The sequence below is a fragment of the Somniosus microcephalus genome, chromosome 10, assembly GCF_052327205.1.
Source record: "Somniosus microcephalus isolate GS21.2 chromosome 10, FLI_Smic_1.0, whole genome shotgun sequence".
NCBI lineage: Eukaryota > Metazoa > Chordata > Chondrichthyes > Squaliformes > Somniosidae > Somniosus > Somniosus microcephalus.
The window spans coordinates 76,503,618-76,647,796 of record NC_140996.1 but is presented as its reverse complement, the minus strand read 5'-3'; the positions used below and the strand labels follow the sequence as shown (position 1 = coordinate 76,647,796).

At 47.4% G+C, this 144,179-nt stretch overlaps 1 protein-coding gene across 1 annotated transcript; it reads left to right on the top strand.

Moving 5' to 3' along the window:
• The first annotated feature begins 46,225 nt into the window (after nt 1–46,225).
• Nucleotides 46,226–137,834, top strand: LOC147111552 (uncharacterized protein C3orf85-like). The gene is made up of 5 exons (XM_085999913.1): nt 46,226–46,573; nt 46,732–46,781; nt 91,878–92,014; nt 135,818–135,909; nt 137,507–137,834. Exons 2-5 carry the CDS (start codon nt 46,733–46,735, stop codon nt 137,580–137,582), a joined length of 354 nt encoding a protein of 117 aa, XP_085856039.1. The 5' UTR covers nt 46,226–46,573; nt 46,732; the 3' UTR covers nt 137,583–137,834.
• Nucleotides 137,835–144,179: the final 6,345 nt, after the last annotated feature.

The window sequence follows — 144,179 nt, the reverse complement described above, 5'->3', positions numbered from 1 at the left end:
AGAGATTGACAGCATTGAGGTGCTGCAAACACTGACAATCACTGTACAAAGGTGAGCCCTCGCACTCAGGCTCTCCAGTGACTCCCTCCTTAGGCAAGAACAGATGGCAGCTGCAGATGAGGTTACAGAAGCGATCTGTCACTGGTGAGAGAGGTTCTCCCAATGAGTTGGGACTACACACACAATCCAAAACTTGTCACCTACAGAAAAGTGCAAATGCATTAAAAATGACTTTCCCAACATTTTCTTACCTCTGAAACTCACCAGTGTACCATTGGCTCCTTCACACCACTTCTGCAGCTGTCATCAATGCAGAAACATTACAGTAGACCCACAGCACGCCACACTTACCTGGCGTGGTGTCCGGATGTCAGGAAGCCCGCAGTAGACCTGTCAAAATTGCAAAAAGCCTCTTAACTGCCTGTTAACAACCTGTTAACAAGCAGTTAAGTGCCTATAATCCTCTTCCCACCGCTAGGTATCGGGTCCATGCACAAATCGGGGACCCGACACCTGGGAAGATTGTTTGGATGCAGGTTGATAGTGGGTTTCTGACCCACTGTCAATCGTTGCAATTTTGCCAGATGTCCCACCTCCAAACCTGCCCCCTGAGTGCCAGCAAAATTCTGGCCAATGTTTCAGGTCGATGGCCTTTCATCGGAAGTACGAAAACATGTTCACCGACAGTTATGACGGCATCACTGAGTATGATGCGCATATCCGCATCAAGTCCAATGCGAAGCCTGTCTATTTTAAAGCAAGGTCAGTCCCCTATGCATTTAAAAGGTCAGGTGGAGGAAGAGCTAGCGAAGCTCAGAGAACGGAGTGCTAATAAAAACTGACAAAAGTGAATGGACTACCCTGATTGTGGTGGTGCCCAAAGCAGACAAAACTGTACGCTTGTGCGGTGACTACAAAGTTACTATAAGCCAAGCAGTTGATGATGAGCAGTACCCGTTACCTACATCACAAGATTTGTATGCAGCGCTCTCTGGGTCAAAGTTTTTCTCCAAGCTTGACTAGTCACATGCTTATGCTCAGCTGAATGTTGACAAGGAGAATCAACTGTATGTCACCATTAACACGCACAAGGGACTGTACTCATTCACCAAGCTGTGAAAGAAACTACGCGCAAATTGAAAAGGACGCACTCGCCATAGTATTTGGAATCAAGAAATTCCAACAGTTCCAGATCAGCAGAAAGTTTACCCTGATAACCAATCACAAACTGCCCCTAGCAATATTGCAGCCCAAATCTGCCATCCCTGTAATGGCCGCATCAAGAATGCAACGTTGGGCAGTGTTGTTGTCACAATATAACTACACGATTAAATATTGCACTTCAAAGCAAAACACAATCACAGATGCCTTGTCCAAGTTGCCACATGAGGACTCGTGTGTTTGGAGTGAAGGTGTGATTTTCACGCTAGGTGCAGTTGACAAAGACTTTCCCGTGAATACAACTGAGATTGCAGATGAGACTCAAAAGGACTCAATACTGAAAAGAGTGTATGAAAACACATTGAATGGATGGACTGATCAGTCTATGGACACAGAATTGAAACCATTCCATAACCATCATACTGAATTGTCTCGTGAGCAAGGTTGTATCAGGTGGGGAAACAGAGTGGCGGTACCCACTTCTTTGAGAGATCGAATTCTGTCCGAACTTCATACTGAACTTCCAGGGATCGTCAGTTTGAAATCAATTGCAAGAAGCTTTATTTACTGGCCTGGATTGGACAGTGATTTTGAATCACTTGTCAGCAAATGCAGCGTTTGCCAAAATTGCAAAATCAAACTGCCCAAAACTCCACTATAACCCTGGTCATGGCCAAGTAGACCTGTTCAGAGAGTACATGTAGACTTCTGTGAGAAAGCAAATGATTATTTCCTGGTACTTGTAGATAGTCACTCAAAGTGGATTGAAGTGAAACACATGGGACTGGATTTTCTGAATGGAAAGCTTTTGGAGGCAGGACTGCTGCTTGCTGGGTTTCAGTCCCGCCTCCATCAGCATCTGGCCAACCAGCAGGAATTTCCCCTGATTGACCTTGTTAAGCCCGCCCGGCGGGCTCAGCAAGCCAATTAAGTGGAAGTCAGTGACAGAGCATGTCAACGTATGATGTGTCATCTGTCAAGAACTTTTGAAAGAAGAAATGTCATCGTTTGACAGCTCTGTGAAGCTGTCAAACACTGACATTCTGTGTAGTTTGATGAGTCCTTGAGTTCAGGACTCATCAAACCTTTCTACTTTGCAGAAATCAGCTGGCTGTTGTATTGGAGGATGCAACAGCCAGTCTGTGATCTCTACAATGGAGATGTCGGGAACTCCGGCTCCACAGCGGCTGAAGGCTGTAGGTAGAAACAAAGGTAAGTTAACATTTTCTAACACTTAACACTCACCTCACATACTTACCACTCCACACTTGCACCCATCACTCACCTCTACATCACACTTTCAGACCCCTCCAACCCCCGCAGACCCCCTATTCACCTCTTACACCCCGGCGGGGTTCCCCCAGGTCGGGAAGCCCGCACTTCAGCACGAAAAATGGGGAATAATCCTATTTCTGCCTGTTAACTACCTGTTAACAGCAGTTAATAGGCTTTAATCCCTTCCTGTCTCCAAGGAGACGGGTCCCAGGGCTGGATGGCTTCCCGCCTCCTGGCAAGAGGACACGGAGGCGGGTTGGGGCCGGGTTTGCCACCCACCCCCAAATTCTGCAACTTTCGCGGCAGTCCCGCCTCCATACCCGCCTCCTCGGAGCTGAGAAAATCCAGCCCATGGGTTAAAATACTAGAAGCTTCCATTCCCTCCTCTCCACCCCGCCCCAGGACTGGGATTCCCTGGAGATTTTAAATGGAGCAGAAGCCCGGTGTACCTGAGTTCTGACCAAAATTGCAATCCCCCTGTGACAATTCCAGAGGAACCTGCTCTACTGGCAGTGTATTTTGGGAAATCATGGGTGCACTGTTCACTATTGCCCAATATGGGTGGTCATTGGACGAGATTCCCTTCCAGCTACAAATACCCAGAAAATCGGCCCTATATATATGTGGAACCTCATTACATTTTTCAGACACAAAAACAGCATTTATTCCAAGCCATTTCTCACCTTCTCACACTTGGCTCCCTTTCCTTTTTAGAATAAATTGCTGCCAGAGATCAATAATCATACATAACCTTAACTTCTTTTTGTGAATACAGAGTAGGACAAAACTCTGTATTGGTTCACAGTGTTGCTGCTAAATAACTTCTAAAGATGTCTACATGAACTGCAGCAGTCCCATTCAATATTTTTAGAATCCCCTTACCGTTTATGAAAGAAACTTCAGAAGAGTTGGAAACAGCTTAAGAACCCAATGTGCATATTTTGAAGATCCTGACCATTTACTTAAGCACTTACTTTCAGAAATATTGTTTCGTTTTTTTTTAACTCAATCTTTTCATATTTTAGAAAGTTTTCAGATGGGAGAGGAAACGTAAAGTAGTGGATCAGATTCTGTGTTGCTACTTGGTCACTCCATCTTACAGAGTCTGTTTCACATCACGAGAGCCATGCAATAGCATCGATCACAAGACCTGGGCGTGTGATGCTCTGTTCTTCATTCAGTTTCATGGGGAGGGGAGGACAGAGGGCCTTGTTCTTTCTTATTAGCTCTCCTTCAGGTTTTCTCTGGGGTACTAGTTGATGAAAGGATTTTTATTGCAAAGAGAAAACAGGATAGGCAATGAAAAGACCTTGGCAGAGCACAATGGCTTTTAATTGTATATACAGCTGGGAATGTTGATCAGGTTTATGGTTTTACATGGCTCAGTCGGGATAGCTGAATTAAAATGAGAAAGGATTACCTTCCTCTCCTCCTGCTGAGACTGTTCATATGCAAACGGTTGTAAGATTTGTCATTATGTTGCTACAAGTTCGTTACAGTATATGCTAACTATTAGATTGTGCTGTCCAAACCTGTTGATCTGGGCCATATTTATCCAGTAATTGGAGGGTGTTGAATAGAAGTGTTTCTTTTACACCCTCTTGAAAGTCTGGCCTAGCAAGAAAGGACATTTCTTTATGTTAAAGACACTATATAATAATAGAAGTTGTAGTTGTAGCTGATAGGGAGAGTTCTGTCACCAAAATCACAGTGACCTATCTTTGATGTGTCAAAAGCAGGTTTATCTGAGCTTTTTTCTCTATGTGTACCAATAATCAGCAGTGTCCTTTCAGTGGAGGTGAAGGTCAACGCCACATCAAATGTTGATGTGCCTGATATCTTCTGGGCACAGGGCAAATCGTGAATAAGTCCTTATGTGGTTAGTTGCTGCATTGAAGATGTGACTGATGCCCTGCTTTGCCATGCAGCAAAGTACATCTGCTTCAGCAGTCAACCATCAGCATCAGTAACATAGACTGTGCAGTTTTATCAGTTTGCTAAGTTCCCTAAGGTGCAGGGCATCACTAACTGTGCACATATAGCCATTCAGGCACCATGTAACAATCATTTGAATGTACAAATGGTTGTGAGGCTAATGTGAAAATAGTGCATGTGAATGCAAGGTTCCCTGGCTGTGTACCAATGTTTTACTAATTCCCATGATCATCCTCACTCTTCATTAACATGATTTTAGTCATGATTTCAGCGTTAAAACTGCTGCTCATTGGCATTATGCTGAACAGGTGGACCAATATCGGGGATGGTCTAATTCACAGTCATGATAGCCACAGGTATTTTCCACGAGGGAAGGCACATTCATGCTGCAGCACCTCATTGTCAGGCTGCTAGGCTGTTCAGCTGCCCCAACAGCACAGCGAAGAGGCGGATGGTGAACCAACACTTACAAGTAATGTTGGCAGAACATAGATGGAGGGAGAGAGCCCATAGGTTCTCCGACGAAGCTCTCTAGGCATTGGTCTCCACGGTGGAGAGGAGGCGGGCAGTACTATACTCGAAAACTGGCAGGAGGCCCTCATCACACACATCCAGGACCATGTGGCATGAGATCGCAGAGCCACCAAAGCTCTGACTGCTGCCATTGTGCCTGGGTTGCCCACCGTCGACCAGGGCTTGCAGGGTGTCACAGCAGGTCAGCAATCTGTGCTGAGTCTCCACCCCGGGTCAGTGGAGCAGGACCATGCTGTCCTCTCTCAGGATGACAGCATTCCTCTTGCCACCACTGCCACTCTGCCATTGCCCTTGCCTCTGCCTGTTAGACAGCCAGTCCAGACTGCTGCCGCCCATGCTGAGCTGGTGCAGTCTACAGCCGGGCCTTCTAGGTCCGGAGCTGCTCGAGGTCATCCTGCAAGGATATCTGCAGTCTCCCCCACTGATAGTCAGCAGCCTTCCACCAGCCATGCTGCAGCCAATGGGGGAGCATGTCGTAGGAGCACTAGAATAGGAAAAGCCACATGAAAGATAGACACCAAGGGATTGCACCAGGATGATTAGTTAATAGTATAATTGTAAATATATGTTTTGTGATTATTGATAAATTGATTAATTTTGACGGGTGTCTCATTTCAGCTTTGTGCCCAGGAGAGCGATTTAATATTCTGTGACACAGGAATGGTATGATGGGGATTTGGTGTGCAACGGGGATCTGGGGTTTCATTCATTCAAATCTGAGTCTGATGAGCTGCTCACAGACAGCCCGTCCGGATGGATGAATGGGTGCCTCCCTCCCTCCTCATCCTCTTCCTCCTCATTCTCCTCTCCCTTGTCCTCCTTGTGAAGTGGTGGCTTCCCTGCTGGCAAGGGCTGCGCCCTCATCATGGCCAAGTTGTGAAGTATGCAGCAGACCACCATGAAATGGCACACCCGCTCCGGCGTGTACTGAAGTGCTCCTCCCAAAAGGTCAAGGCAATGGAACTGTTGCTTCAATAGCTCCCTGTTACCAAAAAACCATGAAATAACTAAAGAAAGGTGTTTCAGTTGCAGGATGTAGCAGACAGCCACTGAAACTGCTGAACTGATTGGGGATGGTGCCTTTAAATATCACTGCTGCAGCCTGCTTCCTGCTGCTAGATGACAGTTTTCCCTGTGGTTGTTCTATGCTGATGGTAAGGTAAGTGGCTAAATCCAATGTTGGAGCTCAAGTGAGCGTTACACAATCACCGACGTCATGACCGCTGTCATTTAAATGTCCCTGGCTCTAGGGTTTACCGACAGCTCGAAAATGGCCCGTGCCAATGGATCCACCACCAGCTGGATGCAGAAGAGCGCCAGCTGCCATCTTTTTGCCATTTCATGGCAGTAGCGGTCGGCGCTAAAGCTTCCAATTTCTCTCCCAGTCTGCTCGAAGTTACATAGTAGAAGCCTCACAATGGATTCAATGGTAAGCAGCAGCTGCAATACATTGATGAGCAAGGTTATGAGGGGCCAAAGCAGGCACTACAGACAGGCAGAGAATTGTAGGAGGTTGTCCTTGCTATCTACTTTTACTTTTAGAACAGATAAGACATGTAACAGCACCATTTTTTGATTTACCTTTACTTTTGTGCAAGTAGTTTGTATGAGATTTGAGAAATATGAGACTCCCTTTTCTGTTGACTTGACTATGTTCTCTCCAACATTCAAGAGAACAGAGAATATTGTGCAAATTTATTTTAATTTCTTGTCTTTGGTGATGATGTCAAAAGCAGGGTTATCTGAGCTTTTTTCTCTGTGGGCCAGATAGATGCATACCACAGAGTGTGAAAGAAAACACAGGTAGTTTAAACCCCCGTTCCTATTCATTCTCATATATCTTGGCACTGATACTAACAGATCATGGTGTTCTGATTTAGGATTTATCTGCCAATGAAGAAAATGCATCGAAAATGCCCATTTCCTAACCTCCATGCCCACCAAATTCAATCAGGAGAAACCAGTAAGTCCCCGCCACAAACTCCATTCCTTTGCCCGCCCCCCGCCCCCACCACCGGCAGCTGTCTGAGGCTGAACCATTCTGTTCACAACCTTGGTGTTGTATTTGACTGAGACGAGCTTCCGACCACATATCTGCTCTATCACCAAGACCGCCTACTTCCACCTCTGTAACATCGCCCGCCTCAGCTCATTGGCTGCTTAAACCCTCATCCATGCCTTTGTTACCTCTAGACTTGACTATTCCAATGCACTCCTGCTTGGACTTCCACCCTCCATAAACTTAAGCTCATCCAAAACTCGGCTGCCCGTGTCCTAACTCGCACTAAGTTCCATTCACCCATCACCCCTCTGCTCGCTGACCTACATTGGCTCCTGGTTGAGCAATGCCTCAATTTTAAAATTCTCATCCTTGTTTTCAAATCCCTCCATGGCCTTGCCCCTCCTTATCTCTGTAACCTCCTACAACCCTACAACCCTCAGAGATATCTGCACTTCTCCAATTCTGGCCTCTTGCGCATCCCCAATTTTAATCGCTCCACCATTGGTGGCCGTGCCTTCTGCCGCCGAGGACCTAAGCTCCGGGATTCCCTCCTTAAATCTCTCCGCCTCTCCACCCCTTTTTCCTCCTTTAAGATGCTCCCTTAAACCTACCTAGAGTCATAGAATAGTACAGCACAGAAGGAGGCTATTCGGCCCATCGAGTCTGCACCAGCTCTTTTGAAAAGCAATGCAGTTAGTCTTGCTCCCCCATTCATTCCCCACACCTCTAAAATGCTTTCTCCTTCAAATATTTATCCAATTGCCTTTTGAAGGCTAGTATTGAATCTGTATCCACCACCCTCAGGCAGGGCATTCCAAATCCTAACCACTTATTGCATAAAAAAGCTTTTCCTCATGTTGCTCTGGTTCCTTTGTCAATCATCTTAAATCTGTGCTCTCTCGTTATCGATCCTTCAGCCATTGGAAACGGTCTCTTTATTTACTCTATCTAAACCTTTCATGATTTTAAACACCTCTATCAAATCTCCTCTTAGCCTTTTCTGCTCCAAGGAGAACAACCCCAGCTTCTCCAGTCTATCCATGTCACTGTAATCCCTCATCCCTGGAATCATTCTAGTAAATCTCTTCTGTACCCTCTTCAAAACCTTCACATTCTTCCTAAAGTGTGGTGCCTGGAATTGGACACAATGCTTAAGCTGGGGACGAACTATTGTTTTATATAGGTTTAGCATAGCTTCCTGGCATTTGTACTCTATGGGGTCAATTTTAACTCAGGTGTGGGGAATTGGCGGTTTCCCCGAATTTAGTGATTCCCACATGATTCTAAATGGGTCTGTGAGATTGATGCAATTTTAACTCAATTGGCCAATTGATTTCCAGCGTGTGGGAAGCCTTGGCAATTGAATATTTCAAGTCAGAAAGTCGCAGAATATGACGTCATCATTGCTGCTGCTTTTAAGGTCCACAGCAAGCCTTGCTTCCTCTGCAGGCTCCCAAACTTCACCATTAAGATGGCACAGGAGCCTGCAGGAGCAACGGCCAGCGGGAGGGCCAGACCTGCCCCCAAATTTGATGAGGCTTCACTCCAGGCATTACTGGATGGTGCTAGGGCACACAGGGAGGTCCTGTTCCCTTCTTCAGGGAGGAAGAGGCCTCCCAGTCAGACCAAGGCTGTGTGGCTACAGGTGGCAGGTCAAGTCAACTCCTTGGGGCTCACACGAAGAACGTGGTTGCAGTGCAGGAAAAGATTCCATGACCTTCTTCGCACTGGAAAAGTAAGTACTGTATGCAGTTTCCATCACCCTCAATCTGATCCCCATTGCCTTTCCTCACCAGCACTCAGCTTTAGCAATCTCTTCCTGCACATCCCACTAGACACTCACATCCATGCACCCTTACCCATTCCCTCTCTCTCTATGCTTACATTCACAGAACTATTCCACCATACAGCCCTCACACTCCCTCTCACTCTGATGCTTTGAACACAACTGACTACACACAGGGAAGGCCCTTGGTCTTGCAACCTCACTCCATCTTTGTCTCCTTCTAAGTAGCTATGCTATGCAATCTCTGCACTCACTCCTTCATTCTCACTCAACCTCCACTTGTCTCCCTCATTGCAAGAAAAGAGAGCTCACAACAGGAGAGAGCGAGGCAGGACAGGAGGAGGGCTGCCCTCAGTAGCCCAGCTCACCCCCTGGGAGGAAGGCGTCCTGGAGATTGCCGGGGCTGACCGAGATGTGGAAGTTGGGGAAGGACAGACAGGAGCGTCCCCGCAAGCTGGTGACAGAACAGTTTTCCCTCTCTCTCATTGGCATTGCATGAGTCGCTGATAATGATTCTGAAGCTACATCATATGGACTTATGATCATCTGCAAAATGCAATGTGCATGTAACCTTGGCATCACATCTCTAACTTTTTCCTTGACTCCCCCACAGGACCATCGAGAGCCCCCGTCCCCAGTGTGCAGGAGGAAGAGCCTGAGCAGCCAGACTCCTCAAAGGAATCTGCAACCTCTGAGGGCGCAGCGTCAGCAGAAATAAGCGCACCCAGCACCAGCGCAGACACTCACACCTCGGTGGGACCTTCAGGACATAGAGTAGAGTTGGTACCTGGTGTATCACAGCTCACAAGTGAGCATCAGCAGATTGTGGAGACAGGGACAGCAGTGGAGAGTCCTCGTCGGAGGGCGCAGGACTCTGCCAGCTCGGCTCAGCTGCATGACGACCCTCTGCCTCTGGGTCCATCCGTAAGATCAGAGGTGATGGAACTCCATGTACAGGTGCAGGAGTCTCTGGCAGGTTTTGGCTCCAGGGTCGCTGCAAGTGTGTGGAGCAAATGGAGGAGTCCATAGCGAACATGAGCAGAGCATTTGTGGAGTCATTGGCGCATGAACGCATCAACACGGAAAGGATGGCTATCCAAAGATGTGCGGGTTAGGTTGATTGGCTATGATAAAATGTGACCCTTAGTGTTAGGGGGATTAAATACGTGGGGTTACGGGGATAGGGTGGGATATGTGTTGGTGTAGGGGTTACGGGGATCGGGTGGGATATGTGTCGGTGCAGGCTCGATGGGCCGAAATGGCCTCTATCTGCACTGTGGGGTTTCTGTGATTTCTGTGATATGTGCAAATGATTGCTGCCTCCATGGTAAGGCTGGCTACCGTAGAGGAGAGAATGGCTACGGTAGAGGAGAGAGGAGAGGAGGGATACGGCCATGCAGGAGGTTAGTCGCCAGGGTATGGAAAACATGGTGAGTGTTCAGAATAGAATGACATCTCTTCAGGAGTGATGGGCATCTATTGAACAGAGAAACCAGACCTTCATGGAAGTTCTTCTGAGTAGGACTGCCATAGCAGATACGGGTCCCCATGGCCCCCCTGATGTGCAGCAAACTGCTCTCAAGCCACTTGCAGGCACTGAGGGGGAGCTGACCCATGAGAGGGAGGTTGGTGGCAGACCTCAAGGAAGTGGGGGCTCCTCTCCAAGCGCTCACACTTCCATGCCACTGCAGAGCCCTCGGTCAGAGCCCCGCCAGAGTCCACACCCAACGGAGATAGAGGTCTCAACCCCTGCACAGCCGCAGGAGCAGCAGGAGGACGCCCGCCAAAGGTGTTGTGACAGGAGCAGCAGGAAAGTGAGCAAGGGGCCTCCACATCTGCTGAAGCCACAGGGGAACCACTACGTAGGAGCACGCGTAAGAGGAAAATAAAGCACAAATAGTCACAAGGGTAGTCACTTGGGCGAAATGCTGTGTATTTTGTAAAAATGCCATCAGTTGTTTGTTTTTCATAAAAATTCTGATGGCAACTTCTGCAGTTGTGGCGTGTGTCATTTCGCAAATGGGGCTGGAGGTCCTCTAATGCTAAGAGGGGAAGGAAAAAAAGGCCTCCCATGCTTCTGGTAGATGCCTCAGTTGAGGAAGCGCTGAGTGAGGGTGGCGAGAGGGGTCTCGCAGGAGTTCACACTGGAGAAGTGTGTGAGGCTCCAACCTTCCACAGGTGTCGTTAGGCCTGGTAAAATTTGCCCCAGACCTGAGACAACAAAGTCCTGCCACCTGCAAATGATGACTGATCAAATATCCTCTTTAATGTTGGACCTGCAGCTGATAGTCAGAAAGCCAATAGTGTCCACGCCAGGTTTCACAGGTGTGATCCCCACCAGGCGCGTTTTACATGGGAAAAGGGTTAAACAGGCAAACGCCTGTTAAAATGGGGTTATAAAGGCCAGTCAGTGCTGTTTAAGGGCCCTAAAGACCAGGCCCGCCTGCAACTGATTTGGGTCCATCAGACACACCTAGGTTTAAATGGTGTGGAGGCGGGAACCAGGCGGGGGGGGTCCCGACCCCCAGGTTTTGCGATTTCAACCCGCCACACGCCTAAAAGCCCGCCTGTCGGCTGCGTTAAAATCAAGCCCTATGCCTCTATTTATAAAGCCCTATTTATAAAATGTTGTTTGATAACACTCCTGTGAAGCACCTTGGGACATTTTACTACGCTAAAGGCGCTATATAAATGCAAGTTGTTTATTTTTTGTCTTTGGTGGTGTGTCAAAAGCAGGCGTTTCTGAGCTTTTTTCTCCACAGGCCATATAGTGTGGAAGATAACATATGAAGGGTCATCGACCTGAAATGTTAACGTTGTTTCTCTCTCCACAGATGCTGCCTGACCTGCTGAGTATTTCCAGTATTTTCTGTTTTTATTTATGTCGTTTAAACCCCTGTTCCCATCAATTCTCATACATCTTGTCACGGATATTAACAGATCGTAGCATTCTGATTAGTACATCCTGAGCCAAATCGGTAGGTGCTTTTGATACTTGCTTGTGGATGCATGAATGTCTAATCATGATGTGCTTGCTTGGTTCACAGGTGCTTCTGCTTTTGGAGGTGAAATGGAAAGCCACTGTTGCAGTTCTTTGTACTGGCACAAAGCTGCCTTGACTGAAGATTCACTTGGCTGTGGTTGCACATCATTTCCCCTGTGAGCTTTTGGAATCCTTTTCAATGGCTATCTCCAATCACTCCTCAATGGACTCTATTTCACATGCTACAGCATCCACCACTGCAATAGCCAGGTAATCTGTTTGCTCATGTGTAGCAGCATAAAGACAACCTATTATCCACAGTGGCGATGACATTATGACACTTGTGCTCTTCAGAGCCTTACTACACATAAGTGCACACTCCTGAAAAATGGAGATATCTATGAGTCCTTACATATCCTGATTGTACACAGGAAGGCAGCTTCACCCTGTTAACTTATTTATAACGTCCACTGACTTTTGCGACCTCAAGTCATAGAACCTCTTCCTTATTTTTTCCATGTTTTTGTACCTTGATATTTTCTAAGATTACTTTCTATGCAACAATCTTATCATCTTTGCTTGGTCTCCTTTCCCTTTGTAGGAACAGCCGCCCTTGTTTTGAAAATCCATTGTCCAGCAACATTTGACGATGGACTGGCTGGGCCGAATGGCCTGTTTCTGTGCCGTATATCCTATGTCACTTCAGCGAAGCGTGCTAACTATCCGTAATACAGTCCATAGCTATTGCTTTCCTGAGGCCACAGTTGTATTAAAGATTGCCATAATATTGCCATAAAATTAGTCAAGCAGCTCACTAGCTGCTTCCAATGTGTGAAAAGTCTTGTCTTTGTAGGTGTGTCCCAATTGGATGCTTAATGCCCTGTGGATTCGTTGTGTTTACAACTCGTATCAGGAAACCTGTGCAGGCAACGTGCACTCATAAATATGCATGAAAAACACCTGAAAATGTACTTCAGTAAAGAAAAGTAGCTGAAAGAGGAAAATATGCCTATTTTTCAGGACTCAGGAGGTCAAGGTTTTTTCCCCCTGTTCTTTTCTTGTTCAACGCCAGCTGGTGAACTCCAATGGTTGATTTACATGGGTGACTGACAACTTGGCAAAAGACACGATTCTTTTTCTGAGCAAGTTTACTTCCAACGAAGACATGTTGTGATTTCATGCAGAAATCCTCCTGCTGCTAAGCTGTTACTGATGTTGATCGCTATTTTCTATTGAACTCTGGATCCCCAGGCAGGCTTGCTTGCCATCAATCACATCGTTAGTTGTCTGAAATGCTCGTGATGACTAATAACTCAAAAAGTCACGATGTAATGACTGTGTCATTTGAGAGGGTCCATTCTTGCCTAGTGAAGTCACCTGAGATTAAAATATCCTGACAAAAGGGCATTGACCTGAAATATTAACTCTTTCTCCACAGGTGCTGCATGACTTGCTGAGTATTTCCAATGTTTTCTCTTTTTATGGCATGCACTGCTGGGTGCTGGAGATAAGGCAAACGAATGAGATCCATTTATGCATTTATATATCAAATAATAACACTTTTTCAATCAAAATCAAGTAAGCAGTTAAGGAAAAAGTAACGTAATTACTAATCATCCCATTGACAGCATATTGGCCCCTGTGTTTCATTAGCCAGGTAGCATAGACCATGTTAACCAAAATCATACACAGAGAAGCTGTGAGAGTATAGTCCAACATCCCAGTTGGCCATCAAGCCACCATCTGTTATAGATTACATAAATAAAGATATCTGTGTGTAACAAGGCAAGGGTGGGGATGTGGAACAATTTACAATCTCCCAGAAAAGTCCAGTGTGTTCCCATTGTCTGGTTTAAAAAAACAACTGAAGAAGGTATTTTCCCTGTGTAATGAAATCTGTTTGTCTTGATCCTGTATTCGTTTTGCACTCATGTATATTACCCTCCCCCACTGTGTATAGTTTCACTTCCTCTTTCCCGACTAACCTGGGAGGTTCCAGGTCTTGGCTCTTGGCTCCGCCCCTGACTTCTCTTACATAAAGATCCCAGGATCTGTATGACTCATTCCTATGAACCAGTCGGCGTGTTGAGATGTTAGCTCTGATCTTAGTGATTAAAAGCCAACTTGTTTAAGTCTATAACTTCTAGTTTTGTGGTTATTGAAGGCCCATCAATTTTAATCACTAAAGAATACTAGGATGGATCGACTCCTAAAACCAGAGCGTCTGGACTTGGATCCACTTTCTGCTGAAGCATCAAATCAATTTGGACACTGGCTCAAATGCTTCGAACTCTTCGCGGGGGCCTCATCCACTAGTGAGGTAGATAAACTGAGTCTACTGACTACTCGCGTAAGTCATCGGATTTATTCATTCATCCAGGATGCCACCTCTTACACGGAGGCCATCACTATCCTGAAGGCCCAATACCAGAGGCCGGTAAACAAAGTGTACGCCAAACATCTGCTGGCTACATGCAGGCAGCGACCAGAGGAATCAATGGACAATTTCTTACAGGGCCTAGAGGACCTGGTCCGGGACTGTAACTGCAAGGCCATGACGACCAACACGTACTCTGACGAATTGGTCCGCGATTCCTTCATCACGGGCCTCAAATCGAATTATATCCGGCAGAGACTGCTGGAGAAGGAGGTCCTGGACTTAAAAAAGGCAGTGGCCACTGCGCGATCGCTGGACGTGGCCCAGAGAAACTCTGACTCTTATTCTTCCGGCCATGCGGCCCTCACCGCCTCGTGCGCACCGAGGGGGCCGCCATCTTGGAATCAGCCATCTTCCCCATCCAGGTCTCAGACCAGCTCTACGCCACCGGAGACCCCACACAGAAGTTCACCCAGGAGTCCTACTACAGCGGCAATGTCTCGAGGCCCGAAATGCTACTTCTGCGGCCAGGCAAAGCACCCCAGACAACGATGCCCAGCGAAGGACGCTACATTCTTCAAATGTAAGAAAAGGGGCATTTTAGCAAAGTCTGCAGGGGGAATCCGATTTCCAACTCCGTCACCACCTCGTGCGTGCTGTGCGGGCCGCCATCTTGGGATCCGCCATCTTTTCCCGACTCAACGGCCGCCCAGGGCCCAACAGTGGCTTCGATCACGGTGGATCAATCCAGGCCACACCCGTTGACAAAATCCATGATGGACATACAGGTAAACGGGAATTTAACGAAATGTTTAATTGACTGTGGGAGTACCGAGAGTTTTATCCACCCTAGCCTGGTATGGCGGCACTCATTAACGGTAACCCCTACATGGAGCAGAATTGCTATGGCTGCTAAGCCCCACACTTCGGACATTTTGGGCTACTGTGTGGTAACACTGACTGCAAAAGGCACGGACTACAAGGATATTAAACTCCTCGTGATGCCAGAACTCTGTGTAATCTTGGGCCTGGACTTCCAGTGCCACCACGAAAGTGTCACGCTAGCATATGGCGGGTCCCAGCCGCCACTCACAGTCTGTGGCCTATCAACCTTAAAAATCAGCCCGCCCTCTTTATTTGCTAATCTCGCTCCGAACTGTAGGCCTATAGCGACCAAAAGTAGACGGTACAGCCTGGAAGACAGACACTTTATCAAGGCGGAAGTGGACAGACTCCTGCGGGAAGGCATTATTGAATGCAGTACCAGCCCGTGGCGTGCCCAAGTAGTCATAGTTAAAAATAGCGAAAAGAAACGGATGGTAACTGACTACAGCCAGACTGTTAATATTTATACCCAGCTGGACGCCTACCCTTTACCCCGCATATCAGAAATGGTCAACCAGATTGCGCAATACCGAGTCTTCTCAACTATCGACCTCAAATCCGCGTATCACCAGCTCCCCATTAGAACGGAGGACCGCCCATACACCGCCTTCGAGGCGAACGGGCGCCTCTACCATTTTCTCAGAGTGCCCTTCGGGGTAACAAATGGGGTGTCGGTCTTCCAACGTGAGATGGACCGCATGGTTGACGAGAATAAACTACAAGCTACCTACCCCTATCTGGACAATGTCACTATCTGCGGGCACAACCAGCAAGACCACGATCTAAATCTTGCCAGATTTTTAAAAACTGCCCTAAAGCTGAATCTAACCTACAACGAAGACAAATGTGTCTTCAACACAACCCGTCTCTGTATCCTCGGCTGTGTGGTGGAAGATGGGGTAATTGGACCGGACCCTGACCGATTACGCCCCCTAAAGGAACTGCCCCTGCCACACAATCCCAAAGCTTTAAAAAGGTGCCTGGGATTTTTTTCGTATTATGCCCAATTACTCTGATAAGGCCCGACCCCTCATTAAATCGACGTCCTTCCCACTATCAGCTGAAGCTCGGGAGGCTTTCACCAGTATTAAACAGGGCATTGAAAGGGCTGCAGTGTGTACAGTGGACGAATGCATTCCCTTTCAAGTCGAAAGCGATGCGTCAGACTTTGCCTTAGCTGCGACCCTCAATCAGGCTGGGAGACCTGTGGCCTTCTTCTCCCGAACCCTTCAGGGACATGAAATCAGGCACTGTTCTGTCGAGAAGGAGTCACAGGCTATAGTGGAGGCAGTGCGGCACTGGAGACACTGCCTAGCCGGCAAACATTTCACCCTGCTCACCGACCAGCGGTCAGTGGCTTTCATGTTTAATAACAAACAAAGGGGGAAAATCAAGAATGACAAAATACTCAGGTGGAGGATCGAACTATCCATGTTTGACTATGATATTATGTACAGGCCGGGAGCCCTTAATGAACCCCCACACGCCCTATCGCGGGGAATGTGTGCCAGAATTCATACGGACAAATTACAGGGTCTCCACAACGACCTCTGTCACCCAGGGGTCACCCGACTATACCATTTTATAAAGTCCCGCAATCTGCCCCACTCCATCGAGGAGGTCAGGGCAATGACCAGAGCCTACCGCATCTGTGCGGAATGCAAGCCTCGTTTCTACAGGCCTGACCGTGCACACCTTATCAAAGCCACACGGCCATTCGAGCGCCTAAGTCTGGACTTCAAGGGACCCCTTCCCTCTGCCGACTGTAACGTATACTTCCTCAATATCATTGATGAATATTCCCGCTTCCCCTTCGCCATTCCCTGCCCAGACATGACCAGTGCCACGGTCATCAAGTGTCTCTGTAATCTATTCTGCATGTTTGGCATGCCGAACTACATACACAGCGATAGGGGGACGTCATTCATGAGTGACGAGCTGCGCCAGTTCTTGCTCTCGAAGGGGATAGCCACTAGCAGAACCACTAGCTACAACTCCCGGGGTAATGGGCAAGTGGAAAGGGAGAATGCTACTGTTTGGAAGGCTGTCACGTTAGCCTTAAAGTCAAAAGGCCTTCTGACCTCCCGCTGGCAGGAAGTCCTCCCAGACGTGCTCCACTCCATAAGGTCTCTGTTATGTACTGCCACTAACGCTACCCGTCATGAAAAGATGTTCGTTTTCCCCCGGAAATCCACCTCGGGCATATCTCTACCCGCGTGGCTGACGTCTCCGGGGACAGTACTATTGCGGAAGCACGTGAGAGGCCATAAAACGGACCCCCTTGTGGAAAAGGTACAGCTCCTCCATGCAAACCCTCAGTACGCCTATGTCGAATACTCTGACGGGCGAGAGGACACTGTTTCCATAAAAGACCTCGCTCCCTCGGGGAGCGGAGAGAACGATGGGAGACTACCCGATGAAGACCTACACTACAAAGAGACAGGGCGCCCAGAGGTATCAATACCCAACTTTAACCTGGAGGACACTGCAGATAACCTGGAAGACACTGCGGAGGCCTGGACAGTGGAGGAACCAGAATCCACTCCCCTAGAGGCACCCCAACCGGCTTTGTGCCGATCACTGAGAACTGCAAAACCTCCTGACAGACTCACTTATACCAACTTTTAAGAAACATCACCCCGATGGACTAAATCTATAGAAGGGGTGAATGTAATGAAATCTGTTTGTCTTGATCCTGTATTCGTTTTGCACTCATGTATATCACCCTCCCCCACTGTGTATAGTTTCACTTCCTCTTTGCCGACAAACCTGGGAGGTTCCAGGTCTTGGCTCTTGACTCCGCCCCTGACTTCTCTTACATAAAGATCCCAGGATCTGTATGACTCATTCCTGTGAACCAGTCGGCGTGTTGAGATGTTAGCTCTGATCTTAGTGATTAAAAGCCAACTTGTTTAAGTCTATAACTTCTAGTTTTGTGGTTATTGAAGGCCCATCACCCTGCCTGACTGGCTCTTGTGCACTGCTTTTCAAATCCTCGTATACTTTCACTGCTCCTGGGATGAATTGGGTCTGACTGGACATGAGGGGAGTATGAACTCAGGCCTAGTACTGTACCCACTCCTGCACTCCTGTCTCTGTGGGGAGGTGAGGATGCCACAAATAAGGTGTCTGCTGCTTGAACTCAGGCTGAACAAGTTGGAGTTTTGTATGGGGTGTTCGACTGGAAGGCCTGTATCAGGCCAACCAGAAGTCAGAGATATCTGGGGAAGGCTCGAAGGGCATCTCCTTGACTTCCTGAAGAAACATCTGTAACAAGGCTCCTCTGCATTAAAAGAGCAGGGAGCATATTCATTTTGTCTTCTGTCAACCTTTTGGACTTGCGAAACTCCAATGAATAAGTTGTCTCCAGCAATCCAGAGTATCAGGGTGGAAGCTGAAATAGCTAACCCCATAGAAAGAAAGAACAGATGAGGAAAGAACACTGTTTGAAACAGATAGAGAAAACCCCAGGACCAAATGATTCTCAATAAAAAGAGCAAAAACACTGCTTTATGTTTTGTAATTTATTCCTCAGTTAGCTAAAATGGTGGGTCACTAGCTGCAAGGACATAACATAGGAACATAGGCAGAACATAGGAACAGGAGCAGACCATTGAGCCCCTTGAGCCTGTTCCACCATTCAATTAGATCATGCTTGTTCTGTATATTAACTCCATTTACCCATCTTTGGTCCATACCCCTTAATACCCTTACCTAACAAAAATCTATCAATCTCATTTTTGAAATTTTCAATTGATTTAGCCTCAACACCTTTCTGGAAGAGAGAGTTCCATATTTCCTTTACCCTTTATGGGAAGAAGTGCTTCCTGACAGCATCCCTGAATGGACTGGCTCTAATTCTGGACTCCCCCACCAGAAGAAATAGTTTCTCCCTATCTAACCTATCATATTCTTTAAACATCTTAAACACCTCAATTAGATCACCTCTTAATCTTCTATACTCCAGGGAATATAAGCCTAGTCTATGCACCCTGCCCTCATAATTTAACCCTCAAAGTCCCGGTATCATTCTGGTGAATCTGCGCTGCACCTCCTCCAAGGCCAAATTTTCCTTCCTGAGGGGCGGTGCCCAGAACTGAACACAGTGCTCCAGATTGGGTCTAACCAGAGCTTTATACAACTGTAGCACAACTTCCAGCTCTTTGTATTCCAGCCCCCTTGAAATGAAGGCTAACATTCCATTAGCCTTTTTAATTATTTTGTGTACGTGTCCACTAGTTTTTAGTGATTTCTGTACATGAACCCCTAAATCTCTCTGCTCCTCCATGGTTCTTAACTTTTCACCATTTAGAAAATACTCTGATCTGTCTAAAGTGCTTCCCCACATTGAACTCCATCTGCCACAGTTTTGCCCACTCACTTAATCTATCAATGCCCATCTACACTACTTATTATGCCAACTAACTTAGTGTCATCCACAAACTTGGATGTACAGCTCTCTATTCCTTCATCTAAGTCATTGATAAATATAGTGAAAAGCTGAGGCCCAGTACAGATTCCTGGGGAACACCACTAGTCACATCCTGCCAATTGGAGTACATGCCCATTATCCCTACTCGCTGGGTGCAAAATTCAGATCGGTAGCACCCATTTTTTGGGCGCTATGGGTGCTGTTTGGGTGCCAAAAAGCTGTCCGATGCACACGTGCACACTTTTGAGGCGTATCATGCTGGACGCCATATTGGTGAGGGCGTTAGCGCGCCCGCAGCGAATGTCCGTCGGATGTATGCAGAGTAGGCAGATCATGATATCAATCAGCGTGCAGTGCTGATTTGATGCCAGCGCTGCCATTTTGGAGCTGAACACTCCAGCTGATGCCTTCTCTTAAGCTTGCACGGCTGAACACGCATTCAGCAGCAGGAAGGACCCCCCCACTAACGATATTTAAAGGGATAATCAAGTACTTATAGGCTATTTGCTGGTTGATTTCTTCTGGCTGTTGGTATGATTGTACAAGTGTTTGGTGCTTTCTATAGTTGTTTCAAGTTGCAAAAGTCTGCAGGGAGTGGTGTGGCAGGTGCTGAAGAACTTTTTCCTGACTTAAAGGCTTCTGCACAAACCACTTGCTAACAGACATGAGTGCACTAGTAGGAATACCATTTGGAATTCAGCATGACTTGGAGAATGAACAGAGGCTATACAGAGCAGGACAAGCTGCTGGAAGAGGGAGGAAAGAAAAACTTGCATTTATATAGCGCCTTTCACGACCCACCGGATATCCCAAAGCACTTTACAGCCAACAAAGTACTTTTTGAAGTGGAGTCACTGTTGTAATGTGGGAAATGTGGCAGACAATTTGCACACAGCAAGCTCCCACAAACAGCAATGTGATAATGGCCAGATAATCTGTTTTAGTGATGTTGATTGAGAGATAAATATTGGCCAGGACACCGGGGATAACGACTTCCAGCACTTGCTCCCGCAACAATGCACCTCCCCTTTAAGAAGTGCAGGCTAGCTTTAACTGGTGCTAGCCTCTCATGATTTTGGGCCCGCTGCTGATGCGTGCAGCCAATCATGTTAGCGCTAGCTGCATGCTGCAATCATGTTAATCTGCTGGTAGCACAAAGTTGGCGTGCTGCCTGCTTCACATTGAATGGGTGCAGATTAATCAGCATCACGATCCCTACACCCGTTTTCAGGAGCTATCGAATTTAGCCCCCTCTGTCTCCTACACTCTAATGAATTCCTTACTCATATCAAAAGGTCGCCTCCAATTTCATGCGCTTTCATTTTTGCTCACAATCTCTTGTGTGGAACCTTATCAAATGTGTTCTGGAAGTCCATATAAATAACATCCCCTTATCTACCATATTAATGACTTCCTCAAAAAATTCAACTAGGTTACAAATCTCTCTCTGATCAGTTCATGTTTGTCCAAGTGCTCAGTCACTCTCCTTAATGATAAATTCTAATAACTTCCCCACAACAGATTTTAGACTAATAGGCCTCTAATTTCCTTCTACCCTTTTTAAAAGGGTGAAATGGATATTTCAAAATAGATATTTCAAAACCATCAGCATATGGCAGAAGTTTTTCTGTGTTCGTACAAGCCGTCCATGGTTGAATTCACTTATACTGAGACGTTGCCTGTCAGCTCAAATACCCAGGGCTGTCTAAGCTGCCATGTGCGTGGGCCATATAGTCGCACATCATGAAATTTTGGAGAGTGGTGGGAGAGTGGAGGGTGCACCTATACAGCTTAAATCCATGCGCTCATTAATTTGCATATATTTCAAGTTTCTGATACTAACTTGGCATTCTGATTTAGGGTTTATCAGCAATGAGGCAACAGTGCTAAAAACTCCCCTTTCCAAATTTCCAGCATGTCAACCAGATAATAAGAAATATAATCACTAATAGGATTGAGTTGTTTGCGCTTCGAGGGCTGGACTTCCATGGCTTGGGATCTGCAAGTGGAGTCTTAGATTGGACACCCTTGCAAATGAGAAATGATTATGGAATAAGACAAAAGTGCTACTTCTGACTATTATTTGAACTTCTGCCTACCCCAACCTACGCTACACAAACAGGACATGCTTCATTCTGAAGTCAGTTCTGTTGCTGAAGCCAAAAGCTGGAGCTGGGCAACAGGAATTCCCAATTGTTCTCACTCTGGATATCTAACTCAACAATAGCAAATGAACTTGCTTTTTAATCTGTTTCATTTCTTGCCTTTTTCTCAGTTCTGACGAAGGGCCTTCGACCTGAAACACTGGGCTGGATTTTGATACTGGAGGTGTGTAGGAGGTGGGACTACAACTTTCGGGGTTGTAGTCCCGCCTCCATCAAGTTGTGGCCAACCTACGCGATTTTCACTTGATTGACCTTGTTGAGCCCGCCCAGCGGGCTCAGCAGGCCAATTAAGGGCCACCCGGCAACAGCTGACGTCACAGATTGACATTTCATCTGTCAAGAGCTTTAGACAGATGAAATATCAGCATTTGACAGCTCTTTGAAGCTGTCAAGCACTGACAATCTGTACTCCAAGTTAATTCCTTCCTCTCAGGCTGATTTAGAGATCGCTCCAAAACAGAAAGCTGAATGCTGCAGATTTTGACAGCTTGCGGCCATTCTGCTTTCTGTGCCGGTGAGATGAGGGACTCCCGAGACCTGAAGGAAGGAAGGCTGTAAAGGTAAGTAAAGGTATGTAAAACTTCTTTAAACACTTTACACACACCAAACACACGTACCTCTGCACTCATGCACTCATCACTCACCTGAAAACCAGACATCTCGAAAGCTCCAAGCCCTTAAGCCCTTTAGCCCGACGGCCCGCCTTGCTAACTTGGCGTGGTTTGGAGCCATCGGGAATCCCACACTTCAGGAATAAAAATAGAGATTAGGCTAAAAACTGCCTGTTAACTACCTGTTAACAGGCAGTTAATTGGCACTAATCCCCTTCCCACCTCGGGGAGGCGGCTCCCAGCACAGGTCGGGTATCCGCCTCCTTTGAAACAGGCATGGAGGCGGGTTGGGGGCGGGATGCGTTCGTGCCCTCCGATTTCGGGATTTTAACCCCTCACATGCCTCCAATCCCGCCTCCACGGCCCAATGAAAATCCTGCCCATTGACTCTGTTTCTCTCCACGGATGTTTCCTGGCCTGCTGAGTTTTTCCAGCATTTTCTGTTGTTATTTCGGATTTCCAGCATCCACAGTATTTTGCTATCGTAATAGCAAATGAAAAACTGGTTTTGGAAAACCTGTGCTACTATCGGTGAAAACGAACTGAGAGGAGAAAAGAACCTTTCCTGTTATCTATTAATTTTGTCAATGCAAGTACATCAGGAATAAGACTCACTAAAGTGAAGACTACTTAAGTGCAGTAGCTCTTAACAAAACAGAACAAGAATAATAAATATTGTCTGAAATGGATATTTCAAAGCCATCGGCATGGAGAGTAGCAACAATGGCAAGACTGTTACTCCAGCTGTAGCAGAAAATCACAGGTTGTAACACTCACTTATACAATACTTTCAACTGACAGCCATGAAATTGGTCAATTGATCCAAGACTTTTGTGATGATTTCTCTGAAATTGTGTCTTAGGAGCTACCAGTGTTCAAGTTCAGGTTGTAAGGTTCTTTGCCGGGTGCCTCACTGACTTTTATAAATCAGCAGCTCACTTCCGAAAGATCAGGAGTAACATCCACCTCCAAGAGCCATCCTGTAAAATTATTGATAGGTGCCATGGTTAAGGATACTCCTTGCAGCTGGAAAAGAACTTGGAGTGGGAGGGGGAGGATCCAGTTGTCGTGGTCCACGTAGGAATCAATGACATAGGTAGAACTAGGAATGAGGTTCTGCTGAGAGAGTTTGAGGAGCTAGGGTCAAAATATAATAATCAGGTAATAATCACTGGATTGTTACATGAGCCACATGCAAATTGGCTTAGGGATAAGCAGATTAGAAGGTTCAATGCATGGCTCAAAGAATGGTGTGGGAGGCAGGGGTTTTGCTTCATGGGCACTAGCACCAGTACTGGGAAAAGAGAGAGCTGTTCCGTTGGGATGGGCTCCACTTAAACCGGGCTTAGGTCAGTGTCCTGGCGAATCGAACAGCTAGGGTTTTAAACTAAAGAACGGTGGGAGGATTCAAGAACGGGTGAATTCAAAAACAATAAAAGAAATATCAAGGCTGTAGAGCAGAGTAGCGATTTGGGTAAAAATAAGTAGAGTGGTCAGAAAGGGACAGAGAGCTGAAGGTAATAGGGCATTAGTGATTAAAGTGACATCAGGGAAAACGGAAAATAGTTAAAGCTAAAAGCAATATATTGGAATGCACGAAGCTTCAGTGAAAAAATTGATGAATTAAAAGCACAGATAGAAATGAAAGGGTTTGATCTAATAGCCATTATGGAGACATGGTTGCAGAGTGACCAAGGTTGGGAACTTAATATTCCAGAATACTTGACTTTTAGGATAGCTTTGGGTGGAGCTAAGAAACAACATGGGGCAGAAAACACTGGTGGGAGTAGTTTATAGGCCTCCTAAAAGTAGTTGTAATGTTGGGCACAGTATAAATCAGGAAATTAGAGGTGCATGTAACAAGAGTAATAAAGTAATCATGGGGGACTTTAATTTTCATAGAGACTGGGCAAACCAAATTTGCGGAGGAGGAGTTCATGGAATGCATTCAAGATAGTTTTCTAGATCAGTATGTTGAACCAACTAGGGAAAGGGCTATTTTAGATTTGGTATTGTGCAATGAGACAGGGTAATTCATAACCTTGTAGTAAAGGACCCTCTGGGGAAGAGTGACCATAAGATGATAGAATTTTATATTGAGTTTGAGAGTGATTTAGTTAAGGACGAAACTAGGGTCTTAAATCTGAACAAAGCAAACTATGTAGGTATGAGGGGCATGTTGGCTAAGGTAGACTGGGAAACTATGATGGTACATAAGCAATGGCAAACATTTAATGAAAGAATTCATAATTCACAACAAATATACATTCCCTGAAGGACTAAAAACCCCATAGGAAAATTGGTCCAACTATGGCTAACAAGAGAAGTTAAAGATAGTATTAGATTAAAGGAATATATTTATAATGTTGCAAGAAAGAGTTGTAACCCTGAGGATTGGGAGGATTTTAGAATTCAGCAAAGGATGACCAAGAAATGAATAAAGAGAGAGAAAAGAGAATATGAGAGTAAACTAGCAAGAGACATAAAAACAGAATGGCCCAGAAATTCGGGTCGGGGGCTTCCCGTGGGTGCAAGCCCCCGACCTGCACTTACCTTGCACGCCGGCCGTTGAGCTGTAGGGCCCTGTGGAATTCCGATCCGGGGCCTGGCCCAGCTGCCGGCGTGCAGTGCTTGCGTGCCCCAGGGGCGCAGTTAGTTCGATGCGTCCCCTGGGATCACGTGGGCCATGGGCAGCCAATCGGAGGAGGGAAAAGCCCATTCATAAGTCAGACAGGAAGACCTGTCAAGACTTATAAATACTACGGCCCCAAAATAACAGTAAACCTTCAAATAATTTTTTTTAAATCACACTTTTTAAATAAACTATAAATTACATTAAATAACTATTTTAAACAATAATTTAAATTTTTGAAAAAAAATAATTTTATATTCTAACGGGGCTAAAAATAAACTTACCTTGCTTTAAAGTATTTAAAAAAATAAACCTGTGGAAAAAATGTTTTAATTTTAATTAATTGACCACTTACCTTGTAAAAAGCAAGCCTTATGCCTGCTTTTTACATTTTTAAATTCTAAAGACTTACCCTCCCGGAGAAATCTATAAAAAAAACGTAAGTTCAAAGCGCACGCGCAGACTCCCCCGCGCACGCGTTCGACCTCTGAACCTCTTCATTCAGAGGAATGGAAGTGCCGGTTTCCCGCGCATGCGCAGTGCATGCAGGAAACCAATACTTCCATTGGGCCCACGCGTGAGTACCCCATGCATACTCACCCGTGGAGACCCGAATTTCTGGGCCATTGTAAAAGCTTAGATAGGTATCTAAAAAGGAAGAGATTAGTGAAAGTAAATGTGGGTCCCTTACAGGCAGAGATAGGAAAAATTATAATGGGGAATAAGGAAATGGCAGAGACATTAAACAAATACTTTGTACCTGCCTGTGGAAGAAGACACAAAAAACATTCCGGAAATAGTGTGGAACCAAGGGTCTAGTGAAAATGAGGAACTTAAAGAAATTAGTATTAGTAAAGAAATAGTACTGGAGAAATTAATGGGACTAAAAGCTGACAAACCCCCTTGACCTGATGGCCTACATCCTAGCATTTTAAAATAGGTGGCTGCAGAGATAGTGGAAGCATTGGTTTTGATCTTCCAGAATTCCCTAGATTCTAAAATGATCCCTGCGGTTTGGAAGATAGCAAATGTAACCCTGCTATTCAAGAAAGGAGGGAGAGAGAAAACAGGGAACTATAAGCCAGTTAGCCTGACATCAGTAGTAGGGAACATGCTAGAATCTATTATTAGGGATCATAATATGATTGGGCAGAGTCAACATGGATTTATGAAAGGGAATTCATGTTTGACAAATCTGTTACAGCTTTTTGAGGTTGTAACTCCTAGGATAGATAAGGGGGAACCAGTGGATGTAGTGTATTTGGATTTTCAGAAAGCATTCGATAAGGTGCCACATAAGAGGTTATTACACAAAATTAGGGCTCATGGGATTGGGTAATATATTAGCATGGATTCAAGATTGGCTAACGGACAGAAAAGAGAGAGTAGGAATAAATGGGTCATTGTTCGGTTGGCAGGCTGCAAGGATCAGTGCTTGGGCCACAGCTATTTACAATCTATATTAATGACTTAGATGAGGGGACTGAGTGTAATGTATCCAAGTTTGTTGATGGTAAAAAGCAAGATGGGAAACTAAGTTGAGAGGAGGATGCAAAGAGGCTGCAAAGGGATGTAGACATGTTAAGTGAGTGGGCAAGAACAAGGCAGACGAAATATAATGTGGACAAATGTGAATTTATCAACTTTGGTAGAAAAAATAAAAAAGCAGAATTTTTTTTAATAGTGAGAGATTGGGAAATGTTGGTATTCAGAGGGATGTGAGTGTCCTTGTACACAAATCACAGAAAGTTAACGTGCAGGTACAGCAAGCAGTTAGGGAAGCAAATGGTATGTTGGCTTTTATTACAAAAGGATTGGAGTATAAGAGTAAAGAGGGGCCTCAGTCTACAGGACGATATAGATGGGTTGGTCAGATGGGCGGAACAGTGGCAAATGGAATTTAACCCGGAAAAGTGCGAGGTGATGCACTTTGGGGGGACTAACAAGGCAAAGGAATACACAATGAATGGAAAGACCCTAGGCAAGACGGAGGGTCAGAGGGATCTGGGTGTGCAAGTACACAGATCCCTGAAGGCGGCGGAACAGGTGGATAAGGTGGTAAAAAAGGCATATGGGATACTTGCCTTCATTAGCCGAGGCATTGAATATAAGAGCAAGGAGGTTATGATGGAGCTGTATAAAACACTGGTTAGGCCACAGCTGGAATACTGTGTGCAGTTCTGGTCGCCACACTACAGGAAGGATGTGATCGCGTTAGAGAGGGTGCAGAGGAGGTTCACCAGGATGTTACCAGGGCTGGAGCGCTTCAGCTATGAAGAGAGACTGGGCAGATTGGGTTTGTTTTCCTTGGAGCAGAGGAGGCTGAGGGGGGACATGATTGAGGTGTACAAAATTATGAGAGGCATAGATAGGATGGATGCTGAGGAGCTTTTTCCCTTAGTAGAGGGGTCAATAACTAGGGGGCATAGATTCAAGGTAAAGGGCGGGAGGTTTAGAGGGGATTTGAGAAAGAACTTTTTCACCCAGAGGGTGGTTGGCGTCTGGAACTCACTGCCTGAAAGGGTTGTGGAGGCAGAAACCCTCACAACATTTAAGAAGCATTTGGATGTGCACTTGAAATGCCATAGCATACAAGGCTACGGGCCAAATGCTGGAATATGGGATTAGATTAGACAGGGCTTGATGGCCAGCGCGGACATGATGGGCCGAAGGGCCTCTATCCGTGCTGTATTACTCTATGACTCTAAAAATTCAGTATCGCCCTGTTTGGGGCGCCGTTATCGGCCGTGCGCAAAATTTAGCGCCTGGCGCTAATTATCACCTCCGGCAGCAAACTTGGCTTTTATCGCCCCTGGAGGTGATTGGAGCGCTAAATCAGGTGCTACACACCTCTGTTAAGGCGCTAAGGCTGAGGAGCGAGGCGCTACCTCAGAGCGTGGGCGCAGCGCAGGTGCTGTCAGATACCGATTGAACACAGACACACTGGCGCCGGTCAGTTCTTAAAGGGGAGGGTCAATCTTGCTCTCCAGCCACACCCTGCTCATTGGAGCCTTGAAGCTCGGCCTGGACAGACCTGTGCCTAAATCTTCCAGCCAAGGACTATGGAGAGGGCCAGGCAACGAGCACAGCGCTTCAGCGAGCGGGCCTTGGAGGCTCTGGTTGGCACGCAGAAGATCTATACTGTACCCAGAGAGTGGCAGGAGGCCTTTGCCACGTGAGTACAGAAGAGTGTGGAGGGAAGGTGGCTCAGAGGGTCTCCTCAAGCAGCATGGTGCCCAGGACCCATATCCAATGTAGAAAAAAGTTCAACGACCTCACTCGGGTCATCAGGGTGAGTGGCTTTTTTTCAAAACCTCTCTATCTCTCCATCTCAACCTCACTCTATGGCCAGAGGGTCTTAAAAGCCCCAATGCCCAATACTCATCCAACACCAATGGCCCTTTCATCAAACACACACGTCCATTCCACACTTTGCATACAGTAAGGGCTATTCAACTATGGGAGGCACATTAGGCAAAACCATGGCTGCATAGAGTAAGGGTTATTCAACTATGAAAGGCACATCAGGCAAGACCATGGCTGCATACAGTAAGGGCTATTCAGCTATGGGAGGCACATCAGGCAAGACCATAGCTGCATATTTACTCAGACGCCATCCTTTTTCTTGCAGGCCAAGCTATCTCATAATAGGAGACAGCAGCAATGGACAGGTGGAGGGCGGCCTCAGCTGCAACCCCTCAGTGATCTTGAGGTGCGCGTCCAGAGGATTGTGGCAAGCCGGGTGATTGGTCCCGTCACCACTGGAGATGCCGATCCCGTTTTGGACAGTAATGGTAAGGACATCACATTCTTGTCCTCTCTCCTTCCACTTGTTCCTCACAACACCAGCCTTTGACACTGTAATGAAATCTGTTTGTCTTGGTCCTGTATTCGTTTTGCACTCATGTATATTACCCTCCCCCACTGTGTATAGTTTCACTTCCTCTTTCCCGACTAACCTGGGAGGTTCCAGGTCTTGGCTCTTGGCTCCGCCCCTGACTTCTCTTACATAAAGATCCCAGGATCTGTATGACTCATTCCTGTGAACCAGTCAGCGTGTTGAGATGTTAGCTCTGATCTTAGTGATTAAAAGCCAACTTGTTTAAGTCTATAACTTCTAGTTTTGTGGTTATTGAAGGCCCATCAATTTTAACCACTAAAGAATACTAGGATGGATCGACTCCTAAAACCAGAGCGTCTGGACTTGGATCCACATTCTGCTGAAGCATCAAATCAATTTGGACACTGGCTCAAATGCTTCGAACTCTTCGCGGGGGCCTCATCCGCTAGTGAGGTAGATAAACTGAGTCTACTGACTACTCGCGTAAGTCATCAGATTTATTCGTTCATCTGGGATGCCACCTCTTACACGGAGGCCATCACTATCCTGAAGGCCCAATACCAGAGGCCGGTAAACGAAGTGTACGCCAGACATCTGCTGGCTACACGCAGGCAGCGACCAGAGGAATCAATGGACAATTTCTTACAGGGCCTAAAGGACCTGGTCCGGGACTGTAACTGCAAGGCCGTGACGGCCAACGCTTCCTCTGACTAATTGGTCCGCGATTCCTTCATCACGGGCCTCAAATCGATTTATATCCGGCAGAGGCTGCTGGAGAAGGAGGTCCTGGACTTAAAAAAAGCAGTGGCCATTGCGCGATCGCTGGACGTGGCCCAGAAAAACTCTGACTCTTATTCTTCCGGCCATGCGGCCCTCACCGCCTCGTGCGCGCCGAGGGGGCCGCCATCTTGGAATCAGCCATCTTCCCCATCCAGGTCTCAGACCAGCTCTACGCCGCCGGAGTCCCCACACAGAAGTTCACCCAGGAGTCCTACTACAGCGGCAATGTCTCGAGGCCCGAAATGCTACTTCTGCGGCCAGACCAAGCACCCCAGACAACGATGCCCAGCGAAGGACGCTACATGCTTCAAATGTAAGAAAAAGGGGCATTTTAGCAAAGTCTGCAGGGGGAATCCGATTTCCAACTCCGTCACCGCCTCGTGCGTGCCGTGCAGGCCGCCATCTTGGGATCCGCCATCTTTTCCTGACTCAACGGCTGCCCAGGGCCCAACAGTGGCTTCGATCATGGTGGATCAATCCAGGCCACAACCGTTGACAAAATCCATGATGGACATACAGGTAAACAGGAATTTAACGAAATGTTTAATTGACTGTGGGAGTACCGAGAGTTTTATCCACCCTAGCCTGGTGTGGCGGCACTCATTAACGGTAACCCCTACACGGAGCAGAATTGCTATGGCTGCTAAGCCCCACACTTCAGACATTTTGGGCTACTGTGTGGTAACACTGACTGCAAAAGGCACGGACTACAAGGATTTTAAACTCCTCGTGATGCCAGAACTCTGTGTTAATGTAATCTTGGGCCTGGACTTCCAGTGCCACCACGAAAGTGTCACGCTAGCATATGGCGGGTCCCAGCTGCCACTCACAGTCTGTGGCCTATCAACCTTAAAAATCAGCCCGCCCTCTTTATTCGCTAATCTCGCTCCGAACTGTAGACCCATAGCGACCAAAAGTAGACGGTACAGTCTGGAAGACAGACACTTTATCAAGGCGGAAGTGGACAGACTCCTGCGGGAAGGCATTATTGAATGCAGTACCAGCCCGTGGCGTGCCCAAGTAGTCATAGTTAAAAATAGCGAAAAGAAACGGATGGTAATTGACTACAGCCAGACTGTTAATATTAATACCCAGCTGGACGCCTACCCTTTACCCCGCATATCAGAAATGGTCAACCAGATTGCGCAATACCGAGTCTTCTCGACTATCGACCTCAAATCCGCGTATCACCAGCTCCCCATTAGAACGGAGGACCGCCCATACACCGCCTTCGAGGCGAACGGGCGCCTCTACCATTTTCTCAGAGTGCCCTTCGGGGTAACAAATGGGGTGTCGGTCTTCCAACGTGAGATGGACCGCATGGTTGACGAGAATAAACTACAAGCTACCTAACCCTATCTGGACAATGTCACTATCTGCGGACACAACCAGCAAGACCACGATCTAAATCTTGCGAGATTTTTAAAAACTGCCCTAAAGCTGAATCTAACCTACAACGAAGGCAAATGTGTCTTCAACACAACCCGTCTCTCTATCCTCGGCTATGTGGTGGAAGATGGGGTAATTGGACCGGACCCTGACCGATTACGCCCCCTAAAGGAACTGCCCCTGCCACACAATCCCAAAGCTTTAAAAAGGTGCCTGGGATTTTTTTCGTATTATGCCCAATGGGTGCCCAATTACTCTGATAATGCCCGACCCCTCATTAAATCGACGTCCTTCCCACTATCAGCTGAAGCTCGGGAGGCTTTCACCAGTATTAAACAGGACATTGAAAGGGCTATAGTGTGTGCAGTGGACGAATGCATTCCCTTTCAAGTCGAAAGCGATGCGTCAGACTTTGTCTTAGCTGCGACCCTCAATCAGGCTGGGAGACCTGTGGCCTTCTTCTCCCGAACCCTTCAGGGACCTGAAATCAGGCACTCTTCTGTCGAGAAGGAGGCACAGGCTATATTGGAGGCAGTGCGGCACTGGAGACACTACCTAGCCGGCAAACATTTCACCCTGCTCACCGACCAGCGGTTGGTGGCTTTCATGTTTAATAACAAACAAAGGGGGAAAATCAAGAATGACAAAATACTCAGGTGGAGGATTGAACTATCCACGTTCGACTATGATATTATGTACAGGCCGAGAGCCCTGAATGAACCCCCAGACGCCCTATCGCGGGGAATGTGTGCCAGCATTCATACGGACAAATTACAGGGTCTCCACAACGACCTCTGTCACCCAGGGGTCACCCAACTATACCATTTTATAAAGTCCCGCAATCTGCCCCACTCCATCGAGGAGATCAGGGCAATGACCAGAGCCTGCCGCATCTGTGCGGAATGCAAGCCTCGTTTCTACAGGCCTGACCATGCACACCTTATCAAAGCCACATGGCCATTCGAGCGCCTAAGTCTGGACTTCAAGGGACCCCTTCCCTCTGCCGACCATAACGTATACTTCCTCAATATCATTGATGAATATTCCCGCTTCCCCTTCGCCATTCCCTGCCCAGACATGACCAGTGCCACGGTCATCAAGTGTCTCTGTAATCTATTCTGCATGTTTGGCATGCCGAACTACATACACAGCGATAGGGGGACGTCATTCATGAGTGACGAGCTGTGCCAGTTCTTGCTCTCGAAGGGGATAGCCACTAGCAGAACCACTAGCTCCAACCCCCGGGGTAATGGGCAATTGGAAAGGGAGAATGCTACTGTTTGGAAGGCTGTCACGTTAGCCTTAAAGTCAAAAGGCCTTCCGACCTCCCGCTGGCATGACGTCCTCCCAGACGTGCTCCACTCCATAAGGTCTCTGTTATGTACTGCCACTAATGCTACCCGTCACGAAAAGATGTTCGTTTTCCCCCGGAAATCCACCTCGGGAATATCTCTACCCGCGTGGCTGACGTCTCCGGGGACCGTACTATTGCGGAAGCACGTGAGAGGCCATAAAACGGACCCCCTTGTGGAAAAGGTACAGCTCCTCCATGCAAACCCTCAGTACGCCTATATCGAATACTCTGACGGGCGAGAGGACACTGTTTCCATAAAAGACCTCGCTCCCTCGGGGAGCGGAGAGAACGATGGGGGACTACCCGATGAAGACCTACACTACAAAGGGACAGGACGCCCAGAGGTATCAATACCCAACTTTAACCTGGAGGACACTGCAGATAACCTGGAAGACACTGCGGAGGCCCGGACAGCGGAGGAACCAGAATCCACTCCCCTAGAGGCACCCCAACCGGCTTTGTGCCGATCACTGAGAACTGCAAAACCTCCTGACAGACTCACTTATACCAACTTTTAAGAGCCATGGTGTGGAGATGCCGGAGTTGGACTGGGGTGGACAAATGTAAGAAGTCACACAACACCAGGTTATAGTCCAACAGCTTTATTTGAAATCACAAGCTTTCGGAGCGCTGCTCCTTCTTCAGGTGAAGAAGGAGCAGCGCTCCGAAAGCTTGTGATTTCAAATAAAGCTGTTGGACTATAACCTGGTGTTGTGTGACTTCTTACAACTTTTAAGAAACATCACCCCGATGGACTAAATCTATAGAAGGGGTGAATGTAATGAAATCTGTTTGTCTTGGTCCTATATTCGTTTTGCACTCATGTATATTACCCTCCCCCACTGTGTATAGTTTCACTTCCTCTTTCCCGACTAACCTGGGAGGTTCCAGGTCTTGGCTCTTGACTCCGCCCCTGACTTCTCTTACATAAAGATCCCAGGATCTGTATGACTCATTCCTGTGAACCAGTCGGCGTGTTGAGATGTTAGCTCTGATCTTAGTGATTAAAAGCCAACTTGTTTAAGTCTATAACTTCTAGTTTTGTGGTTATTGAAGGCCCATCAGGCACTTTCAATCCAACTTACTAAATCGCTGCACTCATTCCTCCCTTGCTGCCACCCTGTCCCCACGCTAAAGCCACTCTTATACCTCCCTGCTTTCAGATGGTGATTCACCAGTTGAGGAGATGGGCCCTCAAGCTGCCAGTGGGAGTGAAGCTGAAGGCGAGGAGGAAGAGGGAGCCAGAGCATCAGCGCCACCCTTTCCCGAGGAAGCCGATGCCCACACTGGGAACATGCCTTCCCTGGAGGGGAGCAGGGGGGAATGGTCTGATGAGGGTGAAGTTCCAGGACCCAGCGGGCTGCAGCAACGCAATGGGGGTAGTGAAGCTCGGGGGTCTTCTCCCCGGAGGGAGAGTCTGCCATCGAGTCCTAAGGCACTGTACGCAGAGGAGGAGCGGGTCCTCGCTGAAAGGAGCGCCCAGGCGGAGCACAGGCACACTGAGCTCATGGGTGCAGTGGGAAGGGTGCCCGAATGCATTGAATCACTGGCAAGGAGTGTGGAGTACTTTGCTGTAGCACAGGTGGATGCCATGCAAATGCTTAGTGCTGCAATGCAGTCACTGGCTGCTATGAGCCCATCTCAGACTGCTCTCATGCAGACTCAGATCGAGGCCACGCGAGCACTGACTGCTGCCATCCTCGCTGGTTCGGACACATTTCCCCGGGGCTCTCACTGTGCCGCAGCATTCCAGCAATCTGTGTTCCAGCAGATTGCTCCGGATGCTGAAGTGCTGCCCCATGGGAGTGCCAGTGTATCGGTCGAGCAGGGAGTTGCTGTCCTCTCTCAAGATGACAGCATTCCTGCTGCCACCACTGTCACTTCTCCACTGCACTTGCCACTGTTTGTAGGACAGACTGCTGCCGCCCATGCAGAGTTGGTGCAGTCAGCAGCCGGGCCTTCCAGGCCCAGAGCTGGTCGAGGCTGTCCTTCAAGGGCATCTGCAGTCTCAGGTTGTGACAATCAGCAGCCTTCCACCAGCCTTGCTGCAGCCACTGGGGTCCCTTTACGGAGGAGCTGCAGGGAGGGAAGAGGGGAAGTGCGCAAGGGAAGGAGATTACCCTCGAAGGGCAAAAAGTAAGAGGTGTGACAAAATGTTGTTCATTGTTTTATTAAAGGCCAAGTTTCGTGGTCAAATTATTTTTACTGTTTTGGACATTGTCTCCAGGTTGTGAGAGCCAGTTATGTTAATGACTTTTTTTTTGTGTTTCTTTCTATTAGTTTGTCATGCGGAAATGAGACACAGAGATTGTAAAATAAATACATTTTTGTATTCAAAATGTACATGTTTGGTCTTTGCAATCATTGTTGCCTTGACTGGCATAGGGGTTGCGGGTTGGTTTCATTCAGGTTGTTCTCAATGGCAGAAGCCATTTCCTCAGAAGGGGCCTAGAAGCGACTTGCTAGGAGCCTTTGACGGATGGCCCTTCCACGTTGTACATTGTGTGCCTCCCTCCCCCCTTGGTGTTGCTGATGATCATCCTCCTCATGTTCCTCCTCCTCTTCCTCTGGTGGTGCTCCAATGCCTGCTGGCATTGGCTGGGTCCTGAGGATTGCAAGGTTATGCAGCATGCAGCACACAACAACGAAGTAGGAGACTCGCTCAGGCGAGTACTGAAGGGCTCCTCCAGAATGGTCCAGACAGCGGAACCGTTGCTTGAGCACGCCAATTGTGTGCTCAACGATGTTCCTGGTAGCTTGATGGCTCTCGTTGTATTGCAGCTCAGCAGGGGTGTTGAGCATACGGAGCGGTGTCATCAGCCAGGTGCACAGAGGATATCCCTTGTACCTGAGAAGCCAACTACCTGGGTGATGCGGTGCCTGGAAAAGGTCTGCTACAGAAGTCTGGCGCAGGATGAAGGCATCGTGGCTGCTGCCTGGAAAGTGGGCATTGACAGCGAGTATCAGCTGTCTGTGGTCACAGCCCAACTGAACGTTTAAGGAATGGAAGCCCTTTCGGTTGTGGAAATCCTCGGCATTCTCATGCGGTGCACGCAAAGCCACATGCGTGCAGTCAATGCCGCCCTGCACCATGGGGAAGCCCGCTATCCTAGCAAAGCCCATTGCGCATTCTTGCTGCTTGTCCAGGGTCATGGGGAAAGAGATGTACTCTCGTCTCCTTTTGAAGAGAGCATTTGTGACCTGACGGATGCAGCAATGCATCACAAACTGGGAGATATTGGCGGTGTCCCCAGTAGCTGATTGAATTGAGCCGGTGGCATAAAAGTTGAGAGCCACTGTTATCTTCACTGCCACCGACAGAGACGTCCTGCTCCTCAGTTGAGGCTGCAGATCTAGCTGAAGCAGGTGGCAGAGCTCAGTGACCACCTCCTTGCTGAAGCGCAGCCTTCACAATCACTGCTCCTCAGACATATTAATGTATGGGAATTATTGGCGAAATACCCTGGGAGGGTAAGGTCTCCTGTACAGAGGCTGGCCATGATTGCCACTCTCTCTCTGCGTCTCTGTGCCCTCCGAATGTGATGGAGCAGGACGATGCCCCCATCCATTGCAGCCCCCATAGTATCTAGGCAATCAAAGTTATGAAGGTCTAAAACAAGTACCTGCAAAGTTATGGTCAGAAGCCAAAACTACCTCAGACAGCGTTGACTTAATGCAGAAGTCTCTCTTTCTCTCTTTGGCCTAGAAATTCACTATGGCCCCGCCAGCTGGCTAGCGCCCAAAAGTTAGCGCTGGGCGGGAAGCCTATAGCGATCGTCAGATATTCATTGTTAGCGCCCCAATTCGGAGCCGGGCGCTATACCAGGGAGAGCCTGCCTCCGCTTGGGGCGCTGACACTGAATATCAGCGCTCTTGGCGCCGCTGCGCCAGCCGCTGCGGAGTGGCAGGCTGCGGTACTGCAGGCCTCCTCCTTCTCCTAAGGGGGAGGTGCCTGCAACAGCCGGAGCCCCGATCGCGAGTGCCGGCAAAAGAGCCCAGCACAACGGAGAAGTGCCGGGCTCCCGCAAACCAGCCGGCAATGCCGCGGGGGGGGGGCGGTGGAGGAGGCCGGGGAAGGAGGTGCGGGCAGGCGGCCGCACCTTCCCCTTTAAAGCGCCCCACTAAGGATTCAGTACGGCCCCGTTCTCTGGTCGCTGTTTGCGGCCGCTTCGGAGGAGGCGGCCGCAACTAAATATGGGGATTGGGCCGGTTTCGGGGCGGTACCGGGGCACTGCGCACACCGATGACGTCATCGGTGCCGGCGCAGCGCTAACGGCTACCGCCGCCAATACCGCTGCGCTGAATATCTGCGCAAACTCATTTTTGGCGCAAAATCACTCTTTAGGCGTTAACTGGGCGCAAAGCTGGCAGCGCCCTAATGAATTTCTAGGCCTTGTCTCTCTCAAAATCTCTCTCTCTCTCTCAGAACGAGTGGTGCAAAAATGGCTACCACATAAAAACCTGGAAGAGGCCCCTTTTAAATAGCACCCCCCCAGCTCCACAGCGACTGGGAAGCATTCCAGACTACCTGTCCTTGGTTGTGCCAGGTGGAAAGGAGGGGGGGGCGCCACTCAATTTCCGTTCCGGGGCTTCACAAGGGCGTTGCACTCTCGAATGACGTCAAGATCTGCGTGCGCAGGAGATCGGGCGGTATTGTTTAGCGCCGCCGCAAAATGTCTAGTTAATTTCGCAAGCGGCGCAAAAATTGCCGCGCCCGGGCGCTAGTTGCTTTGCAATCCATTAGCGCCCTCTTAAGGTGCTAATGGGAGGTGCAAACAACTGAATTTTTCCCCCAAGAAGTCTTACTGCAATTACAGGAAACTTTCTGATATCCGGCACTGACGGGACCGAGCTGGTGCCATACCATCAAAACTGCCGTACAAACCAGCGCTAATGTTAAAACATACGGAGCTTTTGAGCTCCGTATGAATCAACAAACCCTGTTGCTTAGAAACAGCTTCAAAACAGTCGGCCGCAGCTTTAAAGCGTCTCTGTAGCTAAGCAACAGCTTCAGCTAGACCTTGCAGAGCCTGACTGGAAAATAAAGCAACGAGAAGTAAAAAAACTTATAGGAAACGGCTCCTGAATTTTGCCGGTAGATAGAGCTTTCCGGACATTTAACCTCCAGTTAAACGAAAGTTTCCTGTATATAGGGCCTTGGTGAGACCACACCTGGAGTACTGTGTGCAGTTTTGGTCTCTTTACCTAAAGAAGGATATACTTGCCTTAGAGGGAGTGCAACAAAGGTTCACCAGACTGATTCCAGGGATGAGGGGATTGTCCTATGAGGAGAGATTGAGCAGACTTGGCCTATATTTCCTAGGGGGAAAAATTCAGTATCGCCCTGTTTGGGGCGCCATTATCGGTCGTGCGCAAAGTTTAGCGCCTGGCACTAAATATCGCCCCCGACAGCAAACTTGGCTTTTATCGCCCCTGGAGGTGATTGGAGCACTAAATCAGGTGCTTCACACCTGTCTTAAGGCACAAAGGCCGAGGAGCGAGGCGCTACCTCAGAGCACTGGTGACGCAAGGAACAGCAAATCAAAATGAACCTGCAAAATGCTGCTCTGTACTCTAAACTCCTTCACACAGCATTGAATCTCTCCAGAAGTCTCTCTCTCTCTCTCTCTCTCTCTCAGAATGCGTGGTGCAAAAATGTCACCGACCAAAAAAGGCAGGAAGCAGTCGCCTTTAAATAGCGCTCCCCTAGTCCCTTTCTGACAGCAAAACGCTCCCCTCAATCTGTCGTTGCTAACGGCAGGCGGTAAGGCAGGGGGCGCCACTCAATATCTGGTCCGGGGCGCTGTGCACTCGACTGATGTCACGATCTGCCGGCGCAGGAGATCGTGGTGGTAGTGTTTAGCGCTGCCGCAAAATGTCTAGTTAATTTCGCGAGCGGCGCAAACATCGCCGTGCCTGGGCGCTAGTTGCTTCGCGCCCCAATTGGCGCCCTCTTAAGGCACTAACGGGAGGCGCAAACAACTGAATTTTCCCCCCTAGAGTTTAGAAGAATTAGATGTTATCTCATTGAAACATATAAAATTCTTAAGGGGCTTGACAGGGTAAATGCTGGGAGGATGTTTTCCCCAGCTGGGGAGTCTAGAACACGGGGTCACAGTCTCAGAATAAGGGGTCAGCCATTTAGGACTGAGATGAGGAGAAATTTCTTCACTCAAATGGTTGTGAATCTTTGGAATTGTCTACCCCAGAAGGTTGTGGATGCTTAGTCATTGATTATATTCAAGACAGAGATCGATAGATTTTTGGATACTAAGGGAACCATGGGATATGGGGATAGTGCGGGAAGGTGGAATTGAGATAGAAGATCTGCCATGATCTTATTGAATGATGGAGCAGGCTCGAGGGGCCGAATGGCCTACTCCTGCTCCTATTTCTCATGTTCTTATGGAGAGCTGCACTCTCGCAGTCATAGGGCGATTGACCCCTGCTCGCCTTTTATCAGATCACAAATTTCAAATTTATTTCATGGCGATTAATCCTGGCAAGTAATTGCAAGGCAACAATCTCCATCCAACTATTCAAATGTAATTTGATCTCCTTAATGAGATTACACACTGTTCAGATAGCTCTTATTTTTGGTAGCATATGCTGTGGAGTTCATGGATAGTAGTTTGGGTTATCAATGCATGCTGACAGTACACGCCATGTGGCTGGTGTGCAATGAATGAAATCTGCACTGAAGGATTCGTAACTGTGACATTATGACTAGAAAAAAATATTTGCATTTATATAGCGCCTTTCACAACCTCAGGACACCCTAAAGCATTTTACATCCAATGAAGTACTTTTGAAGTGTAGTCACTGTTGTACTGTAGGGAAACATGCCAGCCCATCTGTGCACAGTAAGGTCCCACTAATAACAATGAAATAGTGACCATAGCTGATATCTGTTTTAATGATGTTGGTTGAGGGATAAATATTGGCCAGCACACTGGGTGAACTCTACTGCTCTTCTTTAAATAGTGCCATGGGATCATTTATGTACACCTAAAAGGATAGACAGGGCCCTCGGTTTAATGTTGCATCCAACAGTGCAGCACCCCCTCAGTACTGCATTGAAGTATCAGCCTAGGTTATGTGCTTAAGTTTCTGGAGTAGGGCTTGAACACACTACACATTTGTCGCGTGATTATGTATGGTTAATTACCAGGAAATAATAATAGTATATAAATTTAACATATTGATTCTTGAGAAAACTTTCCCATTATGACTGAATTAATGATTATGCAAAACTTGATAACACAGTTAGAAGTACTTTATTTATCTCTTTCGATAACAGGGAATTTAAGCTATCCAAAATTTTTTGGATTTACTTGAAAGTGTTCTCAGTCTAGACATAATAATAATAATAATAATTCAACTTTATTGTCATTGTACAATGCACAAGTACATGAACAACGAAATGTGATCGTGCAAGCTCCCATGAGTCCAGTACAAATAACATTAACATTAAACGTAAATAGCACCGTCCTGGGAGAAGCAAAGCCGCTGCGTCTGTGCGCGCCGCCATTCCATTTCCACCATTCCTCCTGTCCGACAATCTTCAGCCCAACGCCCGGGCCTGCTCACCAGCTGCCCCTCCCAGGGCTCCTTCCGTGACCTTCTGCACCTGGTCTTCCCTGATGGAGAGAGTTAGGGTAAGTGGGGTGTTAGGTGCTGTTTCTGTCTTGTTTCTGGCCTTGTTTTTCCTGCCAGTCTCAGGATTAGCAGACAGCGCGGAGGCGGAGCAGTGAGGTGAGGCCCAGTCGAGGCAGCCAGGAGCAGCAGCGGGTGTTGAGTCGAGTCGGAGCAGCGAGGCGAGGCAGCCTAAACAGGCTCCACAGGCAACATTCCAAGGGGAGGTCAGAATTCAAAAGTGACATCACAGCCAAGCTGGTAGGTGATTGGCTGATTGGTGAGTACTTTTCCTTCCCTTTTAAACCTTTATAAGTTGGTAAGTTCAATTAAATAGAGGTGTGATATTCATCATCTAGAATCGGGGCAGTGGGTATTTAAAAATAATATTAATAAATTTAATTAATTACATAGATGGGAGAGCAGGTGATGTGTTACTGCTGCAATATGTGGGAGCTGGTGGACACCATTGATGTTCACAGTGATCACATTTGCAGTAAGTGCTGGCTGCTCGAGGAACTCCGGCTCCGTGTTGATGAGCTGGAGTCCGAGCTTCAAACACTGCGACACATCAGGGAGGGGGAAGAGTTACCTGGACTCTGTGTTCCAGGAAGTAGTCACACCAATTAGATTAACTAATTCAGATGTAGTCCGTGGTCAGGGACAGGAGGGTGTGACTATGAGTGAGGCAGGTACGGGGATCCAGGAGGTAGTGTTGGAGGAGCCGCAGCCCTTGCTCTTGTCCAACAGGTTCGAGGCTCTTACTCCCTGTGAGGACGGGAACGGGGACTGCAGGGAGGATGAGCAACTTGGCCACAGCACCGTGGAATGAGGGGCCATTCAAGTGGGGGGAGTAAAAAGAAATGTTGTAGTGGTAGGGGATAGTATCATTAGGGGGATAGATAGGGTTCTTTGCTGCTGAGAGTGAGAGTCCCGAAGGTTGTGTTGCCTGCCCGGTGCCAGATTTAAGGACATCCCCCCATGGGCTGGAGAGAAACTTGGAGTGGGAGGGGGAGGATCAAGTTGTCGTGGTCCATGTTGGTACCAACGACATAGATAGGACAAGGAAAGAGGTTCTGCTGAGGGAGTATGAGCAGCTAGGGGCCAAATTAAAAAGCAGAACCACAAGGGTAATAATCTCTGGATTACTACCTGAGCCATGAGCAAATTTGGCTAGGGTAAATAAAATCAGAGAGTTAAATGCATGGCTCAAAGACTGGTGTGGGAGAAATGGGTTTTGCTTCTTGGGACACTGGCACCAGTACTGGGACAGGAGAGAGCTGTTCCGTTGTGACGGACTTCACTTGGCCAGTGCTGGGACTAGAATCCTGGCGAATCGAATAACTAGGGCTGTAGAGAGGGCTTTAAACTAATTAGTGGGGGGGAGGTTTCAAGAGAGCGAAAAATAAAAATGTCAGCGGAGAAGGCAATAGAGCAAGGTAGCAGTGGGGGAATTAAAAACTAGAGTGTGTCAGGGACAGAATATATAAAGGTAAAGGTAAAGTAGTAAAGGGGGTAAAAGCAGGAATAAATTGTCACAAAACATATTTAAAATTTCTTTATCTGAATGCACGCAGCATTCGTAACAAAATAGAGGAGTTGACGGTACAAATAACTACACATGGGTATGATCTGGTGGCCATTACGGAGACATGGCTGCAGGGTGACCATGACTGGGAACTAAACATCCAGGGGTATTTGACTATTAGGAAGGACAGACAGGAAGGAAAGGGAGGTGGGGTGTCTGTGTTAATAAAGGATGGAATCACTGCAATAGTGAGAAATGATATTGGGTCAAAGGATCAGGATATTGAAACAGTTTGGGTGGAGATAAGGAATAATAAGGGGAAAAAGTCACGAGTGGGCGTAGTCTATAGGCCTCCTAACAGTTGCAACTCTATTGGTCGGAGTATCAATCAGGAAATAGTTGGGGCTTGTAATAAGGGAACAGCTATAATCATGGGAGATTTTAACTTTCATATTGACTGGACAAATCAAATTGGGCAGGGCAGCCTTGAGGAAGAGTTCATAGAGTTAATTAGGGATGGGTTCCTTGAGCAGTATGTTACTGAACCAACCAGGGGGCAGGCAATCTTAGATCTGGTCCTGTGTAATGAGACAGGATTAATAAAAAATGTCCTAGTAAAGGATTCCCTTGGAATGAGTGACCATAACATGGTTGAATTCCAAATTCAGTTGGAGGGTGAGAGAGTTGGATCTCAAACCAGCATACTAAGCTTAAATAAAGGAGACTATGAAGGTATGAGAGCAGAGTTGACTAAAGTGGACTGGGAAAATAGATTAAGGTGTAAGACGGTACATGAGCAGTGGTGTACATTCAAGGAGATATTTCACAACTTTCAAGAAAAATATATTCCACTGAGGAAAAAGGGGCATAAAAGAAAAGACAGCCATCCGTGGCTAAGTAAAGTAATAAAGGATAGTATCTGACTGAAAACAAGGGCATATAAAGTAGCCAAATCTAGTGGGAGGATAGAAGATTGGGAAGCATTTAAAAGCCAGCAAAGAATAACTAAAAGATTAATTAAGAAAGGGAAGATAGATTATGAAAGTAAACTAGCAAAAAATATAAAAACAGATAGCAAGAGTTTCTACAGTTATATAAAAAGAAAAAGGGTGGCTAAAGTGAATGTTGGTCCCTTAGAGGACGAGACCGGGAAATTAGTAGTGGGGAACATGGAGATGGCAAAAATGCTGAACAAATATTTTGTATCAGTCTTTACAGTAGAGGACACTAAAAATATCCCAACACTGGACAAACAGAGGGCTATGGGGGGGAGGAGCTAAACACAATTAAAATCACCAAGGAGACGGTACTCAGTAAGATAATGAGACTTAAGGCGGATAAATCCCCTGGACCCGATGGCTTACATCCTAAGGTCTTGAGAGAAGTAGCGGTAGGGATTGCGGATGCATTGGTGGTAATTTTCCAAAACTCCCTGGATTCAGGAAAGGTCCCAGCAGATTGGAAAACTGCTAATGTAACGCCCTTATTTAAAAAGGGAGGTAGACAAAAGGCTGGAAACTATAGACCAGTTAGCCTAACATCTGTGGTTGGTAAAATGTTGGAGTCCATTATTAAGGAAGCAGTAACAGGACATTTGGATAAGCATAATTTAATCGGACAAAGTCAGCATGGTTTGATGAAGGGGAAGTCATGTTTGACAAATTTGCTCGAATTCTTTGAGGATGTAACAAACAGGGTGGATAAGGGGGAACCAGTGGATGTGGTGTATTTGGACTTCCAAAAGGTGTTTGACAAGGTGCCACACAAAAGATTACTGCACAAGATAAAATATCACGGGATTGGGGGTAATATACTGGCATGGGTGGAAGATTGACTATCTAACAGAAAACAGAGAGTTGGGATAAATGGTTCATTCTCGGGTTGGCAATCAGTAACTAGTGGTGTTCCACAGGGGTCAGTGCTGGGACCCCAACTCTTTACAATCTATATTAACGATTTGGAGGAGGGGACCAAGTGCAACATATCCAAGTTTGCCGACGATACAAAGATGGGAGGGAAAGCAATGAGTGAGGAGGACATAAAAACCTGCAAAAGGACATAGACAGGCCAAGTGAGTGGGCAGAAATTTGGCAGATGGAATATAATGTTGGAAAGTGTGAGTTTATGCACTTTGGCAGAAAAAAATCAAAGAGCAAGTTATTATCTAAATGGAGAGAAACTGCAAAGTGCTACAGTACAAAGGGATCTGGGGGTCCTGGTGCATGAAACACAGAAGGTTAGTATGCAGGTACAGCAGGTGATCAGGAAGGCCAATGGAATCTTGGCTTTTATTGCAAGGGGGATGGAGTATAAAAGCAGGGAAGTCTTGCTTCAGTTATACAGGGTACTGGTGAGGCCACACCTGGAATATTGCACGCAGTTTTGGTTTCCATATTTAAGAAAAGATATACTTGCTCTCGAGGCAGTTCAGAGAAGGTTCACTCGGTTGATTCCGGAGATGAGGGGGTTGAATTATGAGGAAAGGTTGAGTAGGTTGGGCCTCTACTCATTGGAATTCAGAAGAATGAGAGGCGATCTTATCGAAACATAGAAGATTGTGAGGGGGCTTGATCGGGTGGATGCGGGGAGGATGTTTCCACTGATGGGTGAGACTAGAACTAGGGGGCATAATCTTAGAATAAGGGGCGGCCGTTTCAAAACTGAGATGAGGAGAAACTTCTTCACTCAGAGGGTAGTAAATCTATGGAATTTGCAGAGAGCTGTGGAAGCTGCGACATTAAATAAATTTAAAACAGAGATAGACAGTTTCCTAGCTGATAAGGGAATTAGGGGTTACGGGGAGCGGGCAGGGAAGTGGACGTGAGTCTAGGTTCGGATCAGCCATGTTCCTATTGAATGGCGGAGCAGGCCCGAGGGGCCGTATGGCCTACTCCTGCTCCTGCTTCTTATGTTCTTATGTTCTTATGCACAGAGTTCGCCCCTGGGCAGAGAATTTGAATCAGGGTGCCAGACAGTATAAACATGGTACTATCTGGCGAGCATTAAGATAAGTATTCACAATATGAAGGCATCATTGGCCCTGAAAAATTGTTTGATAAGATATTCGCTAAAATTTGTAATCAGGTGACAGTATACCTCTGGAACTGGGTACTGATCTGATTCAACAACAGAAAATGCAGGAAAAACTCAGCAGGCCAGGCAACATCCGTGGAGAGAAAATAGAGTCGACGTTTCGGGTCTAACCCTTTTTCAAAACTGGAAAGGAAATGAAATCGATTGAAAGGCAGGGCTGGGAGAGAACAAAAGAAGTGAAGAGACATTAAGAGGTATTCAAAACGAGACGAGATGGTGATGGGACTAGTGGAGACAAAAGACCAAATGCAGATTGGGTGACCGCTTTGCGGAACACCTCCGTTCAGTCCGTAAGGGGGACTCCGAGCTTCCGGTCGCCTGTCACTTTAATTCACCACCCCATTCCCACTCAGCCCTCACTGTACTCGGGCTCTTGCATTGTTCCACGAAAGCTCAATGTAAACTCGAGGAACAGCGTGTCATATTCCGATTAGGCACTTCACAGACTTCTGGACTCAACACAGAGTTCAACAATTTCAGATCATAACCTCGGCCCCCATTACACTTTTGCTTATATTTTATCCACATCTTTGTTTTGGCCTTTCCCCCCCCCCTTTTTTTTCTCTCCCACATGGCAGCTGTCTCCCATTTTGCCAGAACATTTCACACCTAATCTAGAGCCATCTTTTGTCTCCACTAGTCCCATCACCATCTCATCTCGTTTTGAATACCTCTTAATGTCTCTTCACTTCTCTTTTGTTCTCTCCCAGCCCTGCCTTTTAATCTATTTCATTTCCTTTCCAGTTTTGAAAAAGGGTTAGACCCGAAACGTCGACTCTATTTTCTCTCCACGGATGTTGCCTGGCCTGCTGAGTTTTTCCAGCATTTTCTGTTGTTATTTCGGATTTCCAGCATCTGCAGTATTTTGCTATCGTACTGATCTGATTCTGTGGGAGAGATATGAGATCCCTGGGAAATGTCACTTTGCTGCAAAGGTACCTTGCTTGCATGCAACATCAAGCACAATTAACACAATACACAGCTTTCCTGGGTTCTTTGCCTCCCTAAAAGTGTCAGACTTAGTTAACTCTGTTTCTCTCTCCATGGATGCTGCCCTGGCCTGCTGAGTTTTTGCAGCAGCGTTTTCTGTTGTTATTTCAGATTTCCAGCATCCGCAGTATTTTGCTATCGTATTAGTGGTAGCAAACTTGCATCTCAGTTAGAAGGTTGTGGGTTCAAGTCCCACTTCAGGCACTTGAGCACATAATCTAGGCTGACACAGCAGTGTCCTACTGAGGGAGTGATGCATTGTCGGAGGCGTCATCTTTTGAATGATATGTTAAACTGAGTCTGCTATCTTAGGTGGACGTAAATAATCCCATGGCACTATTTGAAGAAGAGCAGTGGACCTCTCCCCTGTGTCCTGGCCAATATTTAACCCTCAAGCAACATCACTAATAAACAGATTATCTGGTCATTTATCTCATTGCTGTTTGTGGGACCATGCTGTGTGCAAATTGGTTGCCACGTTTCCTTACATTATGTCAGCAACTACAGGTAAGTACTTCATTTTGACTGTGAAGCACTTTGGGACATTCTGAGGTCGCAACAGGTGTTCACAGAAATCACAGAAACCCCACAGTGCAGATAGAGGCCATTTCGGCCCATCAAGCCTGCACCGACACATATCCCACCCGATCCCCGTAACCCCTATACCAACACATAGCCCACCCTATCCCCGTAACCCCACGTATTTAATCCCCCTAACACTAAGGGTCAATTTATCACAGCCAATCAACCTAACCCGCAGATCTTTGGACTTATATAAATACAAGTTCTTTCTTTCTAAAACACCCAAGGTCCCTCTCTTTAAACTCCTTCGGATCTGAACTACTCACCTGCTATTCCATAAAGTCATTTAATGGCAGGAAAGGAACAGTTTTTTTTAAAGTTTGACTTTTTTTCTCAGTTGAAAACCAAGAAGAATTTCCAAAGGGGCATGTGCCAGAGATGCCTTGGACTCCTGGAGAACCTTAGAGCTACAGTCAGGAGGAAGGAGCAGCATCAATGCTGGTTCTTTATGAATGGGCGGAGGCGGGGTCACCGCCAAGGCCGCGCCCACCATTCGCAGTAGAACCTGCAGCGGGCTGGAGTCTCCGGGTTGCGAGTCGGTTGACCTTCGAAGAAATCAGACAGACGCTTAGGTCTGTGTTCAACCACAGACAGACAGGGCACGTGAGTACCTCTGTACCGCACCTTAATATATGAGATGAAGCAGCTCTCGCTTCTTGTGATAACGAAACTGAACACTATTATATTTGTTCAGTTCAGCCTTCCTCTGGCAGCAGGTAGAAAACTTAACCTGATGAAATGTGTGTTGTGTTTTCTCACAGAATGTCGTTTGTGACCATCCAACTGACTCTCAGCGCTCTGCTCATTTATGGTAAGATTTAAACATTATTGGACCTTCTTACTGTCGTGCTTGCTGGTCCCAACTAACTTACATTAAACCACACTCGAGCCACCAACGAGTTGAAATGTTAACTATGAGTGCGCAGGAAACTAATTCAAAGTACCAGGGCCGGCGTATTTCTCTATTCCAGGACATGTTAAAATCACCAAGGGTTAACATTTTAGGCACCGAGCAAATGCATTTTTCATGTAAATGCTACGTGAAAGTCACATTCCACACTGTAAGAAAAGTTTCATCCCAAGTTTCTTCAGGTTGTTTAATATTGTCAGCCAACTGGCGTGTTTTTCTGTACATTATTTTATTAACTGTTCTGTCAGTGTGATGTGGAAAACACACTACGTTACATCAGTCGATATTGAACAGATTTATATGTATTTGTATGGATAGTTATGAAATGCTTTATGAGCAGCTTTAACTACAGTTAAAATTTAATATCTGATTTTTGAATGGCGATTACCTCATAAGAGTCTGACATGTTGAATTTATGAATAGCTGAAAACCAAAAGTTTGATCAAATTCTGACCAGGTTAGCACAGAATTATCTGATTTGGAATCTAGTTATACTGAACAATAGGACTGATAATTTGGGCAATATCTGGTCTCCAGATCTTGGACTAGCTAGCAGCAATACAAACAGTATGCAATTTGTACCTGTTTAATGCCTTATCATATCCAGCAGATGTCCCAAAAGCACTTTACAACCAATGAATTACTTGTTTTTGAATATGCTGTTGTGTAGGCATATGCAACAACCTATTTGCACACAGTAAGGCCCTGCAAAGAGCAAATTAATAAATGATCAGATGGTTACATAGAAACATAGAAGATAGGAGCAGGAGTAGGCCATTCAGCCCCTCGAGCCTGCTCTGCCATTTAATGCGATCATGGCTGATCATCAAAATTCAGTACCCTGTCCCTGCTTTCTCCCCATATCCCTTGATCCCCTTCGCCTTAAGAAATATATCTAACTCCTTCTTGAATATATTTAATGAATTGGCCTCAACTGTCTTCTGTGGTAGAGAATTCCACAGGTTCACCACTCTCTGGGTGAAGAAATTCCTCCTCATCTCTGTCCTAAATGGCTTACCCCTTATCCTTAAGACTGTGACCCCGGTTCTGAACTCCCCTGCCTTCGGGAACAGCCTTCCTGCATCTAGCCTGTCTAGTCCTGTTAGAATTTTATAAGTTTCAATGAGATCCCCTCTCATTCTTCTAAACTCTAGTGAATATAAGCCTAATCGACCCAATCTCTCTTCATACATCATTCCTGCCATCCCAGGTATCAGTCTGGTGAATCTTCGCTGCACTCTCTCCATGGCAAGAACATCCTTCCTCAGATAAGGCGACCAAAACTGCACACAATATTCAAGGTGTGGTCTCACCAAGACCCTGTACAACTGCAGCAAGACATCCTTGCTCCTGTACTCTAATCCTCTCGCTATGAAGGCCAGCATACCATTTGCCTTCTTAACCGCCTGCTGCACCTGCATGCTTACCTTCAGCGACTGGTGCACAAGGACACCCAGGTCTTGTTGCACTTCCCCTTTTCCCAATCTATTGTCGTTCAGATAGTAATCTGCCTTCCTGTTTTTGCCACCAAAGTAGATAACCTCGCATTTATCCACATTTGGCAGATGCAGTATAATCACCCAACCTGTCCAAATCGTACTGGACTTTCTCTGCATCCTCCTCACAGCACACACGCCCACCCAGCTTTATTTCGTCTGCAAACTTGGAGATATTACATCTAGTTCCCTCGTCTAGATCATTAATATATATTGTGAATAACTGGGGTCCTAGCACCGATCCCTGCGGTATCCCACTAGTCACTGCCTTCCACTCGGAAAAAGACCTGTTTATTCCAACTCTTTGCTTCCTGTCTGCCAACCAGTTCTCTATCCAAGTCAATACCTTACCCCCAATCCCATGTGCTTTAACTTTGCATGCTAGTCTCTTATGCGGAACCTTATGAAAGTCCAAATACACCACATCCACTGGTTCTCCCTTATCTATTCTACCAGTTACATCCTCAAAAAATTCCAGTAGATTAGTCAAGCATGATTTACCTTTTGTTGAGAGAGGAATGTTGGCCAGGCCACCACAAATAGTCCCTGCTCTTTGAATAGTGTTGGCCGATCTTTTTCATCCAGCTGAGTAGGCAAATCAGGGCTGTTGTTTTAATTTATATATGTGCTTCAGTTACAAATCGTGCAGTTAATTGAATTTTATAATATTAATCAGTGTTAAATTCGACATAATTGTTTGTATACCAATATATTAAAGTCCTGTCTTATACTGTCTACTTCTTTAGTTCTTGGCCTTGATAGGTTTTTAGTTACATTCCACTATAACTGGCACTTGAACCCACCTTGGCAGAGAAAACTGAATTGCGGCCATTGAGGAGCTTCTGGAACCATCTTATACCTTTGTGCCTTCTACCTTCAATATAGCACACAGCATGGAGGCTTGCCTGCAGCGAGCATGAAAACTAGGGCTGTAATGTTATAGTGTTATCTCTGACCTGCACTTGCGTCCAGTGATGCTGCATTAGCAAGGGTCAAAGGAGCTTTGTGACTTCAACGTTTAAGCCGTAACATTGGTGGCCTGAGTACGTCACTATGCAAGCTTTTCACCTATTAATCACTTCATTTTGCTGGTGAGCACTTCACATGACGCGAGCAGCTACTGCAAGTGAATTCTATTGTCGCAGAAAATGAGCCAACCTCTTCCTTTTCAACATACCCCAACCAAAAGAACAGAAAAGCCGAGCTCCATGTGAAGTCATATTAAATTGTTGTTGGATGACAAGAGTGTTATGGAACATTGTCAGGTGGTAAAGCTAACTATTGTTAAATTCCCTGGAGTGAATTTTACAAAATAGGTTAGGATATGTCTTCCTGCACTGCTCCCTAAATGTGCCACAGGCAGAACAGAGCTATTTCATATGGCAGTGCATGAACAGGCAAGGTAAAAACTTGGGTGTACATTGCTGAGGTAAGAGATGCACTTGTATGGTGAGATAAAGACTCATCATAGTCAAGGGATGGTGACTACAAAGTACCTTCAAGCTGTGTAATGAGTACTGCTTTTCCATTAAAACAATCAAAAATACTTTAAGTGGTCTAATATACTGCACATCTGTAAAGATTGTACCTTTATTTTGGATCGCCAATTTTTAAAATTAATTTGACATTAACAGTTGCACAATAAACTTGAATGGAAAACAAGGTAAAACACATAGGCCAGGATCTGAAATAACAACAGAAAATGCTGGAAATACTCAGCAGGCCAGGCAGCATCCGTGGAGAGAGAAACAGAGTTAACGTTTCAGGTCTGGGACCCTTCATCAGAACTGGAAAAGGCTGGAGATGTAACGGAGGGGAGGAAGGAATTGAAAGAACATCCTGTACTTTTGTAAGAGGCAGGAAAGATAAAATGTTGCCAATGGGAGTGGCAAAAATCATACTGCATGAAAAATGGGGGCAGGGATAATTATCTGAAATTGTTGAACTCGATGTTGAGTCCGGCAGACTGTAAAGTGCCTAAATATTTTTTCATGCTGTATGATTTTTGCCACTCCCATTTGCAACATTTTATCTTTCCTGCCTCTTACAAAAGTACAGGATATTCTTTCAATTCCTTCCTCCCCTCCTAACCCCACCCCCACACCCCTGTCTCTGCACCTGCTTAATATCTGTTACATCTCCAGCTTTTTCCAGTTCTGATGAAGGGTCCCAGACCTGAAATGTTGACTCTGTTTCTCTCTCCACGGATGCTGCCTGGCCTGCTGAGTATTTCCAGCATTTTCTGTTATTTCAGATTTCCAGCATCCACAGTATTTTGCTATTATATAGGCCAGGATCTTACCTGAAGAGGTGAGTTGGGGGCGGGACTGCTGCCTTTCGGGTTCTAGTCCCACCCCCAGCGACGTCTGATGCACAGATGCTATTTTGCATCAATTGGCCTTGTTACGTTTGCCCTGCGGGCTTGCCAGCCAATTATGAGAAAGCCGGTGTCAGATGATGTCAGTTGATGATGCGTCATCTGCTGGTTTTCTTAAAGGGGCCACCGCCATTTCTTTTTGACATTTTCAGTGTTTGACAGCATTGAGGTGCTGCAAACACTGACAATCACTGTACAAAGGTGAGCCCTTGCACCCAGGCTCTCCAGTGACTCCTTAGGCTAAAACAGATGGCAGCTGCAGGTGAGGTTACAGAAGTGATCTGTCACTGGTGAGAGAGGTTCTCCCAATGAGGTGGGATTATACAAACACTTCAAAGCTTGTCACATACAGAAAATTCTAAACACATTAAGAATGACTTTCCCAACATTTTCTTATCTCTGCAGCTCACCAGTGTCCCATTGGATCCTTCACACCACTTCTGCAGCTATCATCTATACACAAACATTACAGTAGACCCACAGCACGCCACACGTACCCTGGCGGGGTTTCCTGACGTTGGGAAGCCCGCAGTAGAAGTGTCAAAATTGGGAAAAGCCTCTTAACTGCCTGTTAACTACCTGTTAACAAGCCGTTAAGTGGCTATAATACTCTTCCCGCAGCTAGGAGTCGGGTCCCTGAGCAAATTGGGGACCTGACTCCCGGAAAGATTGATTGGATGAGGGTTGGAAGCAGGTTCGGGACCCGCTGCCAATCTTTTTGATTTTTGCCAACAATCCCACCTCCAAACCCAACCCCTGAGCACTGGCAAAATTGCCCCCATATAGCCGGATTTAGCAGGCAGCGGCGAACAAATGGTGCCAGACTTTCTATGGGCTTTTGCACTGGAAGTTCCTGACTGCCAACTATCCAAAAAGTGCAGCGCCCTCTACAGAGTATCTGCGATCTGTGTGAACAGGGCTAATATCTCAATCTATCAGAGTGAAGAATTGTTAATGAACAGCGCAGAGTCTGAACCAGGAAGTGTTAGTTAGAATATGTAATTCAATGGCAAATCTGGAACAGAAAGCAAAATAGAGAGGGAAAGAAAGATTGGATTAAGGGAGAGAAATAAACAAGATAGAAAAAAAGTTTTAAAATTAATTAAATTAATGTTTTTAATTTTTTTAAATGCCAACAATAATTAAAATCTGAAGGAATGAGACTCCACATTTGTTAAAGTTAATTTTCAGTGCCAGAGAGGTTATTAAGACTTAACACGCCGCTAAAAGGGTACTTATACTGGAATGGACAAGCCCTAAATTTTTCTGGTGAGTTTAGTTCGTACATACGTATCGGGTAAGTAGAGCAACTTCACAATGTTCCATGTATTTCAATGGTGCGTCTCAGCAGTATATCGTTATTTTGCAGCTTCTGGAGGAGCAGGGAATCTCGGACAGCAACTTCCTGATTTACGCATTTAACTGCATATGTGCGGTCACTGGAAATTATCTCCTACATTGTGGAGACCAAACGCAGATTGGGTGACCGCTTTGTGGAACACCTCCGTTCAGTCCATAAGGGTGACCTGGAGTTTCTGGTTGCCTGTCATTTCAATTCACCACTCCATTCCCACTCCGACCTCACCATCCTCGGCCTCTTGCATTGTTCCACGGAAGCTCAGCGTAAGCTCGAGGAACTGCACCTCATCTTCCGATTAGGCATGTTACAGCCTTTCGGACTCAATATCGAGTTCAACAATTTCAGATCATAACTTCGGCCCCCATCATATTTTTATATATTTTTATCCACACTTTTGGTTTGAGCCTTTTCCTTTTTTTTTTCTCTCCCACATGGCAGCTGTATTTCATGCTGCCAGTGCATTTCACGCTTCATCTAGTGCTCTATTACCATCTCCTCTCACCTTGAATATCTCTTAATGTCTCTTCACCTCTCACAGACCTTCCTTTTTGTTCTTTCATCCCCTCCCCCATTTCCCAGCCCCCAAACTTGCTTTTCATCCGTTTCATTTTCTGCTTTTTTCTCCGTTCTGACGAAGGGTCTTCGACCTGAAACATTAACTCTGTTTCTCTCTCCACAGATGTTGCCTGGCCTGCTGAGCTTTCCAGTGTTTTCTGTTGTTAGTTTTACGCTGGAAGTTGCTGTCCGGTTTACATGTTAATAACGGTGAACGCTGTTATTTTTACTGCAAAATCCGGCCCATAATTTAGAAAGAGTAGCAAAGTTATTAAACATTATTATAATTATTTCCTTTTCAGACAGAGTTTAAATTTTGGAAACAATTATTTCTATTAATTTTGAAACTATCATCCTAAGGTAATCTTTGACTTGTGATCATCCCTTGTTTGTAAATAACTAAACCTTGTTCTGCTCAAAGCAGCAAGAGGCTGATTATAATCATCCAAGAATACAAGCATAGCTTAAGTTTTGTATTATGGTTTTGAGTTTCTAATTTCAGTAATACAAAAGCAAAATACTGCGGATGCTGGAAATCGGAAATAAAACCAGAAAATGCTGGAAATACTCAGCAGGTCAGGCAGCAACTGTGGAGAGAGAAACAGAGTCAACGTTTCAGGTCGATGACCCTTCTAAATGGTGTAACCTTTGTAGGTCTTTCACCCCCTTAAGAAACCAAGCTCTTGTAAATTATTTAGATGGTGCTAATTACCTACAGTCAAATCATGCTGTTTATCCACAGGATACAGCAGCTAAATTGTTCATATCTATTCTGTATATCGTTCATAATAAGTATCAAATAACGTACTTTTTTTGTCAGTAATTTGAATGAAATTTGTCTACATTGAATTGTAATAAGGGAGAGGAATCATTTCTGCGGTTTAAATTAAGCCCCGCTATTTAAGGACTTCTGGTTTGTTCACCAAATTCTGAGATAGCTAATGGAGTATTACACCTCTTCTAATTGAAAAGCCAAATCCTTCACCAGGAATTTAACAACAGCGTCGAGGAGGAAAATGGCAGTGACTTGGACACCCCAAAGCTGGCAATATAGTTCTTTTCAAACATTAAAATGTGGCTGGCAAAGAAGCATAAGAACATAAGAAATAGGAGCAGGAGTAGACCATTCGGCCCTTCGCGCCTGCTCCGCCATTCAATGAAATCATGGCTGATCTTCTGCCTCAACTCCATTCACCGGCCCTATCGCCATATCCCTTGATGCCCTTACTAGTCAGAAATCTATCGACTTATGTTTTTAATATACCCAACGACTGAGCCTCCACAGCCCTTTGGGGTAGAGAATTCCAAAGATTCACCACCCTCTGTGAAGAAATTTCTTTTCATCTCAGTCCTGAATGGCCTACCCATTATCCTGAGGCTGTGGCCCCTGGTTCTAGACTCCCTAGCCAATGGAAATATTCTCCCAGCATCCACCCTAATCAAGCCCTGTAATAATTTTGTATGCTTCAATGAGATCCCCTCTCATTCTTCTGAATTCAAGAGAATACAGGCCTAGTTTACTCAATCTCTTTTCATACGACAGTCCCACCATCCCAGGAATCAATCTCGTGAACCTTTGTTGCACTCCCTCTATGGCAAGCATATCCTTCCTTAGGTAAGGAGACCAAAATTGTACACAGTACTCCAGGTGTGGTCTCACCAAGGCCCTATATAATTGGAGTAAGACTTCGTTACTCCTGTACTCAAATCCTCTTGTAATGAAGGCCAGCATACCATTTGCCTTCCTAATGGCTTGCTGCACCTGCACATTCACTTTCAGTGACTCACGTACAAGGACACCCAGGTCCCTTTGAGCATCTGCATTCCCCAATCGTTCACCATTTAGGAAATACTCTGCCTTTCTGTTTTTTCTACCAAAGTGGATAACTTCACATTTATCCACATTATATTCCATCTGCCATGTTCTTGCCCACTCATTGAGCCTGTCGAGATCCCCTTGAAGCCTCTTCACATCCTCTTCACAACTGACACTGGCACCTAGCTTTGTATCATCAGTAAATTTGGAAATGTTACATTTTGTCCCCTCATCCAAATCATTGATATAATTTGAATAGCTGGGGCCCAAGCACTGATCCTTGTGGTACTCCAATAGTCACAGCCTGCCATCCTGAAAAAGACCCGTTTATCCCTACTCTTTTTGTTTTCTGTCTGTTAACCAATTCTCAATCCATGCTAGTATATTACCCCCAATTCCATGTGCCCTAGTTTTGTTCACCAACCTCTTGTGTGGGACCTTATCGAAGGCCTTCTGAAAATCCAGATACACCACATCTACCGGTTCCCCTTTGTCTACTCCACTAGTTACATTCTCAAATAACTCCAATAGGTTTGTCAATTAGGATTTCCCTTTTATAAATCCATGTTGACTCTCTGCCGAATCTTACTATTAGTTTCTAAGCGCCCAGTTATTGCATCCTTTACAATAGATTCCAGCATTTTCCCGACTACTGATGTGAGGCGAACAGGTCGGTCTGTCCCTGTTTTCTCTCTCCCTCCTTTCTTAAATAGCGGGGTTACATTTGCTATCCTCCAATCCGCAGGAACCATTCCAGAATCTATAGAATTTTGGAAGATAACAACCAATGCGTCCACTATCCCAATAGCCACCTCTTTCAAAACCCTAGGATGTAGGTCATCCGGTCCTTGGGATTTATCGACATTTAGTCCCATTAATTTTGCTAGTACTGTTTTTTTACTACTAATAATTTCTTTAAGTTCTTTATTCTTGCCACACCCTTGGTTTTCTTGTATTTCTGGGAGATTTTTTGTGTCTTCCTCCGTGAAGACAGAAGCAAAGGGGGAATAATTCAGTTGGTAGCACCGCCCGTTACCACCTTAAGAGGGCGCTAAGTGGGGCGCAAAGCAACTAGCGCCCGGACCGGACATTTTGCGGCGGCGCTAAACAATACCGCCCGATCTCCTGCGCATGCAGATCTTGACGTCATTCCAGAGTGCAACGCCCTTGGGGCGCCCCAGACAGGAAATTGAGTGGCGCCCCCCTCCTTTCCGCCTGACGCCACCAATGACAGGTTGACTGGAATGCTTCCCAGTCGCTGTGGGGCTGGGGTGGTGCTATTTTTAAAGGGGGCCTCTTTCTGGCTTTTGTGTGGTAGCCATTTTTGCACCACTCGTTCTGTGATAGAGACAGAGAGAGAGATTTTGAGAGAGACAAAGAGAGACTTCTGCTTTGAGACAATGCTGTCTGAGGTAGTTTTGGTTTCTGACCATAACTTTGCAGGTACTTTGCTTTTTGACCATCATAACTTTGATTGGCTAGATACTATGGGGGCTGCAATGGATGGGAACGTTGTCATTCTCCATCACATTCGGAGGGTGCAGAGAGAGAGTGGCAATCATGGCCAGATGGAGGAGGGCCAACAGGTGTCGGTACAGGAGACCTTACCCTCCCAGGGTTTTTCACCAATAGTTCTCCTACATTAATACGCCTGAGGAGCACTGTTTGCGAAGGCTGCGCTTCAGCAAAGAGGTGGTCACTGAGCTCTGCCACCTGCTTCAGCCAGATCTGCAGCCTCAACTGAGGAGCAGGACGTCTGACAGTGGCTCTCAACTTTTATGCCACCGGCTCATTTCAATCAGCTACTGGGGACATCGCCAATATCTCCCAGTTCGCGGTGCATTGCTGCATCCGTCAGGTAACAAATGCTCTCTTTAAAAGGAGACAAAAGTACATCTCTCTGCATGACCCTGGACAAGCAGCAAGAACGCGCAATGGGCTTTGCGATGATAGCGGGCTTCCCCATGGTGCAGGGCGCCATTGACTGCACGCATGTGGCTTTGCGGGCGCCGCAAGAGAATGCCGAGGATTTCCGCAACCAAAAGCGCTTCCATTCCTTAAACGTCCAGTTGGTCTGTGACCACAGACAGCTGATACTCGCTGTCAATGCCCACTTTCCTGGCAGCAGCCACGATGCCTTCATCCTGCGCCAGACTTCTGTGGCAGACCTTTTCCAGGCACCGCATCACCCAGGAGGTTGGTTTCTCGGGGACAAGGGATATCCTCTGTGCACCTGGCTGATGACACCGTTCCGTTCACCCAGCACCACTGCTGAGCTATGATACAACGAGAGCCATCAAGCTACCAGGAACATCGTTGAGCACACAATCAGCGTGCTCAAGCAATGGTTCCGCTGTCTGGACCATTCTGGAGGAGCCCTGCAGTACTCGCCTGAGCGAATCTCCCACTTCGTCGTTGTGTGCTGCATGCTGCATAACCTGGCAATCCTCGGGACCCAGCCAATGCCACCAGGCATTGGAGCACCAGCAGAGGTGGAGGAGGAAGATGAGGATGATCAGCAGCAGCGCCAAGGCGGGAGGGAGGCACAAAGTGGAAGGGCCGTCCGTCAAAGGCTCCTAGCAAGTCGCTTTTAGGCCCCTCTGAGGAAATGGCTTCTGCCATTCAAACAACCTGAATGAAACCATCCTGCAACCCCTAAGCCGGTCAAGACAACAATGATTGCAAAGACCAAACATGTACATTTTGAATACAGACACTTCTTTATTTCACAAACTCTGTGTGTCTCATTTCTGCATGACAAAATAATAGAAAGTAACACAAAAAAAAGCAGTAATTCACATAACTGGCTCTCACAACCTGGAGACAATGTCCAAAACAGTTACAAAAATTTGACCACAAACCTCGGCCTTCAATAAAACAATGAAAAACATTTTGTCACACCTCCTACTTTTTTCCCTTCGAGGGTGATCTGCTTCCATTGCAAAATTCCCCCTTCCCACCCTGTAGCTCCTCCGTAATGGGACCCCAGTGGCTGGAGCAAGGCTGGGGGAAGGCTGCTGAGTGTCAGAAACTGAGACTGCAGATGCCCTTGAAGGATGGCCTGGACCAGCTCTGGGCCTGGAGGGCCCGGCTGCTGACTGCACCAACTCTGCATGGGCGGCAGCAGTCTGTCCTACAGGTGGTGGCAACAGCAGTGGAGAAGTGCCAGTTGTGGCAGCAGGAATGCTGTCATCTTGAGAGAGGACAGCAACTCCCTGCTCGACCAACACACTGGCACTCCCACGGGGCAGCACTTCAGCATCCAGAGCAATCTGATGGAGCACAGATTGCTGGCCTGCTGTGGCGCGGTGAGTGCCCCAGGGAAATGTGCCCATTCCAGCGAGGGTGGCAGCAGTCAGTGCTCGCGTGGCCTCAATCTGCGTCTGCATGTGACCAGCCACTGACTGCATTGCAGCACTAAGCATTTGCGTGGCAGCCGCCTGTGCTACAGCGAAGTGCTCCACACTCCTTGCCAGTGATTCAGTGGATTCGGGCAACCTTGCCACTGCAGCCATGAGCTCAGTATGCCTGTGCTCCGCCTGGGTGCTCATTTCAGCGAGGACCCGCTCCTCCTCTGCGTCCAGTGCAGCAGGACTCGAAGCCATATTCTCCCTCCGGGGAGAAGGCCCCCGAGCTTCCCTACCCTCCTCACGTTGCTGCAGCCCGCTGGGTCCTGGAGCTTCACCCTCATCAGACCATTCCCCCCTGCTCCCCTCCAGGGAAGGGGTGTTCCCAGTGTGGGCATGGGCTGCCACGGTAGAGGGTGGCGCTGATGGTCTGGCTTCCTCTTCCTACTCCTCCTTCAGCTTCACTCCCACTGGCAGCTTGAGGGCCCGTCTCCTCACCTGGTGAATCACCATCTGAAAGCAGGGAGTTACAAGAGTGGCTTTAGCGTGAGGACAGGGTGGCAGCAAGGGAGGCATGAGTGCATCGATTTAGTGATTTGGATTGAAAGTGTCAAAGGCTGCTGTTGTGAGGAACAAGTGGAAGGAGAGAGGACAGAACGGGGTCGGCGTCTCCAGTGGTGACAGGACCAATCACCCGGCTTGCCACAATCTTGTGGACGTGCTCTTCAAGATCGCTGAGGGGTTGCAGCTGAGGCCACCCTCCACCGGTCCGTTGCTGCTGTCTCCTATTATGAGACAGCTTGGCCTGCAAGATAAAGGACGGCGTCTGAGTAAATATGCAGCCATGGTCTTGCCTGAAATGCCTCCCATGGTTGAATAGCCCTTACTGTATGTGTTTTGTATGTACCTTTAAGGGAATAACTGGTCTCAGACTGCAGTACCGGCAGTGACCACCCCTGTATAAAAGGCCCTAGCAGGCTTCTGTAGTTTTCAGTTTCCAGGTTGTCTCCATTCAGTAAAGACTTGTTATAATCAACTCCTGCAGTCCGTGTCTCAATTATACACGGACATAATAGTATGCAGCCATGGTCTTGCCTGAAATGCCTCCCATGGTTGAATAGCCCTTACTGTATACAAAATGTGGAATGTGCGTGTGTGTTTGATGAAAGGGCCATAGGTGTTGGATGAGTGTTGGGCACTGGGGCTTTTAAGACCCTCAGGCCATAAAGTGAGGTTGAGATGGAGGGATGAAGAGGTTTTGAAAAAAAGGCACTCACCCTGATGACTCGAGTGAGGTCGTTGAACTGTTTCCTACATTGGAGATGGGTCCTTGGCTCCATGCTGCTTGAGGACACTCTCTGAGCCACCTCCCTCCACACTCTTCTGTACTCGCATGGCAAATGCCTCCTGCCACTCTCTGGGTACAGAATGTATCCTCTGCACTCCACCCTGCGAACCAGAGCCTCCAAAGCCCGCTCGCAGAAGTGCTGTGCTCGCTCCCTGGCCCTTTCCATTCTGTTTGGCTGCTAGATTTAGCCACAGGTCTGCCCAGGCCGAGATTCAAGGCTCCAATGAGCAGGGTGTGGCTGCAGAGCAAGATCGACCCTCCCCTTTAAGAACTGACCGGCACCAGTGTGTCTGTGTTCAATCACTAACTGACAGCACCTGCGCTGCGCCCGCCCTCTGAGGTAGCGCCTCGCTCCTCGGCCTTCGCGCCTTAAGAGAGGTGTGTAGCGCCTGATTTAGCGCTCCAATCACCTCCAGGGGCGATAAAAGGCAAGTTTGCTGTCGGAGGTGATAATTAGCGCCAGGCGCTAAACTTTGCGCACCCCAGTAATGGCGCCCCATATGGGGGCGATACCGAATTTTTCCCCCAAAGTATTTATTTAATTTCTCCGCCATTTCCTCATTCCCCATTATAAATTCTCCCGTCTGACTGTAAAGGACCTACATTTACCTTCGCCAGTCTTTTCCTTTTCACATACCTATAGAAGCTTTTACAATCCATTTTTATATTTTTCGCTAGTTTGTGCTCATATTCCATTTTCCCTTTATCAATTTCTTGGTCCCCCTTTGCTGATTTTTAAAAGATCCCAATCTTCAGGCTGACTGCTTTTTCTGGCAACTTTATAAGCTTCCTCCTTTGACGTAATACTAGCTTTAATTTCTTTTGTTAGCCATGGTTGGATCACTTTTCCTTTTGGGTTTTTATGTCCTAGAGGAATATATGTTTGTTGCAAATTATGCATTATTTCCTTGAATGTTAGCCATTGTATGTCCACCTTCATATCTTTGTGTTGTCTCCCAATCTACCATGGCCAACTTGTCCCTCATACCCTTGTAGTTTCCTCTGTTTAGATTGAAGACCATAGCTTCAGATCGGACTACATCACTCTCAGACTTGATGTAAAATTCAATCATATTATGGTCACTTGGCCCTAAAAGCCCCTCTACCACATGATTATTGATTAGCCCTTTCTCATTACACAGTACCAGATCCAGAATAGCCTGTTCACTGGTTGGTTCCTCCACATACTGATCCAGGAAACCATCTCGCATGCCTTCCAAGAATTCGTCCTCCACACCATTTAGTGGTAATTTGATTTGTCCAGTCAATATGTAGATTAAAGTCCCCCATGATTACCGTATTGCCCTTGTTACATGCACTTCTAATTTCTTGATTGATGCTGTGCCCTACATTAGCACTACTGTTTGGTGGCCTATACACAACTCCCACCAATGTTTTCCACCCTTTGCTGTTTCTTAGCTCCACCCAAACTGATTACAGTTCTACCTCACGATCTGCCAAGCCAAGATCTTTTATCTCTATTGTACCGATCTGATCCCTTATTAACAGCGCTTCGCCGCCTCCTTTTCCTTTTTGTCCGTCCTTCCTAAATGTTGAGTACCCTGGAACATTCAGTTCCCAGCTTTCATTACCCTGCAACCATGTCTCTGTAATGGCAATTACATCATACCCATTTACTTCTGTTAGTGCCATTAATTCATCTACCTTGTTGCGAATGCTACATGCACTTAAATAAAATGCCTTCAACTTTGCCTGTTTAATATTTTTCTGCACTTTGACCTTCTTTACTGTTGACCTTTGTTTCTGCTCCCTACTAGTTTTACTGACTACTTTTCTAACTTGCACTTCCAGCTCTGTTTCTCTCCTTTCTGGGCCCATACTTAAGTTCCCTAAGTACAAGCCTACCAGAGTTAATTCTAATGTTAAAGTCTTGGCCTTGAAATTCCTGGAAGCCCACTCCTTGGCCAGATGTGCAGTGGGCAGGGCTTCCAGCTGCCAGCTTTGTCGAGTATTGACTCTCTCAAAACCCAAGGATGGGGTTATTTGCATAAAGTGGATGGACACAGACACCATTTACAGTGCTCCCTGAACATCACCATGGATGATCAGGAATGTTGGTGCAGTACATTACTGCTTCATCTGTGGGGTTGGTGGGGATGGCCATTCTGGTCAAAGAGTTTAAGAAGCCTCCATTAGGCTCCCAACTCCATGTTGGTGTATTAAGTATATGTACTTGCCCCTGGCTGCAGGAAAGAGAGATTTCTGGTAAGGGACATTATGCTGCCTGTCACAGCTAACATTGGGTAGAACTTCAACCTTGCACAATGAGGGCCAGTTTTGAGGACCAACATCCCGCACTCGAAGTACACCTGAAAGACATCCAATCCGAGATTGGCAGTCCCTTACAGATGTAAATGAATGCTTGTTTTAGGCCCCCTCTGGGACAGTGGATAGTGATGAGTGGAGCAGGAGCCAGGCCTGCTCCATTAAGGACTTTTCAGCAGTAAGTTGTTTAAAAAATGTTCTTTTTTTAAGTCACTGCTGTGGAGACAGGAGGGGTAGGAGTGCTCCCCAAATTCCACAGTACTCCTGAACGCACTACCTTTCCTGCTCTAACCCCCACCCTCAGGCCTGCGAGCAGTGTTCCTGCTAAATTATTTTGAGTTCGTGGTCCCTTTAACAGAATGCGCGGCCCTTTCAAATTATAGCGCGTGTGCGTTTTTTTCCATTTAAAAGCCGGCTAGCGGCCTGCATAGGACCTCCAGACCTCTGCACAGCCTTGCAGTTTAAAAGGGAACATTGCCTGTGAGGTAAGCGACCTGATACTCATTTTCTTAAAAAGGATGAGCTGCCTGTGGAGGCGTGAGGTGCTGGCAGCTTGACCAAATAATGATTTGAGGCCCAAAGTCCAATTTCAGGCTGGTTTCAGGACTCCCAGTCAAGGCACATGTTCCATGTCAGGCCTGAAAACTGGCCTAAAGGAATTACATAAGAACATAAGAAATAGGAGCAGGAGTAGGCCATTCGGCTGCTCGAGCCTGCTCTGCCATTAAATAAGATCATGGCTGATCTGATCTTGGCCTCAACTCCACTTTCCTGCCCACTCCCCCTAACCTTTGACTCCTTTGTTTTTCAAAAATCTGTCTATCTCCGCCTTGAATATATTTGATGACCCAGCCTCCACCGCTCTCTGTGGTAGAGAATTCAAAAGATTCACGACCCTCAGAGAAGAAATTCCTCCTCATCTCCATTTTAAATGGGCGACCCCTTATTCTGAAACTATGTCCCCCTAGTCCTAGATTCCCCCACGAGGGGAAACATCCTCTCAGCATCTACCTTGTCGAGCCCCTTCAGAATCTTATATGTTTCAATAAGATCACCTCTCATTCTTATACACTCCAATGAGTATAGGCCCAACCTGCTCAACCTTTCCTCATAAGACAACCCTTTCAACTCAGGAATCAACCGAGTGAACCTTCTCTGAACTGCCTCCAATGCAAGTATATCCTTAAATAAGGAGACCAAAACTGTATGCAGTACTCCAGGTGTGGCCTCACCAATGTCCTGTACAGTTGTAGCAAGACTTCCCTACTTTTATACTCCATCCCCCTTGCAATAAAGGCCACTATTCCATTTGCCTTCCTAATTACTTGCTGTACTTGCATGCTAACTTTGTGTTTCATGTAAGAGGACACCCAGACCCCTCTGTACTGCAGCATTCTGTAGTCTCTTTCCATTTAAATAATATTTTGCTTTGTTATTCTTCCTACCAAAGTGGATAACCTCACATTTTCCCACATTATACTCCATCTGCCATTTTTTTCCCCACTCACTTAACCTATCTATATCCCTTTGCAGACACTTTGGGCTGGCTTTTCATTGAGGAGTCAGGTAGGAGGTGGGACTACAACTTTGGGGGTTGTAGTCCCGCCTCCATAGAGTTCTAGCCAACCCATGAGATTTTGACTTGATTGATCTTGTTGAGCCCGCCCAGCAACAGGTGACATCACAGATTGATATTTCATCTTTTAAAGCCTTTTGACAGATGAAATATCAGCGTTTCACAGCCGTTTGAAGCTGTCAAACACTGACAATCTGTACTTTAAGTTAATTCCTTCCTGTCAGGATGATTTAGAGATCTCCCCGGAACAGAAAGCTAAATGCTGCAATTTTTGACTGCTCGCAGCCATTCTGCTTTCTGTGCCGGTGAGATGAGGGACTCCCGAGACCTAAAGGAAGGAAGGCTGTAAAGGTATGTAAAACTTATTTAAACACTTTACACACACCAAACACACTTACCTTTGTACGCATGCACCCATCACTCACCTGAGCACCGGACATCTCGACCCCTTCATCCCGACGGGATGTTAGTTAGCCAATCCTCTATCCAATCTAATATATTACCCCCAACACCGTGATCTCTGATCTTGTGCAGTAACCTTTTATGCGGTACTGTAGGAACGGAGGTTCCTATCGAAAAGACTGAGTTCGACTCGGGCAATTAAAACAATGAACTTTAATGGAACAAACCGGTTTTAACTAGAAACTGCTGGAATACATCGAATACAGGTCTGCTCTCCTGGAAGGCTCCAGGAGGACTGATCCTCTGGTCTGAAAGCTGACGTCATGATGTCATCACGTTCTTCCCGCCATTGGGGAATCACGTGACTAACGGCATGATGTCATCACGTTGAAACTGCGCTGTAAAGGTAACTAGACATTGTACAGTCAAACAGTGTAATTAACGGTACAGACACAGACAGTAACTACATTGCTGTTAAAGGAATTATGTACAACCGCTCTGAGTCCTTTGGTGGCTCCGCCACAGTACCTTATCGAATGCTTTCTGGAAATCCAAATACAATACATCTACTGGTTCCCCTTTATCCACCCTGCTCATTACATCCTCAAAGAACTCTAGTAAATTTGTCAAACACGATTTCCCTTTCATAAAAACATGTTGACTCTGCTTGCTTGTATTATGATTTTCTAAATGTACTGCTACTACTACCTTAATGGATTCCAGCATTTTCCCAATGACAGATGTTGGGATAACTGGCCTATAATTTCAAGCTTTCTGTCTCCCTCCTTTCTTGAAAGGGCGTTACATTTGCGGTTTTCCAATCCGCTGGGACCATTCCAGAATCCAGGTAATTTTGGTAGATTACAACCAATGCATCCACTATCTCTGCAGCCACTTCTTTTAAGACCCTAGGATGCAAGCCATCAGGTCCAGCAGACTTGTCAGCCTTTAGTCCCATTAGTTTGCCAAGTTCTTTTTCTCTAGTGATAGTGATTGTTTAAAGTTCCTCCCTCCCTTTTGCCCCTTGATTATCTACTATTATTGGGATGCATTTAGTGTCTTCTACCGTGAAGACAGAAACAAAGGGCTGGATTTTACCAGCCCTGAGGAGGCAGGACTGGTGGGAAAATTGGAAAAAATGATGGCGGATTCCGATCCCGCCGTCAACCCGCCTCCGCGCAACTTTGCCAGTGGTGGGCTTGCAGAGTCCGTTTCGGTTGCGCCTCCAGGCGGCGGGATAGGTCCTTAAGGTACTTAACTACCACTCAAGCACCTTTTTATAATCCCATTTTGAGAGGCCTTTCAAATTTTGCCACATTTCCAGCGTGCTGCACGTCTCTCCTGAAAAATGCCAGCTAATCCTGTCGGGTTGACAAGTGGCTGGCTTCCTAACAGCTGCAGCTGCACCGTAAAAACTGAGCTCTCAACAAGGATCAGTTGCAGGTGGCAGAACTTTGTTTTTTTCAGGTCTTGGAGAACTTTTTGCAGGTCCACTGATCTTGGAAGTGGTGAAGCTGAGATCCATCTCCACTGTGACCCCCTGGGAAAACCTTCTTCCCACATTGACTGAGCGCTTCCTCAACAGAGATATCTACCAGCAGCATGGGAACCATTTATTTCCTTTAATCCTGGTCCTCCGTTTTGGAGGACAAGCAGCCATGGCAGCAGCAGAACCAGGCACAACAGCAACAGGAGCGGGAACCTCCTGCTCAGCCACCTAATGGTGCACAGGGCAGAAGGTGCCAGCGCAGGGAAGCACGTCGCCGCAGGAGATACCCCCAAAACAGGGTTTACAGGATGAGGATGAGCTTCCTCAACATGACTGAGCAGCAGTGCCAAAGGAGGCTGAGACTTTCATGAGAGGCAGTCGGTGACATCTGCGCAATGCTGCACTAACTCCTGGAGCCCAGAGGAGCGGGTGGACACCCCTTACCAGTGGCTGTCAAAGTCACCACCACACTCCACTTTTTTGCTTCAGGCTCCTTCCAGGGATCATTAGCAGACATGAGCTACATCTCCCAGTCGGCTGAACACACTTGCATCACGCAGTCTACCAAAGCGCTCTTGCAAAGGCGCACAATTATATACACTTCTCCACGGATCAAGTATAACCGCGCGTGTGGTTGGCTTTGCAAATATGGCAGGCTTGCCAAGGGTGCAGGGCGTCATAGACTGCACACATGTGGCCTTTAAGGCACCCCATCACAACCCAACTCTTTTTGTCAACCGCAAGGGCTTCCACTTCCTCAATGGCAGCTGGTGTGTAACCACAAGAAGGACATTTTGCATGTTTGCGCCAAGTACCCTGGCAGTTGCAATGACTCATTCATCCTGCGGCAGTCTAGTGTGCCTCCGCTCTTCAGTCCGCCAAACCAACTTTGCGGATGGCTACTTGGAGACAAGGGCTATCCCCTGAAGACGTGACTAATGGCACCGTTCAGGTGGCCATCCAGCGAAGCTGAGGAGCGCTACAACTCCAGCCACATTTCGACCAGATCCATCATCAAGCAAACCATTGGCTTGCTGAAAATGCAATTCAGATGCCTTGACAGATCAGGTGGAGCCCTACAGTACTCAGCAGCCAGGATCTCCAGAATCGCCATGGTCTGCTGTGCTCTGCACAACATCGCACCGCATCATGGCTTGCAGCTGCCTGAGGAACAAGTAGCTCAGCGCATAGCCTCCTCAGATGAGAATGAGGAGGAGGAGGATGATGCAGAGGAGAACAAAAACAAACACCTTGCAGATGCGCATCAACCAGCTGGAGCAGCACTCGAGCACATTGCTGCCCGGGATGTAAGGGATGCACTCATCTTGGCCAGATTTGCTTAAGTTGCCCATTCAAACACATGTGCCTGGCACCTTCTTACCACACCATAGACAATGGACAAGAACCTGTGGCTTCCTATCACTCTGACCACCATCATGACAAATACAATTCGCCCTGAGCCCTGAATGTGGAACTTCCATTTCCCAAATGACAGAGTCCAGAACTTCAAAAGTTTGCCATCACTTCATTTTAATACATTGACTAAAGGATGGCATTTAACAATTAAATAAAACAAAACACCCAAGTGACTACTTGTGCTTTATCTTCCTCTTACGCATGCTCCTACGTGGTGCTTCCCCTGTGGCTTCAGCAGATGTGGAGGCCACTTGCTCACTCTCATGCCGCTCCTGCTTCGACACCTTTGGCAGGTGTCCTCTGGGGTTGCGAGCTTGAGGGCTCGCCAACAGTTTGCTGCTCCTGCGGCTGTGCAGGGGCTGAGATGCCCATCTCAATTGGGTGAGGACTCTGGTGGGGCTCTGACTGAGAGCTCTGCAGTGGCATGGTCGTGTGAGCGCTTGGAGAGGAGCCCCCACTTCCTTGTTCTCTGCCACTAACATCCCTCTCATGGGTCAGTCCCACTTCAGAGCTAGCAAGTGGCTTGACAGCAACTTGCTGCACATCAGGGGGTCATGAGGACCCGTTTCTGCACTGGCAGTCCTACTCCAGAGGACTTCCATGAAGGTCTGGTTACTCTGATCAATAGCTGTTCATCACTCCTCCAGAGATGTCAGTCTATTCTGAACATTCACCATATTTTCCACACTCTGGTGACTTAACTACTCCATGGCCGTAGCCATCCTCTCCTCTACTGTAGCCATCCATTCCAGAGAGGTAGCCATCCTTTCCACAGAGGTTGCCATCCTTTCCGTGGTGATGTGTTCATTCGCCAATGCCTCCACAAAGGCTCTGCTCATGTTAGAGTCGGACTCCTCCATCCGCTCCACACTCAGTGACCCTGGAGACAAAACCTGCCAGAGACTCCTGCACCTGTTCCTGGAGCTCCAGCACTGCTCTCTTTCTGGATGGACCCAAAGGCACAGGGTCCACATGCAGCTGAGCAGAGCTGGGAGCACCGTGCAGCCTCCGATGAAGACTCTCCACTGTTGTCCCTGTCTCCAACATCTGATGCTCACTTGTGAGCTGTGATACACCAGGTGACAACACTACTCTATGTCCTGAAGGTCCCACCGAGGTGCGAGTGTCTACGCTGGTGCTGGGTGCGCTGAATTCTGCTGACGCTGCACCCTCTGAGGAGTCTTCCGGCTCAGCCTCTTCCTCCTTGACAGTGGGGAGGGGGGCAGTCGATGGTCCTGTTGGGGAGTAAAGGCATAAGTTAGACATGTGATATAAACATAGCATGCACATGGAATAGTGCGGATGATTATAAGTCAATTTGTTTGAGCATCAGAAGCCATATCAGTCACCCATGCAATGTCAATGAGATGCAAAACTATTCTGTCACCAGCTTGCTCTGATGTGCCTGTCTGTCCGTCCCCCACTTCCACATCCTCCTCCGTGCAAGCGATCTCTAGGGCCACCTCCTCTGTGCTGGTAAGATGGGCTATTGAGGCTGGCCTTCCTCTGGTCTTCACCCTTTCCCTCCTATTGTGGGCTCTCTTTTCCTGCAGTGAGGGACACAAGTGGAGTTTGAGTGAGAATGATGGAGTGAGCGTAGATAATCCATAGCATAGATGCTTAGAAGGACATCAAGTTGGAGTGAGGGCCCTCCCTGTGTGGTGTTAGTTGTTGTCATAGCATAACAGTGATAGGGAATGTGAAGGCAGCACAGTCGAATAGTTAAGTGATTGTGCACATAGAGAGGGAATGGTTAAGGGTGCAAGGGATGTAAGTAAAGTGGGATGTGTAGGAGTAGGTTGACAATACAGAGTGATGGTGCTGAGAGGAGATGGAGAGCAGAATGAGGGTAAAGGTGATGGTATACTCACTTTGCCTGTTCGAACAAAATCATTGAACCTCTTTTGGCACTGCAGCCAGGTTCTGCTGCACATCGATCTGGCCCTCACCTCCTGGGCAACTTGCAGCTACACAGCTTTGGTCTGCTGAGGAAGTTTTTTCCTCCCAGAGGATGGAAAGAGCACCTCCTTTTGTGCCCTGGCTCCCTCCACCAGAGCATGGCGTGAGTCATTATTAAAGCGAGGTGAGGCCTTGGGCCTTGAAGTCGACATTGCACTAGCTCCAAAAATTCTTTTCAGCAGAGCAAACACAAGCGTATAGGCACAAAAGGAACCAAGGCTGCTTGGAGCCCTTAAATGCAGCTGGAGAAATTGAACGGATAATTACAGTCCTAGACCCTTTTGGGCTATTCCAGATCGGGCGTTTTCCCCAGACGTTCACCTTCAACTTAAGTTAGAGATAGCCGAATTCCATAAGATGCTTAAATGGGTCTAAAGCTTCAGGCTATCTCTCCCTAAAGGAAAGGAATGACTGAAGATGTTACCGTCCTCCGGATAGTACTTTTAATAAGTTGAACTAGACTGTAACCTTCCGGATATTATAAGGGTCCGGAATACCCCCGAAAATTCTGCAACTCCTTACAAAAGAGTGTACAGAATTTGTGGGTTTGCGACTCTATACAGATTCACTCTTTGAGACTATCTAAAAATATATAGTTTTATTTAAGAGCCGACATTCAGTTAACATCTGTTGAATCAGTCGCAACATTAACAATTCAAAATACAATTAGCATACATTTCTTATTTCTCAGAGATCCTTATTCTCAAATCTTTACTTCGTTACATTGCTTATTTCTTACTTAGTTCTAAATCCAGAACATCCACCAAAAATCAATCTGACTTCACGAGACTTATAGTTAAAGACTTAGAGATGCCTCTGGAAAGTTGAGAAACACCCTGCCCGTTCAGCGTGTTCTGACGTTCTGTTTGAAAAGCTCTTATTTTTATACCCTTTTGGCTTTGGTTTCTTCTTTGATGTTCTCTACTGATGTCAGCTAATTGCCTTTATTGATGCCTCTTTCGAATGCTTTCTATTTACTATCAATTCTACTATTGCATGCATAATTTCTCTACCTTTAGGCGTTCCAGAAACCACCATAAAAACAATGACAGCTATGGTTTCTGTTTGATGTCATTCTTACCGAAGATTCTTAATATTGGATTTACTGCTTTTTTTGCAGACATTGGCCTCAATTTTCATTGGGCCGTGAGGCGGGCTTTTAGGCATGCGGGGGGTTAAAAATCGCAAAACCTAGTGGTCGCGACCCCCCCCCCCCCCCGGCCTCCATGCCACTTTAACCTAGGTGTGTCTGATTGACGCAACAGGCGGGACTGGTCTTTAGGGCCCTTAGACAGCACTGATTGTCCTTTATAATCCCATTTTAACCGGCCATTGCCTGTTTAACCCTTTTCCCACATAAAACATGCCTGGTGGGGATGACGCCTGTGAAACCTGGCATGAACACTATTGGCTTGCTGACTATCAGCTGCAGGTCCAACATTAAGGAGGATATTTGATCAGTCATCATTTGCAGGTGGCAGGACTTTGTTGTCTCGGGTCTGGGGGAACTTTTAGAAGGCATAACCACAGCTGTGGAAGTTTGGAGCCTGACACCCATCTCCAGAGTGACCTCCTGCGAGACCCCTCTCGCCACCCTCACACAGCGCTTCCTCAACTGAGGCACCTCCCAGAAGCATGGGAGGCCTTTTTTCCTTCCCTTCTTGGCATTAGAGGACCTCCAGCCTCATTCGCAAAATGACACACGCCACAACTGCAGAAGTTGCCATCAGAATTTTTATGCAAAACACACAACTGATTGCAGTTACACAAAATACACAGCATTTCACCCAAGTGACTACCCTTGTGACTATTTGTGCTTTATTTTCCTCTTACGCGTGCTCCTACGTAGTGGTTCCCCTGTGGCTTCAGCAGATGTGGAGGCCCCTTGCTGCTGCTGCTGCTCCTGTCTTGACACCTTTGGCAGGTGTCCTCTGGGATGGCGAGCCTGTGAGGGCTCGCCAGCAGTCTGCTGCTCCTGCGGCTGTGCAGGGGTGGAGACCTCTATCTCCGTTGGATGTGGACTCCGGCGGGGCTCTGACCGAGGGCTCTGCAGTGGCATGGAAATGTGAGCGCTTGGAGAGGAGCCCCCACTTCCTTGTTGTCTGCCACCAACCTCCCTCTCATGGGTCAGGTCCCCCTCAGTGTCTGCAAGTGGCTTGAGAGCAGCTTGCTGCAAATCAGGGGGGCCATGGGGACCCATTTCTACAATGGCAGTCCTACTCCGAGGGCCTGCCATGAAGGTCTGGTTTCTCTGTTCAATAGCTGACCATCGCTCCTCTAGAGATGTCAGTCCATTCTGAACTCTCACCATGTTTTCAACACTCTGGCGACTTAGCTCCTCCATGGCTGTAGCCATCCTTTCCACGGAGGTTGCCATCCTTTCCGTGGTGATGCGCTCCTGCGCCAATGACTCCACAAAGGCTCTGCTCATGTTCGCTATTGTCTCCTCCATTCGCTCCACACTCGCAGCGACCCTACAGACAAAACCTGCCAGAGACTCCTGCATCTGTGCATGGAGTTCCATCACCTCTGATCTTATGGATGGACCCAGAGGCAGATAGTCGACATGCAGCTGAGCCGAGCTGGCAGAGTCCTGCGCACTCCGACGAGGACTCTCCACTGCTGTCTGTCTCCACAATCTGCTGATGCTCACTTGTGAGCTGTGATACACCAGGTGACAACTCTATTCTATGTCCCAAAGGTCCCACCGAGGTGTGAGTGTCTGCGCTGGTGCTGGGTGTGCTTATTGCTGATGACGCTGCGCCCTCAGAGGTTGCAGGTTCCTCTCAGGAGTCTGGCTGCTCAGGCTCTTCCTCCTGCAGAGTGGGGATGGGGGCTCTCAATGGTCCTGTGGGGGAGTCAAGGAAAAAGTTAGAGATGTGATGCCAAGGTTACATGCACATTGCATTCTGCAGATGATCATAAGTCCATATGATGTAGCTTCAGAATCATTATCAGCGACTCATGCAATGCCAATGAGAGAGATGGAAAACTATTCTGTCACCAGCTTGCAGGGATGCACCTGTCTGTCCTTCCCCAACTTCCATATCTCGGTCTGCCCCGGCAATCTCCAGGACGCCTTCCTCCCAGGGGGTGAGCTGTGCTAATGAGGGCGGCCCTCCTCTGGTCCTGGCTCGCGTTCTCCTGTTGTGCGCTCTCTTTTCCTGCAATGAGGGAGACAAGTGGAGGTTGAGTGAGAATGAAGGAGTGAGTACAGAGATTGCATAGCATAGATACTTAGAAGGAGACAAAGATGGAGTGAGGTTGTAAGACCAAGGGCCCTCCCTGTGTGCTCAAAGCATCAGAGTGTGAGGGCTGCATGGTGGCATAGTTCTGTGAATGTGAGCATAGAGAGAGAGGGAATGGGTAAGGGTGCATGGATGTGAGTGTCTAGTGGGATGTGTAGGAAGGGATTGCTAAAGCTGAGTGCTGGTGAGGAAAGGCAATGGGGATCACATTGAGGGTGATGGAAACATCATACAGCACTTACTTTTCCAGTGTGAAGAAGGTCATGGAATTACTTTTCCAGTGTGAAGAAGGTCATGGAATCTCTTCCTGCACTGCAACCACGTTCTTCGTGTTAGCCCCAAGGAGTTGACTTCACCAGCCACCTGCATCCACACAGCCTTGGTCTGACTGAAGAAGGGAAGAGGACCTCCCTGTGGGCCCTAGCACCATCCAATAATGTCTGCAGTGAAGCCTCATCAAATTTGGGCGCAGATCTGGCCCTCCCGCTGGCCGTTCCTCTTGCAGGCTCCTGTGCCATCTTAATGTGGAAGGTTGGATGTCTGCAGAGAAACCTTAAAAGCAGCAGCAATGATGATGTCATATTCTGCGACTTTCTGATTGGAAATACTCAATTGCCAAGGCTTCCCACACGCTGGAAATCAATTGGCCAATTGTGTTAAATTTGCATCAATCTCACAGACCCATTTACAATCGTGTCAGAATCAATAAATTTGGGGAAACCGCCAATTCCCCGCACCTGAACGAAACTCGACCCCATTGTGTCTTTCCTTACTGCTCCATGTTCAATACAAACACAATGCAATTGCTTGGTGTCTCTACTGAAGTCATGGGCTGGATTTTCATTCAGGAGTTGGGTTGGAGGCGGGACTACAACTTTCGGGGTTGTAGTCCCGCCTCCATCGAGATGCGGCCAATCCACGCGATTTTAACTTGATTGACCTTGTTGACCCTGCCCAGCGGGCTCAGCAGGGCAATTAAAGGCCACCCGGCAACAGGTGACGTCACAGACTGAAAATTCATCTGTCAAGACGTTTTGACAGATGAAATATCAGTGTTTCACAGCTGTTTGAAGCTGTCCAACACAGACAGTCTTCTAACATGAATCCTTCTCCACAGACTCCGTTAGAAATCTCTCCTGCACAGAAAACTGTAGGCTGTTACTTTTGACAGTTCGCAGCCATTCTGCTTTCTGTGCCAGAGAGATGAGGGACTCCCTGAACCTAAAGGAAGGAAGGCTGAAAAGGTATTTTACACTTCTTTAATCACTTTAGACACACCAAACACACTTACCTTTGCACTCATGCACACATCACTCACCTGAACAGCGACATCTCGACTCCTCCAAGCCCTTCAGCCCGACTCCTCCAACTTGGCGTGGTTTGGAGCCGTTGGGAATTGTGGTAAACCACTGTCATACCTGTCTGTGTCTGTATGTGTATTCCACTAGGTACAGGTCTGGACATGCCTCGGCTGACTCCTCCCACTATTCCAGGTATATAAGTGACTACCTCCCAGTCCCTTAGTATTCTGGACGGGTCGACCACTCGAGACAAGACCTTCATTCTTTAGTTAATAAAAGCCTGATTGTTACTCGCTCAACTTCAGTCTTTTGAGTAATTGATGGCGCATCAATTTTATTAACTAAATTTTTTATAATGGAGAAGATCCTCACACCAGCATGCCTGGACCTGGACAGTCGGGAAGCGGACGCTTCCACCAAGTTTGCTCACTGGCTCACGTGCTTCGAGACATTCCTGACTGCCTCCACTGCGGTCGAAACGGATGCGGACAAACTGTCTGTCCTGATCTCCAAGGTGAACCACCGAGTGTACTCAGTCATCCGGGACGCGACCTCGTACACAGCCGCCCTCCAGCTCCTCAAGACCCAGTACACGCGCCCTGTGAACGAAGTATACGCTAGGCACCTTCTGGGGAGTCGCAAGCAACAACCTGGGGAATCGACTGAGGAATACCTCCAAGCACTGTCCGTGCTTGGCCGGGCCTGTGGGTGTAAGGCGGTAACGCCCACTAAGTACACGGAGGAACTGATCCGGGATGCCTTCGTAGCGGGCCACAGGTCCAACTACACCCGACAGCGACTGCTGGAGCAGAGTGACCTCACCCTCGACAAAGCCTCCGACATCGCACTAACGCTGGACGCAGCCTTCCGGGGCATGGATGCCTACTCCTCTGCACCGTGGACGCCGCGGGGAACGACAACCTGGGACACGGTAGGACAGCCCCATAGCACCGTGCCACCCCAGCCACAGCCCAACAACGGCCCAACTACCGCAGCAGTGTCCCAAAGCCAGACAGCAGTATCCCAAGGCCAGAAATGCTACTTCTGTGGCCAGGCCAAACACCCCAGAGCGCGCTGCCCGGCGAAGAATGCAACCTGCTCGGGCTGCGGGAAAAAGGGACACTACGCCAGCGTCTGCAAGGCCAAAGCCACCCCGAACGCCAGCAGCGCCGCGTGTGGGCTGTGCGAGCCGCCATCTTGGGCCTCCCCAGCCATGTGCGAACCACCGCAGCAGCAGCCATCTTGGACGACTCCAGCCACATGGGAATCATGGGCGCCGCCATCTTGGACACCAGCCGGGACGCAGCAGACCGCCAACCCCCCCCCATCTGATACTCGCAGCGACACACCGACCCCTACGCTGGCCTCTGTGACGCTGGACCAAACGAGACCGCACCAGCTAGCTCGGTCCAAAATGGACGTTAAGGTAAACGGCCATGCAATAAACTGCCTTTTTGACTCCGGGAGCACAGAGAGCTTCATCCACCCCGACACGGTGCGGCGTTGCTCTCTCCCAGTCCTGCCTGCGCACCAGCGGATTTCTATGGCCTCCGAGTCCCAGTCAGCGGACATTGGCGGCTACTGCGTGGTGACACTAGTAGTAGACGGGACTGTGTTCAATAATTTTAAACTCCTGGTCCTGCCCGACCTCTGCGCTGCCGTTCTACTGGGGTTGGATTTCCAGTGCCACCTCAAAAGCGTTACGATGGCGTACGGTGGCCCCCTCCCCCCACTCACAGTCCGCAGCCAGCAGCCTCCAAATTGCCCGCCGCGCACTAGATGCAACCTCTCCACACTCAGAGTCCCACCCCCCCCACTGTTTGCTAACCTCACCCCCGACTGTAAGCCCATCGCCACAAAGAGCAGGCGATACAGTGCCGGGGACAGGGTTTTCATCAAAACCGAAGTGGAACGGCTCCTGAAGGAGGGGATTATTGAGGGCAGCTCCAGCCCCTGGCGAGCCCAGGTTGTGGTCGTTAAGACCGGCGAGAAACAACGCCTGGTCATCGACTACAGCCAAACAATAAACCGCTACACCCTGCTGGACGCCTACCCACTCCCCCGCATAGCTGACATGGTCAACCAGATCGCGCAGTACCGCGTCTTTTCGACCATTGACCTGAAATCAGCGTACCACCAGCTCCCCATCAGCCCTGAAGACCGCCAGTATACTGCTTTTGAGGCAAACGGCCGCCTCTATCACTTCCTTAGGGTTCCCTTCGGCGTTACCAACGGGGTCTCCGTCTTCCAAAGGGAGATGGACCGGATGGTCGATCAAAACGAGCTGCAGGCCACTTTCCCTTACCTAGATAATGTGACCATCTGCGGCCATGACTTGCAGGACCATGACGCAAACCTCGAGAAATTCCTCCGCACCGCCCAACTCCTGAACCTGACATATAACAAGGAGAAGTGCATATTCCGCACAGACCGCCTCGCCATCCTTGGCTGTGTTGTAGAACACGGGGTCATCGGTCCCGACCCGGACCGGATGCGTCCCCTTATGGAACTCCCACTGCCCCACTGCCTAAAAGCTCTGAAGAGGTGCCTAGGGTTTTTTTCCTACTACGCTCAGTGGGTCCCCTACTATGCAGACAAAGCCCGTCCGCTGATCAAGTCCACCTCTTTTCCCGTGACGGCAGAGGCCCGCTTAGCCTTCCACCGTATCAAGGAAGACATTGCCAAAGCCACCATGCACGCAGTGGACGAATCCATCCCCTTCCAGGTGGAAAGCGATGCGTCCGACTTCGCTCTGGCCGCCACCCTTAATCAGGCGGGGAGACCTGTGGCATTCTTCTCACGAACCCTCCAGGGCCCGGAGACCAGACACTCCGCGGTCGAGAAGGAGGCCCAGGCTATCGTGGAGGCTGTGCGTCATTGGAGGCACTACCTGGCCGGAAAACGATTTACCCTGCTCACTGACCAGCGTTCAGTTGCTTTTATGTTCAACAACAAGCAGAGGGGCAAAATCAAAAATGACAAGATCTTGAGGTGGAGAATCGAACTTTCCACCTACAATTACGAGATCTTGTACCGGCCTGGGAAGCTCAATGAACCCCCAGATGCCCTATCGCGTGGCACCTGCGCCAGCGCGCAGATCGATAGGCTGAGGGCCCTCCACAATGACCTCTGCCACCCGGGGGTCACCAGGTTCTTCCACTTCATCAAGGCCCGCAACCTGCCTTACTCCATTGAGGAGGTCAGGACCATGACCAAGAACTGCCAAGTCTGCGCTGAGTGCAAACCGCACTTTTATAGACCAGACAGAGCCCACCTGATAAAAGCCACTCGCCCTTTCGAACGCCTGAGCGTCGATTTTAAAGGGCCTCTCCCCTCCTCCGACCGCAATGTGTACTTCCTCAACATCATTGACGAGTACTCCCGGTTCCCGTTCGCTATCCCCTGCCCGGACATGACCAGTGCCACGGTCATTAAATGTCTGAACAGCCTCTTCACCCTGTTCGGTTTCCCCAGCTATATCCATAGCGACCGGGGCTCATCGTTTATGAGCGACGAACTCCGCCAGTACCTGCTCGCTAGGGGTATAGCCACAAGCAGGACCACCAGTTACAACCCCCGGGGGAACGGACAGGTGGAAAGAGAGAATGCAACTGTTTGGAAGGCTGCCCTACTAGCCTTAAAGTCTAGGGGCCTTCCGACCTCCCGCTGGCAGGAGGTGCTCCCCGATGCGCTCCACTCGATTCGGTCACTTCTCTGCACTGCCACCAATGCCACCCCTCACGAGAAAATGTTTGTCTTCCCAAGGAAGTCCACATCGGGGACATCGTTACCGCCATGGCTGACGTCCCCAGGGCCGGTACTACTGAGAAGACACGTGAGGGCCAATAAAACGGACCCCCTGGTCGAGAGGGTCGACCTCCTCCACGCCAACCCCCAGTACGCTTACATTGCGTACCCGGACGGGCGGGAGGACACAGTCTCCATACGAGACCTCGCACCCTCGGGGACCGCTGTAACCCACTACCCATTACCACCCCCCCCCACGACCCGATATCCAACCCCAGCAGCCGGCTCGCCTTGGACCATCACCCACGAGGACTACACTCCAGGGCCCCAGCCTACACGGGACGCGACGCCGGAAGCTCCACCACCCCTGCCGTCGCCACGTCGATCACAGCGGCAGACAAGACCTCCGGAGAGACTCCAATACACGAACTTTTAAATACACTTCACCCCGCCGGACTCATTTTTAAACAAGGGGTGAATGTGGTAAACCACTGTCATACCTGTCTGTGTCTGTATGTGTATTCCACTAGGTACAGGTCTGGACATGCCTCGGCTGACTCCTCCCACTATTCCAGGTATATAAGTGACTACCTCCCAGTCCCTTAGTATTCTGGACGGGTCGACCACTCGAGACAAGACCTTCATTCTTTAGTTAATAAAAGCCTGATTGTTACTCGCTCAACTTCAGTCTTTTGAGTAATTGATGGCGCATCAGGAATCCCACAGTTCAAGCTTAAAAATAGGGATTAGGCTAAAAATTGCCTGTTAACTACCTGGTAACAGGCAGTTAATTGGCACTAATCCTTTCCTGCCTCAGGGAGGCGGGTCCCAGTGTGGGGTGGGTACCCGCTTCCTTTGAAACTGGCATGGAGGCGGGATGGGGTCGGGACCCCCGATTTCGGGAATTTAACCCCCCGCACGCCTCCAATCCCGACTCCACGGCACACTGAAAATCGAGCCCCATATCTTCAAAGTCTTGTTGATATGGTTTTTACTATATCTAAATTAAAGACACTTTGACCAGGGTGGTTCATGCATTTCTAGCTATCTCATATTTAATCTTATGGTTCCTGTTTTCCAAGTTTAACATAAAACTATTTAACCAGCAGATGTTTCTTTTACTTGATGTCATGTTTTCAAAGGGATATGCCTCTTTTAATGTTTGTGCTTCTGTTTCAACGTGTTAGCTCTTCACACTTAAACTGGGCATTCTCATTGTGTTCGTTGCAAACCGTAGACCTTTCGGAAGCACCAATGGTTTGCTTCAATCTTTCATTGTTTTAGAATATTTAACTAATTTCCATTTCAAAGCTTATTTAAAACTTTGTTATCAACTGATCTTCTCTCAGAAGCCTGTATTCTGTTTACAGCCTTGTCTGCTGAGACTTGTGTCTTTTAAACCCAGTATGTCTTTTATTAATATCAGTATTCTGTTCATGGTATCGTGTATTTCTCTGAATCATGGCTATTCCTTCACAAAATGACATTATCGAAGGCGAGTTTCAGGCCCAAAAAACTAATTGGACCAGGGGTTCGCATACGCTGGGAATCATTTGCCCAATTAGGACAAAATCGCAATTTTTCCCGCCCGACAGTGGAGGCAGGATCGGGATCCGCCGACCACCTGACCCGCACCCAACTCGCTACCAATGGCAAAATCGAGCCCAAAATATTTGTTCAAAGTCTCTGCCATTTCCCTATTCCCCATTATTAATTCCCCAGTCTCATCATCTAAGAGACCAATGTTTACTTTAGCTACTCTGTTCCTTTTTATATACCTGTAGAAGCTCTTACTGTTTTTTTTAATATTTCTCGTTAGCTTACTCTCATTATCTATCTTCTCCCTCTTTATTTTTTTGTCATCCTTTGCTGGTTTCTAAAAATGTCCCAATCCTCTGGCCTACCACTAATCTTCGCAACATTGTATGCCTTTTCTTTCAATTTAATTCCATCCTTAACTTCCTTAGTTAGCCACGGATGGTTCATCCTTCTCATAGAGTCTTTCCTTCACACTGGAATATACCTTTGCTGAGAGTTATGAAATATCTCGTTAAATGTCTGTCACTGTTTTTCTACCATCTTGCCCTTTAACATAGAAACATAGAAGATAGGAGCAGGAGTAGGCCATTCGGCCCCTTGAGCCTGCTCCGCCATTCAATCCAAATTCAGTACCCTGTCCCTGCTTTCTCCCCATATCCCTTGATCCCTTTAGCCTCAAGAAATATATTCAACTCCTTCTTGAATATATTTAATGAATTGGCCTCAACTGCCTTGTGTGGCAGAGAATTCCACAGGTTCACCACTCTCTGGGTAAAGAAATTCCTCCTCATCTCAGTCCTAAATGGCTTACCCCTTATCCTTAGACTGTGACCCCTGGTTCTGGACTCACCTGCCATCGGGAACATCCTTCCTGCATCTAGTCTGTCTAGTCCTGTTAGAATTTTATAAGTTTAAATGAGATCCTTCTAAACTCCAGCGAATATAAGCCTAATCAACCCAATCTCTCCTCATACGTCATTCCTGCCATCCCAGGTATCAGTCTGGTGAATCTTCGCTGCAATCTCTCCATGGCAAGAACATCCCTCCTCAGATAAGATGACCAAAACTACACACACTACTCAAGGTGTGGTCTCACCAAGGCTCTGTACAACTGCAGCAAGACATCGTTGCTCCTGTACTCGAATCCTCTCGCGATGAAGGCCAACATACCATTTGCCTTCTTAACCGCCTGCTGCACCTGCATGCTTTCCTTCAGCGACTGGTGCACAAGGACACACAGGTCTCGTTGCACTTCCCCTTTTCCCAATCTATTGCCGTTCAGATAATCTGTCTTCCTGTTTTTGCCACCGAAGTAGATAACCTCGCATTTATCAACATTGGGCAGATGCATGGCAAATGCAGTATAATCACCCAAATCATACTGGAGTTTCTCAGCATCCTCCTCACAGCACACACGCCCACCCAGCTTTTTGTCGTCTGCAAACTTGGAGATATTACATCTAGTTCCCTTGTCTAGATCATTTACATATATATTGTGTAACCTATTTTCCCAGTCCACTTTAGCCAACTCTGTCTTCATACCTTTTTAATTGCCTTTATTTAAGTTTAAGCCACTAGTTTCAGACCCAAGTTTCTCATGCTCAAACTGAATGTGAAACTCTATCATGCCATGTGCATCAGCACATAGCACTGCCGCCCTGATTAAAGGGGAGCGGCCTAGCGCTGTGCACACTGGGATCCTGCTGGGAAAACAGCCTGGCACTCGAGGAGTGCCAGGCTGAGCGATCGCGGTCGGCACCCTGCATAAAAATTGGAAGGGGGCAGGTGGCCAAAAAAATGGCCGCCTGGCACCTGCCATTTAATTTGCACCGCCGCGGCCTCAAAACACCATTCTGACCCTGTCGGACATATTGTTCTACTGTAAGTCAGGGGACACGACCAAAGTTTGCGAGCGGAGCGCTGCGCACGGTGATGACGTCATCACAGGAGGTGCAGCGCCGTAGGGCGCTACCGCCTCTGCTAACCTCCCACTGAATTTTGCAGGAGGTGTTAGCGGCGCCACACCCAGACGCTAGAGGCTTTACGCCCTGTTAATGCCCGGGCGCTAACTGGAGGTGCAAAGCAACACAATTATTCCCCCTATATCTTTGTGACACATCATGTGCCTCTTTTCAGAGCAAGAGTTTCAGGAGTTGTATCCAAAATAGTATTGAAATATGCAAAAAATATATACTCGACTACAAATCTGTGCACCCATGCTTGGTAATGCTGCCCCCTTTTCTGTCTCCCCAGTTAAATTGCTGGACAGGTTATGCATAACATTGCAGTCAATGCATCCTCCTAGAAATGCTACATTGAGAATGTAGGAGTAATTTTCAACCTTCGTGTTTCCATCTGGCGTGGGCCTTGCACATTGGGATTGCATATCTGAAATTTGGGCACATGATATGCACAAGTTTCTAAATGTTATTGAATAGTCGGAAAATTGTGCCAAAATGTCCAATATGGGCTGCTGGCAGGCGAGATTACTCATTGATGCATGAATTTGAAGAATTATTATTTCCTTTATATAGTGGTACGTTTATCAGTTTGCGATTCTCTTTTGGGGAAAAAAAAATTGAAAATGTGTATATGTCAACTGTTAATTGTTAAATGTTTGGCAGCTTTCCTGTTTCAACTTGTAATCTGTTTTTTAGGGGTCTGGTTAAAAAAATATCTGTTGTGGTTAGCACAGTACCAGTTTGAAGATGTGGCTGTTATTTCTATCACTGTGGTTTTGCTGTTTGAGTGTAGCTAGAGAACTATCTGTTAGCAAAGTATTGTGGTTGAAATAAGACTTATTGGCCTAGAAATTGGGTTGGGGCGCCAAAGTGGCACAGAAGTCGCCTGAGCGCAGGATTTAGCGCAGCGATCGGAGTAATACCGATCGCCAGAAATTCAGTTTCAGTGCCGCTCGAGGGACACTGGGCGAGGCTTGAGGCGCTCCGCGTCCCTCTTAGGGCGCTGAAACTGATTATCGCAGCGCAACGTGCCGCAGCGCCACATGCTGCGGCATGGCACGCTGCGGTACTGCAGGCCTTCCTCCCACTGTTAAGGGGGAGGTGCCTGCAACAGCACGATCCCCGCTCGCGAGTGCTGGCAAATGAGCCCGGCACCAAGGAGAAGTGTCGGGCTCTCGGGAAACAGCCGGCAATGCCGCGGGGTGGGGGGGGGTGTGGTGGTTAGGAGGCCGGGGACGGAGGTGCTGGCAGGCGGCCGCCGAAAAAGTGGCCGCCCCGCACCTCCACCTTAACTTGCGCCGCTGCCGGCACAGTAAGGCCCCGTGAACCGGGTGCGGGTAGCGAGCGGCGCAACTGCGGCGTTCGCTACCAAATATCGCGAACGGGGCACAAATGGGGCGCTGCGCGCACCGATGACGTCATCGGTGGCGGCACAGCGCAAAAGCCTAATGCCACCATTAGCGCCCCTACTTAATATCGCGGGAGACGCAGCCAGTGGCGCTACAGCCACTGACTGCCTCTTTAGGCGCTAACAGGTGGCGCTACTCACTCAATTTCTCCTCCATTATATCTAACACTTCGTAATATACAAATACTTGAGACCTCAACCACCTAGAAGGGGCATGGGAACACTATCACTCCAAGTTCCCTCACACACCATCCCAACTTGGCCATATATCGCTGTTCCTTTATCATCGCTGGATCAAAATGCTAGAACTCCCTACCTAACTGTATTGTGGGAGTACCTTCATCACACAGACCACAGCAGTTAAAAAAGGCGGCCCACTACCACCTCCTCACAGGCATCTAGGGATGGGCAATAAATACTAGCCACGCCCACATCCCAAGAATGAATTTTTTTAAAAGCCGCTAGAATGATACGTTTTTTAGATTTAGCCCCGAACCCGTGTGATATCAATGGTGCACCCACGGCCTACCAATGTAGCAGTCAGGAGGCCCAAACCATTATCATGTTTCGGCCTCATTAACATTTTCTTGGTGAGCTGTAGGCATTAAGCGGACACTCCTCTGCCGCTCTCCTGTCTATTCTGCAGTAAATTCAGCTGACTACTGCATACAGTGTGCTGGCCGGTAAGGCCTATTTAACGAAGAGGGGTGTGAACGTCGGGGTACGAGGGGGTTGGGGTGCAAGAATGGGCTGGCAGTAGCCAGAATTTGTTTGTGTTGCCCAGAGGAGCACTCCTGTTCCTCCTGGATCACAGAAACCAAAACCTTTGGATGAGGTCTACCGCGGTCCCTTTAAGGAGCGTCAGTTGGGCCTCTTAACACCCGGAGTATGTGGGACTAGTATGCACTGACATACTTTGCCCATTTCTCTTGAAAGTTGCAATTGTGGTCCTACAACCACTTGCATATTTAAACAGCCTCCCGCCTGTTTTGAGCGGGCGTGCTGGGCACTCATAAGGTGGGCAAATGGGTGCACAAGGTCCGCACCAGACTTTCAACTGCTAGGCGCCTGTTTTTCAGGCAAGAAACAGGTGAGCAGCAGCGAAAAGTCTCCTGAATAAAGTGCTAATAGCATTGAATTTTCTGGGGGAAGTGTACTTGCATAATTATTCACAGGTCCAAGTGCAGATTTGTACTGGTGTATGGACTTGCAACTTATTAGCTAATTTGTGCCAAGGCTGAAGGGAGCAAGGGACCCAAAAATGGCTGGTAAAAATGAAGGGAGAGGAAATTTAAGGTGCAGGCATGAGTCTGTATGCACACGATGAAGATGCCCAGCACCTGACCTCGTGTTTGATGGCTGTGGAAGTGGAGGTGGTACGGTATGAGGTGGTCGTGCCACTCCATAGCACCGTTCCCATAGGCCTGCTTTGCCTGTAAGGAAATGGAGCCAAGCTTCAGACCGCAGCTGACCATTCCTGACAGTGGATGTACCAGCCTTACACTGCAATAAGTGTCCTTTCAGCAGATGGCATGGCACTGCATGTGACTCTGTGCTAAACCAGTATCATAATCATCAACTTTATTGTCATTGTTAGTGCACAAGTGCAGTACAACGAAATGTAGGCTTGCGGCTCCCAAGAGTGTACATTTAGATTAAGACATTTAAACATTCAACATTCATTTGGCTTGTAATACATTAACATAAACATAATAAAGTGCATTGGCAGATGTGCAGGCTTTAGAGTTTATTTGTGGAGTTCAGTAGGATGACAGCCCTGGGAAAGAAGCTGTTCCTAAATCTGGTCGTTCGGGTGCGAATGCATCTGTAGCATCTCCCAGATGGTAGGAGGGCGAACAGACTGTGGCTGGGGTGGGTAGGGTCTTTGATGATGGTCAGTGACCTCCGTAAACAGCGTTTCTGGTATATGTGCTCTATGGTCGGTAGCCGGGTGCCGGTAATGCGTTGGGCAGTTTTGACTATCCGCTGCAGGGCTTTCTGGTCATAGTAGCTACAGCTGCCATACCATACTGTGATACAGTTCGTCAGGATGCTCTCTATTGTGCAGCGGTAAAAGTTAGAGAGGATCAGGGGTGACCGGTTACATCCCTTCAGCCTCCTTAGGAAATATAGGCGCTGCTGGGCCTTCTTCACCAGAGAGGAGGTATTGAGGGACCAGGAGAGGTCTTCCGTGATGTGGACTCCGAGGAACTTAAAGCTGTCCACCCTTTCCACCACAGCCCCATGGATGTGGATGGGGGTGTGACTTCTGCCTTTAGACTTCCTGAAGTCCACAATGATTTCTTTGGTTTTCTTGATGTTAAGGGCCAGGTTGTTATCGGCGCACCACTTCACGAGATGCTGGACCTCCTCCCTGTAGGCTGACTCATCGTTGTTGGTGATCTGGCCTACCACCGTGGTATCATCCGCAAACTTGATGATGGTGTTGGAACCATGAAAAGCCACACAGTCGTGGGTGAAGAGGGAGTAGAGGAGGGGGCTCAGCACACATCCTTGTGGGGCCCCCGTGTTCAGGGTCGGGGGGGGGGGAGGTGTGGTTACCTAATTTGACAGACTGGGGTCTGTTTGTTAGGAAGTCCAGGGTCCAGTTGCAGAGGGAAGTGTTCAGGCCAAGAGTGTGGAGTTTGGTGGCCAGCTTGTTGGGGACGATAGTGTTGAATGCTGAGCTGTAGTCTATGAACAGCATTCTGATGTAGGTCTCTTTACCGTCTAAGTGATTCAGTGCAGAGTGTAGAGCAGTTGTGATTGCATCCTCCGTTAATCTGTTTGCACGTTAGGCAAACTGGTGTTGGTCAAGAGAGGCGGGAACACTGGCTTTGATGTGAGCCAGGACCAGTCTCTCTCAACACTTCATTATGATGGGTGTGAGTGCGACTGGTCGATAGTCGTTCAGACACGTCAGTATAGACTGCTACCCATAGTCATTGGCAGGTAGATGTGCCAGGGCCTGCAGGTATGTTTGGTGGCATCTTGGTGGGTGTGGGTAATCAAGCTATGGTGGCTGTTTATTACCCTGGCATGCCTTCTTTCATGCAGTGCCAGTGAAATCAAGTGCCTACTGTGATTGGGGTGCTTGCGAGGAAGCATCCAGCATCACGATTATTCATACATACACACACTTTAGGGGTCTTTGGGTCTATTATTCCAGTTTCCTTTGAGATAATGACCCTCTCCTCTTCTCCTTTTTCTTGAATGGCCATTATAAGGGAACAATGACTACTAAGAAAGAACTTCTATATATATGGCACCTACCACAACCTCAGGATGTCCCAAAGCACTTCACAGCTAATGAATTACTTCTGAATTATAGTGGTCAAGTTTAGCAGGAATGATGTGTGTGTGGCAAAAAGAGGGTGACGCACCCAGAGGAAAGGAATGTAGCAAAGCCCAGGTGATTTTAACGGCCACATTTTAATATTGCACATCTGTCTCCTGGTCGAAGCTGGCAGGAGTGATGCTAGGGCTGGCGGGTGGGAGTGGAAATTGGGATGTGAGCCAGATGCCACAGGGGACCTAAGGGCATGGTCCCTGACATAAGGTAATTGGGGGGGTGGAGGTGGGGTGCTTGCAGAGCTGATGCCACTCTGGAGGGAGAGGAACAATCATAGCGGGAGAGGCCCACGGATTCCGTGCATGGTCTGGAGGAGCACTCCTGCTTCTCTTGGCCCCCAAGGAATGCTTCAAAAAATTAAAAAACTTAACTTCCATCTTCTGGGCACTCTACTGCCTCCCGCGAGGTTTCTCTGGGGGCCTCCTCCCAAGTTCCAGTGACAATAGCGTTGTGGTTCCAGTGATGTCATCAAGCCATGATATTTACATCTAAGTTAGGCCCTCATCTGTCTGTACCGGGAGCCTCGACCGCCTGGAAGTTGGCAAAGATAAAATGCCACTAGGCAAGAATGGAGAGCCCTCGGGCTGATAAGCTGCCTCGCCTGATTTTAACGCTCCCACACACTATCCTCACCCAACGAATTGAGGAGGGTTAAAATAGACCCCATAGTCACTGCAGCATTTACCTACACGACAACTGACAGATCCCACAAACAACAGATAAATCGCCAGTTAATCTCTTTTTGGTGGCATTGGTTAAGGGGTAAATTTTGGCAACGACACCAGGAGAACTCCCTGATCTTCTTCAAAAAATGTTTATATCCGTCAGAACAGGCAGGCTTGGTTTGAATGTTGTGAAAGACAGCACCTGAAAATACGGCACTCCCTCAGTACTGTACTGGAATCATAGAATCACAGAATAGTACAGCACAGAAGGAGGCTATTCGGCCCATCAAGTCTGTGCCAGCTCTTTTGAAGAGCAATCCAGTTAGTCCCACTCCCCCACTCTTTCCCCATATCCCTGCAATTTTTCTCCTTCAAGTATTAATCCAATTCCCTTTGACGGCTAATATTGAATCTGTATCCACCATCCTGTCGGGCAGTGCATTCCAAACCCTAACCACTCGTTACCTGAAAAAGTTTTGCCTCATGTCACCTCTGGTTCTTTTGCCAATCACCTTAAATCTGTGCCCTCTCATTATCGACCCTTCAGCCACTGGAAACAGTTTCTCTTTATTTACTCTATCTAAAACCTTCATGATTTTAAACACCTCTTTTAAATCTCCTCTCAGCCTTCTCTGCTCCAAGGAGAACAACCCCAGCTTCTCTAGTATATCCACGTCACGAAGTGTAAGTTCAGATTATGTGGTTGACTGATGGAGTGGGGCTCAAACCCACAACCTTTTGACTCATAAGGGTGCTGCTAACTAAGACATACGAACAATGACAGATAGGTAAAGACTCTTTGGTCCAACCAGCATGTCCTATACAATTGTGATACCTTGTGTCTCGTAATATATACACTCCACCCTACCCAAAACCATGTGATCTCCTGATAGAGGCAAAAAAACAGAGACAAACCCAGACCAAACTGGGGGGAAACAAATCTGGGAAATTCCTCTCCGACCCATTTTGGTGATCAAAAATAGTCCAGGCGATCACTGAATTCTCAGAAGTACCTATCTTATGTAAGAGATGATTCCCGCCCCCCCCCCCCCCCCCCATAACCAGAAACGGGTCCAACTCTTGCTTGAAGGAATTCAGCAAATCGGCATCCACCGCACGAGACAGCAGCCTGTTCCAGAGGTCCCTATTCTCTGAGAAAAGAACCACCTCCTGACATCTAACCTAGATCTGGTCTTAAACAAATTAAAATTGTAACCCCCCCCCCCCCCCCACCCCCCAGTCCTCCCTAACCTATTTAATTGGAACAAACTGTCAACTGGAACACAATCTATTCCCATCATCATCCTATAAACCTCAAATCAGATCACCCCAAGTCAATGCTTCTCTAAAATGTAGAGACCCAACTCTTTTAGCCTATCTTCATAACTAAGATGCTTTTGCACCATTTCCAAATCCTCACTATCACCCACCATATGAGGAGACCAAAACTGGACACAGTATTCCAAGTGAGGCCTGACCAAGGTCTTGTACAAGGACAAAATAATATGCCTTGTCTTATACTCAATTGTCCTACGAATGTACCCCAACACACTATTTCCTCCAGCTATTGCTTCACGGCATTGCTCATGTACCTTTAGAAATCTATGCACTAGAACGCCTTCTTTAATGCTTTTCCCTGAAGGGTGTATGAATGTTGATATTCACCCTGCCCACATGCAGAACACGGCACTTATCCAAAGTTGCCAGTCATGAGCCCAATCTCCCAACACACGTGGCAGGTGAAACTTAACGCAGTAAAGTGATACATTTTGATAGGAAGTGTGAGGAGAGACAATATAAACTAAAGGGCACAATTCTAAAGGGGATGCCTGAACAAACAGACCTGGAGGTATATGTGCACAAATTGTTGAAGGTGGCAGGGCAGGTTGAGAAAGTGATTAAAAAAGCATATTGGATCCTGGGCTTCATAAATAGAGGCATACAAAAGCAAGGAAGTTATGCTGAACCTTTATAAAACACTGGTTCGGCCTCAACTGGCGTATTGTGTCCAATGTTGGACACCGCACTTTAGGAAGGATGTGAAGGCCTTCGAGAGGGTGCAGAAAAGATTTACAAGAATGGTTCCAGGGATGAGAGACTTCAGTTACATGGATAGTCTGGAGAAGCTGGGGTTGTTTTCCTTAGAGCAGAGAAGATTGGGAGGAGATTTGATAGAGGTGTTCAAAATCATGAGGGGTCTAGACAGAGTAGATAGAGAGAAACTGTTCCCATTGGCGGAAGGGTTGAGAACCAGTGGACACAGATTTAAGGTGATTGGCAGAAGAACCAAAGGCGACATAAGAAAAACTTATTTACGCAGCGAGTGGTTAGGATCTGGAATGCACTGCCTGAACGGGTGCTGGAGGCAGACTCAATCGTGGCTTTCAGAATGGAATTGGAAAAGTATCTGAAGGAAAATAATTTGCAGGGCTACGGGGAAAGGGTGGGGAAGTGGGACTAGCTGAAGTGCTCTTGCAGACAGCCGGCAAGGGCTCGATGGGCCAAATGGCCTCCTTCTGTGCTGTAATCATTCTATATGAGCTGAATTTTTCTGGGTTCCACCCGGAGACGATGGGAAACTCGGAAGGTCGGGTTTCCTGGCACGCCTTAGAGTTTAAACTCCACAGCGTGCGTGCAACGTCAGGGGTGGGTTCCCCACCTGAAAGCCAGCCTGATTGACAGTTATGCACAGAACTCAGAGAAGGAGGCCACAGCAACAGGTAAGTGCTGGGCCCAGGATAGTGGGGTGGGGGAGGGGCCCGAGCCCCCGGAGGGTGGGGTGGTGGTCCAGGCCCCAGGGAGGGGCGGGCTGATGGTGGGGGAGATTGGGGGGCTGGGTGGGTCAGCTCCCTGACCCCGGGGAGGGGCGGGCTGATGGTGGGGGAGATTGGGGGGCTGGGTGGGTCAGCTCCCTGACCCCGGGGAGGGGCGGGCTGATGGTGGGGGAGATTGGGGGGCTGGGTGGGTCAGCTCCCTGACCCCGGGGAGGGGCGGGCTGATGGTGGGGGAGATTGGGGGGCTGGGTGGGTCAGCTCCCTGACCCCGGGGAGGGGCGGGCTGATGGTGGGGGAGATTGGGGGGCTGGGTGGGTCAGCTCCCTGACCCCGGGGAGGGGCGGGTCAGCTCCCTGACCCCGGGGAGGGGCGGGCTGATGGTGGGGGAGATTGGGGGGCTGGGTGGGTCAGCTCCCTGACCCCGGGGAGGGGCGGGCTGATGGTGGGGGAGATTGGGGGGCTGGGTGGGTCAGCTCCCTGACCCCGGGGAGGGGCGGGCTGATGGTGGGGGAGATTGGGGGGCTGGGTGGGTCAGCTCCCTGACCCCGGGGAGGGGCGGGCTGATGGTAGGGGAGATTGGGGGGCTGGGAGGAAGCTCTCCTGCTCCTCTCGGCCCACAAGGATTCCTCCCCGAGGCTGAGGCCGCCTTGTTGCAGCCAATGGGAATCCCGAACCCCGGGATCCACGGCCGCCTGCAGTAAAACCTGCTCAGCAGGTTAAAGTAGAGGCTTCAGGCCTCATTATCATATGTAAATTGCCAACCCGCCTCTTGGCAGTGGATGGCAAGAAGTGTCCTTTCAGCAGCCAACACCTACATCCAGATCATTAATAAAAATAGTAAAGAACAACGGTCCCAACAGCGATCCCTGTGGGACACCACTGGTGGTGGGTCTCTAAACAGATCCAAATCCATCTAAACTACTTTTTGCCTACATCCTGCCAGCCAGTTCTCAATCTAGCCAAATATATTATCACTAATACCAGAGGCTTTAAGACAAGCTCACACTACAGAAGTCAGTGACACTAGTCAGGGAAGGTGCTGCAGCCGTACTACATTCAGGTACAATCATCATTGGGAGTGAGTGTCGTTATAGTATATGGGATAGCAGAATGTTTTTTTGAGAAGCAAATTGTGATACAAGCATGTCAGAAAATGATAAAAGCCCTCTGGGTGGTGTGTGTCAATATTTTACTCATTTTTAATTTACAAAGTCAGCACTGGAAGTGTGTACACATTTACTTTGGTGGTTGGTTGATTGCATTTTTGGAGATTTAGGACTTTTTTTGAGGAAATACTGCCGTCTTTGTTAGATTTTTTTTTTTTTCTTCTTTTATGGATTTGTTTTATTTACTTAAGTTGTTTTAAGTATTTTGGCAGAGCAGTCAAAGAAAAACAGAACCAAGATAGCATTGATGGTGTGAGTAAAGCCTTAGCATTCACTCGAAATGGGCTTTGTTTCCAGACTAACCGAGAGGAAAAGTCTTAGCTGGTGTTACTGCTCCTGATCATTATCCAGAGACTCCTGATGGGAAGTGTGAGTGCGTGGATGTTGGATGGACAAAGCTTTGTACTTGGCTGCCATTTCCTACCCCACAACTTGCTGACCCTCCTAGTACAGGCTGGCACATGGAGAATGCAGAGTTGGGCAAAGTGCTGAAGAGCAGCTGGAGCCTGTGGAATCTCAACCTTGCTGTAACTTCAGGAAAGGAGATGGGAAATTACTGGTTGCTGAGCTTTGGGTTGACCCATCACTTGGAAGATCTTCCACATTTTGGTATGCTGGGTCAGGTGCCCTCTTAGCCAAAGAAGATGCTACCCTCCGTCTTCTGCAGAAAGTCCTATAGAGGACTCATGGGACATTTGAAAGGCAGCATCCCTAACTGCAAGGAGCAGAGTAGCTGGTTTAACATCAATGCAATGAGTGCATGGACTAGAAGGTCAACCTTCTCTGCCAATTCTATTGCCAGTCCAACAACACAATTGTACGCAAGGTAAAGCAGATTATTATCTGAATGGCAATAGATTGGGAGAAGGGGAAATGCAACGAGACCTGGGTGTCCTTGTGCACCAGTCGCTGAAGGTAAGCATCCAGGTTCAGCAGGCGGTTAAGAAGGCAAATGGTATGTTGGCCTTCATAGCGAGAGGATTCGAGTACAGGAGCAAGGATATCTTGCTGCAGTTGTACAGGGCCTTGGTGAGACCACACCTTGAGTAGTGTGTGCAGTTTTGGTCGCCTTATCTGAGGAAGGATGTTCTTGCCATGGAGGGAGTGCAGCGAAGATTCAGCAGACTGATACCTGGGATGGCAGGAATGACGTATGAGGAATGATTGGGTCGATTGGGCTTATATTCGCTGGAGTTTAGAAGAATGAGAGGGGATCTCATTGAAGCTTATAAAATTCTAACAGGACTAGACAGACTAGATGCAGGAAGGAAGTTCCCGATGGCAGGGGAGTCCAGAACCAAGGGTCACAGTCTAAAGATAAGGGGTAAGCAATTTAGGACAGAGATGAGGAGGAATTTCTTCACCCAGAGATTGGCGAACCTGTGGAATTCTCTACCACAAAAGGCAGTTGAGGCCAATTCATTAAATATATTCAAGAAGGAGTTAGATATATTTCTTAAGGCTAAAGGGATCAAGGGATATGGGGAGAAAGCAGGGACAGGGTACTGAATTTGGATGATCAGCCATGATCTCAGTAAATGGCGGAGCAGGCTCGAGGGGCCGAATGGCCTACTCCTGCTCCTATCTTCTATGTTTTTATGTAACTGCATTGTTGTGCATCCCAGTGATTCCAACCTGGATATGGGGATAGACACCCCGTTCTATTGGACTTTGGGATGACCATGTCGGTGTAAGACAGATGATACTGCTGTGTTTTTGGAGACTCTCAAGCTTGCATGGGGCAGCCTCAAGAAGTATACAGTGACAGGTAGAAGTCCTTCCTGCCTTTGGCAGCACAGTGTGAAATCAGATCTTTGGGTGTCATGTATTAACTTGAAAACTCTGGTAGTTCCTTTTTTAAAAAAAAAACGTTCAGCTAAATATTACCATAGAAGCCCCAAAATCTGCTGCTGGTGCAGAGTCTCATTTGACAGGAGTGGAGATCAGAAAATTAGGACAGAGGTCAGCATGCTCAGTCTCCACCATTCCCTTACCTATTTTCTCCCCTCTTGTTCTTGAAGGCACTGAATTCTTGTTGGTGTACATTCCCTAGCACTGGGCACTCTGCTACCTGGCCCAAGTGGTTATTCTTTGTGTGCAAGCTATTTAACAGTGGAGGACATCGCAGCTCATTTAGGTTCTCATCCGATGTCCGTACCCACCTACAGTTGGTAAACCTAGCTGATTTTTTCCTTCCCCGCCCCCCCCCCCCCCCCCCCCCCCCCCCCCGCAACCCAGGGGTATTGCGTCCCCTAGTCATGGGCCCAACTGCCGCTGGGCTGAAACCAGCTATCTCATCCTAGACTGGGAATCAAAGTCCAGTTCATGGTGAAAATCAGGTATTGACCTACCAAAGCTTTTCAAGTATATTCTGTATAACTGATGTCTGCAATATTGCCTGTTTGGCAGGGCTTGCAGCTGCACCATTTTTGGCTGATGAAGAAGCCCATCATTTCATCCGAAACAAAAGACAAGCTGACACAATGCATGGATACTGGGACCCAAACAGCGCAAATAATGTGTGGGGAGTCACTCAAGCAGAGCAGGTAAGACTGATAATGCACTTGCATGTTCTTAAATAGGGGATGATTTTCCTTTAGTTGAATTTAAAATTACAGATTTCCTGGTTAAGTTAGAGAATCAACCCTATAGTGTGATGGGCTTATCTCTAGCCTTATCTTCCCCGCACATAGAGGAAAATTGGGCAGGGAGGATTGCGCACCTAGAGAAGAATTTTCTCTCTGGGCTCTCCCCAGGAGACACTAGGTCAGGCACAACACCTGCCCTATAGTCATCTTCAGTTTTGAATGAGGGAATATATAAAGAGCAATCCATGGGGGTAACCTCCATATGAGTACATTGGAAACATGACGTGGTAATTCTAGCATGTTTGGGGGGAATAGGTGACTATGGATCCCAAAGATTTCCGCCACTGGGGGCTTTTTCTCTTTCATGTCGGGATCTGTTGTAGACTAATTGATAGAGATTGACTGCAATGATTAGCTAACAACTTCATTAGTTTTACCAAATGACTACCAAGATGAAGAAGGTGAACTCGATGGACCTTGGCTTTTCTTTGTCAAACAATTTCCATGTTCCTGTGCATTGCAACCTATTTTAGATTCATTTTTGGGCAGAAAATTTAGTGGTTGTAACTGTTTGGAGTGGGTTACATAGGGGGTAAATTTTATCCTAAAAAAGGGTGGGTTTGGGTTGTGTGGGAAGTTAGTGTTAAAAATGTGAATCCCGACCACAACACTCCTCCAACCCGCCCACTTCCAGTATTAATGGAGGAGGGACAGGGTGGGCAGCCAATCTGCTCCCAGGAGACGGGTTATCAATTTCAATATTATAAAGAGGCTGAAAGCCTCTGATTTAACCACCATTTTAAATTTAACAGTGGCTGGTCGGTTTTTGCAGGCCTTGTAAAACCCGTCAACTAAAGTAAGGCAAGGACTGCTGGATCCAGGAGGTAAATGCCTTTATCCTTGCCTCCTGGATTCAGCGTCCCTACCTAACCCAGCCCCCGCGATCGGAGTCCCCCCCACCCCCCCAAAATGAGGCCTCCGATACGCCCCCCCAGGACCCAGGACTCTAATCGGCACCATGAGGCCTCCGATACCCTGCCCGCCGACCCAGGACTCTAATCATCACCATGAGGCCCCCACCCCCCACTACTCCGTACTCCTTCGGCCTTCCTACATCATCTGCCTCCCACCCCTGGCTCTCCCCTCCCCCCACCCGCTCGTCCTAGCCATCCGGGCTCCTCCTGGTCCTCAGATGATGCTCCAACCTCGCCGCCCTCCCCGCTCATGTGGCCCTTCCTTTCGGCTGCCGATTGTTCCCTAATCACCCCTGCCCTCCCCGCTCCTCTAGCCACTGATGCTCACTCAAACTCCCCCACCTTCCCCTCCCGGTGCTGCTCACAGCCCCCGATCATTCCTGGCCCCACCTCCCCCCGCCCCCCCGGTGCTGCTCACGGCCCATGATCGTTCCCGGCCTCACCTCCCTGTTATGTTCATAAATAAATAGACGTTTTCATTATGAACAGCTAGCTTGAGCTAGTCATTTATTCAGCCATGTGGACTAGTGTACAGGCATCCATCTTGACTACTGCCTTGTGGGTAGCCCCTTACTAAACATACAGCTCCACCTAGTGTACCATTCTAGAATGACATGTTACTGATCATTACATCCCCCTTTCTTTGAGGTTAAACAAAATCAATATCAATCAACTTTCAAGAACAATGGTAAAGATGATATCATGTAGGGTTTTTTTTCCTGCTCTCCTGCCCGTTCTGGCCCCCTGCCAGGCTTCGTGCAAGAATTACCCTTGAGTGGTTCGACCCACCCCCCCTACGGTTCTAGACCTTGGACTTAGATGCAGAGAACAGTAGTGCAGAGAAGAGGACTCAATAGACCAGGCTGAATAGCACGAAATGGATGCTTTTATTTTTGAACAGTTTGAAGCATTACAAAATACATGTCATAGGCACAGATTAAAGTAACTACAATCATGCACAAATTTATGAACTTGACTCTATGGAAATGGGGAACACACGGCACATCGTAAAAGGGGAAACACATTACGATTTCCCTTAACTCCCTCCCCTATACCTAAACTAAGTTTCGACCTGGGGAACTTGGGATCATGCTCACCACTCTCGAAATCGCGAAAAGGGGTTCGCAGCCTTTTTGACACCGCTTCCTGTCGTCACGTGGATTGGAAGCTTCTGGCGCAGTCGATATTCTCTCCTCCCTCGAGGCGGTGGGGTAGACCCAGCCTCGATGAGCGCTCGTCAAGGTTGAGATCCACTAGGCCTGTCGTGGATTTTTGTTCGTGGAGTAGACCTAGATGCAGGTTATGCACATGGGAGAATCTTGTGGCATCGATCGCCGGTTCTCCAGAGGGTTTCTTCTCCGTCGGCCTGGGTCGTCGATGATCTCCCGACCCCAGTACCCGGGCCACCCTTGTCGTCTTCTCGTCGTGGCCGAGCCTTGTTTGGCTGAACACCGGCCACGTTGTCCTTTTTCCGAAACCGTCCGTCTTTAAAAAGACGAAAACGTTTTCATCGATCTGCCGAAGTGGAAGAGGCGCCGATCCGGGCACCGTCCGCCCTTCGTTCGTTCCTCGTAGAAGAAAGTTCTTGAAGAAATGGAAGCCTGAAGTCGCCCAACAAGAAGCCGTAGCAGTGAAGAAGTAACTTAGATGGACTTTCAATCCATAGTTATACTCTTTTGGGACAGTCTTATCTCCCGCCAAATCATAGTCCTGTCTTTGTATTAATTTTGGCGGGCAGAGATCTCTGCAGGGGCGCTTTGTCTTGTAACGGAGCCGGTGATAACTTGAACTGGCCTTCCTGGCCGATAATGTCTGTTAATGTCCTTTGCATTGTCACCGCGGCTCGGTTCGCATATTGATCGGTCCGGACATTTTCCTTGATGGCTGCTAAACGGTTTTTCCTTTGTACAATAAATGGGTATAAGTGTTTTTACATTGTCCGCCCATATCTTGATGGGCCCCATCCTGTACTTATAATCCATTGAATATGTATGCTGTTGCTCTGAGTTTCGGTTCCCAGATACTGGCTTTCGCGGGTTTACTGTCTTCAATCCACAAGCCTGTCTAGCTTGCAGTAACAGAAATAAACTGGTTCAGAAACTGATCACGGGGCCTGGCGGCCATTTTGTATGCCCTTTTATCAAAGGTTTTTCTGTGCAAGCTTACTTTGGTCAATAAACAGTCTTATTTTATCCAGTTTTCTTGCGTGATTTTTGCTGAAAATTTTCGAATCTTACAGGCACCCCTGTGATACTGGTAGCTTGCTTAAAGTATCAATCCTTGATGAGCAAATTTTCCCTGATTCCCCACATCCAAACATTCCTGGCACTTAACTATCTATGCCCCTCACGACACATGCAGTTCCCATTTCCGGAGAAAATGAAAATTACCTCATGCACATTTGGAATCATAGACAGCAAATCTTAAACTATAACACCTTCACCTGTCAGATGGGCAGGGGTTGATACCCTTTTGCGCCATCTGCATACACCTTTTATTAATCAAAACTTAATAACGACTAATAACATAACAATACTTAATTCCTTATAACCCAAACCAAACGCAAAAGAAAACACGGATGTTCAAAAGAGAAACAAAAACCAAAAAAAAATCTTAAAATGGATGGACTCTTAATCTTCTACTAGCAGCTTAAAGTGGGGTGTCTTCTTCCCCCATTCGCACATAGCGTTCTTTCCATTCGCCCGCGTTCTCGTGCCTCTGGAGGCGTTTGCCTCTCTTACAATGCACGAAGAGCAAAAATATCACAATTAAAACCTGACATCCTACTAGGATATGGGATGCTATTCTAATCCAGGCTGGGATTTCTATGTTGGTGAACAAGTCCCACCATGGTGGGATGGTTATGTCCAATATGTCTTTTCCTATCTCTAAAGTCTTCTGCTCCAGTGTGTAGAAATGTTTCTGCGAAATTATAACGGCTTTTAAAATCTTGGTGAGGTGTTTGGGAAGAGGGGGAATGACATAACCAAAATGCGCGACAAATCGTTGTAAGTCTGTGAAATTCTCTTTGATAGTGATGTGTACGGTGGAGGGCGCAGGAATGGGAACAATTCGTTGTTGTGCCACTTGAACCTCGGCCCTGGGTTTGAAACAGAAACTGCTATCACCGACCGAACACCACTCGTGTTGTCCATATCGGTACTGAGGCGCTGCAGTGGTGACGCAGTATGTCCCACCCCCGATATATGCTACCTGTGGGGGCACATGGTCCTCTGCCATTGCCTCCATGGTGCAATTCACCGGCTTCGCGCTAGCGGTTCTGAACCCGCACTGTGGTTTCAAAAAGGCATTCAAGTGCTGGGGACAAAGGATGATGTGTGCTCCCTGGCTCCAACATCCCGAGAGGTCGGTGCCTGTCATCGTACGCTCCCATCTGATGATGTAAGGCGGGACCACTGCGTAACGAATGTGTGCGCCCCCCTGAATGACTCCAATGTTCTCTACTCTGTATACCGGGGCGGGCTTTGCTGCGGGACCCAACACCGGCATTCTTACTACTATTCCCATAATAGTGTGATTCGAATGTCCGCAGTCCACTGGAACTGGGTATGCTTCTGCGGCTAGCCTGAGCTGGCACGGGCTTAATGCATTCTCAAAAGGGTGGAGCGCTTGCAAGTGCTTGTTGCTGATCCAGGACGGGACCAAACCCTGTTTTAAATCCTCAAGATTACTGCGGCCCTCGCCCAATAACCACGCCCTGTACAGCACACAGGCCTCGTTTTGCGCAGCTTGATCGGACGCATTCCGATCCTCCTTAATGAGTGCATTTACCGTTCTCGCGTGTTTCTCCAGCTCAGCAATTATGTCCTTAAAGTGTAGTGTCATGGCCTGGTCCTCATGCAACTCAGAACCCACTACCTTGTTTTCGTCTGTCAATATGTTCCTTAACTGGGCTTTTAAACCGTTGATCTGTGTCTGCAGCTCCACGTTATCTAGAGCGTTGACAACAGATGTCCCGGTATTAAAAGCAGTGAATGTCATTTACAGTACCCCTTCTTTGCCTCCCGACTCGATCCAAAACTTCTGGCGGTGTGGTGTATAATTTGTCTGTCGATGTCGGCAAAGTCAAATTCGTAAAATTGTCTAAACATACGGGTTAACAGGACCTGGTATAATTGTTCCGTTTCTTTGGGACACCACTCCGGCAATCTTACCTGAGTGAGATTTAAAATCACTGAGGCCACCGCGTAGTGTACCCCTTGGTACAGCACCTGACCGGTGGGTACCAATACTAAACCGTTCCCGGGTCCCTTGGTGGTGGTTGGGCACCCTCCTTTCTGGGCTAGTGCTACCGGAAGCGTGGGCAGGGGCTTGCGTGGGCGGGTGATGAGTTCAGTGGCGTTCACCGGAATAGGGGAGTATGGGGCTCCGCACGCTCGAGTGCTAACATCCCATCTCATCCCCTTCCCTTCATCCTGCCACTGCCTCTGGAAGAAGATGGACACGCCCTTGGGGCAGACGTGTCTCGAACCCCACATACAGACATATATTCCCTCATCTGGTTCCCACCATTTGTCCCAACACACACGTAATTGTCCGTGAGTTCCCGTAATAGTCCGATGGGTATTATTACCCAGTCGCTCCCACTCGACCGTAGAGTTTCTCATGTCCTTTCCCAGCTTTGGTAGCCACCACCATCGCCTTGGTGGTACGTTCCCATTGCACACCAGACAAATCCTCTTTCCCACGGTAACGCTGACTCTGGGCGCTAGGATCCTCACTCGAGGGCACGTTAATGAAGTCTCTTGGTAGGCAAAACCGAAATTGCTGGAATATTCCGTAGAATTCGTTCCCAGCCAACCTGGCCATCTCCCTTGGTGGAAGTAGGTGGCGGTTTCCTCTACCTCTCGCTCCCCCGTCCCATCCGTTGCGATGGGGGCCGTGTCCCCGGAGCACCCGAAAATGATGACGTCCTTGGTGCGGCCTCGGTAGGCCCACCCGCACCCGATCGCCATGAACGCGACGACAATCCTTTCCATCGTATCCCAGGTTTCTGTAACCAACAAAACGATGTAGCCGGGCTCCCGATAGGTGCTGGCCTAAATTAATTGGACGCGCGGGTTCCTGGACCCCGCTCCCTAACAAACACACATACCGGGCAGACCTCCAAATTGTACTCTTAACACCATATACTTTACATTCCTTAAACTATGACCATAATTACCTAACTTAACTTATGTACAGCGCCGCCCTCCGTGGGGCGGCTTTCCGAATCCCTGTGAGGTCTGTCGTGTGCCACACCCTGCGGTGGGGCTGCATTGATCTTTGGCTTTGATCCCCTGCAGCCTGTCGCTGCTGAACGGGGATCATGTCTTCCTGGGGCTGCTTTAAACCGTGGTTGGGAAGGATGGGGAGAATCTGGCCAAAATTTTCTGGGCTGTGGCGCTCGAGCCGACCTACGAGGGGCTGCTTTGGGTTGGGCTCCCGGGGCCGATGGACCGGGGGTTGGGACTGTTACCGTTACAGCCTGTGGTTCCTCCACAGCTGCCGGCTCCAGCTCCCCTCCCTCAGGCTCCGCCCCCCCGGGGTCGGGATCTGTGGCTTCTGACTCCACCTCACCTGTCCCTACAGGTAACGAGTCTCCGCCCCCACTCCCTACCTCCCCCAAGCTTGAGTCGAGGGCGGGACTGCCGTCCTCTGACTCTTCCTCCTCCGTGATTGGGTCTAAAGCGAGGCTGAGCTGTTCCTGCTCTCCCCTGCCTAAATCCCATTCAAAAGATGAGACCTCCCACTCCAATGGGATGGCCTCTCCCTTCACGCAGGCTACTGCTCCAGCCTGTGTGGTCTGTGACTCTTACAGGCTGCGGATCTTTGTTCTCAGACCTGGTCCCCTTTGGTGGCCCTTGTGTACCCGGTTTAAACAGTTTACACTGGTTGATGTGAAACCATTTGGTACGTCGGGGCGTCTTCACTGCATAAACCATGGGGCTGGCCTTGTCTACAATGCTGTATGGCCCCATGTACAGTGGTTCAAAACTCCCTATCCTGGCGTAGTTTCGGACCATGACCTGGTCTCCAACTACCCACTCTTGTTGTTTCCGAGGTTCCAACAACAGTTTATTTCCCTGGTGCTGTCTTCCCAAGTTCCCAGCCGCCTGTCCATAAATCTGTCTCAGGTGCTCCAAGAGGGTTTGGGCGAATTTGTCCCGTTTCACCTCTCGGAGCTGGCCCTCAGTGAGCACCGGGGCTAGCACATGGGTGGGTGTTCGCATGATCCTTCCAGTCATTAACTCGTGCGGGGAATACTCCGTGCTTTTGGACTGGCTGGCTCGGATCCCCATGAGGACTAAAGGCAGGACCTCCGCCCATTTCTGGGGCGAGCCCATTGTCTCTTTCCTCAGCTTTTCCTTGAGGGTCCGATTCATACGCTCAACAATCCCGGATGACTGGGGATTGTATGCTACGTGCCACTTTCCCTCAATGCCCAAGAGCATGAGGGCGTTCTGCATTACTTGACCGGTGAACTGACTCCCTTGGTCGGACTCTACAAAACGGGGGAGTCCCCACCGTGAGAACACTTCCCGAATGAAGATCTTAGCAGTACCCAGTGCCGTAGCTGTTCTGCACGGGAAGGCTTCTACCCATTTGGTGAACACATCTACCAGGACAAGGCAGTACTTATAGCCTCCCTGGGCGGCGGGCAGGGGCCCTATGTAGTCAACCTGAATCGACTGCCATGGTCCCTCTACCCTCCTGATGTGCCCCATGGGCACCTTCCTTTTGTGGGGGTCTGGGTTGTTAGCAGCACACACAAGACAGCTTGCGCAGAACTCGCGGACATCGTCCCGAAGTCCCGGCCACCATCCCGCCTGCTCCACCCGTTGCCAGGTGACCTCCGGTCCGGGGTGTCCCGCTCCTGGACCCTCGTGGGCCAATTGCAGGAATTCCCTTCGGTGCTGCTGCGGCACAACCCACTGCTCCTCTCGGAACAGCATACCTTCTTTGACTGTGAGGGCTGCCGTACTGTACGGACCTTCTACCTGTTTGCCCTCTGTGTTGGCTTTTAGGACTGCTTTTAGGGCGGGATCCAGGGTTTGGACGGTCTTTAGGTCTGGGGGCGGTGTCACCCCTGTGTTCCCGGGAATTCCCTCCCTGCCTTGGATCGCCGCCACGGGTCCGGGTTCGTATGGGTCCCAGAGAATGCCGTTGCGGGCACCCTCCCTGGCTAGCGCATCCGCCTGCTGGTTGCCCTGACTGCGGGGTTCTGTAGTGGAGTGAGCCTTCACCTTATGGATGAACACCTCTCCTTTCTCCCCCACAGCTGCTAGGATCTTCTCCAGCAAGGGCTTAACTGTTAAAGGCCGCCCGTCCGCGGAGGTGTACCCGCGTCGGGACCAGATGGCGAGGTACTCTGTACACGAATTGCACGTGAACATGCTGTCTGAGCAAATCGTGTATGGGGTTGGGAAAATCTCGGGGTGGGTAACCACGTACGCCACCGCGGACAGTTCAGCCTGCTGCGCGCTCATAGTGCTGGGGAGCTTAATTGCCAGGGCAATGTTTGCCGCAGGGTCATAAACTCCACACCCTGTGAGTCGCTTCCGGTCAGCTACAGTGCGAGAACCGTCTACGTAGATCTCGCGGCCTGTGGGATGTATCCCGGCCCGTAAACCTATGTTAACTTCCCATACCCCTTCTACGGAACATTGATGGGCTGTCCCGGGATATGCCATATTGGCTGCGAGCCTTGGCGCGCAGAGGCCTTTAACTTTGAGATCCATCTGGGAAAGGAGGAGGGTCCAGCGCGCAATCCGAGCGCTGCTTACGGTCCCATCCTTAATCCTCCCGTCCAGAAGCATCTTCGTGGGGGTGTGATGGGTGAGGAGCGTAATGGGAGAGGTCCCTGTGAAGATCACTGATCTGTTCACAGCCCAATGCGTGGCCAGGAGATGCCGTTCGCAATTGGAGAAACTCCTCTCCACGTCCGTGAGCACCCTGGAGGAATAAACTACTGGTCTTAGCTTGCCGTGCCGCTCTTGGAGCAGCACTGCGCTCAGGCTGTCCCCACTAGTGGCTACCTCCAGAAAGAACTCCTCTCCCCCATCTATGGCCCCTAGGGCTGGCGCGGTCTGCAGATCTCTTTTCAACTTCTCGAATGCTGCCTGGCACTCCTCGTCCCAAGACCACTCGACTCCCTTGTGTAAGAGTCGAAGTAGCGGGGCCGCTGTGGCAGCATAGTCCTCGATGAAATCTCTGCAGTACCCGGTCAATCCCAAAAAGGACCTTACACCCGTTACTGTGTTGGGAATCGGCAGATCTTGTATAGATTCCCGTCTGGCCTTATCTATGGCTCTTTCCCCAGCGCGGATGGCCAGACCCAGGAATTTAACTTCCTGCTGGCCGATCTGGGCTTTCTTTGGGTTTACTTTGAAACCCTTCCTTTCTAACAGTTCCAACAATTCGGCTAACAGTGGGCCGTGCTGCTCCCTTGTATCTGTGAACAGGAGTAAGTCGTCCACATACTGCACTATCTGGTTGGGCTGGCTGAACTCTTTCAAACTCCCCGCCATGCACTGATGGAAAATGCTGGGGCTGTTGTGAAAACCCTGTGGTAAGCAGTTCCAAGTGTACTGTTGCCCTTTGAAAGTAAAGGCAAACTTGTACTGGTCCTCCCGCCGCAGCGGAATGGACCAAAAACCGTTCGAGATGTCCAGCACCGTGAATGTGGTCGCCGATGCTGGAATACTCCCTATTAAGTCTGCAACTGCTGCTACCGTGGGCGCGCAGGTTGGGATATTACTATTGAGGACTCTGTAGTCCACCGTGGCTCTCCACGAATTGTCCGGTTTCTTTACCGGCCATAATGGGGAGTTCACGTGGGTGGCTATCGTCCTCAACATGCCCTGCTGTACCAATGAAGATATTGCTGTCTCCATGTCGGGTTCTGCCTCCTTGGGGAAATTATACTGCTTTTGGGGTCGGATCATGGGGTCCCCGTCTACGCTGACTTCGAACCCAGTGACTCTCCCGCAGTCATGCTTGTGGGTGGCGAACGCGGTCAGATTTTCTGACACACGCGCCTGCGAGTCCGTTGGGACGTTTGTTACCATGAGCTCGAGATCGTAACCTCCTGACGGCTTCATGGTGCATAGGGCCCCATTTTCTTCCTTCCCCGGGATTACGACTACCTTACCTAAACCGCCCTCGGCTCCCCAGAGACAGTGATTTCTCAGGTCCACGAGGATCCCGTGTTCCACCAAGAAATCAGCCCCGAGGATGCCTTTTCCCCCCCCCCCCCTCATTCCACTTCAATAGGATGCACGTCCATGTGGTGTGGAGCGCTCCCAACTGAATGGAGAGCGGGAGGGAGTACGCGCCAGCCTGTTCTCTACCTGTGAAACCCGCTACTGAATATGGAGCCTGGGCGGACAGAGGTGAGGCAAAAGGTTTGTCCGTGTGGATCACGGTACACGAAGCTCCCGTATCCAACAGGTAACTACCCCTTTGTTTCTCCACCTCCATCTCCACCACAGGTCTTCTCCAAGCGTCATAGCGGAGCGGACACAAGTAGACGGGCTGCGCGGGCATCAGTCATTTAGGTGTTTCGGCTGGGGTCTCGGGGGCGATAGGGCTGTTAGCAACCGCTACCTTCCCCTGCCAGGTCATCAGAGACCGCATAGTCTCCAAGACTGACTCGATCGCAGCGGGGTCCACAACCGCACCACCCCCTTTATTCGGGGCAGAGGCTACGGTTGGGTTCTGGACTGGTGTTGGGGCAGCGGCCTGCACTTGTGGTTGTGCTGGTGTTGGGTAAACTCTCGGGCCGTTGGCGACTCGGGCTTGGGCTTGATCTTGGGCTGCGGCGAACGCTCTCTCCCTCTTATCCTTCCAAGGATTCCTACAGTCCTTGCGCCAATGACCCTCCTTCCCACACCCGTAACAACTGCTATTGGCTTGGGGATGGCGATTTCCCTCCTGACGCCATTCCTTTTTAGCAGAGGCTGCGGGTCTCACCTCATGCACCTTTCCTTTCACAACAGGCGTTTTCTTGCCCTTGTTGTTTCTATAACTGATCGTGAGCTGATCTAGTACTACTTCCTCCGTGGAGCGGGCGTTAGTGGGGTCAAACCATGCTTTGGCCTGTTCCTTCACTACTGGCAGGCAACCTGCTACCAGGCACCGAAGCCAGTGAGCCCTTTGTTCGCCATCCAGCCCGGCCCGGGCCGGCCCGCCCGGGCAGCTGCGCCGATACACTGGCCACAACCTGTCGGCGAAAACCCGTGGGGGTTCTCCCTCTAGCTGCACTGTCTTTTCTAAACGGAGGAACGGAGTTCCGTCCCCCTCTCCCATGATCTCCAGAACCTCATCCCGTAGCAACTCATAGTCCCTGTGCCCTCTCTTGCTCTCGTCAGGGAGACACTGGAGGAGCCAACTGTCCAGGGAGAACAGCAGCATTTTAGACTGTTCAACCCCGTCGCAGCCATTGACTGCTGCGGTCTGCTCCACGTCCCTGAAATGCACGGAGGGATCTCCTGACTCGGAGAGTTTTGGAATGTGACTTATCATCTCTCTTAGCTGTCGTGCGCTATGAGGCATTATGATCTGACTCTCAAGGGGTCCGTCATCGCCATTTTCTTCATTTGGACCGAGCCTCCGGTGTCTCGTTGGACACATCGGCGCCGGCCCCGACTCTACTGTCTGGGGTTGCTCTACCTCAGGGCTCTCTTCCTCTACCGTCTCCGTCTCCTGTCCCGGAGTCCAAGACTCCTCATAGGCAGGAGGCGCAGAGGGTTCGGGGGTTGGTACCCCAACTGCCTCTTGTGGAATCGGTCTTTTGGATTCCTTGGCTAGCAACAGCTGACTCGCTGGTGGATTTATGAGACACACCAACCCGTTTGCCTTCGCTAGGGCCTTTCTCAGGTCCTCTAGCTCCCGGCGGCAAGCGCTGTGGTCGGTGTTCTCAGATCTATCCTCCATGGCCATCTTATATGCTGCCCTGGCTCCCAGGAGCTTTTCCTCTTGGGCATCTACTTGTTTGGCTAGACGGAAACACCTCTCTCTCATTCTACCTTCACTGGCCTTGGCCTCAACGACCTGACATTTTACTATTCTACCTGGGTTTCGTGGCAGCGAATTACAGAGCGGCGTTCCTGATTCAGCGCGTCAAGCGATTCAATCAGTTTTTGACCTCCCGCAACCTTTTCCTCTACGTCTTTAAGCAAGCCGTTGATCTGGACTGTCTGTGCTGCAACTACCCGGTCCAAAAGCTGGACTTGCTTCTTGTAGCACATCAGCCAGACCGCCTTTTCTACAGATTTCTTATGCTCTCTACCCGCTGTCCACTTGATGGCTGCATCTAGCGGGCGCCTATCCCTCAGTAGATCAGATATCCATTGTTTTGTGAGGTTGACTTTTCCGAAAACATAATCTGCTATTCTTTCATCCATCACATTTCGTTTATTCAGATCTTGATCTAACACACTACTTTCCTGCTGCCAAGGTCCTGCCGCGGTCGCCATTTCTGTAGGTTTTTTTTTCCTGCTCTCTTGCCCGTTCTGGCCCCCTGCCAGGCTTCGTGCAAGAATTACCCTTGAGTGGTTCGACCCACCCCCCCCCTACGGATCTAGACCTTGGACTTAGATGCAGAGAACAGTAATGCAGAGAAGAGGACTCAATAGACCAGGCTGAATAGCACGAAATGGATGCTTTTATTTTTGAACAGTTGGAAGCATTACAAAATACATGTCATAGGCACAGATTAAAGTAACTACAATCATGCACAAATTTATGAACTTGACTCTATGGAAATGGGGAACACACGGCACATCGTAAAAGGGGAAACACATTACGATTTCCCTTAACTCCCTCCCCTATACCTAAACTAAGTTTCGACCTGGGGAACTTGGGATCATGCTCACCACTCTCGAAATCGCGAAAAGGGGTTCGCAGCCTTTTTGACACCGCTTCCCGTCGTCACGTGGATTGGAAGCTTCTGGCGCAGTCGATATTCTCTCCTCCCTCGAGGCGGTGGGGTAGACCCAGCCTCGATGAGCGCTCGTCAAGGTTGAGATCCACTAGGCCTGTCGTGGATTTTTGTTCGTGGAGTAGACCTAGATGCAGGTTATGCACATGGGAGAATCTTGTGGCATCGATCGCCGGTTCTCCAGAGGGTTTCTTCTCCGTCGGCCTGGGTCGTCGATGATCTCCCGACCCCAGTACCCGGGCCACCCTTGTCGTCTTCTCGTCGTGGCCGAGCCTTGTTTGGCTGAACACCGGCCACGTTGTCCTTTTTCCGAAACCGTCCGTCTTTAAAAAGACGAAAACGTTTTCATCGATCTGCCGAAGTGGAAGAGGCGCCGATCCGGGCACCGTCCGCCCTTCGTTCGTTCCTCGTAGAAGAAAGTTCTTGAAGAAATGGAAGCCTGAAGTCGCCCAACAAGAAGCCGTAGCAGTGAAGAAGTAACTTAGATGGACTTTCAATCCATAGTTATACTCTTTTGGGACAGTCTTATCTCCCGCCAAATCATAGTCCTGTCTTTGTATTAATTTTGGCGGGCAGAGATCTCTGCAGGGGCGCTTTGTCTTGTAACGGAGCCGGTGATAACTTGAACTGGCCTTCCTGGCCGATAATGTCTGTTAATGTCCTTTGCATTGTCACCGCGGCTCGGTTCGCATATTGATCGGTCCGGACATTTTCCTTGATGGCTGCTAAACGGTTTTTCCTTTGTACAATAAATGGGTATAAGTGTTTTTACATTGTCCGCCCATATCTTGATGGGCCCCATCCTGTACTTATAATCCATTGAATATGTATGCTGTTGCTCTGAGTTTCGGTTCCCAGATACTGGCTTTCGCGGGTTTACTGTCTTCAATCCACAAGCCTGTCTAGCTTGCAGTAACAGAAATAAACTGGTTCAGAAACTGATCACGGGGCCTGGCGGCCATTTTGTATGCCCTTTTATCAAAGGTTTTTCTGTGCAAGCTTACTTTGGTCAATAAACAGTCTTATTTTATCCAGTTTTCTTGCGTGATTTTTGCTGAAAATTTTCGAATCTTACAATCAGTAACACTTTTTTTGTACTCAAAGATTAAGTCTATCAGGCTTTTTTACTTCGTGTGGATCTTCTCAGCACAGGTAAGTCTGATGTGTTTTCATGAGAGCTTGTATGTGTGTTTGTGTTAGATTGTTCTGGTGGTGAGTGACAAGATTCAGTTGCGGCATTGTCATCGATTTGCTCTTGGATAGTTTCTTGTGTTTTCAGGAGGGAACGGCGGTTCCTCCTGAGAATCTGTCCTTCCTCAGTTCTAACAGTGTATGACCTTGGTCCTACTTCCTCAAGAACTGTAGCTTTCCTGTTCCATGCATCTGGATCCTCAATCCTGACAACATCATCCCTTGTCAATGGTTTCAGAGTTTTGGATGACTTGTCATAGTGTGATTTCTGTTTCAGCTTTAACAGTTGAAGTCTCTGTCTCAGTTCCTTACTCTGCTTTTCTTTTGCACAGCAGGGTAGCGTGGTGCGCAACTTGCGACCCATTAGGAGTTCAGCAGGTGAAGAACCACAGTCTAAAGGGGAGGCTCGGTAGCTCAGCCGGGCGAGATAAGGATCAGACTTGCTTTCTGTTGCTTTCTTCAGTAGCTGTTTGAGAACTTGAACACCTTTCTCTGCCTTACCATTCGACTGAGCATACAGAGGACTGGATGTGATGTGTTGAAAGTCATAATGTGCTGCAAACTGTTGCCACTCCTTACAGTTGAAGCACGGACCATTGTCGCTAATGGCAATCCTGGGAATTCCATGTCTGGCGAAGATGGATTTCACATGCATTATGACACTGCTTGCTGATGTGCTTGAGAGCAGCGCCATCTCAGGATAGTTAGAATAGTAGTCAATCACTATTAGATAGTCTTTACCATTCAAATGAAAGAGGTCCATACCAACCTTTTGCCATGGTGCTGTTGGTAAGTTAGCCACTATCATTGGTTCCTTTGCTTGTTTGTTTTGGTGTTTCTGACATGTCTCACATTTGCCTATCATGTTCTCAATGTCCTTACTTATGCCAGGCCAATAAATAGTGTCTCTTGCTCTCCTTTTGCATTTTTCAATTCCGAGGTGTCCCTCATGAATCCTTTTGAGCATGTCTTGACGTAGAGCCTGTGGAATGACTATTCTGTTCTGTTTTAGTAATAGTCCACTTGCGACACTCAACTCTGACCTGATTTGATCGTAATTTGGACAGGAACCTTTTGGCCAACCATGATGAATGTTCTCTATTACTGTTTGTAACACTGTATCTTTTACTGTTTCTTCTGCTATTTGCTTTGATTTTGTGTCTGACATGGGCAGCGCAGCAGTGACCATACTCACATGAACATCCACGTCTTCCTCAGTAGAGCTCACATGACTCATTTTGGGTGCTCGGGATAGTGCATCTGCTAACACTATGTGTTTGCCTGGTGTGTAGATCAGTTCAATGTCATATCTTTGCCACTTCATCATGAGTCGTTGAATCCTTGGAGACATCTCATTCAGATTTTTTTTTATGATGGCAACCAGTGGGCAGTGGTCTGTCTCAACTGTGAAGATGGTAAGTCCATATATGTAGCCATGGAACTTTTCTAGTCCAACTACCAAGCCGAGACATTCCTTTTCAATCTGGACGTATTGACACTCAGAATCAGTCATAGACCTGGAGGCATAGGTAACAGGTTTCCAATCTTCACCCTCTGCTTGTAGCAAGACCACGCCTAGGCCATCTTTTGATGCATCCATTGACACTTTGATTCTCTTTGTTGGGTCAAAGAAGGTGAGTACAGGTGTGGTTGTCAGCACTGTTTTAAGGTTCATCCACTCTTGTTCATGTCTTTCTGTCCATGCGAACTCATTTGTTTTATGTAGCAGGTCTCGCAGACAGGCTGTCTTGGCTGACAAGTTAGGAATGAACTTTCCAATGAAGTTTATCATCCCCATGATGCGTAGCACTCCTTTTTTGTCAGTGGGTCAGGGCATTTTGAGTATGGTGTTTACTTTTTCCATATCTGGCTCTATTCCTTTACCAGATAGATTATCTCCTAGGAAAGTGACTTCCTGGACGCCAAACTGACACTTGGCTTTGTTGAGCTTCAGTCCATTCCAGCGTATGCTCTGTAGCACTTTAGTCAGTCTCTCATTGTGTTCTTTCAGTGTGGAGCCCCAGATGATGATGTCATTAACATAGACCCGAACTCCTTCCAGACCTTCAATTATGTGTTCCATCGCTCTATGAAAGATTTCAGATGCAGATATTATCCCGAAAGGCATTCTGAGGAAACAATACCTGCCAAATGGCGTGTTGCAGGTACAGTATTTGGTGCTCTCTTCATCCAGTTTTAGTTGCCAAAATCCTTGAAGCATCGAGCTTTGTGAAGTATCTGGCACCTGACATTTCACTGGTGATTTCTTCTCGCTTGGGAATCTGGTAGTATTCACGTTTTATGTTTGCATTTAAGTCCTTTGGATCCATGCATACTCTTAGATCATTGTTCTTTTTCTTTATACATACCATGGACTTAACCCAGTCTGTTGGCTCTTCGACTTTCCTGATGACTCCTAGTGTGGTCATTCTGTCCAGTTCTTTCTTGAGCCGGCCACGCAGGGGTGCTGGAACTCTCTGTGGAGTATGTACCACTGGCTGAGCATCCTCCTTTAGCTGGATCTTGTAAGTGAATGGTAGAACTCCAAATCCTTTGAACACATCCTGGAAATTACTCACTACAGAATCCACTGAGTCATCTAGTCTGCTAATGGCACAGTTTATACGGTAGACTCTCTTGACCAGTTCTAAGTCCTCACAAGCTTTGTCATCTAGTAGTGAATCAAGTCCTTCAGCCACAACAGAAAACATGAGATGATGCACTTTGTCTTTGACTGCCACTTTAAGTCTGCATACACCTAAGCTATCTATTTTCTGTCCATTATAGTCCTTCAGTAGTACTGACTTTTTCTGTATTTTGGGCTTTTCTTTCATATTTTTAATGTCACTCATACTGATTCAGTTTGCTTTTGCCCCAGTGTCTAGTTTCAATGTAACTAATGCTCCATTTACCTGCAGTGGCATTATCCATTTGTCCTCTTTTACTGCATTAACTTTATGTTCAGCATTGTCCATTCCTGAGGGCTGCACATTTTCTGTATCCTTTTCGATATTGTCACATGACACCATTTCTACAAAAAATGTCTCACTTAAATCAGTGTCCTCAATCACATTGACTTGTTGCCCTTTCTTTGTTTTTACTTTTGAAAAGCATTGTTTGGCAAAGTGATTCTTTCCATTACATTTTGTGCACATTTTCCCAAATGCTGGGCATTGTCTTGACTGGTGCTGGTACCCACAGCATTTACAATTAAAAGTTCCATCCTCCGATTGCTTTGCATTTCTGTTCTGCCCATGTTTCTTCCCCTTGTAGGACACAGCACCGACAGCAGCACAGTCACTCATTACAGTCACATCATTATTAATTTCACTGAAAGTCTTTGCGTGCTGCCGAGCTAGCTCACTGGCATGGCATATTTTCACAGCATCCTCCAATGTTAGTTCAGTTTCTTTAACGTTCCCTGACCTTTTTATCATGAATACCAAACACAATCTGGTCACGAATCATTGATGATTTCAGTTCAGAGAAATTACATGTCTGTGCTTTCAGTTTCAGATCGGTCACAAAGCTATCAAAAGTCTCATTTTGCTGCTGTGTCCGTGAATGGAACACGTACCTCTCATAGGTCTTGTTCTTTCTGGGAGAGGAATGTGTATCAAACTTCTTTAGCACATCGTCCATTTTTTCTCTGTCCTCCTCTTGATCAAATACAAACGTATTAAATACCTCTATCGCCTGTGGGCCTGCAACCGTGAGCAGTAACGCTATTTTCCTTGCATCTGGCTTCGTACCAAACCCGATGGCAGCAATGTAGAGTTCGAGTTGTTGTTTGAAAGTCCGCCAATTGCAGGCGACATTCCCCGTGAGTTTCAAACCCTCCGGTGGCTTCAAATTCTCCATGTCGCGTTTCACTATATTCAGCAGATATTACCAATCCTGGTACCATGTTATGTTCATAAATAAATAGACGTTTTCATTTATTCAGCCATAGGGACTAGTGTACAGGCATCCATCTTGACTACTGCTTTGTGGGTAGCCCCTTACTAAACATACAGCTCCACCTAGTGTACCATTCTAGAATGACATGTTACTGATCATTACACTCCCCACCCCCCGGTGATGCTCATGGCCCACAATCATTTCCAAGCCCTCCCCGTGCTGCCCTCAGCCCCTGATGCTCACTAACACCCACACCCCACGCTGTTCCCGGCCCCCAATTGTTCCTGAGGCCCTCGCACCCCGTGCTGCTCCCGGCCCCCGATTGTTCCCGGGCCCTGATCCTCACCAACAGCTCCCCTGCGCTGCTCCTGGTCCCAGACCATTAGCGAGTTGGCTAAGGTAGATTGGGAAACTACATTAAAATGTATGACGGTGGACAATGGCTAGCATTTAAAGAAATAATATATAATTTACAACAAATATACATTTCTTTAAGGCACAAAAACCCCACAGGAAAAGTGGTCCATCTGTGATTAACAAGAAGTTAAAGATAGTATTAGATCAAAGGAAGAGGCTTATAATGTTGCCAAAAATAACAGTAAGCCTGGGGATTGGGAGGATTTTGGAATTCAGCAAACAAGGACCAAGAAATTGATTAGGAGAGGGAAAATAGAATGTGAGAATAAACTAGCGAGAGACATAAAAACAGACTAAGGGCTTGATTTTGCCAGGCCCGAGGAGGCGGGTTTGGAGACGTGTGAGGTGTTAAAATCATAAAAAATACCGGGCGCATCCGATCCCGCCTCCGAGCAATTTTCCCAAAATTGGGGTTTCAGACCCCGTTCCCATCCCCCCCTCCAAGAGGTGGGATAGACCTTTAAAGCTCTTAACAACCAGTTAAGTGCCTCTATAATCCCATTTTGAGAGGCCTTTCTGAATTTAACACATTTCCTCCATGCTGCACGTCTCTTCTGGATCACGCCAGTTAATCCTGGTGGCCTCAAGTGGACTGCTTACTAACAGCTGCAGCTCCACCATTAAAAAGGAGTTTTCACCAATCATCATTTGCAGGTGGCAGAACTTTGTTGTCTCGGGTCTGGGGGAACTTTTAGCAGGCCTACTCATTGTTGTGGAAGTTTGGAGCCTGACACACATCTCCAGTGTGACCTCCTGGGAAACCCCTCTCCCCACCTTGACTGACCGCTTCCTCAACTGTGGCATAGACCAGAAGCATGAGAACCATTTATTTCCTTTCCTCCTGGACATCAGATTCGGACGAAGACCAGCCGCGGCAGCAGCAGAACCCTGAGCAACAGCAGCACCAACAGCAAGAGCAACAACAGGAGCATCAAGCTGCTGCTCACACATCTTAAGCTGCACAGGCCAGAAGGCACCAGCGCATGGAAGCACGTTGCCACGGGAGATACCCCCAAAACAGGCTTTACAGACAAAGTATGAGCTACCTCAACATGACTGAGCAGCAGTGCCAAAGGAGGCTCAGACTTTCGCGAGAGGTAGTGGGTGACATCTGTGCAATGCTGCAGCAAGACCTGGAGCCCAGAGGAGCTGGTGGACACCCCTTACCAGTGGCCGTCAAAGTCACCACCGCACTCAACTTTTTTGCTTCAGGCTTATTCCAGGGACCAACAGCAGACATCAGCGGCATCTCCCAGGCGGGCGCACACACTTGCATCATGCAGGGAACCGATGCCCTCTTTGCTATTGTGCACAATTACATCAACTTCTCCAAGGATCAAGCAAGTGTAACCGTGTGTGCAGTTGGATTTGCTAATCTGGCAGGCATTGCAAGGGTGCAGGGCATCGTTGACTGTACACATGTGGCCCTTAATGCACCCCATCACAATCCAGGACGCAAGGGACGGACACATCTTGGCCAGATTTGCTTAGTCTGCCCAATCAAACACTTTTGCCTCGCACCTTCTTACCAGCGCATCAACAATGGGCAAGAACCTGCAGATTCCTATCATTCTGACCACCATACTGACAGTTGCAAGTCACCCTAAGCCCTCAATGTGGAAGTCCCATTTGCGAAATGACCCAGGCCACAACGTCAACAGTTTGCCATCAAATTTTTTTATCACAACAATTCACGGATGGCATTTCAAAAATAAACACAACAAAACACCCAAGTGACTACCCTTGTGACTAATTGTGCTTTATCTTCCTCTTACGCGTGCTTCTACATGGTGCTTCCCCTGTGGCTTCAGCAGATGTGGAGGCCCCTTGGTCATTTTCTTGCTACTCCTGCCTCGACACCTTTGGTGGGCATCCTCTGGGGTTGCGAACCTGTGACGGCTTGGCAACAGTCTACTGCTCCTGCAGCTGTGCATGGGCTGAGACACCGATCTCAGTTGGGTGAGGACTCTGATGGGGCTCTGATTGAGGGCTTTGCATTGGCATGGTCGTGTGAGCGCTTGGAGAGGAGCCCCCACTTCCTTGTTCTCTGCCACCAACATCCCTGTCATGGGTCAGCCCCACTTCAGAGCTAGCAAGTGGCTTGACAGCACCTTGCTGCACTTCAGGGGGCCATGAGGACACGTTTCTGCACTGGAAGTCCTCCGCTAGAGGACTTCCATGAAGGTCTGGTTTCTCTGCTCAATAGCTGACCATCGCTCCTCAAGAGATGTCATTCTATTCTGAACAATGGCCATAATTCCAAGACCCTGGCGACTAAGCTCCTCCATGGCCGTAGCCATCCTCTCCTCTATCGTAGCCATCCTCTCCTCTACCGTAGCCAGCCTTACCACGAAGGTAGCCATCGTTTCCACGGAGGTTGCCATCCTTTCCGTGGTGATGCGTTCATGCGCCAACGCCTCCACAAAGGCCCTGATCATGTTAGCGATGGACTCCTCCATTCACTCCACACTCGCAGCAACCCTGGAGACAAAACCTGCCAGAGACTCTCGCACCTGTTCCTGGCGTTCCAGCATCACTCTCCTGGATGGACCCGGAGGCACAGGGTCAACATGCAGCAGAGCCAAGCTGGGAGGGTCCTGCGCCCTCCGACGAGGACTCTCCACTGCTGTCCCTGTCTCCACCATCTGCTGATGCTCGCTTGTGAGCTGTGATACACCAGGTGACAACTCTACTCTATGTCCTGATTGTCCCACCAATGTGTGAGTGTCTGCGCTGGTGCTGGGTGCGCTGAATTCTGCTGATGCTGCGCCCTCAGAGATTGCAGCTTCCTCTGAGGAGTCTGGAAGCTCAGGCTGTTCCTCCTGGTCAGTGGGGAGGGGGACTGTCGATAGTCCTGTGGGGGAGTAAAGGAAAGAGTTAGACATGTGACATAAACTTTGCATGCACATTGAATTGTGCAGATGATCATAAGTCAATCTGTTAGAGCATCAGAATCAATATCAGTCACTCATTCAATGTCACAGAGAGATGAAAAAATATTCTGTCACCAGCTTGCTCTGATGCGCCCGTCTGTCCGTCCCCCACTTGCGCATCCTCCTCCACTGTCACGATCTCCAGGGCCACCACCTCTGCAGTAGTGAGCTGGGCTATTGAGGGTGGTCTTCCTCCTGTCCTCGCCCTCTCCCTCTTATTGTGGGCTCTCTTTTCCTGCAATGAGTGAGAATGAAAGAGTGAGTGTAGAGAATCCATAGCATAGATGCTTAGAAGGACACAAAGATGGAGTGAGGTGCCAAGACCAAGGGCCCTCCGTGTTGTAAGTTGTTGTCATAGCATCACAGTGATGGGGAGTGTGAGGGCTGCATAGTCAAATAGTTAAGTGAATGTGAACATACAGAGAGAGGGAATGGGTAAGGCTGCAGGGATGTAAGGGTGAAGTGGGATGTGGAGGAGGAGGTTGACAAAGCAGAGTGCTGGTGATGAGCAGATTGATGGTCTTGGGGATGTAATACTCACTTTTCCTGTGTGGAGAAGGTCATGAAACCTCTTTCTGCACTGCAGCCAGGTTCTGCTGCACATTGAAATCGCATTCACCTCCTGAGCCACTTGCAGCCACACAGCTTTGGTCTGTTGTGGAGGCTTTTTCCTCCCTGAGGAAGGAAAGAGCACTTCCTTATTTGCTCTTGCTCCCTCCACCAGAGCTTGGAGGGAGGCCTCATCGAATCTGGGTGTACACTTTGGTCTGGTGCTGGACATAGTTGCAGTAGGAATCCCTCAGAAGTATGTTGATAAAGTTGTACAGCTGAAAAAAAACTAAGGCTGCTTGCAGGCCTCAAATCCAGCTGCATAGATGACGTCATTGGAGGCGAGTTTCAGTATCAAAAGACTCATTGGGCCAGGGGTTCCCGCACACTGGAAATCGTGCCCAATTAGGGCAAAATCACACTTGCCCCGCCTCACATCGGAGGCCCCCAGCCCGCTCCCAATGACAAAATCCAGCCCTAAGAGCTTCTATAGGTATGTAAAATGGAAAAGATAAGCGAAAGTAAATGTGGATCCCTTGCAAACTGAGACAGGAGAAATTGTATTGGTGAATAAGGAAATGGCAGAGTAATTAAACAAATACATTGGGCAGGATTTTCATTGGGCTGTTGAGGCGGGATTGGAGGCGTGTGGGTGGTTAAAATCCTGAAATCAGGGGGCACGAACCCAACCCGCCTCCATGCCATTTTCAAAGGAGGCAGGTAGCCGACCCGCACTGGGACCCACCTCCCCGAGGCGGGAAGGGGATTAGTGCCAATTAACTGCCTGTTAACAGGTAGTTATCAGGCAGTTTTTAGCCTAATCCTTATTTTTAATGTTGATGTGTGGGATTGCCGACGGCTCCAAACCACGCCAAGTTAGAGGAGGCGGCCCATCGGGATGAAGGGCTTGGAGGGGTCAAGATGTCCGGTGTTCAGGTGAGTGATGGGTGCATGAGTGCAAAGGTAAGTGTGTTTGGTGTGTGTAAAGTGTTTAAATAAGTTTTACATACCTTTACTTACCTTTACAGCCTTCCTTCCTGCAGGTTTAGGGAGTCCCTCATCTCACTGGCACAGATAGCAGAATGGCTGCGAGCTGTCAAAAATTGCAGCATTCAGCTTTCTGTTCCGGGGGGATCTCTTAATCATCCTTACAGGAAGGAATTAACTTAGAGTACAGATTGTCAGTGTTTGACAGCTTCAAGCAGCTGTGAAACGCTGATATTTCATCTGTCAAAAGGTCTTGACAGATGAAATATCAATCTGTGACGTCACCTGTTGCCGGGTGGCCCTTAATTGGCCTGCTGAGCCCGCTGGGCGAGCTCAACAAGGTCAATCAAGTCAAAATCGCGTGGGTTGGCTAGAACTCGATGAAGGCGGGACTACAACCCCCAAAGTTGTAGTCCCGTCTCCTACCCAACTCCTCAATGAAAATCCAGCCTGTTGTATCTGTCTGTCTTCATGGAAGAAGACGTAAAAAACCTAACGAAAATAGTAGAGAACCAAGGGTCTAGTACAAATGAGGAACTGAAAAAAATTAGTATTAGTAAAGAAAATAGTACTGGATAAATTAATGGGACTAAAAGCCAATAAATCCCCTCAATCTGATGGCCTACATCCTAGGGTTTTGAAAGAGGTGGCTATAGAGATAGTGGATGCATTGGTTGTCATCTTCAAGAATCTATGGAATTTTGGAACGATTTCCACAGATTGGAAGGTAGCAAATTTACCCCACTATTTTAGAAAGGAGGGAGAAAGAAAATGGGGAACCATAGACTAGTTAGCCTGATATCAGTAGTAGGGAAAATGCTAGAATCTATTATTAAGGATGTGGTAACAGGGCACTTAGAAAATAATAATAGGATTGGGCAGAGTCAACATGGATTTATGTAAGGGAAATCCTGTTTTGACAAATCTGTTAGAGTTTTTTGAGGTTGTAACTAGCAGAATAGATAAAGGGGAACCAGTGGATGTATTTGGATTTTCAGAAGTATTTGATAAAATGCCACACAAGAGGTTATTAAACAAAATTAGGGCTCATGGGATTGGGGGTAATATACTAGCATGGATTGAGGATTGGTTAACGGACAGAAAACAGAGAGTAGGAATAAACGGGTCATTTTCGGGTTGGCAGGCTGTAACTAGTGGGGTACCGCAAGGATCACTGCTTGGGCCTCAGCTATTCACAATCTATGTCAATGATTTGGATGAGGGGACCAAATGTAATATATCCAAGTTTGCTAATATCTCAAAGTTAGGTGGGAATGTAAGTTGTGAGGAGGATGCAAAGAGGCTGCAAGGGGATATGGATGGGCTAAATGAGTGGGCAAGGACATGGCAAATGGAATATAATGTCGAGAAATGTGAAGTTTACACTTTGGTAGGAAAATAGAAAAGCAGAGTATTTTTTAAATGGTGAGAGATTGGGAAATGTTGGTGTTCAGAGGGACCTGGGTGTCCTTGTATGCGAATCATTGAAAGTTAACATGCAGGTACAGCAAGCAATCAAGAAAGCAAATGGTATGTTGGCCTTTATTACAAGAGGATTTGAGTATAAGAGTAAAAATGTCTTACTGCAATTATATAGGGCCCTGGTGAGACCACACCTTGAGTATTGTGTATAGTTTTGGTCTCCTTACCTAAAGGAAGAATATACTTGCCATAGAGGGAGCACAATGAAGGTTCACGAGACTGATTCCTGGGATGGGGGGGATTGTCTTATGAGGAGAGATTGAGTAGACTAGGCCTATATTCTCTGGAGTTTAGAAGAATGAGAGATGATTTCATTGAAACATTCAAAATTCTTACAGGGCTTGACAGGGTAAAGGCAAGGAGGATGTTTCCCCTGGCTGGGGAGTCGAGAACCAGTGGTCACAGTCTCAGAATAAAGGGTCGGCCATTTAGGACTGAGATGAGGAGAAATGCCTTCACTCGGAGGGTGGTGAATCTTTGGGATTCTCTACCCCAGAGGGCTGTGGAGGCTCAGTTGTTGAGTATATTCAAGGCAGAGTGATAGAATTTTGGACATTGGGGATAGTGCAGGAAAGTGGAGTTGAGGTAGAAGATCAGCCATGATCTTATTGAATGGTGGAGCAGGCTCGAGGGGCCTATTTCTTATGTTCTTATTTTCCCGGACCCCCCACCCCGCAGCTCCTCCGGCCCTCCTCATACTCCTCTGGCCGCCCTATGGCCACCATGCAATCCCTCCCTTCCTTCTCTAGTGTCACAAGCTTACCCGCCCGCAGCCAGCCAGCCCCTCAAACTGGCTGGCTGCAGGTGGGAAATATTGGTTTCCCATGCAAATGAGGCCCTGCCATTGAATTTGGCAGGGCCTGCAGGAAACCTGTTCTCCCAGGTTTCCCGATTGCTTCAGAGCCCCACGCTCCCAACCCACCTCCCCATTAAAATTGTTTCAAAAACGTTGATGCGTTTCACAAGAAGTTGTACGTGAAATGAAACTTGTTAATTTGGCTGTTATAAATCTAAGGATTTATTCAGCGATTCTGCACTTCAGTCGGAGGCTTGTCAGACAGGAATGCAAGTTAGAGAATCAACCCTACAGTGTGGTGCCTTATCTCTAACCTGTGCTCCCTGCGAATCACAGAATTTTCCTTTACTTTCCACTAGGCAATGACACCGTCCCTCCTGCTTTCTACCACACATCATTATTGTGCTAAAATGGGCCAGGCACATAGGGAAATAGCAGATCTGCTAAATGCAAATCATATTGAGTTAATCATTTGGTGTACAGTATTTTGATAAAAGTAAATATAGTTAAGTTGCTTTCAGTCTTGATAATCTTGCTGATTGAAAATGCCACTCCTAATATTCCGGCAGCTCTCAGTAAGAGAAGACACAGATGGACTAATTCCCTGATTTGGCACTTCCAGTCGGGAGCCATGCTTAAAAGTAGCATGAGGTGGAGATAGTGCGTCATCACCTTGTACCCCAATTCTCCAAACTATGCTGTTGTCAAGTCAGACTTCCGGTCGGGATCGCAGAATCACATTTCCTTCACTTTTGCTGTTCTTGGGAACTCATTTGATTGAGAAAAAATGTCTGAATTGTTTTGAGCAGCTAACTATACAAACATTTATTAAATATTGAAGAAATATAAAAATGAATTCTGGACACGCTCAATTTTAATAGCTTTGATATCCCCTTCACTCATTGTCTTTGTGGACACACAAAAAAAATAGCTGCAAACTCAGGGGCAAGCACCACGAATTGCATCCACACATAATGGGGTAAATTCAGAGCTCCAGTTGTTGCATCTCCGACTCATTTTCCCTTCGAGTGCAATTTCCCCAGTGGGAGTGCTCTACAGTTTACTTCAGGCAATGGGGAGGGAGACAGTTTTGTTCAATTGTGCAGATGACAGGTAGCACATACCCTTACCCATAAGAGCCATTATTGCCAGAGGTATGAAAGATGCACGTAGCCTTTCTAACCTAATTGCTCTTATTTGGAATTTTTTGTTATTTTTGGCACATATATCAGAATTTTGAGGAAGTGTGAATGACCCTGATGTGCAAACCACAGGCAGGTTTACCAAATGAAGTCTGTCCTCCGTTTAGCCATGTACTTAAACATACAGAATAAATAACTGAGGTTGTGGGGGGACGGGGGGGGGTGGTGGTGGTGCCATTTTGTCAATTTTCCAACATGAGAGTATATCTGAAGGACACTTACATTTGGCACAACATTAGTACACTGCTGAAAACAGAACTTCCTCTGTCATGAGAAAATTTCGCAGAATACATTAAAAATTCTGATTTGAATTTTTAATAATCTTACATTAAAGGAGAAGTTCTGTTCTACTGATTTTTAAAAATTCGTTTATGGGATCTGGGCATCGCTGGCAAGGCCAGCATTTTATTGCCCATCCCTAGTTGCCCTTGAGAAGGTGGTGGTGAGCTGCCTTCTTGAGCCGCTGCAGTCCGTGTGGTGAAGGTACTCCCACAGTGCTGTTAGGTCGGGAGTTCCAGGATTTTGACCCAGCGATGATGAAGGATCACCGATATACTTCGAAGTCAGGATGATGTGTGACTTGCAGGCGATCTTGCAGGTGGTGGTGTCCCCATGTGCCTGCTGCCCTTGTCCTTCTAGGTGGAAGAAGTTGCGGGTTTGGGAGGTGCTGCCGAAGAAGCCTTGGTGAGTTGCTGCAGTGCATCTTGTAGATGGTACACACTGCAGCTACGGTATGCCGGTGGTGGAGGGAGTGAATGTTTAAGGTGGTGGATGGGGTGCCAATCAAGCGGGTTGCTTTGTCCTGGATGGTGTCGAGCTTCTTGAGTGTTGTTGGAGCTGCACTCATCCAGGCAAATGGAGAGTATTCCATCACACTCCTTACTTGTGCCTTGTAGATGGTGGAAAAGCTTTGGGGAGTCAGGCAGTGAGACACTTGCCGCAGAATACCTAGCCTCTGACCTGCTCTTGTTGCCACAGTATTTATGTGGCTGGTCCAGTTAAGTTTCTGTTTAATAGTGAACCCCAGGATGTTGATAGTGGGGGATTCGGCGATGGTAATGCCAAGGGGAGGTGGTTAGACTCTCGCTTGTTGGAGATAGTCATTGCCTGGCACTTCTGTGGCAAGAATGTTACCTGCCACTTATCAGCCCAAGCCTGAACATTGTCCAGGTCTTGTTGCATGCGGGCATGGACTGCTTCATTATCTGTGGAGTTGTGAATGGTGCTGAACACTGTGCATTCATCAGCGAACATCCCCATTTCTGACCTTATGTTGGAGGGAAGGTCATTGATGAAGCAGCTGAAGATGGTTGGGCCTAGGACACTGCCCTGAGGAACTCCTGCAGTGATGTCCTGGGGCTGTGATGATTGACCTTCAACCACCTTTCCCCATGTTTGTGGGAGATGTACTTACTGGTGTTTTTCTGATGCCCTTAATTAGAAGCAGTCTATGAGCAGACATTTTTGGTGTAATTTCTGAGTTTGCACTACTGGTGGGGGGTGCACAAGAGGCCAGAGTCAGAGGAACAGAGAGTTTTGGGAGAGGGTTTTAAGGCTGGAGAATGTTCGAGATAGGAAGGGGTGAGGCCAAGAAGGGATATAATCACTGGATGAGCATTTTAAATTGGAGGCATTGGAGGATCAGGAGCCAATGTAAATCAGTGAGACAGGTGATGGGTGAGTGGGACTTGGTGCTACTCTCAATTTTCTATCAAAGGCAACCCACCTGCTATTTCCCAATATGTACACCTGGTAGGCGAGTGGGTGTTCTTTATTTAGACTTGTTCTCCCTCCCCTAAGTAGTATAATGTACAGGGAGTGTTGCTCTGTGCCTACAATTACCATTCATAACTATTGTACCAGAATGCAACAATGTTACATGAGGTGACATTCCATACAAAATGGCCCAAAATTTGTGATCGGAGGCTTCCCGCGGGCGGATGCCTCCGACCTGTAAAAAAATCTTTGCATTTACCTGGTGGCCCAGGCGGTACGGAGGCTTGCGATCCTGGGCACCTCCGGGTACGCACAGGTAGAGGCCCACGTATCCCAGAGGCACATGCAGTTCGCAAGCGCTCCTGCGATTACGTGGGCCAGCCCAACCAATAAAAGCAGGGAATTCCCATTCATACTTCTGGGAATTCCGTACGTTCGGAACTCCCATAAGTATGAACGGGGATCACTTAAAAATTACATGAATACATGAATTTTCTTTATTACATATTTAAAATGAATAAAAATGCCATTTAATTAAATATTTTAAAGGAAAATGTAAATTTTTTGAAATTTATATGTTTTAACGGGGCTAAAAATAAACTTACCTTATTGGACAGGGTTGTTAATGTATAAATGAGTGATAAGTTTTACAGTATAAAATAGAAAAATAAAATTTTATGTTGGTAAAAGCAGGCCTTATGCCCCCCTCCCTCCCCCTCCTCCCCGCTCTCTCCCTTTCCCCCCCCCCTCTCCAGTCTCCCCTTCCACAATACAGGGATTAGCGGGTGATTTTGTAGCAGAGGTGGTTAGCCCATGAAAGTACCTGTGTCCTGGAGCTGTCCATTGAGTATTTGAAGGGAGTTGGGGAAGCTAGGTAATATGGTCAGTGACTGGTGAGGGTGAGGAGGCTGGAAATGTGTCTTCCAGCGCTGCCTTACAAGTAACAAGTTTTTATAACTTGCTGAGCTGAACGGATGGAGTAATGACAGCTTCCGAATAGCGCAACGAATGTTGCGGCTATGATATGGCAGGAGGGACAGTGGTGACTGAAAAGGAGTAAAGGTCACGGAATGCACTTCCTGTCCAGGAGCAAAGGTCAGTGAGGGGTCAGAGTGGAAAAAAAATAGCAACTCAATTTGCATTACTGTATTACTACATTCAGGATTTGGCATCATTCATTACACTGATTAAATATCAAGGAACACAGGGAGATGAAGACTGCAACCAGCTTGTGTACACTTACCAGGAAATTGAAGAGAAAGGAGCTTCCAGTCATTTTGATTATAATCAGTTCATATTTTTATACAGTAGCTTGCACCTTTTGACTACAACACAGCAAGACCAGCTCTGTTATAAATGCAGAATTATCGCTTTGTTCTGTCCTAGAAATGTTTAAAGTATTTAGTGAACATTGTCCGAGGTGACAGGTGCTATAATGTGATGTTCTGTCATTTTGCCAGTAGTACTGCATTGTAATTAACAAGACATGTCATGTCCAATCATTGTCCTGTCATTTGGTTGGAGAACGGCATGGAGAAGCTCTCCTCGAGAGCAAATCTTTAAAAATTGCAGCCACACAACTAGTGATTTCTCATCAATTCATTTTAATGGTCGTAAAATCACGGCTCCCTCCCCTGATTTCCCAAGATATACTCCCTGGGAGGACTGCTTTCTGCTAGAAGTGCTGGATCGTGGGCTGTGCGCCTCTAATATCCTTAGATCCACTTCTTGGAAGTGCTATAATATTTTGGGTTCCAGGCACTACAGAGATCAATAGTTGAGCTTGTGTGCATATTTTGCAGCACACATGTTCAAAACACACACACCATGCACTTGCATATACAGATGTATTCTTCTTCTACTCACAAATACAAAAATGAATATACACACACACGTGGATTGACAGGTAAAACTGGCAGTTAAGTAACAAAGCAAAATGCAAAGGGTTGCCAGTGTGCTGGGGCATCAAAATTTACCCACAATAGTGGTGCACAGGCACCGAGGGATTTTATGTTGAAGAAATAGGCCAGCTCACAGCCTGAAATTATCTTAAAGAGAAATAGATTATGAATTACATTTTGGAAGAGACTTGTAAAAGTACATGAAGTACATAAGAACATAAGAAATAAGAGCAGGAGTAGCCCTTACGGCCCTTTGAGTCAGCTCCGCCATTCAATAAGATCATGGCTGATCATTGACCTCAACTCCACTTTCCCGCCCGATCTCCATATCCCTAGAGTCCAAAAATCTATCTATCTCAGTCTTGAATATACTCAAAGATTCAGCATTCACAGCCCTCTGGGGCAGATAACTCCAATGATTCACAATCCTCTGCATGAAGAAATTCCCCCTTATCTCAGTCTTAAATGGCCTACCCCTTATCCTGAGACTATGCACCCTACTTCTAGACACTCCAGCCAGGGGAAACACCCTCTCCGCATCTACCCCGTCAATCCCCTTCAGAATCTTGTATGTTTCAATGAGATCACCTCTCATTCTACAGTACAACTGTAGACTACTGTATAATACAGGACAGAACTATTGGGGGTAAGTATTGGGAGGCTCCTGTCCCAGCGTGGAGTCTAACGAGTCAGGAATGTGGACCAGTGCACTGGATTAACGGTGTTCCTAATTTTCCAGTTGTTAACTTAATGAGTGATAAATTGTGAGTGCTGTGAATGGGGTGCACAGATCTCCACAGCTCATTTTCTAATCAGGGCTGCCATCAAGTGAGACTCCGCGCCAAAAGCGGAGTACTTTAAAGATTTCAAGGTGTAAATTTTCAAGAGTGTGTTTGGTATTCTGCATGTATTAATATTTATGCACAGTGCTCTTCCAGCTACAGGAAACTTTGGTTTATCTGGAGGTTGTATGTCCGGAAACCTCGATCTACCGGCAGAAATCAGGATCCGTTTTGTTAGGTTTTTTTTCTTCTCGTGGCTTTGTTTTCAACAGTCGGGCTCTGGAAAGTCTCTCTGAAGCTGTTGCTAAGCTACAGAGACACTTCCAAGGTACGGGCCGACTGTTTACAAGCTGTTGCTAAGCAACAGTGTTTGTTGTCAGATACAGAGATGAAAACCTCCGTATCCTTCAACATTAACTTTGTATGTCCGGCAGTTTTGATAGATCAGCCACCGCTCGGTCCTGTCGGTGCTGGATATAACAAAGTTTCCTGTACTTTTATTCTATTGGGACATTGTGTGGAAGGTAAAATGATCTTGAAGATATTTGTGATCTGTTCTTCTAGCCATTTAAACTTCTTGTTGATGACATGGCACTATGACTATTTTTTGATCTTTAAACATCGTACTCATTATTTTTTCACAGGTGTTTTTAGGGAAGTGTTAATCTTAGTCTGAAGAAGCTTGAGAACTTTGACTGATTTCACTATCATTGTAAATACTACCACTGGCCCAGCTGTATTGCTTAGCTCAGTAAATAGCAATCTCGTCCCTGAGTTAAAGAAATGTGGGTTCAAGCCCCACTTCAGGACTTCAGCCCAAAATGTACACTGACACTTCAGTGTAGATCTAAGGGACAGCTGCACGATCAAAGGTATTGTTTTCAGGTGAATCATTAAACCTAGTCTGTCTGTTGAGGTGGCTTAGATAGATGTAAAAGAACCCATGGCACTATTATGAAGAAGAGAAGGGACTTCTGGTGTCATTACCAACATTTTTCCATCAACCAACACTACCAAAAACAGATTATCTGGCCATTTGGTCATTTTCTATTTGTGGGACCTTGCTGTGTGCAGATTGGCTGCCAATTTTGTCTACATAACAGTGATTGCACTTCAAAATTTAATCCATTGGTTGTAAAAGATTTGGGGACACCCTGTTATTGTGATACAGTGCTATTTCAATGCACGTTCTTTACTTTCCTTTGGTTGTTTTACAGAGTTTGGTTGTTTTGCAGAGATGAGGATGCTCTTAAGAAACTCTCTCAATGTTTGGCAACCGGTTTGAGGAGAATACGTAACAATGTGAGAAACATGTCTGTTTTCACTCACATTCAGTTTCCACATTGAATCTTAACCATTAGCACCATATGATGTTGCAATCATTTACATGTGTTAGCATCATTAATATACATTATATATTATAATAGGCAAAGGACTTAGTTGGGGTAGTAGATCTGAATAATGTCAATTAAGTTCTGGTTGGATGACAGCCAGGAGTACTTTTAGGCACCGATTTGTGAATATTGCTCCCATTACACTTGAGCAGTTATATTGGCCCAGTCCCACTCGGATAGTACATGAGGGCGCATGAAGGCTGCAAGTCCAATTATCACCTTAACCAGCTAATCTTTTTCAAAATTAGGCAAGTAATCAATGAGGTTATTGTCATGATGATGTTATTATCATGATCGAGAAATTATCCTGAGAGTATGGGGTCGATTTTCATTAAGCTGTTGGGAAGGAGGCGGGACTACAACTTTTGGGTTTTAGTCCCACCTACATCGACGTCTGGCCAATCCATGCAATTTTCCCTTGATTGACCTTGTTGAGCCCACCCAGCGGGCTCAGCAGGCCAATTAAGGGCCACCCGGCAACAGGTGACGTCACAGACTGAAATTTCATCTGTCAAGAGGTCTTGACAGATGAAATATCAGTGTTTCACAGCTGTTTGAAGCTGTCAAACACTGACAGTCTGACTTCTAACCTGAGTCCTTCTACACAGACTCAGTTAGAACTGTCACCAGCAATGAAAGCTGAAGGCTGTCACTTTTGACAGATTGCAGCCATTTTGCTTTCAGTGCCGGCTGAGTGATGGACTCCCGACGCCTACAGGAAGAAAGGCTGTTAAGGTAAGTACAGGTAATTTAAACTTCTTTCCACACTTTAGACACACCAAACACACTTACCTTTACACTCATGCACCCATCACTCACCTGAACACCGACATCGCGACCCCTCCAAGTCCTTCAACCCGACGGCCCGCCTGCTCTAACCTGGCGTGGTTTGGAGCCATCGGGAATCCCACACGACACCCCTCAAAATAGGGATTAGGCTAAAAACTGCCTGTTAACTACCTGTTAACAGGCAGTTAATTGGCACTAATCCCTTCCCGCCTCGAGTCGGCGGGCCCCAGTGCAGGGCGGGTACCCGCCTCCTCTGAAACCTTACGTGGAGGCGGGATGGTGTCGGGACCCCCGAATTCGGGATTTTTGCCCCCCGCCCGCCTAAAAGCCCGCCTCACGGCACACTGAAAATCTAGGCCTATGTTTCTAGTGAAACCTCTGATGCACTGTTAAAGAGCAGCCATTAACTAGTGACTTGCAAGGCTCACTTATTTTCCCCAACAGCCTTACAATTGGAAACATGCTCTTAGAATAATTTCTTTACCATGATAATCTCTTTACGAGCAGCAACTCCAACTGCCCTCTCCTACTCTCTTGCTGACCATCATGCCCAATGTACCTGCTGGGGGATAATCTTGCCAACCTCCTTCCCATCCCACTCACCCCTCCCAGTGCTGACCCCATGGACTCTGCCAGCGGATCAGCTATCACTGCTTCTCTCTGCATCTTCCTCCAGAATGACCAATCACTTGTGAACAAGGCCCTTGCCATCCATGAGCTTATTGTGGATGATTCCATCGATATCATAGCTTTGATGGAAACCTGGAGAAGCTTTCCCGCCTGGCTATACCTTCCATCACTTGCCCCGCCCAAACTGCCGTGGTGGCGGTGTGGCTCTTATCACCAAATCACACCTTGGTCTGTCCCCGTATTCCTCTGGCACCTTCTCCTCCTTCGAGCATCTCACCTTGTTCCACCCCTCTCGCCTCTCATTTAAAATCCTCATTCTCTACTGCACATCCAAGGACCACGCCAGGTTTCTCAGTTATATTTAATGCTTTCCTCCATCAGCCATGCACCAAGTAACTTCTCATCCTCGGTGATTTCAACCTCCATCCCAACTCATCATGCTCTCTCTCCTCTGAGTTCACTGCCCTCCTCGGCTCCCTAAATCTCTCCTTTCATATAAACTCCCCAAACCATATTCATGGCCACCCCCTCGACCTCGCCATCTCTCGTGGCCTCGCTACTCCCATCGTGTCAATCACAGATAAGATCATCTTTGATCACTTCCTTGTATCCCTCTCCACCCACATACCTCTTCCCCCTATCAACCTCACTTCCTTCTGTGTTGACCCTTGGAAATCACGTACAACTGCACTTTCAAATTCCCAACTGTCTAGCCTTTAGCCCTCCATTCACCACAACATTTCTGCAGCTACTAATCTGCTCAATCACACCCTCACCTCCACCTTTTGATGCCCTTGTCCCCATTAAAACCATTACTCTCTCTCACCCTGGTCATAACCCTTGGTATGGCCCTAATCGCCACTTCCTTAAGTCCAAGGAATGCAGACTTGAACATCTACGGCGGACAACTGGTTTAACTATTCATCACCTGATCTGGCTGGACCACAAATTGCTCTCCTTTGCCAAAACTGCTTTCTATTCCAGGATCATCCTGGAATTCAAAGATAACCTCCGGCTTCTCTTCTCCACTACAAACCATCTTCTTAAACCCCTCTTCCCTCATCCTCCATGCTCACTCCTGTCTCCTCCACCCTCACCTGCAACAAGTGCGAGGAGCTCATGTACTTCTTTGTCACCAAGATTGAGACCGTTAAGCTGCCTTTGTTGTTTCCTCCCTTCCCTTAGCCCACCGGCCCAAACTTCCCCTAAGCTTTCCCCCGACCCTAATCCTTAACCTCCAACATTCTCTCTTTTCTCTCCTCTTTCCCCTCATGCCCCGTCCGTGCTCATCTTGCCCATGAGACCCACCTCTTGCTACCTCAACTATATTCTCACCAAACTGCTGACCACCTAACGTCCCTTCCTGTCCCCCATGTTAGCTGATATTTTTAACAATTCCCTCTCCTCAGGTACTGTCCCTCTCCCCTTCAAATTGGCCGTCATCACCCCTTCTCAAGAAAAAACACCCTTGACCCCTCTGTCCTTGCAAAATACCGCCCCATCTCCAACCTCCCTTTCTCTCCAAAGTCTTTGAATGTGTCGTCATCTCCTAAATCCATGCCTACCTTTCCCGCAAATCCATGTTTGAATCCCTCCAATTAGGCTTCCGCAATACTGAAATGGCCCTTAGCAAAGTCACAAATTACATCCTCCTCCAACCCCTCTCCTCTGTCATCCAGCTGGGTGGGATTGCCCTCGCCTGGTTCCATTCTTATCTATCTGTTCGTAGCCAGAGAATTACCTGCAATGGCTTCTCTTCCTGCTCCTGCACCGTTACCTCTAGAGTCCCCGAAGGGTCTATCCTCGCCCCTTCATCTACATACTGCCCCTTGGCAACATCAGCCAAAAACACGACGCCAGGTTCCACATGTACACTGATGACACCCAGCTCTACCTCACCACCACCTCTCTCGACCCCACCACTTTCTCTGATTTGTGTCACTGCTTGTCTGGCATCCAGTGCTGGATGAGCAGAAATTTCCTCCAACTAAATATTGGAAGGGCCGAAGCCATTGTCTTTGGTCCCAGCCTCTGGCTCCATTCCTTTCGCTGGCAACTACCTAAGGCTGAACCAGACCGTTTGCAACCTTGGTGTCCTATTTGACACTGAGATGAGCTTCCGACCACATATACACTCCATCACCAAGACTGTCTACTTCCACCTCTGTAATATCACCCGATTCCACCCCTGCCTCACTCATCTGCTGCTGGATCCCTTATCCACACCTTTGTTACCTATAGACTTGACTATTCCAATGCTCTCCTGGCCAGCCTCCACCCTACATAAACTTGAACACATCCAAAACTCTGCTGCCTGTATTCTAACTCACACCGAGACTTGTTCACCCATCAACCCTGTGCTCGCTGACCTACATTGGCTCCCGGTCTTGCAACGTCTCAATTTTAAAATTCTCATCCTTGTTTTCAAATCCCTCCATGGCCTCGCCCCTCCCTATCTCTGTAGCCTCCTCCAGCCCTACAAGCCTCTAAGATCTCTGCACTCCTCCAATTCTGGCCTCTTGTGCATCCCTGATTTTAATCGCTCCATCATTGAGAACATAAGAGATAGAAACAGCAGTAGGCCATACGGCCCATTGAGCCCGCTCCGCCATTCCGTAAGATCATGGCTGAACTTCTAATTCAACCCCACTTTCCCACCTTGTCCCCATATCCCTTGATTCCCTTAGTGCCCAAAAATCTATTGATCTCAGTCTTGAATATATTCAACAACTGGGCATCCACAGCCCTCTGGGGTGTGTAACTCCAAAGATTTACAACCCTCTGAGTGAAGAAGTTTCTCCTCATCTCAGTCCTAAATGGCTGACCCCTTAACCTAAGACTATGATCCCTAGTTCTAGATTCTCGAGCCAGGGAAACAGCCTCTCAGCATTTACTCTCTCAAGCCCTCTAAGAATTTTATACGTTTCAATGAGATCACCTCTCATTCTTTTAATATCTAGAGAATATAGGCCCATTGTACTCAATCTCATCTCCTAGGACAGCCCTCTTTTCCCAGGAATCAATCTAATGAACCTTCATTGCACCCCTTCTAAGGCAAGTATATCCTTCCTTAGGTAAAGAGACCAAAACTATACATGGTACTCCATGTGTAATCTCACCAAAGCCCTAATTGCAGCAAGACTTCCTTACTCTTCGCCATTATTGCAAGTGTTTGGAGTATAATATACCATTTGCCTTCCTAATTGCTTGCTGTACCTGCATGTTAACTTTGAGATTTGTGTACAAGGACTCCCAATTCCCTTTGAATACTAACATTTACTAGCCTCTCACCTTCTTTAAAAAAAACTTCTGCTTTTCCATTCTTCCTACCAAAGTGGATAATTTCACACTTGCCCACATTATACTGCATCTGCCACCTTCTTGCCCAATCACTTAACTGGTCTATATCCCTTTGCAGACTCTTTGCGTCCTCCTCTCAGCTTACTTTCCCATCTAGTTTTGTATCGTCAGCAAACTTGGATATATTACACTTGGTACCCTCATCTAAGTCATTGATAGAGATTGTAAATAGCTGAGGCCCAAGCACTGGTCCTTGCGGCACTCTACTAGTTACACCCTGCCATCCTGAAAATGACCTGTTTATTCCTGCTCTGTTTTCTGTCTGTTAACCAATAATCAATCCATACTAATATATTACCCCCATGCCAGGAGCCCTAAACTTGTGTAATTGGTGGCCGTGCCTTCAGTTACCTCGGCCCTGAGCTCTGGGATTCCCTCCCTCTCCGCCTCTCTACCTCTCCTCCTTTAAATGTGTAAGAAATCACACAATACCAGGTTATAGTCCAACAGCTTTATTTGAAATCACAAGCTTTCGGAGCGCTGCTCCTTCATCAGGTGAAGTGGAGAGATGCATAAAAACACAGCTTATATAGTCAGAGAATAATGTCAGATGTTTACAGGTAATCTTTCTAACTGCCATTTATCACACCTTGGCAGAGAGATAATCACAGCAATCAAAGGTGTAAATGGTGTCCAAACAGGTCAGTCAGGAAAACATTACATCAAAGAACAATGAGGTCGGGTCACAAGGGGTCAAATGTTACATAAGAACATAAGAAATAGGAGCAGGAGTAGGCCAATCGGCCCCTCGAGCCTGCTCCACCATTCAATAAGATCATGGCTGATCTGATCCTAACCTCAAATCTTCTATCACTCTCCATCCACCCGAACCCATGTGATCTCCCGGGAGAGGCGAAAAAAATCTGGGAAATTCCTCTCCGACCCATCTAGGCGATCGAAACTCATCCAGGCGATCACTCTGTCTCTATATTTTCTACAGTACTTACCTTCTGTAAAGGCGATCTCCACCCCAGCCAGGAACAGGAATAAAACCATCTCCTGAAATCTAACACAGAATTAGAACACAGTAGGAGCAGAACCAGGCTACACGGCCCCTGGGCCCACTCCACTACCCACAGGGCCATGACCATTCCGAACCTAGACTCATGTCCAATTTCCTGCCCGCTCCCCGTAACCCTTAATTCCCTTTACTTCTAGGAAACTATCTATTTCTGTTTTAAATTTATTTAATGATGTAGCTTCCACAGCTTTCTGGGGCAGCAAATTCCACAAACCTACCACCCTCTGAGTGAAGAAGTTTCTCCTCATCTCAGTTTTGAAAGAGCAGCCCCTATTCTAAGATTATGCCCCCTAGTTCTAGTTTCACCAATCATTGGGAACATCCTCACCGCATCCACCCGATCAAGCCCCTTCACAATCTTTTATGTTTCAATAAGATCGCCTCTCATTCTTCTGAACTCCAATGAGTAGAGTCCTAATCTACTCAACCTCTCCTCATATGACCACCCCCTCATCCCCGGGATTAACCGAGTGAACCTTCTTTGTACTGACTCGAGAGCAAGTATGTCTTCTTAAGTATGGACACCAAAACTGCATGCACTATTCCAGGTGCAGTCTCACCAATACCTTGTAAAATGTTGCAGATGCTGGGGTCTGTATGAAAAACAAAAAAACAGACAAAAAACATTTTTTTTGCTGGAAATCACAGCAGGTCCGGCCGCATGTGTGGAGAGAACAAGCCAACGACAACTCGAGTCTGGATGACCCTACGTCAGGTGGGGTTACATGTAGCGTGACATGAACCCAAGATCCCGGTTGAGGCCGTCCTCATGGGTGCGGAACTTGGCTATCAGTTTCTGCTCAACGATTTTGCGTTGTCGTATGTCTCGAAGGCCGCCTTGGAGAATGCTTACCCGAAGATCAGAGGCTGAATGTCCTTGACTGCTGAAGTGTTCCCCGACTGGGAGGGAACACTCCTGCCTGGCGATTGTTGCGCGGTGTCCTTTAAGACACTCCTTAAAACTTATCTCTTTGACCAAGCTTTTGTTCATCTGTTTAAATATCTCCTTATGTGGCTTGGTGTCAAAATTTTTGGAGAATCCCTATTTTCAGCCCTGAAGTGTGGGCTTCCCGACAGCTCTGAACCTCAACAGGGTCAGCAAGGCAGGCCGTCGGTCTGCAGGGGTTGGAGGGGCCGAGATGTCTGGTGTGCAGGTGAGTGATGAGTGCAAGTGTGGAGAGGTAAGTGTATGCGGTGTGTGTATAAAGTGTTTTAATAAGTTTTACTTACCTTTACTTCTTCCTGCAGGCTTCCTCCCTTGAGGTCTCGGGAGTCCCTCAGCTCACCAGCACAGAAAGCGGAATGGCCGCTGAATTGTCAAAAGCTGCAGCCTCTGCTTTCTGCTCAGGAGAGCTCTCTAACTGAGTCTGAGTGGAAGGACTCAACATAGAGGACAGATTGTCAGTGTTTGACAGCTTCACAGAGCCGTCAAATGCTGACATTTTAGCTGTCAAAGGCTCTTGACAGATGAAATGTCACTCGCTGACGTCACCTGTCACCAGCTTTCCCTTAATTGGCCTGCTAAGCCCACTGGGCGGGCTTAACAAGGTCAATCAAGTCAATGGAGGCGGGATAAAAACCCGACAAGTGGGAGTCCCGCCTCCAAAAGCTCCCCATTGAGATAATCCAGCCCTTTGTACAGCACAGAAGGAGGCCATTTGGCCAGCTCTTTGTTAAAGCTATCCAATTATCCCAGTCCCCTGCTTTTTCTCCATAGCCCTGTAAATATTTTCCCTTCAAGTATTTATCCAATTCTCTTTTGAATGTTACTATTGAATGTGCTTCCACCATCCTTTCAGGCAGTGCATTCCAGATCATAACAACTCGCTGTGTAAAGAAAATGTTTCCTCATGTCGCCTCTGGTTCTTTTGTCAATCACCTTAAATCTGTGTCCTCTGGTTACCGACCCTTCTGCCACTGGAAGCAGTTTCTCCTTATTTACTCTATCAAAACTGTTCATGATTTTGAACACCTCTATCAAATCTTGGGGATTTGTAAAGGGATAGGGAAAAGAAAACCGAATTATGCCAAAGTATCTCGTCTGACAGATATAAAGGGCGCACAGTTTTTTCCAACAGTTTCTCTTCTGCTAGAGCTTTATGTCAGTTGGTTCAAATTGATGTTTACTTTCTCCCAAATAATTTTTTGGCTGAACACAGCATGAAGTCCATGGGGGTGAAATTGTTCTTGGCTGGTAGCGCAAAACAGATGATAGCTAATTGGCCATTTTACATCAATAAAAATGTCAATGAAAAGTAAAATTGGGCGGCGTGTAAAACGGACTGCTGATTCACTGTCACTATTTTGTGCTACTGCCCAACACCAATTTTACTCCCCAACTGTTTTCTTTGCACAGCATGTAACGATAACTGGCAGGAGACCGCAGCTGGAATTTTCTGAGATTCTGCAACAGCAGAGCCTCACGCAAAGGGCAGCTACCACTGAGCTAAGCTGACACTATACTTAGCTGTATGAATATCTGGTATGAATCAAATGGACAATGGTGAATACTGAATATCAATTTGTGAAAAAGATCTTGACTATTCATGAGTAACTGTGAAAGACAAGTGGTAGTACAGCACTGTGGAGCTGTGGATAGCTGGAGTGGCCAATTATCTCTTTAAATTGAGGTGACTAATTAACCACATACCATTAAAAACCTGTATTTTACTTAGGCAATCCTATTTCATAGTTAATGTATTACTGCTTTTTAAAGACTCCATCTCCTTTTTGGTCTCTCACTTCTGATGCTCTTAAGCACTACTTAAGCAACTAAGTTGGAACATCGAAAGCATCAATTGTCAAAGCTGTTTTATAATAACAGATGGTAGGAATGGACTGATTGGTCTGAATGGCCTGTTTCAGTGCTGTATAGCCTATGAATTCCACCTTCAAGTGGGTAGTAGGTCAGCTGGACCTCCTTACTCGGAGGTGACAGTCAGCATGTGACTTTTCCTTGGCAGGATATTCCGTCACATGGTATGGTTGAGACCTGAGGCAGTACATGACAAATTAGTCCAAGTGGGCCTAATGCCATAAATTGTAAGAGTCCCCACATCACAACCAGATGGTCTCAGAATCAAGTGTCTAGTTTGCCTGTCACACAGATTTGCCTGTCATAGCTTAAATGGCCACTTCAAGCAATATCTCCCAGCAACTCTGCCGCCTAAATTTTCCGAGTATGCAAATCAAAGTACGAAAATCGGGGCAATTTTCTGATATGAGCTGGCAACCTACTTGGAAAATTAATGCAATACAAGCATGAAATCTACAATTAAATCATGGCTTGACTGACTATTGCAAACCCATCCACTGTTAAATCTACTTTTTTGAAAACCTTCTGTATCTATTTAAGTTTGCCTAATTTTTTAATGTGTTAATAATAAATAGTGTAATCAGGAATTTGGGCAAGTATTCCCATGCTGACCTCAGGATGAATTTCTGATATCTTCTCCCAGGACACTAAAGTTATAGTTCTATCTCCAATCCACACTCCCATCTAGTGACACTCTGGGCTGGAAGCAATACCTTGCAAAATATTCAATTGATGCACACTTTACAAAGGAAAAATGGAGCCAAATCTTCACAAAAAACCCACTACCATGTTTAAGAGTCTCCAAACCAGACTACTGAGAAATCTGCACAGATGGGGTTTCTGTTTGCCTGCTACTTACCCAAGTCCAGAGAGCTCAGGCAATTAGGGACTTGTTAATTGTATGCAGAGGTACTGCTGGAGTTTAACCAGCTGAAACTGTGCAGCTTATCAGCAAAGATTAGTACACTTTCTGCTGCTTGTTCAATCAGGACTACCCTATTTGTTAAGGCTTTGGCTTGCAGGGTTATCTGGAGCTGAATGGGAAGAAGCTCAGACTTTAGTGATATGTCTACCCTTTCAAGTTCAGTTGGGGAGGCAGGCTGGTTAGTCAATCACCTGTACTGCCCTGCAAACCTGCCTGGCTCCAGGATTGGATTACCGGGTCTGCTGCAGGGGATTGACTTTGTTCTGAACACCCGTTGCTAGGTGTGTTTATCTTGGAGCCAGTTTGACTCTAAAGAGACCCTGCTTATACATCCCCCTCCACTCCTCCTGCCCCGCCATCCAAAGATAATAGCACTAATTGGTCATTAGACAACTGACAATTGTGGGTCTGAGCCACAGCAACAGTATATGGGGCAGCAGGTAGCGCAAGCAGCATGGTGAACAGCACAATTCAACAAAAATGTGTGAATGCATTTTCACCATCCTCTTGACCAGGGCTTCTCCCCCTTTTTGCTTCTGAGGGCCCCCTCCTTTGTTACAAAAATTCCACGCCCCCCGTGTAACACAACACAAGCTCTTTTTTCTGTATAAAAATTAGTTATATAATTAAACACATGTATTATTATTTTTGTTTTATTTACTTAATGTGAAACATGTTGGTGCTGAAGTTGAGACTGTCACTGAGGTTGGTAGAGTTATACTGAAGTTTGTAGACTGTCACTAAGGTTGATAAAGTCTCCCTGGAACTGATAGAGTGCTGATGAGACCGATGCTGTTGACGGCCATCCCAGCTCTCGCTTCTCTTGTCTGTTACTAATGAGCCGAGCAGAGTGCGCCTGCTGAGACTGAACACCGTCTCCTTGACAACATGGCAGACCAATGACCATGAGCCTCTGGGGCCAAGCGGCAGTTCCCGGTCCCTCACGTCCTGGGGCCGGGGACTAAAGTGAGACTTGCTGGGGAGGCCAGTAGGCTGCTCAAAATATAACCCTATAGGCCAGGGATTCTCAACCGGGGGTCCACAGACTCCTTGAACCCTTCCGACGGACCCCTATGGGGCCATGGACCCTTGGTTGAGTGCCCCTGCTCTTGACTACACCCTTGAATATTGATTTCACCAGTTGGAAAACTGCTGAGTTTTTGCAGCATTTGCTTGCTTCTCTGGAACCCAGTCCTACTGAGTACCATGTCCTGGAATTATGAGATTGTGCTCTCAGATCCTACTTCCAGCAGCTGTCATTCCAAGTCTTTGACACAACTGACCACATTGTCCTCCTTCAACGCCTCTCCTCTGTCATCTAGCTAGGTGGAACTGCCCTTGCTTGGTTCCATCCTTATCTATCGAATTGTAGCCAGGGAATCACCTGTAATGGCTTCTCTTCCCACTCCCGCACCATTACCTCTAGAGTTCCCCGAGAATCTATCCTTGGCCACCTCCTATTTCTTATCTACACGCTTCCCCTCGGCGATATCATCCAGATTCCACATGTAAGCTGATGACACTCAGCTCTGTCTCACCGCTACCTCACTTGACCCCTTCACTGTCTGTGATTTGTCACACTGCTTGACCAATATCCAATATTGGATGGGCATAAATTTCCTCCAACTAAATATTGTGACGACCAAAGCCATTGTCTTTGGTCCCTGCCACAAACTCCGTTCCCTGACCACCGTTTCCATCCCTGGCATCTGTGAAGCTGAGCCAGACTCTTTTCAACCTTGGTGTTGTATTTGACCCAGAGATGAGCTTCTGACCACATATCCGCTCTATCACCAAGACTGTCTACTCCCTACCTAACAGCACTGTGGGAGTACCTTCACCACATGGACTGCAGCAGTTCAAGAAGGTGGCTCACCACCACCTTCTCAAGGGCAACTAGGGATGGGCAATATATGCTGGCTTTGCCAGCGACGCCCACATTCCATGAATTAATAAAAACATATACACCAATGTATGATTTTTTTCCTTAAAAGCTGACAGCACTATATGATTCACTCCATTGTACATTTTTTGACTGTTTAATACAATTTAGGCAAGTGAATACTGGACATCCTTGAGAGACACAGCACAGTACTATATAGGTTTGAGTTCGATCGGCTTTGCATCAGATCCATCTGTTGTACAGTGAGTACTGAATCTGTTGTTGCATGTAAATATTGTGTTGCACAATGAAACAAATAACGTGATGCAAATGGTGAGCTGCAGTATGCAGTCGAGGGGAATGGGGGGCTAAGGTTTTTATTTTGTGGTATATGCAATCTGACCTGCTGCATACAAACATTTGATGCTGTTTATAATTTGCATTCAGCAAGTTAGATACCCCAATGCCGTGCTCTGAGAATAGCCCCTTGCCAGCAGCATCCGTGGTCCATGGAATAAGACTGCTAGACCCAGGCATGCTTGAGATTTTAACTTCCAATTGCGCAGGAGGGGAAGTTCAGGATTTTGTTTTCGTAACAAAAGGCATTTTTACATGGAGAGACCCTGACTCACAACCCCTACCAGGAGGACTGATGAGGTATCTCTAGTCTATCTGGCTTGGGTGGCCCTATCAGGAATTATACTCCTATCAGCATAGCTCTCGGGATCATCGGAGCACACAAGCCTTCCTGGCACGTCAAGGTGCAGTCTCTAGGAACGGGTGTGGGGGGGGGGATATTTTCTTTCAAAATTAGAACTCCTCCACTGAAAGTTAGGTTGCCTGATTGGAGAAAATGCTAATCTTAACAATGTGTCTGACTTGCCAAAATGTGTCTTGTGCATCAGCACTAGTGCATTTATATTTTCTGCTGCTTGCTGCTAATGATCTTGAATTTCCTCCCTTCTTTGGTGTACTCCTTTAACAACTGACACTAATTTTATAAGTAAACACTCCTCTCCCCCCATCCACATACAATTACTGGTATATGGGGCCAGTCTGATAGTTCTATTTCTTCCAAGGAATAAAATCTATGCTTGGATCGTTTTCTGACTTCAGGTTCCCAGCAGCAGCCTTGCCCATTGGCCATGTATGTTGGAATATTAGATACACACAACACATGAATTTCCGACCATTACAATTCATGGTCAGAAGATCATGCCTGCGAGTTTCTGATATGCCCTCCAGTGGTGCAAAGTCACAAAATTTGCCCCAATTAGTAACATCTATTTTTAGAAAAATTAAAACCTGTTGTAAGAGATTTTTTCCACTGTAATGTATTTCAGGTTTGTTAGGAAATTAAGTTAGTGGCTGTTCTTATGTTCATTAATAAATAGACATTCTTATTATGAACACAGCTAGCTTTTGCTAGACACTTTTATTGAGCACATGTGGACTAGGTACAGTATCTGTAGAGGCTTCCATCTTGACTGCTGCCTTGTGGGTAGCCTAGTGCCTCATGGGTAAAGTAGTCTTAATATGCATACAGCTGGGTAGTGTAGTCTTATACATACAGCTCTACACAGCTCTACGGCTCCACCTAGTGTCCACTATAGAATGACATGTTATTGATCATTACAGCTGTCTCCAGCATTATTGACCCCTTGTGACCCCATCAACACATACTCTGAGAACAGTACAGTTCCACAAATATTGCAACGTTGACTTCTGTCTTATTTGGAAGTTGGCCTTGCAACATTGCAACTCTTTTGGAAACCTCTCTTCACCTTAAGAAGGGCTGTGCTGATATATCCTTGTGATTATTGTCTGCCTAAGCCTGCATTTCTACTGTGTCCTTTGTAGGGAGCATATCAGGAGCTACATGGATTACCTGCGCCAGACGAGCGTTTACCTTCAACAGCAACACATGTACAAATGATTTCAAAGAATTGAAGGATTAAAAGGACGTCAAATAATTCTTATCTTGTGATTAATTCAGAGCAGACCCTGAAGGCCCATATATCATGTCATTGCCAATCAATCTGCCCTGACAGCATGGGAATACCTCTCTTTGTAACAAAGCACAATGTAACCACAGCTCAATGAACTGTAACTGTGCCAAGATCTATCCAGAGTTAGGGACGTGCTTTAAGCGTTGCCTGAAAAATGTTAACCAATAAATGTTAATGCTACAAAATTTCACTGTGTTGTGGTATTATTTATCTGCACATAACTAATTTTATTCTGAATGATTTATAATGTATTTTGTTTGCTGACATTTTAGAGCTAAATAGTGAGAAAAGGACAGCAGCACTCCAGCATCTTTCTCAAATGCCGGTCCATCAAATAAATGGGGTAATTCCCCGAGTGTGTATTAGCAGCCTGGAAACATCACATCACCCACAGACGCACAGGCTACGATATTCCATCCACTTACATTAAAGATCAGGCACCCCCACTGGCAGCTGAACTCGAAAAATCGGTCTTACAAACTTTCAGAGCCTTTAAATGCTGACGCTTGGCATACAAAGATATTCAAGTTAGAGGCTGAATTTGTGTGCACATTGTGGTGAGGGATTCTAGTCTGGGGAATGGAATGCTTTGCCACTTTCATACACCGTCTTGGCATGCAAGCATTTCCCCATCAGATGTAACACAAATACAGAGTTTAAGCTCTGCAACCTGCCCTAAAAATGTGGTCCTGTAATGGCCTTAATCTTGAAAAACTGGCTGCTCTGTTTGCCTACATAACAGCAGTAACTGCACCTCAGAAAGGAATTCATTGGATTTGGAACATTTCAGAACATCCTGGGGATGCGATGAGCGGCTTTATAAATACAAGTTCTTTCTAATCCTTTAACATTTCTTATAACAATACATTCCAGGCTATTGGGGGTGCTCCTGCTGCCCAGGAAGGGGGGGAAAAGAGTGGGAGAGCAATAGTGGTAGGGGATTCTATAGTAAGGGGAACAGATAGGCGTTTCTGTGGCCGTAGACGTGAATCCAGGATGGTTTGTTGCCTCCCTGGTGCCAGGGTCAAGGATATCACTGAGCGGCTGCAGGGCATTCTGGAGGGGGAGGGTGAACAGTCAGAGGTCGTGGTCCACATTGGTACCAACGACATAGGTAAAAAGAGGGATGAGGTCCTGCAGCAAGAATTTAGGGAGCTAGGTGAAGGATTAAAGAGCAGGACCTCAAAGGTTGTAATCTCTGGATTACTCCCGGTGCCACGTGCTAGTGGGTATAGGAATAGGAAGATAGAACAGATGAATGCGTGGCTAAAGGGATGGTGCAGGAGGGAGGGCTTTAGTTTCCTGGATCACTGGGTCTGCTTCTGGGAAAGGTGGGACTTGTACAAGTCGGACGGTTTACACCTGAACCAGAGGGGAACCAACATCCTTGCGGGGAGGTTTGCTAGCACTGCTGCGGGGGGTTTAAACTAACTTGGCAGGGGGATGGGGTACAGAGTGGAGCTATAGTAGGGGGTGATTTACAGACAAATACACAGGAAAAAACAAGTCAGCTGGGAAGGCAGAGCAAATATTTGAAGGCAAAAGGGAATATGGCAGGGCTGGAGGGCATTTATTTTAATGCAAGGAGTCTTGTAAAAAAGGTGGATGAACTGAAGTTGTTGTTGAATACATGGGAGTACGATATTTGTGCTATCACGGAGACATGGTTGAGGGAGGGTCAGGACTGGCAGCTGAATATTCCGGGGTATAGAATCTTCAGGCGAGACAGAGGGGGGTGTATAAGAGGAGGGGGTGTTGCAATATTAATTAAGGAGTCAATTACTGCTGTAAGGAGGGATGATATATTAGCGGGTTCCTCTAATGAGGCCATATGGGTAGAACTTAAAAACAAAAAGGGGGCAAGCACTTTGCTGGGAGTGTACTATAGGCCCCCAAACAGTCAGGGGGAGATAGAGGAACAGATATGTAGGCAAATCGCAGAGAAGTGCGAAAATAATAGGGTAATAATAGTGGGGGATTTCAACTTCCCCAATATAAATTGGGATAGTCAGAGTGTGAAAGGCTTAGAGGGTGCAGAATTCTTAAAGTGCATCCAGGAGAGCTTTTTGAGCCAGCATGTAGAAAGTCCTACAAGAGAGGGGGCGGTACTGGACCTAATTCTGGGGAATGTAGCCGGGCAAGTGGTGGAAGTGTCAGTAGGAGAGCATTTTGGCGACAGTGACCATAATTCGGTGAGATTTAAGGTGGTCATGGAAAAAGGCAAAGACGGCCCGGAAATTAGGGTTCTAAATTGGGGGAAGGCCGATTTTAATATGATAAGGCAGGATCTGGCCAAAGTGGACTGGGAGCAGCTACTTATAGGAAAATCCGCATCAAAACAGTGGGAGATTTTCAGAAGGGAAATAGAGAGAGTACAACGCCAACATGTTCCTGTAAAGGTCAAGGGTGGGACTAACAAGCAAAGGGAACCCTGGATGACAAGGGATATACAAAAATGCATCAGAAATAAAAGGGGGGCTTTTGGCAGTTACAAAAGACTAAAGACGGAAGAAGCCCTAGAGGAGTATAAAAAGTGCAGGGGCATACTTAAAAAAGAAATTAGGAGGGCAAGGAGGGGCCATGAAATAACACTGGCGAGCAAAATAAAGGAAAATCCTAAGATGTTTTATAAGTATATTAAGGGCAAGAGGATAACCAGGGAAAGGGTAGGGCCCATTAGGGACCAAAGTGGCAATCTGTGTGTAGAGCCAGATGATGTAGGCGGGGTATTAAATGAATTTTTTGCATCTGTGTTCACTATGGAGAAAGACGATGCAGACATAGAAATCGGGCAAGGGGACTGTGACATACTTGAACATATTAGCATCGAGAGGGAGGAGGTGCTAGCGGTTTTAGCAGGCCAAAAAGTGGATAAATCCCCAGGCCCAGACGAGATGTATCCCAGGCTGCTGTGGGAGGCAAAGGAGGAGATTGCAGGGGCTCTGACACAAATTTTCAGAACCTCTCTGGCCACAGGGGATGTACCAGAGGACTGGAGAACAGCTAACGTAGTACCATTATTCAAGAAGGGTAGCAGGGATAAACCAGGGAATTACAGGCCAGTGAGTCTAACATCTGTGGTAGGGAAATTATTGGAAAAAATTCTGAGGGACAAAATTAGTCTCCACTTGGAGAGGCAAGGATTAATCGGGGATAGTCAGCATAGCTTTGTCAAGGGTAAATCATGTCTGACAAATCTGATTGAATTTTTCGAGGGGGTGACTAGGGGGGTGGATGAGGGAAATGCTGTGGATGTGGTTTACATGGACTTCAGTAAAGCTTTTGACAAGGTCCCGCATAGGAGACTGGTCAAGAAGGTAAGAGCCCATGGGATCCAGGGTGCCTTGGCGCGTTGGATCCTAAACTGGCTGAGTGGCAGGAGGCAGAGGGTGATGGTCGAAGGTTGCTTTTGTGACTGGAAGCCTGTGTCCAGTGGGGTACCTCAGGGATCGGTGCTGGGTCCCTTGTTGTTTGTGATCTACATAAATGATTTGGATGAGAATGTAAAAGGTATGATCAGTAAGTTCGCAGATGACACGAAAATTGGTGGGGTGGTAAATTGTGAGGAGGAAAGCCTCAGGCTACAGGACGATATAAACGGGTTGGTCAGATGGGCGGAAAAGTGGCAAATGGAATTTAACCCTGAAAAGTGCGAGGTGATGCATTTTGGACGGACAAATAAGGCAAGGGAATACACAATGAGTGGTAGGACGCTAGGAAGTACAGAGGGTCAGAGGGACCTTGGTGTACATGTACATAGATCCCTGAAGGCAGCGGAACAGGTAGATAAGGTGGTTAAAAAGGCATATGGGATACTTGCCTTCATTAGCCGAGGCATAGAATATAAGAGCAGGGAGGTTATGATGGAGCTGTACAAAACGCTGGTGAGGCCACAGCTGGAGTACTGTGTGCAGTTCTGGTCGCCTCACTATAGGAAGGATGTGATTGCTTTGGAGAGGGTGCAGAGAAGATTCACCAGGATGTTACCTGGGATGGAGCGCCTCAGCTATGAAGAGAGGCTGGACAGGCTGGGGTTGTTTTCCTTGGAGCAAAGAAGGCTGAGGGGGGACCTGATTGAGGTGTACAAAATGATGAAGGGCATAGATAGGGTAGATAAAGAGGAACTTTTCCCCTCAGTAGGGGGTTCAATAACAAGGGGGCATAGATTCAGGGTAAGGGGCAGGAGATTTAGAGGGGATTTGAGGAGGAACTTTTTCACCCAGAGGGTGGTTGGAATGTGGAACGCACTGCCTGAAAGGGTGGTAGAGGCAGGAACCCTCACAACATTCAAGAAGCATTTGGATGAGCACTTGAAATGCCATTGCATACAAGGCTATGGACCAAATGCTGGAAAATGGGATTAGACTGGACAGGGATGGAAGGGCGGCGCAGACACAATGGGCCGAAGGGCCTCTTTCTGTGCTGTAAAACTCTATGACTCTATGACTCATTGTTGTTCCATTACGCCAATGGACCATCTCCATTATTATCTGACATTGAATAACACACCGCTTAAAAAATTGTTAATAAACTTACAAAAAGTTAAGCAGGGATTTTTTCAAGATTTTAAAAGATGGGCATTTTCTTCTCTAACTTCTAATAGAGCAAACTTTCAAAGACTCCTCCTGTGGAAAAGTCTCTTTTTGAAAGGAGTGTGTTTGAGAGAAGCATAGAGGTGCGTGCACCCAATGTATGATACTCCTGATTTTCCGATCATTAAATGAAGACCAGGAAATCAGGAGTGTCATGACTTAGGATCACTGACCTCGGCATCCAAATTTCTGATCTGTGTTCCAGTCAAGATAGATTCTGCATTGGGATTGAGGTGCCCAGATACTTACCTCAATATATTTTTTAGTTAGTACTTCATGTTCTGGCATTTCAAAAGTAGTTAGATATAGCAAAGTGTTGCATTACAAGCCAATTCCCAGCATGTTTTTCTTGTGTAATGAGCAAGTTGCTGAAAGTAGATTACGTTTGCTATGAGCTAAATCTGGCATCTTTATTCTTTGTCGAAGTGTAGCCTAAACTAACATTTATCCTCGATCATGAAAAGTTTCTTGCTGGAGAAATACAATTCTGCAAGGGCAGGCCACTTTTTACAGGCTAAATGACAATCCATATTTATTTACAATTAAAAATAATTCGCAGAAACAAAAATAACTGGGAAGACATTAAGCAGTGCAAACAGCAACTGGGTAAAGGTTTAGCGTGACTTAGAGTTTTTTGATGAGGTAACGGAAAGGGTTGTTGAAGGTAATGTGGCTGACGTGGTGTACATGGATTTCCAAAAGGCGTTCGACAAAGTGCCACATAATAGGCTTGCCAGCAAAGTTGAAGCCCATGGAATAAAAGGGACAGGGGCAGCATGGATACAAAATTGGCTAAGTGACAGGAAACTGAGAGTAGTGGTGAACGGTTGTTTTCGGACTGGAGGAAGGTACACAGTGGTGTTCTCCAGGGGTTGGTTCTAGGACCACTGCTTTTCTTGAATGTGGGTGTACAGGGCACAATTTCAAAATTTGCAGATGACACAAAACTTGGAAGTATAGTGAACAGTGAGGAGGATAGTGATAGGCATCAAGAAGACATAGACAGGCTGGTGAAATGGGTCGACATGTGGCAGATGAAATTTAATGCAGAAAAGTGTGACGTGATAAATTTTGGTAGAAAGAATGAGGAGAGGACATATAAACTAAAAGGTACAATCCTAAAGGGGGTGCATGAACAGTGAGACCGGGGGTATATGTGCACAAATCGTTGAAGGTAGCAGGGCAGGTTGAGAAAGCAGTTAAAAAAGCTTACAGGATCCTGAGTTTCATGAAGAGGTATCGAGTACAAAAGTGTGGAAATTATGATGAACCTGTATAAAACACTGGTTCGGCCTCAACTGGAGTATTGTGTCCAATTCTGGACACCGTACTTTAGGAAGGATGTGAAGGCCTTAGAGAGGGTGCAGAAAAGATTTACGAGAATGATTCCAAGGATGAGGGACTTCAGTTACGTGGATAGATTGGGGAAGCTGGGTTTTTTCTCCTTAGAGCAGAGAAGATTGAGAGGAGATTTGATAGAGGTGTTCAAAATCATGAGGGGTCGAGACAGAGTAGATGGAGAGAAACTGTTCCTATTGGTGGAAGCGTTGAGAACCAGAGGACACAGATTTAAGGTGATTGGCAAAAGAACCAAAGGCGACATAAGAAAAAAGTTTTTTACTCAGTGGTTAGGATCTGGAATGCACTGCCTGAAAGGGTGGCGGAGGCAGGCTCAATCATGGCTTTCAAAAGGGAATTGGATAAGTACCTGAAAGAAAAACATTTGCAGGGCTACGGGGAAAGGGCTGGGGAGTGGGACTAGCTGAAGTGCTCTTGCAGAAAGCCGGCCGGGCTCAACAGGCTGAATGGCCGCCTTCCGACCTGTAACCTGTTAAGTCCGTGAATGATTGAGACACGGACTAGCAGGAGAGAAACAAACAGAACTTTACTGGTGAAAGGCATAAATGAATCTAACAAAACAGAGGCTCTCTA

Bases quoted from the DNA above. Each gene is read 5' to 3' on its own strand.
- LOC147111552 (XM_085999913.1), top strand. From the start codon at position 46,733: ATGTCGTTTGTGACCATCCAACTGACTCTCAGCGCTCTGCTCATTTAT. The intron at 92,015-135,817 runs GTAAGACTGATA...AATACAATTTAG, and splicing joins GAGTCACTCAAGCAGAGCAG to GCAAGTGAATACTGGACATC. The intron at 135,910-137,506 runs GTGAGTACTGAA...TGTCCTTTGTAG, and splicing joins TCAGATCCATCTGTTGTACA to GGAGCATATCAGGAGCTACA.